This window comes from Atractosteus spatula, chromosome 7 (assembly GCF_055471065.1).
Source record: "Atractosteus spatula isolate fAtrSpa1 chromosome 7, fAtrSpa1.hap1, whole genome shotgun sequence".
In the NCBI taxonomy this organism is placed as follows: Eukaryota; Metazoa; Chordata; class Actinopteri; order Semionotiformes; family Lepisosteidae; genus Atractosteus; species Atractosteus spatula.
In genome coordinates this window covers 58438452-58579410 of record NC_142712.1, presented here as the reverse complement: position 1 = coordinate 58579410, position 140959 = coordinate 58438452, and the positions used below count along the sequence as shown (strand labels likewise).

General features: G+C 41.5%; 2 protein-coding genes across 2 annotated transcripts; one reads left to right on the top strand and one right to left on the bottom strand.

Moving 5' to 3' along the window:
* Positions 1–27870: 27870 nt before the first annotated feature.
* Positions 27871–122798, bottom strand: hcn4 (hyperpolarization activated cyclic nucleotide-gated potassium channel 4). The gene is made up of 8 exons (XM_088921354.1): positions 122122–122798; positions 90218–90641; positions 62726–62887; positions 60614–60832; positions 46796–46942; positions 45414–45654; positions 38477–38641; positions 27871–29992 (listed from the first exon to the last, which is right to left on the bottom strand). Exons 1-8 carry the CDS (start codon positions 122796–122798, stop codon positions 28479–28481), a joined length of 3549 nt encoding a protein of 1182 aa, XP_088777480.1. The 3' UTR covers positions 27871–28478.
* A 3724-nt stretch (positions 122799–126522) lies between these two features.
* On the top strand, positions 126523–140718 carry rec114 (REC114 meiotic recombination protein). Its single transcript, XM_088922119.1, has 6 exons — positions 126523–126636; positions 127831–127920; positions 134646–134729; positions 135509–135673; positions 139111–139185; positions 140557–140718. The coding sequence occupies exons 1-6, from the start codon at positions 126523–126525 to the stop codon at positions 140716–140718; spliced, it is 690 nt and encodes a 229-aa protein (XP_088778245.1).
* The last annotated feature ends 241 nt before the right edge of the window (positions 140719–140959 follow it).

Genomic DNA, 140959 nt, shown 5'->3' with positions numbered 1-140959 from the left:
TTGTCACTGGATCAGCACTTCACAGTGGGCTTTGACTTCATGGCACGTCTTCCTCGTCATGTGACCAAGAGAGAAAAATGATTTGCAGTATGCACATCGTAGGTATATAGTTATTTGCAACTAATAGTACAGTCTTAAAGATAATGCATTGTAGCTCAGTTTTATTACATTAATTCTTAAACACCTGAGTAACGGCTACCAGCACTGTCAATACAGATAAATCTTCTTTTATAGCCTGGGAAATAAGGCCTCCCTCCAGCTCTGTATCTCTTCATCCAACACAGTCCTTCACTGCTTTGAGATGATTGATTTTAAAGGTCCTATATAAAATAAAGTGCATTACTTTTCACACCACATAAGCACCATCACTTCCTTGTCCTCTTGGCTCCAGACTATCCCATCAGCCGAAGGCGGATCTGGAAAGACAGGGACCCTTGGGCAAAGCACTGCAGCATGAAACCTCTCCGAAATCCTCAAAACCCCCCGGTTGCCTTCTGGCAAAGCTGCTCTGGGCTAACGAGTTGATGAGCAGAGGAATTAGCAAGGCCACTTAAGATGCACAGAAAGTTATTCAATTTTAGATTGTGACAAAAACATTCCTGATGATCAGTGATTAGTACTGAAAAATGCATGGCTGGAAAGATTAATCAAAAGGGCTGGAAATGTCATCTTCAATTGTTTTTAACATGTTCCTTACCAGTCCAAGTTAGCTTAGAATATGCTAAAGACCTTGCATTTGCAGTGTGCATTTCCGACTGGGGACTCTGAACACAGATAGTGGCATAGGCTAGATTTGAACCGGCAACCCCTAACATATACAGTTAAACCACTCCTCCACTTTCAGTGGAGGATCTGAGTGCAGGAGGTCAGAAGTCAGAGGTGTGCACTCATGTGGGCACTTGTGGCATACCAATGAGTTATGCCTTTTGATGGTACAGAATAAGAAGAATTTTTTCAAAGAAAATAAAAACTTCTTTCAAGTGGAACATAATCCCTTTATTTTAAAACATCTTTAAAAATGTCATATATTTTGTCATGAGCAGGAGTGCCTGACAATGGGTACTGTCTCAGGTCCACAAATGCAGTTTTGTTTTTAATGTGTTTTTGTTGTCAGAAACAATAAATGCAAATAGAAAATACTGACATAAGCAGACGCAGCATATTAGAAGTATTTGCAAGTAGAAAAATCTCACAAATTAGAGCAGAAAGCAAATAATACCAGCTAAAGCAAAAAGGAATATGACATTAAAAAGACTATCTGAAGTATTCTCCTTACTCTAGTAAGTTCAGCTCCATGTATTTTGGTATACATTGAGTAGTTTTTGATGCAACCAATATCAAAGTGATGAGGCCGTTTTTGATGGATATTAAAAGCATTGGAAAACTCGTGCTTGGCATTGCTGTGCAAAGTGCAGTGCAGTACATGTGGCACACTCGCAGTAGCAGAGCACTTGAAAAGCGCCGCTTCGCTAATTATTCATCATTATAATTATGCAGAGTGGGCTGAGCTCCTCTCCTTCTCAAGGTCGGAGCCGAGGAGAGGTGACGGGAGAGCTGATGGCTGCCTGTAGAATGAACTCTGAACCCTGAACAGTTTGTCTTCTCACTCAGACAGGCTCCTGCTGTGAGCAGGCGAGAGCCTGGCCTGCCTATTACACCATATCTGGTGGCACCTTGAGCCACATCAGCCACGTGCAGAGACTCGTGTCTGCAGCTGCAGTGTGGAACCGACAAATATGTCCATTCTTCCAAAAATATTCATACAATTGAGATGTTTCACAATACTATTGATTTTCTTTAAAAACAATCTTCTAAGTAGTGTTGTCAAAAACCCCAAGCTTCTGTACATAGTTTGAGATTAGTCAAATAAACATACTGGCATCAAATGTATAGCCTGGGGTTTTCCACTGCAGGTCTCCTATTTGCTTTAGTAGTTTTTTTTTTATTTGGGAAATTTGTGAGTTGATATGACAAATACAGCAGAAATCAGTGACATATATTATAGAAAATTTTCCATTGTTTTACATGATGTTTGATGTGGTTCACTAATCCTGTTTCTGCCTTGAACCCTTTGTGTTCTGATGTTTTTTTTTCTGCAGTAAAAGTATAAGATTAGGAGATCTTGTAACAAATTACCGTGATGAGTCATTGTAGAATCATGTCTTATGCAGTAGAGCTCAAACTCACTGAAGCTGTACAAGGCCTCAATGCAGTCAAAGCAAAGCTTGGGCTTTGCTCGGGTAAGAGCAAAGGCAGCGGAGTATGCTTCATGGTAAACAGTTCCTGCTGTACAGACGTGGAGATTGTTTCAACATCTTGCTCTACACATCTTGAACATTTGACAATAAAATGTCGCCCTTTCTATCTCCCGAGGGAGTTCACATCGGTAGTTCTCACAGTGGTGTATATTCCGCCGCAGGCAAATTACGCAAAGGCACTGGATGAACTACACTCTCACCTTAACAGACACGAGAATACACATCCTGAGGGGGCATTCATCATAGCGGGTGATTTCAACGGTGCGAACTTGAAGAAAACAATGCCTAATCTACATCAACACATCGACTGCCCGACGCGCGGAACAAACACGTTGTACAATGTTTACACTCCCTTCCGGGATGGTTACAAAGCCCTCCCCCGACCTCCTTTCGGCAAATCCGATCACGCCTCCATTCTGCTACTTCCTGTTTACAAGCAGAAGCTTAAACAGGAGAGACCAGCGTTAAGAACCATTCAACGTTGGTCGGATGAATCAGATTTTATACTAAATCACTGTTTTGCTACCACTGATTGGCAGATCTTCCGCGAAGCTGCCGAAAATAATATCAATCTGTATACGGACTATGTTACTGGCTACATCAGTAAATGTATTGAAGACGTGGTTCCCATGATTGCTGTTCGCACATATCCAAATCAGAAACCGTGGGTAAATGGTGAGATATGCGCCAAACTGAAAGCTAGGACAGCTGCTTTCAATTCTGGCGATATGGATAAATACAAAAATCCAGATACGACCCCAGGAAAGCTATCAAAATAGCTAAATACAACTACAGAGTTAAATTAGTCATATTATCACGGCTGCAACGCACGGACCATGTGGAGTGGTGCACCATTACGGACTACAAAACGCAACCCAGCTATATCGCACAACAGTCTGCCTCTCATCTTGATGAGCTAAATTCATTCTATGCTCGGTTTGAGGTCAGCAACGCAGACGCAGTCAGGAAGATTCCAGAAATCCAAGACGGAAACCCACTGATCATATCCAGAGCGGATGTGTGTAAAGTTTTTAAAAAGACCAATCCACACAAGGCTCCTGGCCCTGATGCTATCCCTGGCCGTGTTCTGAAGGCATGTGCAGAGCAGCTGGCAGATGTCTTCTCGGACATTTTCAATCTCTCTCTAGCTCAGTCTATAGTTCTGTCCTGCTTTAAGAGAACCACCATCGTCCTGTTCCTAAAAAACCCAGAGTCAGCCGCCTGAATGACTACCGCCCTGTTGCACTCACATCAGTTATCATGAAGTGCTTTGAGAGGCTGGTCAAAGCATACATCACCTCCTCACTGCCTGACACCCTAGACCCACTGCAATTTGCGTATCGCCAGAACAGGTCAACAGAAGATGCTATTGCCACTGCCCTCCATACTGCCCTCTCACACCTGGATAAGAAAGGAACATATGTGAGAATGCTGTTTGTTGATTACAGCTCAGCATTCAATACCATAGTGCCCTCAAAGCTCGTCATCAAGCTCCAGGACCTGGGACTGAACACCTCCCTCTGTAATTGGATCCTGGACTTCTTGACAGAACGTCCGCAGGTGAAGGTGGGCACCAACATATCCTCTACCCTGACTCAAAACACTGGAGCCCCCCAAGGCTGCGTGCTTAGTCCTGTCCTCTGCTCCTTATTTACCCATGACTGTGTCACCAGGCATAACTCAAACTCCATCATTAAGTTTGCGGACGATACAACAGTCATTGGCCTGATCACAGATGGTGAGGAGTCTGCATAAAGGGAGGAGGTTGAAACCCTGGCAGCATGGTGCCAGGAGAACAACCTCTCTCTGAACATCAGTAAGACAAAGGAGATGATTGTGGACTATAGGAAACATCAGGGAGGAGACAACACACCTATTTACATCAACGGGACTGCAGTGGAGAGGGTCAGCAGTTTTAAGTTCCTGGGAGTTAACATCTCAGAGGACTTAACCTGGACCCACCACACCAACATCGTGGTCAAGACAGCACGGCAGCGCCTGTTCTTTCTCCGCAGGCTAAAGAAGTTCGGCATGCCGTCACATATCCAGGCCAACTTCTACAGGTGCACTATTGAGAGCATCCTGACTGGTTGCATCACTGCCTGGTATGGGAACTGCTCCACCCGGGATCGCAAAGTACTGCAGAGGGTGGTGAAGTCAGCGCAGCTCATTACCAGCTGTGAGCTACCAAGCGTCCAGGAGATCTACTCAGCTAGATGTCTGAAGAAGGCCAGGTCCATTCTCAAGGACCCCAGTCATCCCAGTCACAAACTGTTTTCCCTCCTACCATCCGGTAAACGGTACCAAAGCATTCGGTCCAAGTCCAACAGACTATGGAACAGCTTCTACCTCCAGGCAATAAGACTGCTAAATAGCCAACCTGCAGCTCCATTAGCAAATCACCTGTAATGGCTACATGGACAGTTTTCACTGTATTCAGCATAACTGCACTACATGTACAGTATATATTGCACACACCATGGACACATAACAGCTCTACTCATATTGAGTTTTATTCAATTTCAAAAAATGTAAACTCAATTTTGTGATTTTTGTGTTTTTGTGAATTTTGTGATTTTTGTGAGCTCTCAGAAAAAGACATTTCATTGCCAGCAACTACTGCTGCACGCCGTATTGTTGTGCATTTCATAAATAAACTTTGATTTGATTTGATTTGACTTGATTTGATTTTGATTTGATGCACAGGAAGCCATGGCAGGCTCAGTGGAAGGGATATGCAGCAGAGTCCACCTCTGACACCAGTGCTAGCAGGCCTGCCCTGAAACACAGAAGGGGTCCAGCTCTGTCTCTGACTTGCGAGTCTGTGTGGGCTGAGAAACAGTGGTGCTCCCTGCATTTAAACAAATGAAAGTCCGGTCCACACTGAAGCCCACGACTCGCAGAGCAGCTGGCTGGCTGGAGAGACTGGCGAGGGGCAGGCTGGGGCACCTGTGATTTACCCATTACCTCACCCAGGCCAGCTGGATGTCAACCCAGGAGCTTGCTGTGCCTCTCCTGGAGCACTATGACTTTCACAATGAGATGTGATGCTCTCGAAGTCAGCTGCAGATGCACCGCATTTCTGACAAGAGGACTCCAATGTCAAGGGAATGAAAAGGGCTGGTCCTGTTCTTTTTTAAGTTAAGAATTGAAAAATCTTGCTGAAACCCCTGGTTAATCATTTTGCAAGACTTCTTCAGGGACACCCCCTTTCCCCTAGAGGAGCAGATCCGAGCAGGAGTGGTCCAGAGAGCTGCTGCAGGTCCTGCGCTTGACCGCTGGGTGTGCCGGTCAAGGTGACAGCAGGAGAGAGAGAGAGAGCACTTTCCGACTGCTGCCCCGTCACTTGCTGCAGGCAGGAAAACACTCCTGGAATCCTGCTCTGGCAGGGGAGGAATGAAATGTTGTTAGCCTCAGGGGTTTAGGAGGACAACTTCAAGAGAAGGGATGTGAGAGAGGGGAGGTGCTGTGCTGAATATCCAGCTTCTTTATTCTCATCCCATCGAGGCCTCTGGGATTAGAAACAGTTGGTTCAACCCTGCATTTTTCATGATTGTGATGAGTCACCGCCTCATTAATGGGTCACTTTTTGCTTCAGGCAGAAGGCGATTCTTTCTATCAGGAACATGAATGTGGGCTGCTTTTTACTTGTCTTCTGAGTTGTGATTCTCAGGTGTAGTGAACACTAATGCTAAACATCACATTCCATCTTTGAATATGGAGACATTTTAATGGAAATACATTACAGACAATGCAAAGGTGTCCAGTACAGGAGAAAAGCTTCAGATAATGATTTTGATTATCAATTGATTCAGAATTCAATTAATTTAATGTTGATAGAGTATATTCTTCAGTGAGGGAAGTTCGTAGGGATACAATTTAATTCAATTCAAAATTTGATAAGTCTGTCAATAATGTTATTACACCTAAATTAGTCTTGTTCACTTTGATATGAATTGACATTCTGTGTGTGTGTGTGTGTGTGTGTGTGTGTGTGTGTGTGAATAGTAAATGTGTTAGGACATTTGTAAATGATTATTGGGAGAGTAAATACATTTTTTCTGACTAATTAGGAAATGCCTATATTAATTATTGCCCTAAACATCAGGTTTACTTTATTTATGTATATTGAGCATCTACAAGAAAGTGTGGTAATGATTTAATCTGGCCTGATCGCTCGCTTGCATTTTGAAGACAGTTTCAGACATTCTGTAAACATGTGCCCGTCTTAAAAGGAGAAAAACATACGCTCTTCTTAAAATAACAAACTTTGTCAGACAACGTGACCTTGTTGTGACCGTCTGTTCAGCGGTTGAGGAAATATTAGAGAAAGAAAGCCAAAATTCTTTATTACAATCTATCTAGTTATGTGTGCAGATTGATCCTCACTTGTTTTCTTTATTGGTTGTGTGTGTTTTTCTCAAAAGCTGTATAATTAGATTGGTTTTGCCAGTATTAAGGGTCATGTTCAGGAAGAGCATGAATACTGTATGTCCTCTGAAATGACAGGTGCACATTTACATCAAGAAACCTATCAAAACAATCCTGCAGAACCCATTTCTTGGAAAGCAATAGCAATTCTAACATGTAAAAAGTATTTAATATTATACTGTAGTTGAATATAAACCCTTGAGAGCTTTGTCTAACACATTTCCCTGTTTTGCTCAGATGATCTTCAGGATATCTTTTTGTGTTCATTTTTTGATCCCCTGTCCAGCTGGACCAGTACTGTATATCTACACGTTTTCAGTGGAGCTGTGCTCTTGCCAACCTGAATCAGGTGATTTTGTTTTGAGTGGAAGGATTTACCAACTTCTTAGGGACCCCAGAACTCACCCTTTCATGAAGAGGAAAATCTGTGTGTAAAGATGTTGTCGTGTTCCATCTGGGTCACATTCGTTAAGGTGAAAAACACAATTAAGACCTCCTGAGCCCCCCCTCAGTGAAGACACTTCATTACGTCACATTTTCATGACAATCTGTCACACCCGACATCCCTCCCTAGAGGGTGCTCCACTACTCCCGTTATTGTTCCTGTGATTGTTAAGCTCCCCAGGTGTACCTTCTCAGGTGTATTATTTAAAGACTAGCTCCTCCAGTCCTCGGTGCTCATCGTTAGGGTAAGGATGTCGCGAGGCCCGCCTGGCATCAGGAAACCCTACGTCCATCTCCTGAGGACATAGGCCTCATCCCCGACACCTCCTGCTTCCCGAGCCTGGGGTCTGGAGGATCTCGCCCCGTCACCCTTGGACCTCCATGTTTTGTCTCTCTGTGTGTTCCCCCCTCCTGGGGATTTTAACCTTGTCGCGTCCCAGGATGGATTACTCGCTGATGGACTCCCGGACTGTGCCCTGACCTGCCTTTGGACCTGCTTGGATTTGGATGCTATTCTTTGTCTCCGCCCCTCACTGTCTCACGGACTGTCACTATTATTTTGTGCACTATTAAACCCCTGTGTGTTTCCTTTTACCACGCCTCCTGTTTTCTCCAGCTCTTACCGCATCGCATACAAGACCTGACACGGATCTCAGTCCGTGGTCCTAACACAGTCCAGGCATGCACCTATTCACAGACAGCTGGGGATGTCCACTGAGGGAGAAATCACTAGGAATCGGCTGTCATCAAGAATGAGATGTTACACTGAACCTGTGGGCATGAATGTCATCGATGAGTTAGAGGAGTTGCATTGAGGGTGTTTCTCTGGTATTGAGTAAAGGCCCATAAAACATTCACACTAATGGAATTAAAAGTGACCCAATTTATTTCCCACTGGTACAGCCACTCGCTTAGACAATAAATCTACTGGAGATCCTTTTGGATCTTGTACTTTGGATGATGTGTGAGCACAGCCAGTCCATAAAGGGCCAGTTTTTTCATTAGGAACCTTTACTTATCCGTTAGACAGATGGAATGGTCTTTGACTCTTACTGCCTTTATTGAACTTTTACTGTAAATATCAAAGATAGCTCCCAGTGGCACAGCCAGCATAGATGCAACAGTTGTAGATGGTTAAGCTGTTCTAATTTTACTTTAAAAAATGTCATCCCTCATCAGAAAGGTTAGCCTGCTGGGAGTTGTGGCAAGCTGTACAGTGTGCGGGGCAGTCTCTCCCTGGGTGGGACAGCTGACCGTCACAGGGCCACACAGAAAGGGACTGTTTGAAACAGCCGATCAACACTGACAAGCAGGAGATGGCTTGTCAATCTCACACCACTGCAGGGAGAGTGGACCCGCTGTGAGGCAGCAGCTCCAGCTCCAGCACCATCAAGCCTCCCTGATCCGCAGGTCTTTATCATAGGATCTAGTGATGTCTGCGATGGACTGGCGTCCTGCCCGGTATGTATCCTGCCTTGCACCCATTGCTTGCCTGTATCGGCTGACTCCCCTGAGATCCTGAATTGGATGAAGAGGTTATGGATATAATGATACTTGTGATTTTCCCCTAAATTGTAGCAATTTTGTCTGTTTGCATTGTATAACTTATTTGAAAACTAGGTCTTTGGCCCAGTTGTCTCTGCAGGCGAGCTGCCTGTCTAATCTGTACTCTACAGAGTGGCCAGTTTACCCAGCCTGCTGCTCTGGGAAAGTCAGGTATCTCTAATGTTGTTACTCTTGAACTAGTTTCAGTAGTTTTTTTGGAGACGATTCATTTGTTTGCAAGATTAGGGGTTTGCGAAAGGAAGACCCTTATTATTAAAGTTATGAACATCAGTACTGGACTAATGGCACATTCATCCGCAAACACTCTGTTAATATCACACCCGGAAATCTAAATTGGATCATGCTCAGCCTGCTTTTAATCACTCTTTTCATTCCATTTCATAGAAAAATGTACAAATCTTTTAGCATTTAGATGACATGAAGAATTAAATGGATTTTCCATTAATGGCGTCTAAATGCATTTAAATGCATCCTGAGAAACCCATGTGGGAGGTGAAATGAACTGCTACACAAATGGCCCCTGTGATACTCCAGTGTCTCAAATAAGGAAAAATAAAGCGTCTGGCAAAGAGGCATGTGAGCCAGTTAGAGAGCATGAAAATAACCTGCATGTTTTAGCATTTGCACAACAGTGCACCCCCTGTATCAGAAAAGCATGTAAAGAAGAGCATCTGATACTCCCTGTATCAGAAGGTATGACTGAATCAGTAATACTGTTGTAATTGTTATCTGTGTCATGGTAACTGCATTAAGTTTCTACACTGATATCTATAGTAGTTCAGGTGGGGAGCTGTGTCAGCATGCGTAGGCTGCAAAGGAACAAGTAATAGGTTTATTCCATGCTGAAAAGAGAAGAAAGAAAACACAATGTTTCGGCCGTGGAGCCTTCTTCAGGCGTGAAATAAAATAATACACCTCCTGACTGGCCTCTCTTTCTGTCCCCTGCTCCCATCCCTCGCTCCTCCTCTCTCCCAGCCTTTGTTCTCCCGCTACATTACCTTTGCTGTCTGCCCTGTCTTTCTCACACCTGAAGAAGGCTCCATGGCCAAAACGTTGTGTTTTCTTTCTTCTCTTTTCAGCATGGAATAAACCTATTACTTGTTCCTGCACTGATATCTATACATGTTAAACTGTCTCTGTTTGAAGTTATTTCATAAGTAATGGAATTCTCTGTGTACAGAGAATGTAAAAGCATTGTAAAATATGTAAAAACATAATATTTACACTTGTAGTGGTTGAAAGGTAGAGATCTGTGTCAACAGGTTTACTCCTATAGTGACAGTCAGAAGATACAGTTGTTTAAACTGGGTGTCACCCTGTAATGGTGTTCATAATGAGACATTCTCTGTCAGCAACAGAAATATTTAGATATTTCACCACCAGTGTGCCAAGGGATACAGGATGTCATTGCCTACCATTGTCTCCTCTCCCACAAAATAGAAAAGTGCAGGTTAATGTCATTTTGAGTCCATGGAAAACTGCATTTCCTGAAACTATAATAAAACTGAAATTACTGACTTTTGGCTTTAAAATAGCATTGAATCCTTACTTATGAATGTAACCTCCTGATTGCAGGTGATTGTTTCTATACTGTTGACTTCAGTGTTTGTTTTTTACAAATAGCGAATTCAACATTCTGCTTATTTTCATGGTTTCTAAATAAAAGAAAGATTCTGGAATTTCTGAAGTTCTGCATTTGGATTAAACAAATTAATGCTCATACAACACTGCTAATCCACATTCCACAGCGTATACTGAAAATGCAAAACGTTTTATTTGTTTTCTTTTTTCAGGATTAATTACAATTAGGTTGCCAGTCCAATCAAGCATATTTTTGACATTTTAAGAGCATTTTTTAAACTTACCATCAAAAAAATGAAAATAAGAAGTATTTCATACATTATACACTGATATAATAACTGAAATCACTATGACGTATCCTTGTGAATTTTAAAAAAATAAAGACACGACACAAATCAAGTAAGCAAATAAGCATAATTTTTACCCAGACTGGACCACTGCACCTTTCGCAGTCCTGTAACACATGCATCCCAATGACTCACGGGTTTCATGATGCCACACTAGTGGAATTGTACCGTCTGCACCTGAGCCTCTTGGTGTACTGTGTGATTTCTGGCAAGTCTTCCACCTCAGAGAACATCTTTCCAGCCAGAAGAGTGAAAATCACGAGGGGTGAAATCCAGACCGCAGGGAGGATGAGGTAAACAGCAGAATGCAATCTGGTCAAAGTTTTACAGGCTTTTCTTTTAAAGAGCAAGTCGTACATTTCACAAAAATGCAGCATCATACTTCTTCAGTAGGATATGTTTTGTGCAGTCAAAACTTCACTTTGAAAAGAAAGTCTAGGCACCTGAACAGCTTAAGACATGCTCTAGAAGGAATAATGATATTACTGGAAATCTTTTCATAGTTCTTCGAAAGGAGCAAAGGTACAGCTATGGTCCGGTACCCTCACACATTTTTATTAGAACTATAATAACTTAAATTGCATGAAGATCCATCCATCTTCTGGCCTCTTCATCCAATCCGGGGACACAGGGAGCCAAAGCCCATCCCAGCAAGCAGCAGGCACAAGGCAGGATACACCCTGGACTGGGCACCAGGGCTGTGTGGCTCTGCTATTACATGGTCTTGAAGTTTTTCTGTAAAATAATAATACAAGTGTCTTTCAGATCCAAAGAAAAGCAGCCTTTCCCCATTCGAGCAGATATATTTTCCCATATTTTTTGTTCCTACTATTGGGGTGAAACACATGTATTTACCAGGAGGTTCATGAGAGACATGGTCTCAGCTGTGGTAAAGACAAAAGAAATACACAAGTAAACAGGGCAGGGCCACTGTCAGCAGCAATCTGCTGTCTCACCTGTGCTATTTTTCCTCCAGCTCTTCATGCTTGCTAGTCCCTCTGTTTTTTTAGGAAAGCTGAATTTCCCGATTGCAGTGGAAGTTGCTGAGATAGCCTGTCTCCATGCTTTTCATTGGCTTTTCCAAGATGCCTGCCGAGCTCCCTGTCTCCAGAGCCCCTCTCCTCAGGCGCCTGGTAGATTTATTCCATCCACCCTCTGGATGACCCCAGATAAACTAGATGCAAGACAGGCACGGTGCGAGGAGATAAAGATCCAGAGTGACAAGCTCAAGGAGTGGAAAACTGAGGCCTGACCACCTTGTCAGATGAAACAGATAATTGCTCCAGCTGCAGTGAAAGCTACCAGTGACAGTGTGCTTCTTCACTGCTGTTACCAGGAGCCATGTTTTTCTCAGCACAAGTGGAAAGCTGACATTCAAAGCGATGCCCAGAGCTGACATATTTATACAACATCTGCCTGTTCTTCCCTTTTCAGGCCTTTGTATTCCAAGACGTCTCTGTTCTGAGTCTGGTTATGCTAAACTAAACAGGTTAAGACTGAATTGGAGGGAGTCAATGGTATTCAAGCCATATTTTTCATAAATGTCCAAAGGTTTCTAAGACCTGCTTTCCCATATGGAAAATAAAATGTAAAAAGCTTGTTTTAGATAAATGTACTGAAATAAATGTGAAATGAATGTTTCAGCATTGCAGTTTAGTCTCATAGCGGACCTGTCCTCTTGGGATTTTTCAATTTTAGTTTTAGTGTGCTGATGCTTTTAGCTGTGAAGAGACACTGGCTGGATTCCCTGTCCCTGCTGAGGAGAAACAGGCCTCAAACATCCAGATTCGCAGCTGTGATTGTTGCCAAGGCTGTTTCAATCAAATATTGACTGAGTGGGCAGAATGCTTATACAATCAACATATTTTACTTTTTTTTTTAGATTTTTTTTTGTTGTTTTTACTGACATTTAACATTTCACCCAAATAAGTGTTCAGTTTAATCATTCAAGTTCTGATTAAAAATGTGTACTTTAAAAAACGAGTTCATGTCCCTTGGGATTCAACCAAACAGAGCACTGATGGAAGAGGGGACTTTTGCAAGGAGCTGTGCATTGTCTAATCTTACCCAGGACGTGTGTGTTTAAAGGCTGGATGAAAAAGAGCTTGTCCAGCTGTAAGAGATGTCACAGGCAGGCAGGCTACAAGAATTCATTCTCTGGACCATCCAAGAGGCTCGACAAGCACTAAGCCCTGCTCAGAGGACTGGCTGGGCCCTATCAGGAGAGTCCTGATGTGGTTCCTAGTCTGCTGTTAGCCGTCTGTGACTGGGATCCCCAGAGGGGCTCAGAGCTGGCCTGGCTGTGCTGGAGTGCAGCTGCTCTGGACCTGCAGTGGGGGCTGACAGCTGGCTCAGTCCTCATCGCGACACTTGTGTCCTGCTGCTGGTCAGGGCTTGCAGTGTAGAACGAAGGGGGTGGCTTTGTGTCTGTACCCCACAGTTTCCCCACAGGTTTACTGCTGTGGAAATGAAATGACGAGTTTTTGGTGATTCCCAGCTGTGCTTCAAAAAGAAAAGAAGCTGGTGACTGTGGAAACCACAGCAAACAAATTGCAAACACAAGTAAGAGGATTCAGAGGAATTGTAGCATTTCCTGAATGTTTATTTCTTATGTTTGGATTTGGCATAATGTATAACTCACCAGTCTGGAGCCTTCCTTCAGTTCAGCTGGCCTCTGCCGGACTGTAGACCTGTGTCTCCCACCTGCCAGAGCCATGTTGTGCCACAGGCTCCCCCTTAGGCCTTGAAGGGGGGGCCAGCTCTGTGTGCAGGAGTGACTGGCCTCTCGCCGACATCTCCGCGCGCTTGCCTGTGCACAGGGGTCTCAGGGGTCCTGCCCGTGTGGTCAGCAGGGAGATGAGCCAGCAATGTGTGACCTACAGTAGAGGGCTCTGCCAGTGATCCTGGCAAAGTGCTTCTACCGCACCAGTAAAATGTTCTACCTGTGATTCATATTATTACAGGTGATTGTTCTACCTGTCACAGGTGACAGGTATCTATCACAGGTGATGTTCTACCTGTGATTCACATTACGGACATTAAATTTAGTTCAGAGTGGAGTAGAGTTTAATGCAATGCAGATGCAATGCAATGCAGAGTTCAATGCAATTAAGCCAAACAGAACTGAAGTGCTCAGGTTTTGCGTTTTGTTTGAAAAATTAACACAACATATACTGTAATCCAGCACATACTGGTGTTGGTTTGTTTTGGATTGGTGAACTCTATATAAACAATGAGATGTGTCATTTTGTGAAGAGCGGCTGAGACACCTCTTCAACTCTTCAAACCCATCTCCTGGGCTTCTCTTATGTCACCCAGAACTTCTTTCACTCCGATGGATTGTAATTCTGACAGGTAGAGGCAGTAGTGGAGTAGTGGAGTTTGCAAATATTCATTTGTAAAATAAACCTAATTTTTCTAATGCTAGAGGAGTGACAGAGACTTTGTTCTACTTTTGCACTTTTTTCCCACTGCACTGTGCATTACAAAGTAGATGTCTTTGAGTGTGTATCATTAGAGATCAGCTCACTGTCGTCACTCTTCATTCACAGTGGATACCAGCCTGTTTTCTCCCTGGGCAATTGCTATGTAGATGGCAGTGGCTATGGTAGGTCTATGAGGTAAAGGCTGTAATTACTGGAGAGGACTACTGTATTAGTATGACCTTAATTATGCCAAACAGAGCAACAGTAAGCCTGCCAAGCATATAGAACAATTTTCGTAATACATATTGCAGTTCAGGGTTTGATTTCTGTCATGCTGAAACTCATGCATATATCCATTAAATAAGGAAAACATAATTAAAAGCAGAAATGTGGTTCATAAAGCATAATCTCTCCTGCAATTTCCATGTAATTATGAAGCCATTCCCTTTTCATTTTTGGATGGCAACCACTGCATTAAACAAGAGGAAACCCCTCACTGAAGTAATTGTTGAAATTTTATGTGGAAGGAAGAATGAGGCTGGGACTGGTTTCACCAAAGGTTTCCAGGCACCAAAAATCATTTCAGACTGCAGCACATCCTGATGAGCCACAGAAACACCTTCTGGCTTCACAGACACATTTTGTAATCTATTGCACTGCTGAGCATATACAGTATGTGCAGTATGTGTTTAAACCAGTGTTGAATGAATTATTCCGAGACCTGCCTGAGCATGTGAGAGCTTGTCACCCAGGCCACACACACTCATGGAAATCACTGTCCTCTGAGGGAGCATCACAGAATCCTGACACTGGCTGTCCTTTATGGTTGCTTGTCCACTTATAAATGTGCTGACTGTAAAGAGTAACAACGAGAAGTAAAATACCAATAAAAGTGAATAGTTCTGATGTAACCAATACCGTAAGTGTGCATAACAGATAAAGAGTAGAAAAAATAAACAAAAATGATTTTAATTTATTTCATTATCAGGGGGAATCATAACAACAATATTGTAAAAGTTACTACTGCAAAACGTTAACATTACAATTCCATTCAATTACAACTGATAAACATGAATTTACAATTCTCCAGGTACTGTAGAAACATCAGCATCAGTACCTACAGTACCATCCTGAAAAGCGATTCTTTGCACAACAATCACTAGATGGCACTTATGTGTGAAACCTGTTGCTGCTGGCTAACAGCCCTGCTCTTTCTGAAACACAACAGTGTGTCAGCCCCTCCCAGTACAGCTACCAGCACGCAGGTTTCTTACAAGCTAAGTCAAGAGTGAGGATGGGAGGGAGCCAGAGAATGGAGAAGGCCCTGCAGAGCTTTTAAAAAAAGTGTTTTGCAGTTACAACAGTTACAATAATCAAAAACCTGACTCGGCCCAACCTGGCAGAATGTGGTGAAGCCTTTTGTAGATCATGTCATCCGCAGGCGTGGGGTGGAAACCACCTTAGTCACACTCCAGAGGTGCAACTGCAGCTGTAGCAAAGCTTTTGTTTCAGAAACAGAAAGCAGCAAAGTGGTCATCTGTTTATCTCGACGAGGTTGCGAAGTCTGTAGAGACCATGTATTTAAAGACTTCCTGATGTAACTGGCCTGGCCTGGTCTGACAGAGCTGGTGGCAGCGGGTGAGGGGCAAGTTGGGTTATGTGACAAATTCCTAATAGAAGAAATTGTATATGTCCAGTACAGTGATCTTATCTGATTTATCACCTTATCTTACCGCATACTGACTGTATGTGTACACTGTACCACTGTACAGCATACTGATGGCACACTGTTCTGCATACTGATTGTACACTGTATTTCCTACTGCACACCAAATGTACCATATTATGAATTACACACACCTTTCATGTGTTGGAATCTGAGATACACAAACATCTTTACTTACACAGGCAAAACATCAACAGAGACAATACCTGCAGAATCTTTTAGCTACACTTGTCTCTAATGTATGACTGTGGTATAATAATGTATCATTCCTCACCCAGAATGCCAAAAGGTTCAGCCAGGCCTTTAATCTTGTGCAATTTAGACCTCAGGCAGGCATCCATGCTCAGTTGGATTTAAATTAAGACTCTGGCCTGGTCACCAAAGACTTGCAATTTCATTTATAAATAACTGCTTCACAGACTTGGCTGCCTGACAAGGCTTGTTATCACACTGGCAGATGCCAGGAGCTGTGGCTAAAGGACTTGAGCAAAGTGGACGGGCTTTTACAAGTATATAGTCCCTGTCATCTGGGTCTGGGGAAATTTCCAAAAGAACCTGTCAAAAATCAGGGGACTGTCTGGCAAACTGTCATGAGTGAAAACAGCAGAACCCTTTACAAGCACATGATTGTATGAATCTGGTATCTTTATGAAGTTTTAAACGGAAGTTTGGGAGGAGGTGATAATCCAACCTCAGCCACGTCAGCCCATGTGCAAATAAACATCCTGCTTCCTGCTCTCTCACCTGCTGCTCTTCTCTCAAGGCTTGGCGCTTGCTCTCACATGACCTTACTGTGCTGCTCCGTGTGGCTCCTCTGTCTCTACGGCCTGCTTACAGACAACCAAACTCCAACCACTTGTTCCACTTTCCCATCTTCAGGCCTGCGTCTCTCCGAGAGAATCCTTTTCTGAGATTCTGAGAAGCCCCTTCCAGTCCAGCCTCCCGACACCATGTTGCTATCACCCATTCCTCATCCTGGCCAGCTGACACCACGGAGCTCCGGCACCAGTGCACCCTGGGACAGACCTCTGCGCCCGTTCCTTCTTTCTCTCACCACCTCGCTGATGTTATCCTCAGATGTTTGGACAGCAAGCTGCATTCTCCTTAACTAAGAAAGGGGCTGAATTCATCCAGTTTGAAGTTGTCTTCACATTGTGAAAAAAGTGTTGGGTTACCATATCAAAGTTTGGGAGACCAGTGCTTTTTTCCAATAATACATGACATGACATTGACATTCTAGCAAAAGACAATTCTGAGCAGAATCATCACCTTCTATCAATTTAGTTAATTCATAAATTCATGCCAAAGAGGGTTGGAATTACCGACACATAAACAGTCAATCAGTCTGGCAATCAAGCCTTTATCTGTCTTTAACTGCCATGTGTCGCCAAGATCTTAGTCAGTGTTTCTAGAACAGTTCCAGTGCATTGTCATTTCTTGAAACTTTAAATTTCAGCATTTTAAAAAATATGTGAAAGACAAATTGAAATTTGAAATAGATTCTTATACTGTACAGTACACATCTTTTATTCTGTTAATGACCTCTCTGCCTCTTGGCTTCTGGAAAACTGTGTTGTAAGTTGTCCACCTTGTGCTCTAATTCATTCTTACTTTTTGAAAGTAGGGAAACATCCTTTGGCTCTGCAGTTATCTAGTGCAACAGCAGCATTGAGTGGACCTGTTCCATGTGCAAGGACAGAGGGTGTGACATCTCTTTCTTGGTTGAAAACATTTGGCAATCAGCTTGTGGGCAGCCTCTTGACTGCCCTGCAGTAATGAGTGTGTCTGGGCACAACCTGAATGCTGCAGCCACTGCAGAGCAGGCGGACGAGCTGTCCAGCTTCAGAGAGCTGATACAGTTAGTAAGGAGCTGGCAGGCTTGTCCCATCCACAGCGCAGGGACACACAAGTGATAGCAGGTTCTTGCAGCAAAAATGAATGAATAGGATACTATTGTGTTTTGTAAAATGCTTTCAAGTGTCAAGGACCTATTTTTGTCAATATGGACCAGATCGCTATGTAGACAGTGTAGGTAGACAGTGCCATCTCTCTTGCATTGGTCTGAAAGTAATGCACTGTAAGATCAATCGGTCAGCACTGATTGGTCACCTCAAGCTATTTCTCCATTTCTGCAATCCACATCTCAGGGTCTGATTATTTCTCCAAGAAATGTGAGAGTAAAACTTTCTACTTAATCAGTTCCTTGCAGAGAAGGAAGGTCAGTTCAAGGGGGAATTATAATTAAGCAGATGGTTCGATGCTCACGGGGGTAGCCTGAGACAGTTCATCTTTTACGACGCACAACCCTATTTGCTGAGGCACCTCACCTGTCTTTAAAATGCCTGTGTCTCATTTCTAACTGTCCCTGAATGCGAAACCATCTGTTCTTTTCAAAATAAACCCCTTTTGAGATGCATTTTTGTGTTCATTTTAAATATCTACTCTTGATCAGTTCAGCTGACAGTAGCGTTCCTCCTATCTGCACTGGATAGATGGAGACAAGACCACCCGTTCTCTGAAAACCCCCCTCTTTTTGTCCTGTACGCTCATTGTGCAGACAGTAGGGCAAAGCTGTTGGACAGAAGAGGGATGCAGCTCTCACTGATACCATCAGCAACCCACAGGCACCTGGCACTGATGTGAACAGTTTGGGTAGACTTTTCTGTATAAAACATTTTACACTGCAATGAGTCTGTTTCTGGTTAACAGTAAGGGAGCTTTTGTAAAACTCCCTTACTGTTAGCTCTGTGTAAATATGAATATTTTTTAAATTACTGTTTGTTACATAAATGCAGTTGTCTGCAGTACTAGCAGTCCTGTGTAGTGGCTGTCACTAGGAAGGATCCAAAATCAGGACGGATGTCACCCCCTGTGAACTGCAGAACCCTGAGGGCTGGTGTATGTGGCCATGCTGTGTCTGAAAAGCACCCGCAACAGATTAGTGTATAAATGCAGGAATTAACAAGCGCGATCCATGTGAAAGGGCAACAGTGATTAGGGTTCTCTACTTTTCCTCACTGCAGAAACATGGGTTCGAGTCCCCACTGCACAGGGGCTGTAATCCTACTGAGGAGATAATCCAGCCAGCTCAACATGACAAGGGCTGAACCCTCTCATGGACAACTGATCCAGCCAGGGGGAGTCTGTGCTTTGAGTTCCTTATGGCACTAGACTGGAGGAGTCTCTGGCCACATGATCCACTTCCTCTGGGACAAGACAAGGGTGAAAACTTTACAGCCTCTGTATTGGTATTCTAAATCTTACAAAATCTCAGTATTAAAATACCAATAAACAGGCTACAAAAATGTGAAAATCTTCAATTAATAATTCTGAATATTATTCAGAATAATATTCTGCAAAACCATAACCACACTCTGGTATATGACAGATACACAGGGGAACACAACTGAACTGGAGATTGACTGGAGAAATACACATCAACTATATTTGATGTGTTTTTCATTACATCTGTTGGTTTAATACTATTTCACTGAAGGAAGCAGTAATAATGGCCTTCAGTTCTGGCCACTCAGATGTTCATTGGTCAGAGGCTTGAGACAGCCTGGCATGTGAATCTGGTGGCAGATGTGAACAGGATGCTCTGGTTAAAGTCACATTTGTTTCCAGTGAAAAGTCACTGAAACAAATGCAGCACAGGGGCAACGAGAGTGGTTCTGCAGTGCCAAGCTCTCCTGCATTTTGTGTTTTCCTTCCTGTAACAGATTAAAGTAGTCAATTTTATATCCCAGTTTTCAGTATTTACTTGTGCTGCCTTGGATCAGCTGATAAGTAAAACAGAGCATGATTTAACCCACTGAACATTTAAAAAAGGATAACAACATTATATTAAATCTTCAAATGTCATCTCCAGTTTAACCAATTTTTCAACTTGCAAAGACATTTTTGTCCATAGTAGGATTAAATAAAGGTACAAGAGAGCATGAGGCATAAATAAAAGTGTACTAAACATAACAGAGATATCCATAATAGTTTATTTCTTACCTTGTGATATTATCCAGTATGTGTGCTTATCTCCAAACCAGTTTTTGCTTCCTAGATGTGAATGTCTTACACCCAGCACTTCAGATACACACACTCAGACAGCACTGCCCTGTACAGCTCCCTTATTGCTTTTTCCCAGAGTTCAGATTTGGTTACAGAAAAAAATAATATATATTATTTAATATATAGGTGTCCTTAGATCAATAGCAAAGCAGTCAAAAATAGTGTTCTCCCTCAGAAACATGTCTCTTCAGTCATCGATAGGACTTTCACTCCATTTACAAAAAGAAAATAAGAACCTTATTTTAGAAATAGATAAAGTACATATTTTCACAGTCCAAGATATGTTAAACATTATGAGATTATACAGTGTTTAGAGCAATACATATTCCTTTCAAAAAAAGTATTTGTAGGTATACATAGTTCAATGAACAGTGCTTTTCACTTCAGTTAACAGCAATCCCATTTTTAATCTCTAGAATGCATACTGGAAAAAAAACTATATATAAATATGTATAAATAGATATTAACAGATGAAATATACATATAACTTCACAGTATGCAATTCTTGTATCTTTCGCAAAGCAACACAGATTTCAGCTTCAGTTTCCATTCTGTAGTAACATCACGTACGCCTGTCACATAAGGAAAACACCAATTTTCAAATGACACGTTTGATAAGGCGTTCTTATTAAGAGGCTCCAAATCCAAATTAAGTGCTGACGAATTTACATGCAATTATTATAATGTATCCTTCACTCGAACTAGCTCCCTAATTTAGTCACTAATCACGCTGTTATCATGCTCAGTGGTTTGGGTTTCTACTTTCTCTGGAAAAAACTCTTACAGTTTCTGGATGCGTTTTTGGTGGCTGTACTGTAGCCCCTTGCAGTTCTGCACTGCCTTCCTTTCAGTCAAAGACAAACTCTCCAGAAAGGACAAGATGCATACTGTATGTGTCACTGATTATTAAGCGAGAGGAGAAAAGTATGGATGAAAAGCAAAGTGGACAGGCTCATGAGAAATGACAAAAGCTGCTGTACCTGCTTGGACAGTCCGATACGTCCATGGGTGAAGCTTGGAAGCCTTTACAAGGGAGTGTTTAAGGAGTTTGCATTTAAAACGAATAGCACAAATATACCGATGGCATTATCAGTCCATTTTCTATAAGGCAGACAATATATTGTTATCACCTGTTCAAATGCATGGTAAAAAAGAAAATCACTGGTACTGGTTCATTTGCTTCATTTCCTACAAATTCTAGAAAGAGATTTCTACTTATGTGGAAAAAAAACAGAGTGTCCCAGAATGGGAAAAACACCAAGTGGAGTTAAAGGTTCCCTGTGCCGGAGCTGCTGCTGAGACTGCAGAATCAACCTGATGTGACAGATGGAGGCTGTTTTCATTTTCACCTCTTCTTTACTCTACGAACTACTGCTAGGGCTCCAGACTGCAAAGGAGAGTGTTGACTCATGATGTCTGGCAGAATGCAAAGAGACCGTAAAAACCTGAGGTAGTGTGTAGCATTAAGTTGAAATATTTTGGACATAATTGGAGCAGCTTAATAAGAAGCAGTTTGAAAAGACATCCCAAAACAAAATGCATTTGAATTAAAAACAGATCAGATTCTTCCATACTCATACATTGCATTCATACTTTGTGAGGAGCCATAACATGCACAATGCTTTCAGTTCCAGTTCACCTGAGAACAGGTTTATACTTCTGAATGCAGCACGTTCTTTTAGTGCTCGCCATTCTTGTTTGTACCCTTGAAAAACTTTAATATCTTCCATCCCAAATCTCAAGGAACACATATAGACTTTGTCTCTTCTGTCACACATTCCCAGTTCACCAGGTGATGTGCAGTATAAGAAACGCAGGTATAGAAACACAATGCAATGCTCCAGCTCCTTGTTTAAACACTGCAGTATCTTTCGTTGTTACACAGTTCTGCTTTAATTTACATGTTTTACTTTGTCCGTGTGAAGCACTCTGTGGCAACTTGTTGTGATGGATGCAATACAAAATAAAGGTGGATCATGGTATATCAATATGGATTATAAATAAATAATAAATAATAAATAATAAACTACTGTATAACTCAACATACTTTTTGAACAAATACTTTTTAGTTCTACATTTTTCAGAAGTTCTTTATGACTGATAAAGGCTTGGAAATGCACAATTCGTCAATTAAAAATGCTATGCACCTTAGAAGGATGTTGAGTGGGGAACAATCTGGTATGTAGTAATAATTACATATTAATGATCTCTGAATGATGATGATAATGAACATTTCTTAGAATAGTACACTCATAAGAATAATCCTAAATTCATATGCAAGAAATGAAAACTAGAAGTAATGTTTTGTGTTTCTCTCACACAATTTCTTTTCTCAATGATTGGGTTCACTGCCTATTCCCACGGATCACCGACACTTTAAGATGGGGCAGGTATTTTCTTTAATATGGAAAGAAATGGTAAACTGATATTGCGGCTTTACTACCAGGATGTATTGTCACATTATACACATCTTTTGTGCACTAGGTAGTTTTCTTTTTAACTACTGGTAATTAATACAGTACATCATCCTGATCTGCATTCACTTTCCTTGATCAAACAGCTCAGATCAGCGAAACACAAAACCCTATGTAGTTTTTATCAACAAATACTGACCAAACCAAAGTAGTTTACAATTGCTATTGTTGGAAGTAACTCCTGCGTAAGATAAGTTTTTAAAAAATGTAGTGTAGGTTCTGTGTTTGTGGAGCCAATTGGCAGGTCTTGTATTGGAATTTTGGCATAGCTACTAATGCCAATAGAAGATTATACCCAACTGAATTGTTTTCTTTTATTGAATTAAACCCCACATCTGGAATTTCGGAGTAAAGGAGGGGAGATTGAACTTTCCATTTGAACCAGAGTCATCCTCTTCTAAATGGAGTGTTAAAATCTTTGTGTTTTTTACAATGCTTATACTATGCATTTACTCTGCTCTGCCACGGTTTGCCATAGATTATAGGATTTTATGTTTTCTATCCTTCACTCTATTGTCACAGTAAGTTTTTAAGATGGTGAGTCTGTTCAGAGACAATGTCGTATTTCAGCAATATTCATTTCTGACCCAAAGGCCAGTGACAGCAACACAGCTGACCAGCAAGACTGTCATACTCATAACATTCTAATGCAATATCATTGTCCTACATGCAACCATGTTACTGACTCTAATAAGAATGAGAATTAAACATTTCATTTTCATCTTTGAATTATTCACCCATTGGGAAAAATCAACTTCCTGCACCACGCATGGACATGACGATTTTATGGATAGTTAGGGAAATAGGACCCTGATCATTGTACATGTTACAAAATAAACATATGCAATGATCTTTGACTTATTATTGTGGTAATGGTGGCCTCTTCAAGTTTATGAAACTAAACACTGCTCCAACTCTCTCTCTTTTTTCTGGAAGTGAAAGTGAAACCTTGATTCTCTCACATTTTCATCTAGGTAATCGAAGTTTAGTACTTCTTTAATTCATAATACCATGAATATAAATTATACAAATTATATCTAAAAACTACCTGAAAGCCCCTGGAGTCATGATTGAATAACCATCATTTGGATGCCTGTTGCTGTGGGGTTTTAGTGTAGAATTGTTCCTTTATTATAGCCCACAATACCAGCTGATTATTTTTTCCAGTTCACCCACTGGTCACAAATTGTATTGTATCTTACTGGACATTACTGGAGGGATGTGAGATTTAGCGATTACATTTCTGGCAATGGTCAACAGATGCCAGGCAGACAAAGAGCTGAAATGAGTATCTCATTGATTTTCTTATTAATTTGTCCAGTTACAAGACAAACTGTAAAAAAGAACTAACACATGCTCTCTCAACAGTGTCAGCTGTGCTATGGCCACGTCACTGCAGATGTTTATTCTAGATAATAACACAGAAAACAATCAGGTGCTTTATGAAACTTTTTTGGAAACAGAGTAAACCATAATCATCATTGCATCATATTCACTAAGTGTACTGTGTACAGTGCTCTTTTTCTTCTGTACTGGTCCAGTCATTGACCCAATGCTACCAGTCCTATTCTGCTGTGACCTGCCTTTCACCACTAGCTACGGTAAAGAGTTCTTCATGTGACCAGCAATATAAATTAGTGGTCTTAGCCTAGCCCCCTATAGAATACAGCTGTCAGAAGCCAACTGGGCATCCGCATGTGGTGGAACTATAGGGCTCAATAGCCACAGAGTTAAACTGAGCCTGGCTTTACAGAAGTGCTGTAAGCTGGATTTGAGATAAAACAACATATTTCAGTTTTTCAGTATTTTTGAACAGCTTGCACAAGCCATTTACACAAATGGCTAAAAGGAACGTTTCTGCGTTAAATATATTTTTATCAAGAGCTTTTAGACTCATATGGGTGGCTTTTGTTGTGCCACTCAATGATAAGAGGTCAACGATGCTCCACTAATGCATCCTTATTGGGTCCTAATGCCATTGAGAGCCACTTCCTTAACCTACAAAAACACTTTTATGTGTACAGTAAAAAATATGTACTTATTCAAACACATTTTGAAGAAAAAAAAGAAGTGCTTTTAGCATTTCTTCTGTGGTTGGTAGCCATGCATTAGGATCTGTATTGCTCTATAACACTACCTGAAAGACTCTAAAACTCATTTATCACTGACAGGCTGCAGTCAGGATGGTACATTACTGAGGCCAAGGCTTTACTGAAAAGGTGAGCTTCTGCCTTGTCAAATCAGACTGTAACTGCAGAGGGCTTGAACGTGAAGGGAGGAGTGCTGTTTGTCAGCTGATGGGTGCTTCACGGTACCCACTACAGCAAGGGTGGCATGCCCTCCGTTTCCTCTAGTTTATTAATTAACTGATAGCCCAGAGCACAAAATTAAAGTAATTAATCACAGCATTTTTTGTCCCATGCTTACAATAGAATCTCACCCAGATGCAGTCCTGCAAATTGTATAATTTTCCCCAGTAGATACCAAATGACCCTACAGCAAAGTCATAGTGCGTGTTTTCTTAATTAGACCACATCTTCTTTATTCAGGTCATCGTGCTAAAGACACAAACCCCTTCCCCACTTTCCTTAAAAGTGAATCTCCATGTGTTCTGCACCACAGATAGCCCTAACCTTTGCAACATGCAAATGAGAGAGAGAATGCTGTCAGATTGAATTTTTTAACACACACCTTTTCTTTTTACAGTTCAGTTATGAATAAATACTGGCAAACACTGATTTGCCACAACAGTGTCTTATTCATGCAATCTGACAGGGATATAATCACATTACTATACTGCCCAGGATAGTCCTCGAGACCTGAAATGATATTGTTTTTCACAGGAATTAATTTGAAACAGAATACAGCAGGTGTCCTCGTGTGTCCCTTACTAATACTCTAACAACCTGAAAACTGGACACCGTGCACTTTGTACCAACCACAAATACTTGCTGGACTTTCAAATAACACTCACTGTTTTGCTGCGATGCTGTTTTCTTGCCTGATTCAGTGCACAGAACTTATCCATAATTTTACCTTTTTGAACAGAACGCTATTAGAATGTTGGTGGCAATGTTCTTGCTCTGGATTCTATATGATTTCTAATAGGCAATAACAGGGGAGTCATTCTGTTATGCCAATCATGCATGTTGAATGCCAGAATTTACCTCTCACCAACGAGCTCTCTGGTGCCAACCGTGCCCGCACACTATCTCAATGCACTGTATTTTTTTTGGCAGTACATCCAGGTCTATGCTGTGTTTGCCCTGGAGGTGACAAACTGTGAATAACAGCAGTATGAAAGGGTTGTGGACAAGTAGTGAGGAGCTGCAGTACAATTCAATCGCGCCTTGCATGCTGGGGAGATCTGGGGACGATCAATTGGCTCAGCGGGTCTGCTCTTGGTTCTGCAGAGCATGGTGGTAAAGCACTGAGCCTCCCCACCTCCCCCCTTCAAATCTCCCTCTTCGCTGACCAACACAGAGGATGACAGGACAGAAGAAGTGCACCAAACACTGGAGGGCAGCTCTAGAAAGTGTTCACTGGATATCTATGCATATACTGTATCTCTTAAAATGCCAACTGCCAAGGTTTTATACCCTTAATAAAAAAGCTGTGGGTTTAAAAATCACATTTTGTTCTGAGAACAAAATAAAGCCCCCCTTGTTACTACCACAGCCCCCGAAACACTATGGAAATGGTCTCATCAACCAGGGGAAGGGATCAACGTGCTGTATTACACATTTCACGAGCCTTGGATAACAATTTACGAGATTGTGAAACCCATGGATACCAAACAGAAAACAATACGTTCTGTTAAAAATAAATTTCCATACCACATAAGGTACATTGCTGTAGGTGGAGGAATACATTCATCATTTTAAACTCAACCAAAGTATTCAGTGCCAGAAATCACTTTTGCATTGACCTGTTGAAAAAGACTTAGAAACAAGATACTGCAGTACTCAAACATATGGAGTTCGATTGCCATTAAGTTCAATTTTCAGTAATTCATTCTGTGGATCCTGTTTCTTTTCATACTGAAGCTGCTTATTGCATTATAATAACTGTTTTTTTCCCTGTGAAACGTTTAGAGGATTGGTGCCTTTGTGTATTGAGTGGTGATACTACTGTACTTACATCTAAATATACTGTAGCTGAAAAATGACAAGGAGTTTGATAACTTCATTTGTTGTGTGATTTCGTATAAAACGCCCCGATAATTACAGTATATTAAATGTCCCAATGCAACAAAGCCAACATCTCTGTGGTTTAAATCAACACCAACAGATCTTAATGTGTCACAAGACAGATTCAGGAGGAGAAAATGCTCTAAAACCCACACTGGAAGAGCACCTCTAAGTAAAATCAGTGTGACTGCACGGCGTGCTTCACTTGGCTCACACACGAGATCTGGAGGAACATCGGGTGGAGAGTTTCCCTCAGAGGAGACCGCCCCTGCAGTGAACCTGGGGGGATCTGGAAGACACCCAGTCACACTCCTTGTCCTGACCCTTGCTCTCTATCGAGAGTTTAGGCTGTGAGAGGGCCTTTGCAATAAGAAGTAATTGATATGCTGCTTTACACCAGGGGTGTCTGATCCTGGTCCTGGAGGACCAGTGGGTCTGTGGGGTTTCTTTCTTAGTTGGCTCTACATGAGCTAAACTAGCTGCTTACTGGATTAACTGGACCAGATTCATAGCTTCTGCCGGCTTTTTCAGGTGCTGCTACTTTCAAAGAGACCTTGAAAATCCTCAGACACACCAGCCCTCCGGGACCAGGACTGAACGCCTCTGGTTTACAATATGCTGCCATTGAAAGTGAAGCTGGACACTTACACATAGATAGTAGCTGCACACTTTTATCCAGGCTTCCTGCTATTACACGACACTATGAAAATACCATGGATAGCTACTTAGAAGGGTAGAATGTCGTTGTAAACATCTGGGAAATAAAGCAGACTATTGTACAGTATATGGTCCGCCTTACTACCTTCAGGATGCTACCAAGTTATTTCTTTAAGGATCTCACTTGATCAATGCCAGGAACATGCCTTTGGAGGCTGCTCCAGACCATATAAACTCTCTTCTCTGCATGATGAAATATCCCTCGTTTGTTTTCCTACTGTATATGCTTCTGACCCTAATGTCCACTTGTGTCCCTGGGTCTCTGTCATTGCTGATTTTAAAGATGTAAGATGGGCTGATTTTGTCAAACCCTGTTTGGGATTTTATAAAGTTCTCAGTTACTATGCCAGAATGCAGTGTCAAGGTCTTGTGTAGTAAAGCACATTGTTGAAAGCACAGTAAATATACAGGAGAGCACAGTAAAAGTAAAGTAAACGAGCATAAGATTTAAAGTTAAACCATGATGGAAGTGCAAAGGTAATTTACCAAGGTAAATTTTCTATTTCTTTGTCTACAGCCTTGACTTGTCCAAAAATGGGCAAGCTGATATCTTTCCACAAGCTCTAAGACCTGCTACATTTATTTGGAAGACACTGTGAATTTGTAAGGAAACTGTTTCTAAAAACAAGCCTTCAGCTTTATTTTATTTTCTTTTTCCATATCATATCCTAAGGTCTATAATCCCTAGTTCAGCAACTTCCTACATGGCCTCAAGCCGTGTTGGTTGGAGGAGAAGTGCCAGACTCTGTCATCCAGAGGAAATACATGTATTTTTTGGTTTATAAGCCAGAGACAATCGCGTGTGGTTGACTAGGTCTTTTAAAAGCAACATTTCTACTGCCCTTGTCCCAGAGATGGTGTCACATGCAGGTTTTAGAGCATCCTTCCCTGCAAGATATTCTGCTGTCTGGCCATGCTTACAGTCGTATCTGGCTTCTGTTGCTGTTTTTGGCATTTTCGGAGTTAAAAAATGATGGCCCTCCTCTAAACAGATTCTTCTCACACCCTCCCATCAACGGTCACAGGACAGAAACACTGCTGAGTTCGATTTCCAGAAGACAGAGAGTGTCAAAAAACAAAACAAAAATAACTGAAGCAAAACTAGAGCTCTAAGTCACCCGGTCATACTGTAAAATCACAGTTATACTGGAGAATTAAAATAAATAAATAAAACACAGTGAAGCCTAGAGGAAACAATGTCACATAGGAAGATCAGTGTGCAGTCCAAAGGATGCAGGAGGGTGTGATTAAACCTCACAAATTAGACGGTAATTTGGGCCGGACGGGTTCGAGTTCAGAAGCATACGAGCTGGAGCCCTTCCTAGGAGGGAAGGCGGGGGAGGTCCCTGGGGTTTGAGGTATGGACCCTGAGGACATCTGCCTGGGGAGAGTCATGCGGCCAGGGATGGAGCTACAGGGTTTTCCCAGGAGAGTGGGAGAGGCGAAGGGGGAGAAGCAAGTGACAGACTCCCTGGAGGAGTGTGGAGACGCTCGGCTCATAGCCTGAGCTACCTCTTGGGGCAAGGAGGGGTGTGAGGCCGATATCAGTTTGATTTCCTGGGAGAAGCGGCCCACCGGCAATGCTGTGCCTGCTTTGGACTGGCTCTGGCTAAGGGGCTGGGCTGGGCAAGAAGTCTGTGGAGTGAGCAGGGAGCTGTGGGAACCAGTCACACTCGAGGGGTCACTGTACTGGAAAGTTCTCCCCACCACGGGGCTCTGGACAGTGGGGCTTGGTGCCACGGGGGTATAGGAAGGGGAGGCAGTTCCGGAGCCGTGCTGGACCAGAGCTGAAATGGCTGAGCGCTCCTGATGGAGCTGGGCTATGAAGCCGGACTGTAAGCCAGCCAGACTGTGTTGTGCTAAAGATGATGGGGATCCCAAGGCTGGCTGGGCAAGCTGGCTCAAGCTGGATGATGGCGAGCTGGATGGAGGGGTGTGGAAGAGGTTAAGTCCACTGGAAGTCCTGCCCCCCCCTGCGAACTGCTGTAAGGACCCCACCTGAGGAGCTCTGGGGGGAGGAGGCTGCAGCTGGCCGAGAAGGAGATTCGGGGAGCCTGTAGCTGACGGGCCAAAATTACTGGCAGCAGCACCACCTGCTGCCCCCTGCTGGAAGAGGCCTGATGGAGGTGTGCTGCAGGGGAAGAGCTGCTGCTGCTGCTGCTGAGGGGGCTGATGGAGCTGAGCAGTGCTGGAGGAAGGCGACCCAGACGTAGGGAACTGACTGAAGGGAAACGTGGAAGAACTGCTGGGTCCCGGCGGCGCGCTGCTGCTGCTGGCGGACGGGGGCTGGCTGCAGCTGGCCGAGGCCGGCGGCTGGGCCTGGGCCTGGAAGGAGGCCAGCGAGGGCGTGTCGGCTCCCGACAGGCGGAGCTGGGAGGGCGTGCTGGAGGGAGAGTCGCTGGCCGAGGCAGCAGTGGTGGGCACCAGGGGGTGGAACCTCTTCAGCTGGCTGGACGGCTCCCTCAGGGACCCCAGCACCGAGACCGGGGGCCGGAAGAGTGTGGCGGGGAGCCGGGGGTGATGGGTCAGGGCGATCGCCACAGACGTGGTGGCGGCAGCCGCCTGCAGGGGGGCCTGGATGAGCGGGGTCCAGATGACCGGTGTGGGCGTGGACACGGGGGGCGGGGCGTTCTGGAGGAGGTGCGCGCAATGAGCCATCTCCCTGTCGTGCTGCACAATCTGCTGGATGATCTCGTTCTCCTGGTAGTTGAAGACACCCGAGTTGAGGTCGTGTTGGACCTTGTGCAACAAGATGGAATTCTTCTTCCCTAGGAGATCAAACAGGCATATTTAGGTTACAGCATTATCAGTGATTACAGGTTTGCACACAGCTCAGCAAGTGCAACAACATTAATTTCAAAATGTTTTGTGAATACTTTTGTTCATAAAGACCTCCCATAGCCTGGTTGAGGACAATATACATTTTTAAGTGTTCCTGTATTAAATAATGGCTGTGCCGAAGAAATGCATGTTAAAAAGAAAATAATCCAAATACATGCAATGCAACCCTGAATTGGATGAAACAATTAAAAAATGGATGGATATATAATGCATTCAAACATGCGTTCATCATAAAATAAATATTGATTTTATTTATAATGTATTTTACCTGTCATATAATTACATTGGAAATACAGACACATTACGTTGCTAAAAAATTAAACTGGATTTTTTTTGTGAGTTTATTTATATAACCACAGCTTACTGATAAAAATATAATCCACTGTGTAACTTCAGAAAGACAAATAACACTACTGAAAAACTATGCTTGCTGGACAGGCTCCGGGTTGCTGAGACCCTGTTATACAGGAGGAATAAGCAGCTTTCTGATAATGGAAGGATGAACAAAGAGTTTGATAATCATCTGATAATAAAAGCATTAAGAGGTGCAATATGTCTGCATGTAGAGTGTGCATCTAACTTTTCCCAGGTTTTGTTCCACCACTACACAATCCTGCAGGTTTATGTCAAAACAGGTTTTTGACTTGTCAATGGGAAACCTATCAGGAGCTTCAGTGCTCACCCTCAGTATATTTTGACAGTCCTGCTTCACAACGGTCCAGTTGGCTTTAAAGTAATGTAATCTCCTGCACAGCCTCTCTCCAAAGCCCGCCAGTCACTGCTTTAACTTTCAAGGGACCACCTGCTGAACTGGAACTGCACTGGAACTACTGGGGAAGGAGTGGTCAAGGACAGGCCACCCTCTGTGTCCCCCAGGTAATAATCCTCATCCCAGTTTATCATGCAAAACTAAACACTGCATCTTGTCTTCCTTTCTTGTGACAGCGAGAGCCATACTGGAAACGCAGTGACAAATCAAAGATCTCCATATGACTGTTTCAGCTTACATGCAAAGGGCTTAGTTAGAAAGAGCAGATTTCAGAGAATCAGTTTTCACAGTGAACCCTTAATATAATCGCTTAGTTTCATGAAATATTGAAACCCCAGCTCGCCTCTGGCCTGTGGTTGGCTGTCTTTACTAAAACACATTCTTGTAGCCTCCAGATTGTGCTTTGAATATTAAAACCACAAACCATAGTATTTTAAATCAGGGTGCGGCCGAGCTCCAGTCATTTCTTTGATTTCCACTTTAGAAACCTCTAAACAACAAAGGCCTTTAAGCCAAATCAGCTATAGTATCCTTGAAAATAAAATGGTATTTCTCAAGTGGGAGACAACTCAAGTGCATGTAACCTATTCATTGAAAATCTTGGCATAAATCTGAATTTGAAAGAAGGTGGTTTAGTGCTATACTGCATAGAATAACACAATACGATGTAGAATAGTACAATAGCATGTACAATAATATTGTCATATAGAAAATATTCTGAAAAAGCAGTGCACTAGTATATAGACCAGCTTTGCAATATACATGATTCATTTTTTACTTTTTGTTGGTGTGAAGGTGAGTCTTTCTCAAGTTTTTCAAAATGTAATTGTAACAGCATGTTAAAGTTCTACATAGTCAAATACTTCAAACCGCCAGAAAACAGGATGACCACTTTTAATTCCAGAACAAAATGAAACACCACGAGAAATTCGGCACATAATTTCATATGGATTTCATTTGATATGAACTGTGGAGAAAACAATCTTTCGTGAGCTGTGCAGTCTGACTTCCTCCCTGTTTTTGTGACCAGAAGCGTCTGATTCACTGCCTGTCAGGATCCGTTACTGTAGGCTTACGTGGAAGGGGGCAGTTGTCACTAGAGGGTTAATCTGCATGGTTGTTCGGGAGGGAGCAGTGAAGCATTTTATCCTTTCTGCTCTCTGAATGTCTCTGACAAGAAGCTCTGCACATTAGTCCCAGTCCCAGTGAACAGACCACTTTACTGCCAATTATACCAGTGGGGAAAAACAGACCTCAGCTGTAGGAGGAGAGCATGTCTGTGGACTCCAAAAAATAAACAGCCCATCACTGAAGATACATCTTTGTCCTCTTTGATCCTCTGCTCTTAAGTTGAAGTGAACTCAGGATGCCTCAGGTCATCTGTGTGTAACCTGTGTCAGCCAGGGTATAGAGAGCAGTGGACTAACCAGTAGCAGTTTCATAACAATAATACCGTCCAGCAGAATATTATTTGATTTTGTTGTATCACATAGTCATTTCCATTAACACACTTCTGCCAGGGAGTTCTAAACAAACAAATACTCTTAATGATAGGCATCTGCTTGAAGTGCAGGACACAGCCTATAGATCTGGTGTTGTTAAATTGGCATCAGGGATACTTCATCATCTCCACTCGGAGACGCAGTGCAGAGCTGAGAAAGGGCAGCTGGAGCCGCGCATTCGTCAGGTGTGTCCTAGCTGACTTTCAGAGGTGCCTGGTCTGGTAACAGTACACAGACAGAAAGTGATAGTTCTGGGGACACTTTGTTAGAAATGAACTAAACAGATTGAATAATTAAATACTGGGGAGAGGGAGGTGTAAAATCCCTACATAAAGTAACAAAAAAATCTCTGATGGCTTATTTTTTTTTGCAATGTACAGAAAATAATCTCAATTTTTATTTTGTATATATGAGAATGGTGGTATTTTTTAGAATACATCCGTGTTAAAAATAACATTAATATATATTTTTGTACCTGGCATCGATCCCCTGTTTCCATAACGTGGTGCATAAAAACGCACCCAAGAACTTTCATATTTTAAAGTATTTTCCATTTTCAGTAGTAGCATTTTACTAATGCTCTTTCTATAAAGCACAATTTTAAAATGTAAAACAACAAAAAAAACAAAGTCTGCTTTTCGACTATAAATGGTTCAGACTTACCGCATGAGTACTTCATACACAAAAAATAAATGTAACAGTTTATCATTGGGCACTGGAAACACGTTATATTGACCATCCCACCTAGAAAAGCTCTGTGCCTGACAGGTTAAACGCAGAGATAAATATTTCTGTGTAACATGACACATCACAAATGAAATGCACCCTGGCAAAAAAAAAATATCACAATGAGAAAAAGCAGCTTTTAGAATATCAACACTTCCGATTGAGAATACAATTACTAGTTTATCAGGTGAGGTGCAGCAGTCCCCAGTTAATTCAAATCAGATTGCGCTGGGTCCATTAAGGCAGTAATTAATTAGCAGAGCAGTGCTATTTGAATGAATTCATTATGCAAGAGGGCTTGAAAAGGTGAAGCCAATGTAGAGGAGAGGAGCTCATGCTTTGCTGAGCACAGGAGGGCTTGTGGCAAAGACACAATGAAAGGCAGGAGCTCTGTTGACAGCAGGGGCTTCCTGGAAGTGCCAGCGTCATTTTCGCTTGATGCGGAAGAGCTGACTTTCCCAGGGCTTCCTGTAATCCCTGGTGACACAAGCTCTCACAGGAGAAGGTCTGTCTCTAGAAGAACGTGAGGCAAACTTCCTTGCCACCTCCTCTAGAAGCAGATTCAGCACAGAAGTGAATAGACATCTTCAGATCTTGGTTTCCTTTCTCCAGCAAAAAAACAGCAGTTCAGAGCTGCACTTGCAGACCATACACTCTGTCAAGCAATTAGGCTGGATCTCATTTATTGTATTCGTTTTCATTTTGTGCAAATGCCAAAAAATTGTAACCCATTATACTTGTTAGAGTTCTGTTTCAAATTAACTGTTTTTTTTTTTATTTTAACCCTTGAAAAACATATTGGAATAAGGAGTACATCCAATAAAATAATAATCATCAAATAAATAAATTAGATGATTGTTATTTTTGACATTGAGCTTCACAAAAAATTATTATTTGCTATAACTCAGTGACCTTCTTCCTACAGAAAAAAAATAAATTGTGACCTTCTACTGAAAGTTTAGTCATTGTGTTTTAAAAGAGCAGTTAATCCAAATCTGTATTTTGTTGTATAAAAAGTAGCCTTTAAGTTTTCTAGATATTTTGAGAGAAATTATGACAAAAATATCTACAATGAGTCTATTAGGTTGGTTGGTAAATGTGATGACCAATTACTGCAGCAATTGATATTTGCTGCTCGTGTACAGTATATTGTCAGTTACCATGATTGTGATCAATGTGAATCAGAGATTGCCTGGCTTCGTCTCGTCCAAACTACTCACTTTTCATAACAGTCAGGCTGGTGTCAAAGAGAAAGCATTCCTGGAGGAGTGAGCTGTTAATGCTCACAAGATACTGTGTGTATATAGTGAAAAAATCCAAAGGGTTAAGAATTATGTGCTTTGAGAAAAAAACAACAGGCCCTGTTCTCATAATTATCATTAGCCTTGGTGAGTAGCTGGCTGATAGCTGAAATGGCTCATGACTCTCTTTTATCAGGTAGCAGACATTCCGTTTTGAAACTACCTAAGAAAATATTTTGTAGATGTTTTTCTGCTGGAATATCTGCTATTGTTTTGGCTTTCTCTTATATGACTCTCACTGTATAATAAAGGAAACACTGCTATATTCAATTTGAGCAACATTCAGAACTGTATTCTGTACTGTGCTCCTGTATGCATACAATAAAGATCTGCTTTCCTGCTCACCTCAAGAACCTGATCATTAAGTGATTTCTACAATGGTAACTCGTGACAGTGTCTACATGTCTAGACTTTGGCACAAAAGTCTACAAAGTCTACAAAGCAGCAAAGTGATGTTCCTTCCTGGCTCTTGAGAGTCACAGACCTGTGGGGCTGTGATTCCAAACAATATTTAAATGTATAAAAGTTGACTTTACATATAACAGGTCATGATGTGAAGCAGTGTAGATGTTAAACTAACTTTTATGACTAATGCTTGCTTATCACTATCCTGTACACTGATTGATCACAGTGTCAAGCCTATATCTGTGAGATATCTGCATTTTCACCTTCACTAAATGTGCTGGGAATCCCTACATTGAATGTTTTCTATGTTAAAAAGTTCTAGTGCCTTTTGAATTTGTTTCCACCTATAACCTCATATTCTGTTCACTGCACTTAATTTAAAGTGGAATTTACTAGAGACTTTTTAAACACTGTATCACTGCACGCAGACAGCAACTTGGTTATCAGTGTGTGGTCAAGATTTTAAAGAGACATTATTCCATTCAGGAAGAGCCCTTATTATTTTTATAAAGGAAACAGTTGGCCTATTTAAGTCACTTCGAGCTCATCTGAAACAGACCTCAGAAGATTCTGTGAAGATACTGTGGGCCAGGGCTTCAGAGGCTTGTGGTACAGAGCAGAGGGGAGTGTAGCTGTATTTAGACAGCAAGAAGCTATGGGTTCATAAGACATTGCAGTGCTAAGCTCAAAAGTCTTGTCATTGGACATTGGAAATACATGTGGGGATAAATATTTTTGCAGCACTTTCTTCAGTACAAACCATAGCATTCAAGGGTGTTCTATAGCCTGGGATCTCCGGTTTGGACACAGTCTCTCTTTGGCTGAGGTTAGGCTGCAGAAATGGACACAAACCGTGGTGGAGCTCTGATTTGGCAAATATCTCTGGCCTGCCTTGCATGGTTCAGTTGTATCCTAAAGGAACATTAACCTGGAAATCCTCCATATAAATTTACATTTCTCCCATGGCTATTTTCTACATTTTGAACTCATTTAATTTGTTTTCAATAACTCCCCTATGGTTTTAAAAGAAACCATAAGATAGCTTAGTGCTAACAGGCTAAATGAGTGAAAAGTACAGGATGATTTACCATGCTTTATATGTTCTGAAGGCATCAGAGGGAGCTGTTTCTGTCAAATTCACTACGCTTTGCTGAATTTGCTTTTTTAATCACCATATTGGGAGAAACCAACAGCCTAACAAAATGTGTCTCAGTGGATGTCTGTGACTGTTCTGGTAGATCAATGGAGTGTGTAGTATAAACTCCAGTATAAACTATAATGTTCTGTTAAATACAAATTCCAGTGTGTGTTAAGTGCTGAAGCAAATTGTGCAGCACTAAAGTTCAGGGACTACAAATGATACTTTATTAATGTAGATAATGTAGATATTAACCAATCTTTTGCAAGAATTCAAAACACTTCAAAAGCAAGTTTGCTTTCCTGTGTCCCTAGGTCCTTGCATCAGTTGTTGGTCTTGAAGTGCTCTGGAATAGTGAGATCAATGCCATTCAGAACTTCAAAAATGTGAATAAAGACTCAGTTACAGATCAGTTTCCTTGATCTGTCTTAATGTGGCCTCTCCTTCAGGTCAGCAATTTGGTCCCTTTTAATTGTACTGCCTCTAGAGCAGCTATTTCTGTCTTGGAGCATGGGGACCTGAGATGGAGCCAGTGTTACAAAAGAATAACTAGAATGTACAATAGTACATAGTACAATAGTACAATATCCACATTCAATTATCCATTCACACCCTGAACTATTTATTGCTTCGCCACACTGACTGGATGAAGAAAGTTAAAGTTAAATCTCAAGGCAACATAAACTAATAGGCCTTTTTCTTGCACAAGGCTGGAAAAGAACCTTTTTGGTCTTGAACAAAGCAGTCTATGAGGGAACCTGATACTTTCATTCAAAATTCTTGTAGTCATTGAAAAAATCAACTCAGCAGATGTCCTCTGCATTTAAAACTGAGCACAGAAGGCATTTCTGTACACAAAAGGTTGTGGGATTCTGGAAGAACCTCCCCAAAGCATATTGTTGAAGTCAATACTCTGGTTTCTTTTAGGAAAAGGCAGGATAAAATTCTTTGAGCTAATCACCTCTACTAAATAGGTTACAGTGGCCGAATGGCCTCTCATTTGTAACAATTCTTATGTTGTAACCTTGCCTTTTCTATCTCAGTATCAGAATGATAAACATACTGTATTAGCATGTTAGAAGGGTAGTCTCATCAGCTCACTGGTTTCTGTGGTGCTGTTTTTGGTCAAGAAATGAAAAAGCATCAGCAATGCTCGAACTAGTCAGATAAATAAAAAGGTATGAATTAAAGTTTGATTTGTTCATTGACTATGCATCTTAAACTATGGTATTTTATCCTAATGTCACATGAAATATTTTATCCTAATGTCACACAAAAATCTATTTACCTGAGATGCTAAGTGGCCAGATATATTATGAAAATCTTGCCTCTCTCCTATTTTTGGAGATGGATTCTGAATGACATTTGAAGTGTTTAGTCACATTCTGTACAAGGGGACCGCAGAACAAGCAAAGCACTTTTTGTAGATACAGTATGCCCCTCCAGCACAATTTGAATCTAAGCTCTGAATCGGTCCATGTAGGGTTTTCAAACAGCGAGCCATGGAACTAATATGCTTCAAAACAGATGGAAAATGCTGCCCAGGAGGCTACATTCATTGGAAGTCTTTGACATTTTGTATCCACAAAAGAGTAACTTGCTCTCACTTATGAAAGCAGTGCGACTGGCAGGATCAGGAAAAAAATCTCCATTTATAGCAGTTTTACAAGCTGTGGGCTCTTTAGTAAGAAAGACATTGAATCCTGGATATTTCAAGCTTTTTGTCTTATTTTGAGCACTGTAAATTTAAACAAAAATGTGAACTAACCTCTTTGGGATGGCTCTTACATCATGTCAAACTAGACTTAAAAGGTCCTTTCGATATACAGTATATACAATACAGTATGACGGAAAAGAAGCCCGCCACAGTAACAGTAACAGGTGTATCCGCTGCACTGCATTTAACTTCATCTTGTACTGTACAGATACAGCCATTCAAACTTCGCGGTACAAACCCATACCGCACGCAACTACCCACAAGCCAACACGGCGTACCGCGGTACGTGATTGGCTGGCGAAAATGACCGACAGGTGCATTGGTCGGTAGTGAAAAAATTTAATCTCTTTACTGTGCACATTTTAATCCGCTTAGTATTGAATATTTATATGGAATTTTACAACTAAAGGGAAATTTTAGTAGCTGAGCATAAAAAGACGAGGAGAATAACGCATCTGAAGGTCATAAACGATATTAATTTAGGAACATAAACGTATTATGTGAATAATTTTTGTGAATTGGACTAACCTCGGGGGATACATACTTATCCTTTTAGAGAAGCGTCTGGAGAAATCCGTAGCCGTCTGACATCAGTAATTGATCCTTTAAAAGAACTAATAGTTTGAAAAGCGAGCCACAGGGGTGTCCTCTTCAATAAGTCAGGGACTTAAAACGGGTCTGGGACCCGGCAAGTCTGGGACTCGTGAAACGAACATACAGTATATGTGGACTAGAGCAGTGACCACTGCTCACATTGCAGAGTCCACATCTAAAGACCTGAACACCTGGTCTTCAATCAGGCACTGCTACTACAGTCACACGCAGGAGGGCCCATCAGCCCACCAATCCTTACCGATGCGGTCAAGTCTGTCCAGGGCCACAGTCTCAAAGGCTCTCCTCATCATGGGGTACTCTTCCAGGACCTCGTTGAAGTTGTCCACTGACAGCGAGTAGAGCCGGCAGTAGGTGTCCGCTCGGACGCTGGCCGTCCTCCTGCCTCGGGTCAGCAAGCAGATTTCTGCACAGAGCAACAAAGAGTTCACCTGGGGCCTCTCTCCAAACACTCAGCTGTCTGCGCTGTAAACCAGATTATTTTTAATATTCATTTCCAAAACCAAACAGAGAAATCAATGATTTTGTCACACAAATTATAACTGCCTCACTGGTTACTGAATATTAATATTCAATAGCACAACATGACAAGAAATCGCAGATCTCTCAACTCCCAGCATGGGGCACTGATTTGGAGACTGATGTTACACACAATCAGCAAGTCAAGATCTTGCAGCGCCTGGTAGCTGGCAGACTCATTTACATGCAAAGATAACATCTTAAAGTTGCATCTTTCTGCCATTGGAGACTCTGCGACTAGACTTTGTTAACTGTAGCATCACTCACAGCAAGATCACCTAAAGGCAGTTTTGATAAAGCCCTGTGTCTAACGGTGTAAGCAAAATGAAGGCAATTTGTGAAATAAACAGTAAAGGATATCACTCATATAAGACTAATGTCTAGTAAAAGTTGCTCCTAGGCAGCCAGACCGCATGTGCAAAGCCAGATCAGAGCTATAATGCTTCATTAAACAAGCAGCAGAGCGGCACACTGGCACAGGAATGGCTACTGTGCTCCACTTCGGTCATGGCTGCAACACACTGTGGAAATTGCTGTTTTGGCTGAGGTACTGCTGTGCACCTCAGATATGGAGAATACAAAGGGAAATGGACAGCTACGGTTTTTGAGCAGCTGGGGTCTTCAGATTCCACATTTTTTAATTATCGGTGACTGCAGTGTTTTCTTTTTATGAAACCCCAGTTTTGGAAACACCAAGTGTTAATCCGCTGTCCTGATTGCTAAGTGTAAAACAGGGCAAGCATCTTTTCAAACGTGAGTGGCGCCATGATGCCTACTGCATGACAAAGCCTCTAATACAGACAGCAGTCACTGGACTGCAGGAGTCAGCCTCTCAACCCACCAGTGCCACTCAGCAAACCAAACCTGCACTGCTGTACTTGTCGAGACTAGTTTTCCAAACCTCGTGGATACCACCTCATTGCAGGAAATTTGTGTTGAATATAATCTGGATGCACAGTTTTTTTAGCTTTGTGAACAGTACAGCAATGTGTATAGCTGTCGTTTTTGTCATGCCAGGTGTAAGAGGATATCGACAATGTCTGACCAATCAAAGCCCTTGTTGACCCAATAGAACAATCACTGACTACAGATGGCTAATTATAATACTCATCGAACTCAGCTGGCCAATCATTGCACACTCTGAGTTTAGCTGGCCACTCAGAACGCGTTCTGCCCATGGACCCCATCCATTGTTAACTCGACCAAATGTCTTATTAATAAATATGTTTGGCTCTCGAACTTCTACCATAATGTCAATAGACATACCATACAGATGTGATTATTTTATCTCTGTATTGCGGTACATAATTCTGGTTGTGGGATGCCATGTTTGGTTTTTGTTCTAGTTGAGCTTGAGAAAAAAAACTGCAGACAAAAAACTGGATCCTCTGTGAAGCAAACACTGTTTCCACATGTGATATTTCCTTGGATGTTTCCATGTTTTCAACAGAGCTCTGAGCGTCAGTCATACAATTCTTGTTGGGAAGAGTGCACACTCCTTGCACCAGATCACAATTTACACTGAAAAAATGTATGAGCTGCCAAAGTCAGTTTTGTGAGTCATACCAAGATGACTCACAACATAATATATGACATCAGAAATAAGCTTATTATATAACAATGTAGATGATATATAAGCTGTGCCAGCTTTATCTACTTTGTACAAAACTACACAGCCTTTTGCAGCTGGATAAAGCATTTTTGCAGAATGGAACAGGAGTGTTCAAAAGTGAAATTTGAGATCTAAAGAAGTGTTTTTTTTTCTTTTCACAATGAATGGGTCATACAAATTTGTTCTCATGAATCCTTTCACCAGAACAGACAAACTAGCAAAGAATTTCTTAAAAGCATCGCAGAACAAAAATGTTTTATTGATATCTTGTCAGTACAGCTGCTGTAACTTTAAAACCATAAATGCTTATTTGCATTATATATATATAAGTATACATAATTAGCATTATATTTGTTAATATTAGCCTACTTATAATAATATGATATGATAGCAATATAAAAGAAGTCACATCATACTGTTTGTTTCAAGTCCAAATTGGAGTGACAACACCAGGACGTGTGTGATTTGTGGTGTGGGTGTCCTCTGGCTCAGAGCTGACAATGAGCTGCCTGTCCAGGGCTGATTAACACCCTGACTTCCTCAGTCGAGGCACCGAGCTCTTGTCACTTCACATCGCCGTCCCGAGGGCAGCCTGCAGCATTAATGTGAACCGGGCCTCACCTTTTCATGTCAGTGCTGGAGAACTCCTTTTTCAAAGCCGCTGCATGAGCAGATTGCAAGAATACAAACTGTTGGTGCTCTCCTTTGGCCAGACCCTGCACCAGTGCCACGGCTGGAGTGGCGTGTGAGGCCGACTTGTGACAGTTCAAAAAAGCACCATGTGGTCATTTTTAATATGATTAATTATGCAGCGTTAACCAATTAAACTGCTTGAGAGTGATGTTATCTAAGGCTTCTGTGGGCACGCAGGTTTACTGGGTTTGATCACACTACAAAGGTGCTGTGGCTCAGTGAAGAACAGTGAAAGACAGGAAATAAGCTGTGAAGATGCTGCTGGTATCAATGTTCTAATACGAAGACCCTAGAGCATTCAAAGATCATTCCTCCACTGTCCATAAACTCCTGCAGCGCCAGCTGACCCAATCACTTTCTAGGAGGAAAACAAGCTGGAAAGGCTGCCTTGTGTTCTTAGGTTCAAGATGTAGGGAAGCTCTTGCGATGCAGTCCTAGGCAAAGGCATGAGAAGTTAACCACAAGCGCATTTATTTCGCCTGGATAATTTAATTTCTACAAGGTAATTCATTCGACATCCTCATACAGTAAAGCTTTCTCCTGAATATACAGTAACTGAGCAGTTACTGTGTATTCCACATCGTGGACAGAACTGCACTGGAAGAGCTCCTTGGAGAGCTGTGCCTCTGCTGTGAGTGGTGATGTGGCACCAGTTCCCCAGTACAGTGAACAGAGTTGCTGCAGTGTAGGAGGTGTTGTCCTCGGAATTAGATATTTAACCGAGACTCAAACGTATTAACATTGAAGATCCTACAGCATTATTTTTAAGAGTATGGGTGTTAACCCCAGATTCCTGGCTCAATTCCCAACTGGGCTCGTACAACCTGGGCCCCCTAAAGTTCTATGCACATTCCCAATCTCAAGAAAGAAAACGACTGCCAGATGCAAAACAGTGCTTAATGGGAACAATAAAAAATGTGATATACTGTAGAATAAACAGAAATGTTAATTTTCTTTTTATGTTTTCCAGGCCACTGTGTAAGTCAGTGCATCGCTGTAATTAAACTGACAGTAAATGCTCAGTTTATGTATAACTCACAAAGCTAATTACTCATTATCCTCATTATTATTGAAAGAAGAAATTATTGGTGTCAGTCCTGGAGATCATGGCTCTTGATGTTAGCTGGTCAGTGTAATTTTAAAGCCTTGTAGCACTGTGTGTAAAGACAGATTAATCCCTGATGCACTCCAGAATGTGAATTTCAGAAAATAAAGAATCATTAAAACTATTATAATGAAGGGTTTATTATAAAGATTATTATAATGCAGGGTCTAATGCATAATTAACAGTACTTTGTTTCCACTTGACTGCAAGAGCTTCAGTTCCCATTTCTAAAGTGTGGGCAGGGTTTCTGTGTTGGAGTGAATTTTTCCAGTTCATTTTCTAAATTTCTGTTTTCCATCAAATATTTCCAAAAACAGGGGCTGTCTGATCCTTGTCCTGAAGTGCCGGAGTGTCTGCATGTTCTTTAGGTCTCTGTTAAACCAGGGAAGAGTGCTTTAGATTGTTAGGAGCTGTTTTGGAAGGAAAACCTGCAGACACCCTGACCCTCTGGGACCCGGATAGGACACGCCTGTGCTAAGCTGTTCTTTCACCCAGGATTCGAGTGCTTTTGGCTTTTACCATGTGCAAATATGACGTGTTGACAGAGTCATATTGGTTCACTATGCATCTAATAATAGTAAGTGGGGAGGAGAACAGAGTAATTATGTAAATTAATAGATGAGGACTGTTAGGAAGCCATGACTAGTAAAGGCCAGGGGAAAAATGTGTCCAGGATACCACAGTCACACCCCTACTCTTTTCAAGAATCATACTGGGATTTTTAATGTCCACAGAGAGCCAGGACCTCAGTTTTGCATCTCATCTGAAGGACTGCATCTTTTTGCAGTCTAGTGTCCACATCATTATACTGGGGCATAAGGACCCACGCAGGGTGAGCGCCCCCTGCTGGCCACACTAACACCTCTTCCAGCAGCAACCTTAGCTTTCCCAGGAGGTCTCCCCTCCAGGTACTGACCAGGACTGACCAGGCTCACACCTGCTAAACTCAAGTGGGCTGCCAGCTGGAAGTTGGAGGGTGATAAAGGTGATATATATTTATTTGAACAAGACCAGATTTTCCTTGTTTCTTTCTTTAATGCATCCACACAGTTTCTGGAAGAGGTAACAGGAGCCTGTAGTGAACAAGAGAGTGCCAGCAGCTGCTGATCCTGTGAGCAACACGCACTGGGAACCAGCCAGAGAGCCTGTTTATAGAGGCCTGGAAAGGATGATGAGCGATGGAAAACTAAAGGCTCCCCCTCTCACTTGTCTTTATAGCTTGAGACAGTTTCACACAGACAGTACCTGCCTAAACGAAGTTTCTTTAACTTGTGAATATGGATGCAATCTGTTTTTGTAGCTTCTCGCAATAATGACCAGTGGAGTCTGCAATTTTCCTTGTCCTTGTCTCCTTCATGTTTTTCAATTAATTCTGATGTACAGTATCTAGACCTCCCTAGAGTAGCAGAAACGATGGTTTCAGGCATTATCTGTGAGGACTTTAATACGGGCCCCTTTCTCTCCCTGCTTGTTTACTTCCATAGGTACTGTATGTATATAATATTTATTAATGAGACAAAGGAAAATAGAAATTTGAAAGACGTTAGATGAACATTTTGAGCCATAACAGAGCACAGGTGCCCCATAGTCTTTTTCTTGTTGCGTTGTTTCACTCAGGTACTCAATTTGTTTGAACATAATAAAGGCTGAACATAGCTGGGAAAATTGTATCTGACATTCACAGAAATTAATTTCATGAATGACTAGCTCGTGTTTGGTAGAGAATTCCCCACAGGTATTGTGTTTTTTCTCTAATTGAAGTGCAGTAGTGCCAGGAACTGCTCCTCATACAAACCGAAAGTTAAAGCTTTCTGTATAGAAAGTGCTGGAAACTATTTACAGTAGAAATATAGTAATTAAAAATCTATATGGACATAGCATTTGCAGTTTTGCATGTAAAATATACACATTTCAAACATTGCCTGTTCTTCTCAGAGTACCATTCTGTCTCTTGTGTGAAATGCACTGGTATCCTGACAAAGAACTACAACTGACTGGTGAACTGACCTTCAAGGTCAAAGTTTACCAGCTTGGTGCTTAAACGTTCTGAGATATTCTGCAGGTTACTTCTGCTTTCAAGTTAAAGAAAATGGAATACAATTCTCAGACAATATGATTACTTGTTTGTGTGAAGAAATCTGAATTTGCTAGAAATTATTTCAACAGCTTCAGATAACCCTAACAGGGTGTGACTTAGCGAGAGAAAGTGTGGTACTGATTTGATATTGACTCTCCTGGCTGAGGAAATGGCTGTGTGGTCAGGATGAGCCCATCAGACCCCCGGCCCTCAGCGAGGGTGGAGAGAGGAGTGATGGAAGGCAAAGCACTCTGGGATAGCTGAGCAGGACACCTGTGCTTGTACTTGTACCTTGTACTTGTACTTGTACACCTTAATCAGGTGAGGTAAAAGCTTTGTCTTCTTTTACATATTTGCATTGAAGGCTTCCATTTATTCTAATAGTACTAAAGGCATCCTCATTTGGAAAAATTGAATGCTCTACCCTCATTTTAAAACTGCAGTATACCCCAAGGAGTGGCTGTTCCACATTTTAACAAGTGGTCCAAAGTCTGTTATGGAAATTGGCTGAAACAACCTTCCAGGAAGATGCCAGGAACCCCATGCCACAGAGTTACAAAAGGGAGCCTCAGCTCTTCACTGTTTTCAACAGAGAACGTACTGTAGGCGCTTCCCCTTCTTTTAAATTGATGTCAAAGGTGCTCATGATGCTGTTGTCTCAGACAGAACCATCTTGGAAGGGACACTGACACTCTAAAAATGATGTCCAAAGGCCAAGTGTGAGCTGCACTGTAGGATGGTAGTGTTTCTTTTCAACATTTATGCTGCTCTTGGTAGGGATTCAATGGTCCCTCTCTGGATATGTCTCCTCACTCCAAGGCATGTAAAAATATGGGTGATGTATAATATTGCTCAAGCAAAGGTTAATAAAGAAATTCTGTCTGCCCACTCTTTAACCAGACCAAGTTACCTAACAAGTTCCTGACATCTGACTGCCAGAATGCACAGGGGGAGAATAATGTCACAAAACCAATTGGTTAAAGCGATATAATCTGAAGCTGTGGAGGTTTCCCTCCATTGATATTTATAATAAATATACATAGTTCACAGAACTGACTCTGCAGAGCCTCTGCTTTCAGTGAGGAAACAATCCAGCCTGTGGGAAGTGAAGGAACATTATTCATGCGCCCTGTGTCGCTGTGCAGAAGAACTGGTCCAGCAGGCGCTCTTACCCCCGAAGTACGAGCCGTCGGACAGCTTGGTCTCCTTGTTGCCCTTCGTCAGCACGCTCACCACCCCGTGCTGGATGAAGTACATCTTTTTGCCAATGGTGCCTTCGCGGATGATGTAGTCACCGGGCTGGAACACTTCGAAACGCAGCTTCGTCAGCATGGATGTGACAAAATTCGGGTCGGCATTGGCAAACAGAGGCATGGATGCCACGAGTTTCCGGCAGTTAAAATTAATGATTTCCTGCAAAGAAAGTCACCAAAGAAAGGGTCCTGCTGTTAACGTGTGTAGGGTGGTCACATCCCTATTGTCTTCGAGATGGTTTGTCATTATATTGTTCCAGTACGTTTGGAACAATCACAGAGGCCTTAGAAAAGTTTTAAAAAGCCAAATTTGATTTCCCTATAGAAACAAGTCATACAGTATGTTTATTGTTTCAAAATACCTTTTCTAAACTTTACTGTGATTTTATCTTGGTTAAATAAATCTATCCATGTCTGTACAATCTGTCCTTGTCTTACTACAGTCTGTTATGCCATCATCATGATTTGAAGTAAGCTTTTACAAGGGAGAAGTTGAAAAGTTTTCACTTTGATAATAATGGCAAAATAATAGTAAAGTACGATGCTGAGAGCAGGCTGACTGGTTTTGCTTCAACGGATGTTACTGAACAATAGCACAATCAAATTGTTTTCGTCTGGGGAGTTAACAATGGGCTTTAAATAAAGTTCACTTTAAATTGAATTCAATAACCAAGATATGCGCGGCTCAGTTGAATTGACATCCCAACATCTAAAAAGTGACTGCATGAGGAGTTCTCTTCTCCACTCCTTTACAGTGAGTTTGCTTACAAAAGTGCTGAGAACGCACTTCTGTGGCCCAGGGTTATTCTGCCACGTACTGTTCTAATCGGTTCATTATCTTTGCACACATACTGCATACTACTGGTTTGATCCAGAAAAGAAACTTACAAATAAATTCAGGAAATTTAAAAGGAACTAATCTAAAACTACAGAACATTGATGTGTGCATGGGGCCAGTTTGTTCTAGGAATATGAAGTACTGCCAATTCTTTTTTTTGCCAGCATGAGACTGATTTTGCCAAAAAAATATATGGAAATGACCATGTGTTTAAAGACCATGTGTTTAAAGCATGAACAATTTGTAGCCAAGTCACTTATTTGTTACTATTTTTTAATGAATTGAGTTTACCACTTATTATAATCAGCGATTAAATTTGTTATCCATTACTGACTTTTTAAAAACTGTTTCCACAGATGTATTTAGACCAGTGGCCAAAGCTCTCTCCAGGAATCCTCATAATTGCACACACTCTGAGGTCAGTACTCTGGGAAATCCAGCTGTTCGCAGCTGATTGCCTTACCTCTCGCAGCGGCTCGCTGAGCTCTCCCAGGATGCTCTCCTCGTCGAACATCTTGCCCTGGTAGCGATGCTCGTAGTAGTCATGGATCCGCTGGCGCATGTCGGCGGGGAGCTTGTGGAAAGACATATACTGCTCCACCTGCTTGTACTGAAAGGACAGATAAGAAGCGCTGCCGTCAACATTATACAGACATCGATCATGAGGATGACAATTATGAATCGCAGTTTGTCATCAACGCTGCAGCAATTGCAAGTATGGCCACTGTACTTCATTAGCTAACATCTGTGTTTAATTCTGAATGTATGAGCCAGGATCCACAACCCGCCACTGGGTGATACTCTCTTCTCTGGACTGGAAATGTCGTGCTCATGCTGCGAAGCTGAGATAAGGAGAAACCTGCTGTCAGCGGTGCTGTGCTTCAGGTGAGATGTAACACTGAGATCCTGACGAGGTGCAGTTTTAAAGTCTTAATGGCTCTCTTTGTAAGAAGAAGGGTGGTACAACCCAGAGAGATCCCCCAGGGACCTGGCTGCCCCTGAATGAGAGCACCGGCAGCTCCCCAGAGCCAGGAGCCCCCGCACGGGCAGAGCAACAGGAATCCGCATCCCTGAGAATCCTACATCCCTCCACTAGCGTTCGACAAGTCTGTGTCTCGCTCTGCTGTCTCACTCAGGGTACAATCGATTAGTCATTGCTGGTAAACCACACGAGGGTGAGCTTTGACAACCCAGAGAAAGAGGAAAGTGATGAATTCATGCTGCCAGTGTCACTTCTGTTCTGTTCTCCCAGTGGCCTCATCTCACAGTGCAGCACTACCTTGAACTACGTTGCAGCAGCCTCAAGTTCTGCCTGTTCTGCCTGAGGGCTTTATCCTTTATTTTATTTTTTGTTTCCTGATATCGCGTCAGCTTCTGTACAGGCATTACGTGCACAGCAGAGCCTCCTTTTTGGAAACAGCATTTTGACAGTTCATTGTTGAAACAGACCTGGTGTTCTTCTCACATGTGAGCTGATTGCCACATGTACAGCACGTGTTTGAGCAGGCAGGTCAATGGTTTGGAACTGAGCTTTCCAAAAACATTACACAAGCCTTATGAACATGGCATACTAAAGTATATGTGGAAACACTGGGCAATGCTCAAACTATGTCAATAATAAGTTTCCCATACTAATCAGTACTGTCACGAGCAGCAGGGATGGGTGATTTTCACACTGCATACTGGCCCCCTTGTCTTCTGTCAAGGTGCAGTTCTCATGTTGAAACCAGATGTATTTCAAAAAGGCTCCTAAGCTACAATTATTCCACAGAGTCTAAAGAACTACTCCATTAAACATTTTGTGCTTTTAATGTTAAGGCACCTGACTATTTTTGTAGATGTGATGACCACAAAAGTCATAGAAGCGCCTCTTTATTTGGAAACATAAAACAGAGCATCTTGGATTAATTTCCCAGTGAATCTGTAAATCAGGTGCTTAATGTGGTCACCATGGAGTTTAAAACAAAAGTTTAGGAGGGAAGACAACAGTTAAATTCAATGCAACTCAGCTATTAGTAATTCATAATCACTCCTGTTGTTATTTATTTAAATACTATACGTGATCCCCTTCTCTCCCTCACATACATCTTCTGCATCCAACCTCCACCCCACCTCCCCCTCTGCAGCTGCCCCTTGGTCACTCCTCACTCCACAGGACAGCCCCAGCCTCCTTGTCCTCTGGCCAGGAGGTCAGCTCTCAGCTAAGCAGGTGAAACCAAATTTACTGTAACAAAAACACTCCATAAACCTTCCAATATGCTTAATTCCTAGGTTTTACTCCTAGTGATTCATCTACAATATACGTCAGATCAAAATAACATCTAAATTCATGAAGAAGCAAAGCTACAACAGGACTCAGCAACACCTCAGAATCCTGTATCAATGGTACCTGAGACTAGAATAGAGAAGCCTATAGGACTGAATCAGAGCTTCTAAGTTAGGTTTATAAACAGAATACTGTAAACTTTAAAAACAATGCCCGCCAATGATTTAAAAGAGTTTATTTTATGCCTTTTCTGTATTTTTGAAGTCCCACTTGAAATGAAGCTAAGATAAGATTACTAGAACTGGGAACTGCTAGGAAAGTTACTTAATAAGCAGAATATAAAGTTCAGCTTTAATTAGGTCCTACACTGCCCTGAAGAGAACATTTATTGGGAGTGAACTGCCAGTACTAACTGGGACAAAGCCTGATGTGTTGCAGCAAGAGCTAACTGCAAATGAACAGCAGAGATGGAGAAACAATGAAAGGAAGAGATGGCAGAGATATCAAGGCAGAAAAAGAGCGCAGGATGAAGAACTGTTCCTGAGCTCAGGAGATAAGCTGCACACAAAATGACCATCCAGCCTTGGCTAATCACTGCCTTCTGGAACTGCTTCAGAATCACCTTCACATAAGGAGGAATGTCTGCCTTATTTCCCATCTGCAGCTCTGTAATGGCCATGACATAGATCCCGTTATGAGCCGCAGTGATTGTCTCGACCAATCAAAATGGTGAAAAACAATTAATCTATTTGTCAAATAATTGGCAATGGGCAATTGCTAATCTAAGCAGCTCACTGTTCCAGTCACCTTTGAGCATGGCCTTCAGTCCAGTATGGAGTTCTTGGAAGGCAGACCACAGCCAGTTCAGAGAGCAGGCCAATATACAGCAGGTTGCTATACTTAGAATATTTTAGAGCATAATAACATAAGATAGGAAACCTTACAAATGAGGGCTTTGGGCTCATCTAGCTCATATGGTTGTTTTTTTATCAAAGCACTACTAGTATGCTGTTTTTGTGCCTACACATCTGGAGATAGATTATCTTTACGTATTAAAAAAATCTGCAGCAGTGTTACATGTCAAGCAAAGAAGGAAAAGCCAAGCTTACAGCAGCCAGAAACTGCCGATCTGAGCTGGTTTCCCACACTCTTTCAGACACACTCGACTGCACTGAGGCTCCGTGTTGCCCTCCCAGGCCTGGGAGTGCTGAGGGAGGGGGCACGTGCGCAGGTTAGAGTTGGTGTTGGATTTTTTTAATGTGCCAATTAAATTATTATTCATCCCAAAAAACTCCTGTTTGTTGTGGTCCCTAGCTAATCCAGTATAAAAAGCTCATACGAAGAATGTCCAACATGTTGGGAACAGATTTGTCCTTGCTGTAATGTACCCACACTGTCCTGAGTTATCTCTTCTCCTTCTGACTATTTTATTTTGTGAAACTCTTGTTTTTATTTCTTATTTACTTATTTATAGGTGTGTCCTCATAAGTTGTTTCTTTGCTGGTCACTTCCCGAATCGTTTTTGGCAGGAGTTCTGCTGATTAAAGAAAATAACATTGTACAAACCCCTGGGCCAAGCGAATTGAAACAAAAGGATGGTTAGGAAGGAGAGAAGGCCTTTTCACCCATCTTATAGAGAGCAGATCTCATCCAGCTGCCACCTGTAGGAACACCAACAGGAGCAACACGACTAGCTGCCCAGACTTCAAAACTGTAAAAAGGTTTGCATCTTCCTCTTACCTCTTCAAAGCAGTGGACAGATAGAGGACTTGTGAAGAGATTCTTAAATAGAATCAGTAGTCTAAAATACAGTACATATTGTCAGACAGAAAACAAGAATGTACTGTAACTGAATACAAAAATGTGAAAATACACTTCTCTCTTGCTCGAGAATTTCTTGGAAGAATTAGAAACCTGTCCGACCAAAATTATTTCTAGTACAACACAAGAAATCTTGCAATGGTTGCAAAAAGAAAGTTTAAAGCCTTACAAGGAATTTTCTATTAATACATCAACCCTCCTTAACCTTTTAAAATATTTGTAATACTAAAAAAATAACAATATAAAATACATGCTTAGGTCTTTTATATATTTGGGTATTTATAGACAGTTAAAACTTAAAACAATCAACAAGTTAATAATGATGTCATAAACAGTTAGATCACAATACTCATTTTTCTTATGAATGCTACTTACAACTCCTGACCTAGAGTGTTCCAGCATTTAAAAATACTGTATTCAGATTGTAGGCTACAGAAGCAACAGTTTCCCTTTCAAAACTCCGCAGGGCTCAAAGATATCAAGAATGTCAGCTCTCTGGATTGAGCTGCACCTTTGAGCCATACAGGATCTTCTAAGAAGACTAAACAGGAACTCATATAAACATTTGCTTACTTGCTTTCTTGTTTCTCTCTCTTCCTTTCAGCTGTGTCATTAAAGTACAGTACTTCCCTGTCATCACACTCGTACCTCATTCTCACTCGACACGCAAGCACCTACTGCAATTTCAGGACAAGCCAGTGAGTCAATCAGCCACCTGCTGTACAGCACACATTGAATACTGCTTGTAAGGCAACAGCTGGCAAACTCTGCAAGCTGTGTTTTTGAACAAACTGCTGATGGAAAGTGCACCCAGGCCATGAGAGATGAAGTCTTTCCAAATAACAGTCACGGTCAAAATCAAAAACCTTCAACACGGCAAGTTAACTGCTCCTTGTCCCCTGCAGCGATGCCCTGCAGTGCAGCTTCATGATCAAGGGTACTCTGTGCTTTGAGACAGCCGGTTTAAAGGAAAGTGCTTCATCATGAGAGTGGTGTAAAAGAGACGGATAAAAGTGAGATTCCTCTACACATTAGATCCAAGCCCATGTAAAATCAAAACTCTGACCCACCTGCTGGACACCAATTCCAGACTCTGTTGCTGGACAGTGGGTTACTGGATGTCCTGGGCTTCTGCCACTGAGTGTCAGGTTTGGATTGTTCAGTTGGCCGCTGGTGGAAGCTCCAGTTTAATCCTGGCTTGAGCACTTGTTCGAGGAAATGAACTTAATTAGTGGTCAGGTCAGGACCTGTTACCTTGCCAGTGTTGGTTTTGCTCAGACATGTGTCCACTTATGTACAGAGTTGTCAGCGGGGAACAGGAATCAAATAATGTTTGTTGCTCTGTCTTGGCTGATAACAGCACATCTCTCTGGACAGGCATGATTTCCAGGTAAGTCTGCGCCAATGAAGAGTGCTGAAACGCACACACAGGCTCACACAGGGGCCCAGACAGACAGGGGTCCTGTCTGCTGTGGTCACTGCCATCACAGCCAGCCACACATGCTAATGATGCCTCTGACTGCAACACGCGCAGTTCCAGATTCAGGCTTCTCAGCTGTGCACCATGCATGTGCTGGGTGATTTTCCAGGCACTGAGGCAGGGGCAGTTATACAGCCATATAAAGAACACTGGCAGGTGAAAGCACTGGGACGCTGTGGCAGGCTCTTGAGACATGGGCCGTGCATTACAGACACTGTTAGGTTAACCAGCTGGCAGGATGGCTAGAACAAAACAACCGAATGAAACAGACTGGAAGAAAATGGAAACGGACAGATGCCAGTGTAGGATTATATTCCAATATGACAGTTTACAGCAGTTTACTGTCCAGTATTCTGGACAAGTTAATTTATACAGCAGAACCAAAAATAATAATGTGCCCACATGAAGGTACAGTATTAAGTCACAAACGTTCCTAAAATGTTTATTATTAACATATCCTAATATTTCCAATAACCTGAATAATGAAAACACTCATTTAGGAAACATGGGACTTGCAATGATCAGCTCCATTATCAAGAAATCTTTTTTTTGTCTATTTAAGAATTGTCTAGATCTGCAAAGAAAATAATTATTTACTACAAAATATAGACAACTGAACTAAATTAAATCAGCATAAAACTTTCAGATATTTATCCCCAGGCAATTGCTAGAGAAACTGTAAAACCTTGTCAATCTCTGATCAAGGAACCTGTGAAAAATGCTTGTTGATCTGAAAAATTGGATCTACGATAATAAACTGTGAACACTCCCCAAACACATGCTGTGTGGCTTCTTCTGGGCTGTTGAACTGTGTGGATGGACTTCAGATTGAAGCTACAATATTAAAATGGGTCTTATAAATTCAAATTTGATTTAGAAAGGTGTATTTCATGATTGGCAGAACTGTCATGATTAAGATTGGACTGGTATTAGTTTCACACACCAAGAAAGCATTGCACAAACACTCCAGGATCTTTCAGAAATTACTTCTGAATTTGTGACTGAGAGTCCAGTGAATGAATAACCTACGATTACTATTAAATACATTCCCCAGGCAAGGGTGACATATTACTGTACGCAAAGGGAATTTCCATCTTACATAATTTCTCTTAAAGGACTGTTCATTCTTGCCTGAAACCCAGAAGCTCTGAAGAAATAAAACCATCGGCAACATTAAGCACGTAATCACATCTCCATTGTGGACAGTGGAGTAATATCCCATCACACTGTGACAGCCAGGGTGCTTCGGTTGATATATTACAGAATGAGCAGTGAAATATGAATCAGAGGGCACAAGAGAAAACTACGTGGATGTGCATGGAGGCACCTCTTTACCCCAGTGTGTGCTCGTGTGTTTTTTTACAGCATCACACAGCCTGGTGCTACAGTCTGTCTCTGTTGCTTCCTTCAGCTTCTCTTTCGCTTGATCGTGCCTGAAATAACAGAACAATGTATTTCCCAGTGGAGAAGCCAGCCACTTAATTATGCTGCATTTTTTTAACTTAAGCTTTTTTTCCTTTTCTCCTTTGGAACGGTGTCAGACTGAGAATGCGCAGTCTAAGCGTACAGTGGCCTGTGGCTATAATGCCAGATTTCACTGCTGACTGACTGCAGCGCTGTCACTGCATGTGAGAGTCTGTCAGTATGAAGGTAGGTAGGTAGGTAGGTAGGTAGGTCCCTTTTCAGGCCATAAAGGCCCATGGGGGAATGAGGGGCAAGGGCCACCATTTTTCTCAACCATCCGACACTGGAGGTGGAGGTGATGTGGTCAACATCACTCTCCGGCCGGCCTATTACCCCCAGAAGGATTAACCCCTGGTACTCACTTGGAAAGCAGGCTGAGTGGGCCTGGGAGCCGTCTGGAAGGAATTAGAGCAAGCTCCATCACTTACCCATACCTGGGATTGAACCAGGACCTTCCGGTCAGGAGCTTGACACTAGAGGAGTTTGTAAAACCTGATGAAGAGTAAAACAGCCTCATCTGTAAGGGGTTACTGATGACACTACAACTAAGCACCCAAGTAATCTTAACATTAACATAACCCTAATCTTAACATTACCCACCACTAACCTCTTCAAACGCTTTAGCTGCTAATGACTGTCGATGTTTTCATCTATAAAACATGAGGAAACACTAAAAAAAGACAAAACAATGATTGGATATTTAGAAATATCCCTGTCTTGGGTAATGGGACTCGGGGATCTTTGCACATGAAAACTTGCAGCTTAATTTTGATAACGTTGAAGTCCAGGAGCCTTCCTAGCCATTACTTCAAAATAAAAGGTATCGTTCTAAAACTTCACAAAATGCGCATTAGTCCCCTTCATAATAAAGAAACACTATTTCTGAGGGAGGCGCGAAATACCACCCCTCAGGTCCAGCTGCTGCAGGATACTTCCCTGTATACAGCCTCCTTTCCCCCAGTCCTGCGACAGACACTCATCCCTCGCCCCTCACTTCTCCCTGTGACACAAAGTCCTTTAACTAAACTCATGTGAGAAAGTGCATCAAGATTCGTCACTCATATACAGTAACTACCGATTACACCCAAGTCATTTGCTGTGTTTTGCAAATCACTGAGGCCCTATTTAGTGGCCTCTAGTGGCAGACCAGTGGAAATGTCACCCCCTGCCCCAGTATTATATAGTTCAGAGAAGAGTGGCCTGAGTTACTCCTGACATCAAAGACCACACACATACAGACTACAGGGAAAGAACATCGATCTCTATCAGAGAATACAAGCTACTGTAATTTGATTGAAGTTTTCAAAATGCTCAAAGGTATTGAAAAAGTAAACCCTATGGTTACTTGAGGCTCTACTACGAAATGAGGACCTGAGATCACAAGCGCGAAGCAGGAAGAGATCGATTGGGACTGGGAAACAGAAGGCATGTCTTCGCCAGAAGAGCGGCAGATTTCTGAACGACCGTGAGCATCAGCTGACGTTGAAACTCAAAGCTCTTTGCTTACCGACGCTCCTGAAAACAAAGTCTCAGGAGCAAGTCTGGCAAAAAAAATGGAAGCGCTCAAAAAGTTTTTCATAAAGAAATAAGTTTTGCAGTATTGGGCCATGAGTCTAATCACCTTTAGGATTCACATTAATTATGCCCAGAGAACCTGTGCATAATTGCTCAGTTACATTCTTACCAATATAACTATCCTAACGCCAAGCTGCTAGTGCAATTTGTAGTTTGCGTGTCACAACTTGCAGCTGACAAATGCATCTGCTGGGGATCCCTCTGTCAGGAAATCAGCTTCTGATTTGTAATACGTCTGACAATGAGTCTGCTACCTATCCACTGCCTCATAGAGGTGATGAAGTACAATATCTTTCTGTGAAATACAAAAGGATCTACACTACAGCTTTCTCTCATGCCTTCACAAACAGTTAATTGAAGATGCTGTCATACAGATAATTTCAGTTTTTGCCTGCTCTGGATATGCAACTATTGCCCAGTATCGAGTGGTGCATATGAATGATCACTTCGTTATTTATGGTTTTTCAAACCTTTACCTATGGTGTAACAGTATGCTCCTTAGCAGGCAGCGGAAAAAGGCAGTAACCATTGATTGTCACAAAGCGTCTTTCGGGACCCTATGCAGATGGCAGAATCCGGAGGGGAATGAGACAAACATAGGGAAAAAGACTAGGATCGCGGCTGGAAGAACAGGGGGCGTGTCCAAGGTGCGCTGGTGCTCGGGGGCGTGGCCAAGGAAAACAAGTCCGAAGGAGTCCGTAAGAAAATCCAGACAACGCAAAAGTCCTGAGCCGGGTGGTCCATCCAAGACAAAGACATGACAGAAGTTAAAAGCCGGGGCCGGATCCGGCGAGGGGTCGGGGGAATAAAAGAGGGATACAGAGCCAGGCACTCCGAGCCCTGGACCCAGATGGTCAGGACGCCGTTGTGAAGCTGATACCGTCGAGGCACTCCTGGACTCGCTGGTAGGCGGGCTTCCAGGAGCTCATCTTCCAAAGCTGAGCCCGGATTGGTAGGAGCGTCTGGCTATTATAGGAAGGGGGCTTGAACCGGAGGCAGGTGCGGGAAATCAAAGATAAACAAGAGAGTGCCGGAGCGGCCTTAAGAGGAGGGGCCGACGATTGTGACATTGATGGCTTTCTACTGTAGTATAACAATAAAAATATCGCTCTGTCATTTTTATGTAAATTGCTGTTCTTGTTAAACCATTGCCAATTCAGGACTGCTGACTTGCTTCTGACAGACACAGCATTTATCACACTTAGGCACATTGTGAGAAATGTCTTCTCTCACAGCAGATTATACCCTGGGCTTCCTGATAATACTTTTTAGTCTGACTTTGTTATTATTGTTTGCAGAGTTTCTTTTTTTATTGGCGGAGATTTTTTTTTACAGATTACACGTCACCTTAAGGAGATCCTGTCTGAGATCAACTGTACAAAATACTAATCCATTTATTGCCTAAAAATAGTCCTTCAAAATAAACCCTTCATTCTGTTAACCAGTTCAGTCCTTTATTTATTTCAACAATTAGTCTGCCTGCTCTGTTTTTTATTGATATGAATAGGTTTTAATTCTAATTTGGATTCAATAATAACTTTAGGGATAGTGTAGGGATAATTAATCCAGTAGCAACTAAGTATATCCCTGGGGTGTCAGCTTTACTATTACCAATTTTGTAGTATTTATTGTGTGTGCTGTTTTTATTTTGCATTTTCTTTTGTTTTAGTTTGTTTCTCCTTCCTGCTCAGAGTCTTTACACATTAGCCCACAGCAAAATCTGGGTGCAATATGTCACATGACAAGTCATCACTGACAGTTAAAAATGCTGAGGGCTTGCAGGGGCTTCTGTCTTTTTTTCCAGTTAAATCCACTCTAAACCAAATGTTCTAATCAATATTGATTGATTGTAAACATTGAACTCTTATTTTAGGACCTAAAATAAATATGAGGTAGAAAAAGATGGTTTAAACACCCACAAAATACCATTCCTCTTATAACCTTATCACCAAATAGCACACTTTCTAAAACAAACAATGAAAAGAGCTTAAATATCTTTAATTTCAAGGATCTTAGGATCAGAAACCATAAACAGCTCTTGATTTCAACATCCCCTGATTTCTCCTAACTGCAATCCTAACTCATACACAAAGTAACAATTCTTTCTTCATCAAAAATATGGAAATCAGTAATCTCTAATTGGACAACTCATTAAATCCAGAAGGCTGTGATATACTGTAAATAGAGGGCTGTGGGAGACAATTTCAGATGAAAACCTTACTTTCAAAAAACAATTGCCTCTGTAGTCTAATCCCTTTTAAACACCTTCGTCACTCAGTCTTTCATGCTGGCACACAGCATCTGTACACCAGCTCTGCACAGACCTTTGCCTACACCGCCACTCAGCCTGCCCCGACCAGGACTCAGAGGAGCAGGAAGGCTGGTCCAGGTCAATAGTGGGGTGAGGAAGAACGAGATGTCCACTGCCAGAGGTGCTCATGAGCTGCTGCTGGGGCTCTAAATGGAATTCAAACTCTCACTGTACAGTGCATTTTGAGAATTCGGGCTGTGCACACACCCCTCAAGTATCTTTCTAGCCAGGAGTTTCCTCCATATGACATTAGAGTATGGACATGGAAACCTTCAGACACTGCATTGCCCTCGTGGTGCCTGCAACAGCGCCCAGTCTGTCCCATTTGCAGAGATCTTGGGAGAGGCTGACAAGAGCACTGAGGCACTTTCATCTCCCTTGAGGAAAAGAGAACAGCTCTTGACTCACTCTGGAGAAACAGAGCAAGCTCTGTGGCATGGTGTCTCTTTCCGTTGAGTTCAGAAGGGCTGCAATTTCTTTTCTGACCTGTGATCTCTAAAAAGGTGTCCACTTAAAAAAAAACATTTCTACGTACTGTACCCCTGCGGGCTTTGCCCTCATGCAATTATCATACTGTATATTCTACAGCCATCAGGCCTTCTCTATAACTACCGTAGTGCCTGATGGGAACTGTCCCTCTTCCTAGCCATTGTGAGGGAATTGTGGCTCTATTTTTCCCAGGAACAATGAAAAGATAAGATCACTTTATTGGCCATATTCAATTTCTTGTATTAGGAATTTGTCTGTTCGCATACCCCAGCTTGCTCTCCATGAGACACACAGGCACACAGACAGGGAGAGAAGCCTGGGGTCAGAGCGCAAGGTCAGCCATTTATACGGCGCCCCTGGAGCAGTTGGGGTTAAGGGCCTCGCTCAGAGGCCCAACGGAGTAGGATTCCTCTGCCGGCCGTGGGATACGAACTGGCAACCTCCCATCCACAGGCGTAGATCCTGAGCCACAGAGGTACCGCTCTGCCCCCTCAGCACTCAAACCAAGCCAAGGTCATGCGACTCTTCAGGGGACGACTGCCCTGCTGTGCACCATGAGTTCCAAGAGCAGGAGCTGGAATTGGCAGGTGGGCTCTGAGGGCCTGTGAGCAGCAGTGCTGGATAATGGAGCTGCACAGTTTGCAGCCCATTGTTTCTCGCCACTCCCCTGAGAGGCTCCTGCAGGGAAAGGTCAAGCCCTGACTTCAGACAAGAGCACGTGGCTTGTCACCTCCAGGTCCCTACTCTGCTCCAGAGGGGAAACACACGGCGAAACAGCTTGAAAATACAAGCAGCCAAAGATGAGTATAAAAACGTTTCACTTATATTGAAATACAGGCATGAAGAGTGAAGAACCGTGGGGGTCTGAAATATATTAAAATATATTTCAAATGGTTAGATGGTTAAATTTGTTTAAACATACAGTAGATGTACAGTATTATACCAGACATTTTTAAACAGTGTACTATATGACTGGCATCCTGGCCAGGCTTCAGTTCGGCCAGGTTCCTTGTGCTCTGGGTGGATTTCTGATATGATACTGTATACATATATTCAATACATTTACAGTATGAGTAACATACTTTTAGGACATGTTTTTTAAACATGCCTTTTTTAGCAGATGAACAGCTGTGATATAAAATATTAGACCAGCGAAGGAGTCAACCTGCAGTCTAAGTGCTATTGGCCAAGTCAAACTTGGAAAAGAAATCTTTGCAAGCTCTAGTCAGGCTGCTGTTAGATGGAGTGTCTTTGCAAGGCACACTGAATCCCCAGGACACTGCCCTACAGAGCTCATGCCCCAGGGAATCAGACTGGGAGCAGGAAACAGCTGGCAGACCTGCTTGGCACAGCCATTCCCTGAAAGCAGGGCAGCAGACAACACTGGCTTTTTAAACAACTGTAATATGATTAGCAGATCTGATCTGATCTTTTTTTGCGTTGTTTATCCCACTGGTTTTAAAGGCAAATTCAAGTTTAACTGCAACAAACCCTCACAGATTAAGAGACAGCATTACCTTCTCACTTCAATGGCACAAGAGTATAAAAGGTGGCACAGATCAATATTTCCATGTCAAGCTTTCCCTACTGCAAACCTCCACTTCCTGATCTTCCTCAGTCTGAAAGCTAAGGTTCTTGATTCAGTCAAGAATGGTGTCAGAGACTAGAGATGGTGTCAGTGCGATAGAGAAACCTCTATGTGGGCTGGGCTTCCAGTACCTTTTTGCATCAGTTTCAAGGTTCTTTGGTGGATATAAAATTGAAGCTCTGACCGGCTTGATTCCATGGATAGTTTTGCTAACACTACACCCTGCCTGTGGTCTGTGTCTGAAGACTTCAGAGGTCTGACCAATGACCTATGGTGCAACTGAAAACAATGCAAGGTAACTACTGTATGAAGTACCCTAGTGAGGCAAATCCTTCCCATTTAACACCAGAGAATTTCATCTCGTCTTTTGAGGTGACATTTTCACAGTGCTTTTAGCTCTGTGTTTGTCCACATAAGCTTGGGCTGTATAATACTGTAGTACTAATGATCCTGTAGGATCATTCTCAGTTACAAGAGGTATTGCATCTGTAAATTGCATTTTTGTTAGACATCTTTCTTCTACGATTAGCTCCTATTTACATTTGGCAGTATATCCAAAAAGGACTTTATATGGATTTAGTAGTCCATATATTTCAGCAAGGCATCTTCCTGAGCAAGACGTTTTTAATGCAGATTGTTTTTAGTGATGAGGTAAGAAGCTGGCACTTTTATGGTGCTATTCAGGGGTAATGGCTTGCAATCCACACAGATCAGCACAATGATCAAGCACTGTGATTGCTTTGCTGCAAGAGGATCAAAGAATTGTTTCTGTACTATCAGTATTTTAAAAGGAGCAGTTCACCAGGGCTGAGAGATTTTCTTTCCCAGTGGGCTCCTCTCTTTGTTGGGGGAAATCCAGAGTGCAAAAACATGAGGCAGCTTAGCAGCACAGCTCATTAACACCAAACCAGCCACTTCCTACAAGGATTTGACAGAGAGGGAGATGGGGCTTGCTTGGGCAGCTGTCAGAGACTCCTTTAGGTGAGACAGGAAATATTTTTGTTCTTCTGAGCTGAGAACGTAGGAAAAAGAAAGACGACTGACTTAAAATTAGGAAACAAGCATGTCTCTATTCATTAGCTGTTATACTGTATTTTATGTCGAATCACAGAATGACAACAGCAGAGAAGACCTTTGCTCCCTCTGTAGCCCAGACAGTGATCGTTCACCTGACCTCAGTGAAAGCTGCTGCACTGTTATTTGAGATACAGACGGAAAGCCGATGGGTATAAAAATGCACCGCCTCTCCCCAGCCCTCCCACCTATCTCCCCGGGTCAGGGGCTCACCTTCTCCTGGTACTGCCGCCGGGAGGAGTCGAGCGACTGGATGAGCGCGGTGGCGTGGCCGATGAACATGGCGTAGCAGGTGGCGCCCACGATCATGCTCAGCATGGTGAGCCATACGTCGGTCATGCCCACAGGGGCCTGCTGCCCGTAACCAATGCACAGCATGTGGCTCATGGCTTTGAACAGGGCGTAGGAGTACTGCTGGCCCCAGGTGTCATTCTGTGAGGGAGACACACATTGACAACATAAATACAAGGTGGCATAAACTTTCGAGATGCTGTTCCGCAAAAACATCACATATCTTATAACAGGGCTGGAATGTTCAGATTATAAATATCATGTGATTCAGACCTTTGGGTGATATTCACTGCTTCAATCCTCTTCTGTTCTCCTTAAATACTCTATGGTCCTCATTAGGCCTAATAAGGTACGATGGAGCAAATTGAAAAAGGAACGTCAAATGTTGACAGGACACAAGCAGGTTAGAAATAAAAAAACGTAACGCAGTGGGCATGTTTTCCTGAAATGAACTATTGTGCACCTTCTGAGCTCCTTTGGGTAATGCCCGCTGAACAGAGATGGAATAACAATAGAGTGTGATGTGAAGCAACATGTTTAAATCTGTCTGGGGTAGATTTCCCAAAGAACACAAAATCAAATAAAGCCAATTAGTTTGTATCTGCAAAAGCAAAACATGACAGAACCCCTCACCAAAACACACACAGGCACTAATGTATTAGCACATAGGCACTAACGGTTTAGCACGTAGCCATTTCATACTGTATATACTGTACATACACATGCGCAGATGAGATGCTCCCGGATGCAAATTCATCACATGCTTGGGGTGACTTGTTCCTGTATGAACACCCACCTGAAAGATGTGTGGCAGTCATTACATGCCAGCAACTGCAATACACAGCCAATCACCTGGAGAAGTGACGGTTACTTCACCAATTGAAATAAGGGAGAAAGGAGTAGAATTTAGCCTGGAAACCAGGGCTGACACCCATATTCTTAAAAATAATGCTGACGTATATTTAATGACAATGTAATATTGGACCTTGGCTTAATGTCTTAACCAAATGATGGCACTATCTACAGCACAGTGGTTTTGGTCACCACAATGGGACAACAGTCTAGAAACAGGGAAGATCACCACCAACTGGTCCACCAACACTACAGTACTTACAGCAGCAACTTTATTTTCCCTGGGGACGGCCCTTTCCAATATTGACTAAGCCCAGTCTTATTAGCTACAAGGTGGTAACACTGCTGTCAATGCTGTAGATATTGCTTAGAATGAAGTGAAAATAAACCAAAGAAGTTTGTGAGACTGAGTTAATGCCTTGTACTAAGTTGTACTAAGAAAATATGCCAGTATTGGAAATTATTGGAAATTAATTTGGTAGAACATTGAAAAGGGTTAAACTGTGGACTTCAAAACAGATGTTATAAAAATTGTGTGTCATCACCTTTCAGGGGCTTTCATGGGGCAATTATCTTCTATGAAATATATCACAAACTCATAATACTTGACATTACACTGTAATTACACGGGGCAGTTGTATCTTAGCCTGGAAAGAAGTCAGGTGGTGTCACTTTGTACCCCATATCCTCTGCGTTTTCATGCAGAAAGTGGGTCAAAAGTTCATTGTCTATTAATTTATTAAGTATAATCTCAAACTCAGGAATGTCTAAAAGAAGATTAACAATTGGTATTTTGCATTTTTTGCAAAATGCAGAAAAGTGAAGAAGCAAAGAAAAATGTTCCACCCGTCTTCATGATCAATTTGATTTTGCTTAATCACTGAAAATTTCAAAGCCTGTCCTTTTCCCTTTTAGTTGGAGCTGGTTATAAGGACAGGTCTACTGTTCACTGCCACTGGAGAAAAAGCTCACTGCACCTTATCTGAGCTTTCAATTGGGAGCTGAAATTAGATGACATTGTTAAATTAGAATTGGGACAATGGCATCACTGCAAATTTGGCAGTGGATCACTGACTTCAGCGTTGTCTGAATGAACATTGATACAGGTTCTGCAGCAAGGACTGGGACCAGATGGGAAGTGAGGTGCCTCTCAGCTCCGGGCAGCGCGGAGCTCGTACTCACCACCATCTTGTTTTTGGCGACCCAGCAGTCGCTGGGAAAGTCTTGCAGCATGGGAACCAGAAACTGCAGGCAGCCGTCCCAGTGGCACAGCAGCAGCATCATCCCGATCAGGTTGACGATGCGCACCACAGCGCTGGCCAGGTCATAGGTCATGTGGAAGATCTGTGGGTGCAAGAGAAAGCATCTGACTGCATTTTACTGCATCTTACTGCATCTTACAGTCTTTCCTCATCGGCAAGCCTGTTGGCCCATTGGAAGCCCATTGGCTTTTTCTCCACTCTATCTTTAGATCACCTTCTCGTGGCAAGTTCCTGTATGGCACTGCTTCTGCTTCAGTTTCTTAGACTGCACTTTCAGAGCCTTTGAGATTCTCTCCAGGATTTGGGTACTTTCTGGACCTTGTTCAGCTTTCATATGAAATTGCTGGATTTTTAAAGTCCTAACGCTAAATTGCAACCAATACAAAAGACACACAAAAAGGGGGGCGGGGGAGTTCCAATCTAAAAAAGGCAAAAGGGACAACTGGTCGAGGCAAGCAACTCCCAACTCAAACTGCCCCAGGTTTTGTGAAAGGAATTTGCAATCCAGTCATGCTTCTTTCCAGAAGACCAGATTCCGGAGTACAAACAACTGAGGCTTAAGAGTATTGCAGTCTGGACTCCACGTCACAAAACTTTTGGCTGCAGTTAGACCTGAGAACAAAAGGCACCATGCCTGAAGGTTGAGAGTGCAGCCACTTGTGAATCATCTCTGAGCAGCAGCAGCTGGGGCTCAGCAGCACAGCATGGTTACATCTGAAAGCACGTTAGTCACATATCCCCCAAAACGAGCGGGCAGGGACCTCAGAGCAGCTAGAACGGAGAGTGTTAGTGACGGTCTTCGTCTGGAGCCACCGATATGGTGATATTGCACGCGTTCTGTGTGCCCGTTTAAAGTGGATTAGCTGGTGCATTAAAATTTGAGAGGAATGGGAAGTTTTGTCCCAGTCAGGACTACTGTTCATCCTGCTGGTCCAGTTCTGTATTTCATGTAAACAGAGTGGGAGCCGGCAGGAGACTGACTGGACACAAGAGAACAGTCATACAGAGAAGAGATTAGACCCCTTTCAGTGACTGTAGCAACAACTAGATCAGTCCTGTAACACCTTTTAAATACAAAGGGCACTTTACCTCCAAACGAAACTTAAACTTAAATCAAGTTAAATTTCTCTAAGCATTTTGGTGAATTTAAGATAATGAAAATGAAGAATAGTATATTACAGTGTACTCAGTTACATAATAGAATTATAAACTCTGTTATATATTAGAAATCCTTCTATTTGTAGGAGCTAAATGCACTCTAATCTTATTCAGAACCTTCACTTTATGAATGCTGACGATTTATGGGGGAATGCTTAATACACATATATGTAAACCCTAAAGACTTCTTCTGGAAATGAATGTGGGATGGAAAAGGAGTTGTTTTAGTATGAAATTATATTTGGGCTTCTGTGTGTCAATAGGAGTGATTCTCATATTTTGCCTACTATAAATACACTGTGCCAACGGTTTTAACAATAAAGACTGGTAACGGACAGCTCTGTTAGATCGCTGTTTGGATCTGCATAAAAGCAGCTGGACTATTGCACAGAGTACAGATCATTTTGATAAATTAATGGCCATAGGCAGTGTCATTACAGGACATCAAACATCTTCTCTGCAACTAACTACAACACATTTTTATATGTTGGGCCCCCTAGAGACAGAGTACACAAAGATGCTACTGGTCTAGGAGCATGAATAGTTCTTGCAAACCAAAAGCAACAGGAGGTATTGTATAGGGCAGAAAACCTGTCAGTGAGGGGAAACTAGTTCCATTAGATGAAAGAGTTTCCTCCAGTTTGAGCTGTGCCTGAGCCTGTCAAGCAATCAGCAGGCAAGCAGTCAGTGAGTTTGCAATGGTGGAGCTCATCTGAAGGGAGACACGCTTGTCTTTTGGGACAGAAAACAAAAACACCCTCTTTTTTCATAGTGGAAGATTTCTCCTGAGACATGAGAAGTAATTCCACCTTCTAGGAAGATCAATAAAAAAATCAACAAAAAAGTGTAGAAGTCACTTACAGCCCTTAATCATCTGAAGTGCAGCAGCCATATCCCTCTGCAACTCACAACTGGCCTCCCACTGAAGCTCAGCAGGTGTGAGCCTGGTCAGTACCTGGATGGGAGACCTCCTGGGAAAAACTAAGGTTGCTGCTGGAAGAGGTGTTAGTGAGGCCAGCAGGAGGCTCTCACCCTGTGGTCTATGTGGGTCCTAATGCCTCAGTATAGTGACGGGGACACTATACTGTAAACAGGCGCTGTCCTTTGGATGATATAAAACCGAGGTCCTGACTCTCTGTGGTCATTAAAAATCCCAGGGCGTTTCTCGAAAAGAGCAGGAGTGTTACCCTGGTATCCTGGCCAAAATTCCCATTGGCCCTTACCAATCACGGCCTCCTAATAATCCCCCTCTATGAATTGGCTTCATTACTCTGTTCTCCTCCCCACTGAGAGCTGATGTGTGGTGAGCGTTCTGGTGCACTATGGCTGCCATCGCATTATCCAGGTGGGGCTGCACACTGGTGGCAGTGGAGGGGATCCCCATTACCTGTAAAGCACTTTGACTGGAGTGTCAATATATAAGTGTATTAGTGTAAGCGATTATTATTATTATTATTAAACTGGTTTAACATCTGAAAGAGTTTTTGATTTGTAGGAATCCTGCAAATGTTCTGAGGAATTAGAAGAGCATTAGGATATACACCTCTGCAGAGAAATGCACATCAGATTACCCAGCCTCCTTTTCTTCCTGTTCATAGGTTTCACAGACTAACCGTGCAGAAATAGTCATGCAAATACTCATGCATTGTGCTACTTTTAACAAAAATTCAGGACACGTGAAATAAAGTTTTTGATGTCCCTGAACAACTGTATTAAACTTTTGAACTCCTCAGAAACACAGCTATTCTGGGCTGAACAGAATAATGAAATGCAAATCTTAAGACTGTGTTGAAAATATTAAATAAGAGAGTTTTAAAATGCATTGAGTTCAGTTGATGCCAGATTTTCACATTGCATGTTTTTTTTTACATTTTTAGTTCATTAATATCAACTGACTGAGCGTAGCGTGGCTGTAAATCCAAAAGCAATCTGATTACATTTTTAAAATAAGCTATATTTAACATCTGAAAGGTGACTTGTTAAGAAAGGTGTCCATAATTGTATTATCTGCGCAACCTACAGTTATGAAAACTGGAAGTGATAAAAAAACTGTAAAAAACATCCCCATAAAGATCAAAGATCATTTTATTAGCCATATACAATTTCTTGTATTAGGAATTTGTCTTTTCTAATACCCCAGCTTGCTGTCCATGAGACACACAGACAGGGAGAGAGAAGCTTGGGGTCAGAGCGCAGGGTCAGCCATTCTACAGCACCCCTGGAGAAGCTGGGGTGAAGGACCTTGCTCAGGGGCCCAATGGAGTAGGCTCCAGTAGTAGTTCCAGCCACAGGCGCAGATCCTTAGCCACAGAGCCACACTTAGTGCCTTTAATGAGGAACTGGATTCTTTATAAATTTAACCACCAGATACTAACTCAAGCAAACACGTTTTAGGTTGAGATTTGAACATCAACAAATACTGCGTGGGAGGGAGTTACGTTAATCAGGTGGCTGGAATTGGAAAGATCTGAACTCTGAGGATGTCCAAGCAATCAGAGCCCTGGGAGGACAGCTTGGTCAGGAGTGGGGAGTGTTCAGAGCTTAAGCAAGGACAAAGGAACACAACCGTTCCACACTTTACAAATAAGTTAAAGAATTTTTAACTAATGCAAAAGAGTATGGTTATTAATGCAGATTTGTTGAGACAATAAATATGTTGTTTGGTCCTAGTTTTGGTAAGTCAATGTCTTGCTGCGGTTATTAGCTAAAAATGTTTCATGACTGAAGGTTTAATAGGCCAATAAACTGAGAATTTCAGTAGTTAACGCAGAATGCCACAAAAAAGTGATCCAATGATAGATTCCTGAAACAACCTAGCAGAAAGGAAAGAGGAATCTGACACTCAGCCCAGAAAGGAGATGTAATTAACATTGTCAAGGATCAAAGTCTCCATATTTCTCACACTTATTACAGTTATAAACATTTTCTGTCCTAAATCATTATTTTCAGCCTATTGTACAACAGCAGAGTGAAAGCATGGTACATTAGTGTAAAATACAGTGGAAGTCAGCAATTACCTGCAACCGCATATTAAACCTCATTAACAATTAGGCCATTCTCTCCTCAGAGAGCATGTGGGCAACGCAGCACAGAGAAGATTAATCCAGGAGGAGCTCAGCACATACTTACACACTGCAAACAAGTGTTACTATATGCAACAGAGGCTCTTTAAATGACCTCTGTTAAGATCTTTCATTAACTCTCATTATTTACTTTTCATTATAAAAAGTCCATTGTTTATTTGTATATATATATATTTGTAGTTGTAATTATCATTGTTAATTTAATCACTATTTTGACGGCTTGTATTTTTGCCTCGCCTGTGGTCCAACAGTATTCCTATTTTTTTGTATTTCCTTTTAGTTAATGTTTGAATGTTTTTTCCTTGCACAGGAGCACTTGTGCTCCATTTCTTCATCTGGCCTATATTTTTATAACTTTTGCAACCCCCCTTAGACACACCTTGTCTTAAGAATTTCACAGAAGTAGTGATAGTGTAGTGTGGTTACTGAATAAGAAATTATCACTCCTGTCTTTAAAGCAAGAGTTTTTTTTGGTTATGTTGCATTGCATAGATTGAAAGAGGGTGTTCTATGAACATATCAGTGAAAAGTGTATTTCCACAATTCTTATACTCACATATGTATATGATATATATGTATAAGGTGCATCTGCAGTTAAACCTCTTTGGTTATTGTGGCAAATATACGTATTCCTCTGTCAGTAAGGAAATCCAGAACTGTATGTTAAGTTGGCAGGATGAACAGATCACAGTTTTCTTCAAATTTCTACAAACAAACAAAAACAGCTGTCACTATCTGCGTACACACTGAGGTGGGATGGATGAGGTTGCTGGAATTTTCTAGAGGGATTCTGCTTAGGGAAAACTCTGCACATTCCAAATATTTTTCCCATAAAATGTATTAACTTTTCTTAACCACCAGCTAGAAAACCAGTTGCACAAAGCTGCTGTTAAGTTCGCAAGGTATGTGGGTTAAATATACCCACATACAAATTTTTAATGCTTTTTTCAACTGAGCTTGTTTCCTAGTCCTCCACACCTAGTCTAGATCGCATATTGATATAGTAAAAGAGTTGTCTTTGTTGAAATAATGACTCTTTCAGAGGTGTAATGTGACGGCAGCCTGTTTAAACACTAGCGACTCTACAGCTCATTACCCTGACCCTTGGACAATATGATAACTTCCCAGGAAGGGGTATTGGTGTCTGAGTAGGATATCATGATATAACCTTTAGAAAGCTGAGTGGTGCAACAATATAATTTTTCAATCCATTCCATAGGCCACACTTCTTCTTTTCTATAATGCACAGTACTGAACATTATAAACATTGTTAACATTGTTATGGGTTATTTTTGCAGGTCTTGCCCAAGGCATGCACTACAATAAGCAGGATCAATTGACAAAAGGGCACCTCAGAGGAGAATGTCTTTTATTGTTCTTTTAAGGTGAAAAAAATAGTTTTTTTTACTCAGTTTCACTCTGAAAATATCCACTCATTTTAGAGTGAAGAATATGGAATCACATTGAAGTCCAGGATTAGTCACCTGCTTGGTCTGTGCCTTTTGATTTCAGTTCAGATCTGACACTAGAAAGTGCACTGAGCTTTCACCTGACTCCTACATCTTCAATCAACTCGATTTGATTTCTCTTTCTATCATGACACACTCTACAGAAGATAGAAAATACAAAACAGATCTTTTTAATATGGATGTAGGAAATTTTACCAATTTGAAATTAACCCACTGTTTATAAAAATGTTGACAGTATAAAGAAGTGTTCATTTAAATCATGTTTTTGTTTTCTTCACATTGATAATTGTTTACATTAGTTAAATTTACATGTGTGTGCCAGACATGTACAATTGAAGATATTTTTGAAAAATACGTCATAACCTTTTCTAATGCATGTGTAATGATTACTTAGGTTTTGAATTTAATTTCCCTAATTTTCTTTGTATGGCTTTTGAGCTTGAAGTAATTCAATGAGTTGACTTCTCTGTACTTTTCTGGGTTTTGAACACTAAGGGCACTGTATCAAAAACCTTACATAATAAGACCCTCCATTCTGGTTTCCTTATTAAGACTTTTGTGTTCTGGAGACTTTTAGTGATTAAGACAGGTGTCCAGCACCTAGACCAGCACTGAGGTCTCTTGGATTGATGTCACCCTCAGGATTTTAATACTCCTCTACACACACAGAAATAACCCCCTCTCTCTCTGCACACATTGTATAAGACGTGCGTGACCTATTTCCTAAATAACATTAATAATCCATATTATTATACTCGGGATCTCAATATTAAGAAGGAAATGGATCATGATTGATGTCAATATTTAAATTTCATGATATGTTGTGCAATATCTCTTTAGAGAAGTTAGTTCCTTTAGCCTGTCTGTGTTTAACTGGCTTTTTAGACCAGGAAACTGTCTGAAGCATGATATTCCAGTATGGCTGGCAAGGTGTTCGGGGATGTCCTGCCTCATCCCCCGAAGGATGCACACTGGGAATGCTACATGTCTCACACAACCAGAGGCCCCCGGCTGTCATCTGTTATCAATAATACAAAGCACAGTCTTGGAAAACTTTTGATCCTGCAGTATTTCTTTTGCTGAGAGAAATATTAGGCAACAATTTCATCATATTATCCAAGGAAGGAGTTTAGCTAATACAGTATGTCATTGCTTCAGTATTATTGACAGGAGCTTCTTCACTATTACTTCTTTACTTCTAAAATTAACAATAAGGTGGCTTTAGAAATAGGGTTATACCAGATTGAAAATTAAATTGTTTTTTGTATTTTATTTTTTTAATACAAAGACCATTAAATCATTGTCCCCTTTCATCCACACCTCAGAATTTATATCTACATAATTTATTTATAGCTCGGCCTGCTTTGCCACTGCACTCCAACTGAGGAAACTAAACAAGCTGGGCATCCCCTCAGGAGCAGGGGAGAGCAGCTGAGATCAGCCAGTTCCTATGTGCCACCACACACTGAGCAGCAGACGGCTTTCCTGTTAGATTCCCATTAACTCAGCGCAAAAAGCCTTTGTCACCTCTGGGGAGACGCAGGGCATGGACCTGCAACCACAGCATCAGGGTCTCAGGGCTTGACATTCAGTCCAGATGGTCACCAGTACCGGTGAGTCTCTAGTTTAAACACCTGCTTTTGCAGTGATGTAGTGAGGCATTGTTCTGCTTTATCTAGACAGCAACGATGTGGAAAATCTAAAGAGATTTTTGGAAGAGATGCTTTTTCTAGAAAAAGGGAAAGAATTTTTGTTTTGCTTGCTCACATTCAGAAAAGTAAAAAAAACTGGTTACGGATACAAGAATAGTATTAGCTTTTTAATTAAAATCCCATTTTATTTCAGGTTTTGTCATGGATAGGGTGATCATTGCCAGCAGCCATATCACTCTGCAACTCACAACTGGCAGCCCACTGAAGCTACAGTAGGTGGGTGTGAGCCTGGTCAGTACCTGGATGGGAGACCTCCTGGGAAAACCTAAGGTTGCTGCTGGAAGAGGTGTTAGTGGGGCCAGCAGGGGGTGCTCATCCTGCAATCCATGTGGGTCCTAATGCCCCAGTATAGTGAGTGGGACACTATACTGTAAACAGGCGCCATCCTTTGAATGAGATGTAAAACCGAGGTCCTGACTCTCTGTGGTCATTAAAAATCCCACTTCATTTCTCGAAAAGAGTAGGGGTGTAACCCTGGTGTCCTGGCAGAATTTCCCATTGGCCCTTACCAATGATGGCCTCCTGATAATCCCCATGTATGAATTGGCTCCCTTACTCTGCTCTCCTCACTGATAGCTGATGTGTGGGGAGTGTACTGGTGCACTATGGCTGCCGTCGCATCATCCAGGTGGGGCTGCACACTAGTGGTGGTGGAGGGGAGTCCCCATTACCTGTAAAGCGCTTTGAGTGGAGTATCCAGAAAAGCGCTATATAAGTGTAAGCAATTATTATATTTATATGAGTCATATTAACTTTAAACTACATATTGCAGCTTTGCTAAATTGATTACTGTTGTTTATTTATTAGATTTTGATCATAGCAGTTAAGCAATGATATATACATAGGCCTATTTAGTATTCATAAGACTTGTTTCCACATGATTGTTAAGTCAGTGTATTCAATTATAATTCCAAATTCCTTTCCTTATCTGTCTTAATGCTGCTACTAGTGCTAAAGTTTGATGGTTATCAACATGCAAGAACCTGATATTATTTTTTCAAAAGATAGTTGTAGCTGTCCTGGTCCTGTTTATTTATTAAAATTATAACAACTTCTCATACAGTATATTTTGGCACTCAAAAGCAATTTTGAGTAGTAAGTGATTTATAAGTCACTTTGTTTTACACTGTTGTGGTGTTGTCTGCTGGTGTCGCCAAGTTCGCTTGACCAAATTGTCATATCGCCTGTTGAAATATGCCTGAACAGAACCACACCACACAGCGACCATACAGTTTCCTTAAGGCCACTTTACTGTATCTGACAACATTCTTTGTAGAACTTGCATCGATACAACATTACATCATTCTATTCTCACAATCCAAGTGCAAAATCTTTCCAATGTTATCTCAACATTATTTGATTAGTAGGGCTTAAATTATTCAACAGAGAATTCATTGCCTGAACACAAAACACTGGAATTTAGAATTATATGTAAATGATACTATAATCAGCATACAAGGATTCAACTCCTCATCTTGCTTCTGTGTGGTTTAGTGGGACAGCTGCCATATTCCAAATCTGCAATGAAATGTGTAACAAGACACCACAGAAAGGAAGGAGGATCAGCTTGTAGTGATGTGAGGGTTTTAATTTTCTGTAACAATTAGAAATTGAAAATTGCGGAAGTACTTGACAGCTTTTTCAATCAAACATAATAATTTACAGTCTCACACATGGATTCTAAATATACAATACATAATTTATTTATACCAAAAACATACAAAACAAATAACAAACACCATAGAATATATTTCTATAACAAAATGCTGCTGTGATACAAAAAGCTGATTGTTCAATGAAAAATTACAAAGGGAAGAGTTAAGAACTTCAGAGTTAAAATAGATCAACTATAATAAGTGTTATGGTCTGTAGGTTTTATCAGTCTGATATATTCACATTCATATTCTCAAATACAAGTAAATATGCATTTACTGTCGTGAACTAAACAATCAAATATGTGTTTGGAGTAATAGTTTAACTTTCAAGAATTATAATGTGAATAAAGAAGTTTTATTCTCAAAGAACTGTTGGACAAATGTGCTTAATAAGTTCAGAATTACTGCTGAGAAGAAGGAGCTGGGCTGGTTTAATTTGTTGCTGAACTTGGCAGCTGCTTACTCTGTGCAGGCAGTGTCCAGTGCACACAGGTAAGAGAGGAGAGTTTTGCCTAGTGTGAAGGCAGCTCTGCAAGGAAGTAGTTTTGTGCTGACTTCAGTTTTTAAATGTAGTATTTAAAGCTGTCTGTGCACAGTTATTTTCTTGTAATAATAATAATAATAATTGCTTACACTTTGTAATGGAAAGTTACTGAGAAAAGGTGTTTTATCCTAAAAATGTTGTTTACGGACAGAGCTGTGCTGCAGAAGCAGCTGGATACTTAGAACAAAGTGTGATAGCACCCAACTCGTCAAGGGCACGGGATGTTTTAATAATGTTTATCTCTGCTGCTTGAAGAAGGGAGTATGAGAAACTATTTGAACAATTGCTCTTCTTTGCAATTGTTTTTTAAGCATCAGCTTAAAAAAGATATAAAACAAGGGCTCTCCCTGCTTGCTTTTGAATCAACTTTCACTTCTCTGCACAGACGGGTGATGGCTTTTTCCCATATTGCAATATGAATAAAGACCTTACTGAGTGAATGAGAATACCTCTCCTGGCTCTTCTTCGATAAAATTCTATTACAACTTATGTAGCACTTTTCTGGACAATCCACTCAAAGCGCTTTACAGGTAATGGGGATCCCCTCCACCACCACCAATGTGCTGATCCACCTACTCTTTTCGAGAACTGCCCTGGGATTTTTAATGACCATAAAGAGTCAGGACCTCAGTTTTACATCTCAGCCGAAGGACAGCACCTGTTTACAGTATAGTTTCCCCATCACTATACTGGGGCATTAGGACCCACATGGACTACAGGGTGAGCACCCCCTGCTGGTCCCACTAACACCTCTTCCAGCAGCAGCCTTAGTTTTTCCCAAGAGGTCTCCCATCCAGGTACTAACCAGGGTCACACCTGCTTAGCTTCAGTGGGTTGGCAGTTGTGAGTTGGAGAGTGATATGGCTGCTGGCTTGTAGTTAGACAATAAGGTAGACAGATGGGAGAACTTGCTTTGTCCCAGCTATAGCCTGGTTCTGAATATGCTCAGATATTCAGGATGTTGACAAAAAAAGTCCAGTTGTCTTATTTCATTGATCAGGTGAAAATAACTAATAACAAATTAGTAACTAATAACTAAAATAAGAATTATTCTGTTTCTAAAACAATGTCTTGGTTAATAACTTTTCTGACTCACTTTCTCAGCCTGCAGTCTTGAAGCAAATTGAACTCCTGACTTGGACTGTGTGCGTCACATGTTTGGAATAGTCAGATTGCTAGTTCAGTTGGAGAGAGACAAGGAGTCAGTGAGTGAACCAATGAGAAATGAGTTGGGTGCCAGTTTTGAAAAGCGGATTTCACAGCTGGTGATTGGTTGAGGGTGTTATCAGGTATAGTCCTGGTACCCACCCTTCAGGTTCTTCATTGGTAAATCTTCCTTTGGATGATGGACAGTGCCCTCTGAACCATTTTCTTGGGAGAAAACAGACTACAGACTCGATTGAGCCCATTTGCACTGTAAATCACTAGATTGTACAGCATTGGATACAGCCTCTTATCAGTTGGGCCCCTTATAGCTGTGTTGCTCTGCTTTTACCCAGAGGTCTAAACTGCTTGTCAAAACAATGCAAAGATTATTCAAAATCTTCAATGATGTTTGTAACGAAAGATCGGGAGGGATGACAACAGCTAAGTTCAATCAGACTCAGCTGTAAGTAATTTGCAATCACTCCTGAAGTCATTTCCTCATTTTTCTCTTTGGTGCAGTTTTTCGCTTTGCAAAGGATACTCATATTTGCTGCTCCAATGAATAGTCTCATCCATTCCGAAACCTTTCCTGCCATTATCAACTGGACTGTAGCAGAACATCGCCAAACTCCGTTAACATGAAGTTCAGTTTATGAAATGCATATAAGAGAGTTGTTTTCTTTTTACCTATCAAAAATACTGTATACAATAAACAAGTCCTTCCTGTAAACATCTACAGTACATTTCCCAAGAATGTCACCAGAAACACTACACTCCAGTCCAGTTCAAAGACCTGAGGTGCCAATGGCCTGCTGAGCCTTTCCTCACATTATTTTTTGTTGCATTTCTTGTACTGTGCTCCAAACAACATGCAGGAAAGAGGGGAAAAAAAATAATACTCCTTCACATTCGCCTGTAGTGTTATTCTTGCATTCGTCGCCTTCATTTGCTGTGTGGACTGTGCGTCGAATAACAGGTAAGGAAGAGATCTAGCGATGACATCATTCAGCACACAGTCAGCCTATTTTAATTCATTCTGCTTCCTCTTAATTTCTTTATTATCCTGTCCAGACTCTCCCCTCTGAATCTCAGGCCTCACCCTGTATTCTTTCCTTAATGTTCTTAACTTAATCTGGCCTTGTGTGCTGCACGCTCTTCTGCCCAGCATCCAATTCAGTCCTCGGTTCCTCCCTCTCTACCCCTGCTGCTCCTAATGCCATCTCCTCGACCCCGGGTCTGTCTGGTATCCTACCTCTGGCTTAGTCGGCTGCTGTCCTGTGGTAACCCTCCCTAGTTTTAGTCTCTATACCAGGGGTCCAATTCGGCCCTGGATTAATTCCTAGCAAATGGTTCCTGTTCTGCTGTCGTTTAACCTACTTTCATTAGGGTAGCTTCAAGTTGCTGTGGCTTCTGGGTCAGTGCATTGCCTTCTCAATTACAGTATTACAGTCCAGAACTGGTGCCCATACTCAATAATACACCTAGCTACTCGGAGGTGGGTATCCACTGGGCCAGGAACCCAGAGGTTTATTTTGTTATCCTCTCCACAGTGCCCACATTGTCAAACACTCAATACATTATATATAATCATGTGGATTACACCCCATCAATAGTCTTTGTTTTACATCTTCTCACACTCACTTCATAAGTGTGATTCTTACACCATTTCTTCTTTGCAATTTGAAGTAAAACTGGCTGTGTTGATTATTCTAACAAACTGGAATGGATTGTTTCTTTTTCTTATGATGAGTGTTCTTTACGTAGTGTTTTTTTTACATTCATAGCCATTCCATTTGCTTAGGAGACCATAATCAGAGTCAGTGGTTAGCAATGTCTTGGCCTTCAACGATTACTTTCATCTCTCCTTCTGATCATTTTTCCACTTTATTCAAATGCTTTCCAATTTTCGTGCTGCTTCTCTTTGAGGCCACAGTGGGAAAAATTGGGTCCTTATCTATTCAGATAGCATTACCATCTATAATCAACAAAGGAAGATCCTCTCACCTTATCATGAAATTCCTCAGTTATCTCAATGGCTTGCTCTAGTGAGTCATTTCTAATTGTTATAGCTCACATCCCATTTCAATAGTATTGCTGCTTCTCTTTCTCGTTTTCAATCTCAGAAGTTCAAGAACTTAACCCTGGATGCACAACAGGATCCCTGTCCATTTCCTCCTTAGTCAGATCTTGTATTCCCCTGAATCACCCTTTCCATCACTACTTCCAGCTCGCTCAAAGCGCTGTTCTATTCAGAGTTGCGCCTTGCACCTACAGTTCCTACTGGACCACCTAGAAAGGTTTTTGATCTTTCCACCTCTCAAGTAATATAAATTTACTTTTGGATCGCTTCCTATTCTATTGTAAGGAAAGTCTTAGATATGACCAATTTAAGTCTACCTCCGTCAGCCCTAAGCCTCTATTTCATTATCTTCAGCTTCTCAACTCTCAAGGAGCATCTCCCACTGATCCTCGTTTTTCCGTATTCTCGTCCTGTCTTGTAAGTGGTTTCTCTATAGTGTGCAAGGTGTTGTCACAAAGATTTGCTGCTGAGCAAATTTTTCCTCCCAGACTGAAGCCACCTCCTCAGTAGCTCATCAATGCATTCCCGTCTCATGGTCATCCGATGCCTACCTCGCTTCCATTACAGAACACAGCTCTCACCTTCTCCATGTTTCCATAATTCTGCTTTGATGTTTTGGGGTGCCGCTTGGTTCTATGGCCCTTGTACTATGGCCAGGAGGTTACCCCTTAGCCAAGCAGGTTAAGCCAAAGTCTGACTAAAACACTCCTTTTACTTAATTTACTTAATTAAGTACACCGAATTCTTGGGTGTTGATATTTGTAGTGAAATAACACTTAATTCTAAGTGTAATAATACAGTATGCTTTGCAGCTCCAAACTTAAAGTAGAAGTGTTACACCTGGATAGCTCCCAGTCTTCGGTTTCCACAGGGACTGACCACTTTTACAAGAGGAGCTTGATTCCGCCTGGCAGCACCTTGATCCAGTACGGCAGGCCCTGCAACCTGGCAACTTGTGCCTGTTACTTGCCAGGACAATCCGTGTTGAATCCTAGAGCCTAATTGCCGTATACTGTAGATCATTCTCTAGTTAAGTTCTGATTTTCTTACATGTAATGGATCAGCCAGAGCCAAAACTGAAACTCGGTGCATCTTAATCACTGAGTCCGAACGCTGTCTTCATTTCTCTATTGACATGTAAAGGAATGTCTTACAATGAGAAAAGCCGAAAAGGCCTGTCTTTGCTGTTCCTCAGATGTGTGGAAGAATGTATAAAACATTCTTTAGAAATCAATGGGAATTTCTCTTGGCTTTGTGCAGAAACCTAATGTGATGTCTTCAATTACAGAGGAAGGCGGAGTGCTGAGGATAAGCCTGTAATTATTCTGTGAGATTCTGAAGGGATGTCTGTGTCATTGTTGAAATGGGCAGGTATTTGTTTTTTTATAACTAAATCTGTTACAATGCCTCTACTGTTTCTCAGACAGTTCAATGGATCACTGTTATAGCCCGCGTTTGTGTCAGGTGTGTGCAAAGTGATAAATGCATTGGGTTGCCAGCCACCAAAATTAATTTAAAATAGACCAGAAACTACTTCCACCAAATACATTGATGTCTGACCCCTTCCCAGCATTGACCAGTTGGGCAATTTAGCAACTGTCCCATCTTTAAATCTAATCTCATCATATCCCAACTGCAAAATGAGATAGGAGCAAATTGACTCTTGGACACAAGGCCTCTAAGGAAGAAAAGGTCTCTGCTGGTTGGGTTGTGATGATGGTGGAGCAAAAGGTGGCACTCGTTTCCCCGAGACAGAAATCTTAGTGTTAGACATTTTGTGAATTCAGGCCCAAAATAAATATGCGCTTGTGACAATGTACGCACAAACACTTTGAAGAGAAATGATCCAGTCAGTGCATCACTTGAGGAGGAAGGAAAAGCTATTCTGTGTGATTGAGCCCCAAGAGAACATAGACAGTTATTCATTTCAATAAAGAGGCCCAGAGCATTTCAAAGCCTTAAATAGCCTTATCAAGACGGTTTCTTCGCTGTTACTTTTCACAGGAAAGCAAACCAAAAACCTATTGTAGAACACTTCATTAATATTGATGACTATTTTTTACAAAAACATGTGAAAAGCTCTTCCTGAACCCTCAAAGTAGGCCGCACAGCCTGTGACTGCAGGTTGTGATGCTGAGCAGGAATGTTGTGAGCAGCCACCAGTACTTAACTGGTGAGAAAAAGCTACTGATCTGGACATTGTAACTTCTGCTATGAAATTCTGAGGCTCTGAGCAAAGCTGCCTTGAATGACTGGTTTATATTTAAATATAGGGTCACCTCAGAATCTCAGGTCATGATAAAGCTGTACCATGTAGATTTGTAGAATCGAAACACAGACATTGATTTTTTCATTTTCTCCAAAACCATTTCAAACAATGTTGCCCAGGCACGCCAAGCTCATCTTGCTCAGAGCTGAGATCAGACTTCTGTGTCCATCTCAAACGACAAACAGCACATTGCAGGAGTGTGCAATGAATGTGTGAGACTTCATACTGGGCCGTGGCCAGATTTTTGAACAGTCATGTTTGCAAATATTCTCCAAACACTTCTGAAAGACTGGTGGCCATGGTTTATGTCAAGAGAATAGTTTTCTGCAAAAGTGACTCACCTCCTCTGTTAAATTGCCATCAAATTGTTCCACTCCCCTGACACACAAGTCAAATCATTCACTTTTGACTGCTACTTTTTATTTGCTGCTGTAGTTTGTGCTACTGATAACTGTTGTGCACAAGATGGATAGACTGGAGATTTAGCCTAATGTGCTGAGAACTAAGGGTTCTGAAACTGTGGATGTTTTCGCCTGAAACAGAGACATTGCAGCTCTGCAGTTAAAAAGCTACTTCTTCCTCCAAGTCTTCTTTTTATTGATGTAATCTCTGAAAAAACTGAATTAAGCTGTAATGGAATCACAACCTTACGATCCTGTCTAACTGACGTTTCTTATCCTACATTCCTAAAACAAAGTTAAGATATACTGTACAGTATAACTAAAAGCAATATAAATCAAGGGGTGTTATGTTTTAATTGCTCAATGCACTAGTAAAACCGCATTTGGAATATTACTGTATGTACCACTTTGTTCACCAGTTTACTGTATAAATGAATCAGTCATATAAGAACAACTAGATACCATACATACAGTACTTGGGTTAAAAGCAATCTACACCGACAGGCTGAAACAACAAAACGGTTTTAAGTTTTTAGTCTTGAACAGAGAAAACTACAAAGGGAACTGATCCAACTATTCAAAATCCTTGAATCCAGTGGATGTTTTCAGTTTTGTGGAATTTCATATAGACTCTATAGTATATTAACATTTCCAGAATGAACAGTGAAATACCAACCAGAGGGCACAAGTGGAATACATTATGAAGTGCTGAGATTTTTCTTAACTTATTGGTGATGTTAGATAATTATTTATTATTAAGTGATATTGGAAATATTAATTAAGTGTATGCATACTGAATAGCACAGGAGAACAAAAGCTGGGAGAGGGGAGGAGGCAGGAGGGGCAGGGAGGCAGAGAGGCCACTCAGGAAGTGCGAAGTGGAGAGGGGTGGAGAGAGGGGTGAAGTCAAAACCTGCATGAGAATAGAGAAGATGACACGAAAATAAGTCTGTCATTGAGAGAAGGGGGAAGGTGTCTGGAAAAAAGAGAACCGAGGGTACCACCAAATCATCTCTTATCACCCGATCTAAGTAAACTTCTAGTTCACAGCTCCCTCAACCGCACTCGGCAATCCACCAGGCACTTCCCCTGCAACAGAGCTCGCTGCATCACCTGCAAATACATATCTAACACCACGCTCATTCAGGGCCCCTAAGGACAATTCCGGATCACCCAGACGACATCCTGTACCTCCAGCAACCTCATTTACTGTATCTCTTGCAGTAAATGCCCAGCCCTCTACATTGGGGAAACTGGAAGGAGACTAGGAGGCTGCTTCAGAGAACATGTTAGGGCTGTGAAGATTAAAGATTTCTCCAAGCCCATCGTTTCTCATTTCACCTCTGATGGCTATGATCACACTGATCTCTCTGTCTCTGTTCTCAAAGAAGGGTTTCTCAACTCCCACAGCAGAAAGACAACAGAAACAAAACTCACCCTGAAACTTGGTTCACACCTTCCCCCTTCTGTCTGTTTTCGTGTCATCTTCTCTATTCACATGCAGGTTTTGCCTTCACCCCTCTCTCCACCCCTCTCCACTTCGCACCACCTGAGTGGCCTCTCTGCCTCTCTGCCCCTCCTGCCTCCTCCCCTCTCCCAGCTTTTGTTCTCCTGTGCTATTTAATCTTTGCCGTCTGCCCTGTCTTTCTCACACCTGAAGAAGGCTCCACAGCCAAAAAGCTGTGTTTCCTTTCTTTTCAGCATGGAATAAACCTGTTACCTGTTCCATTGCAACCTATGCATGCTGACACAACTACCTACTTGAACTACCATGCATACTGAAATCTGATGTGAAGACCTTGTAAACATGTACATTTCTTTTTATATGTTTATACTGTATATACATTGACCAGCTAACTTAAATATGTACCTTTTAGTGAAAACGTGGCCGCATGCAGCTATTGTCCAAGAAACTTGTCTTAAAAGGTGCAACTCACTTCATCGTTTTACATCACCAAAACCACAAAACCTTTACAGAAAACCTTTTATCAATCGAGAAAGGTTCAACTAGAGCTTCACAAAACCATTCATTTAATCAAACGTGTCCCGTGCTTAGTGTAGTCGCAAGTGTCCATGGTGTAAATAAATATTTACTTTTGATTCCTGCGTCATATTTAATCATTTTTTACCAACAAAACTACAAAAACATTGTATCAATCGATAAAGGACAACCGGAGCTTTAAAAAAAAAAACTTTTGAAAAACTTTGTTTTTTAAAAAAAAATCAATCACAAAGTCACTTTTTATCTGATGATGCACTTCTAAACTTCCAAAATGCATCGATAAGGTAATCAATAAGAAAGCAAAACAAGACCGCAAAAGCAAAAACCAGCAAAAAAGATATATATCCCATGTGTTTACCTTATTCTGAAGCATGATATATATCCACAAAAGGCTAGATTAACCCACCTCCAGACCTGGAGGAAATTGAACATTATTGACTTTGGAATAGATATTTAAAGCAGGACCGCCAGAAATGAGGCGATCTGATTAGTAAAACAAGCTGTCATCCATTGTATTTTCAGCCATTCAGAGCCCTTAGGGGGTGAGACTTCCTCTAGAATCCTCAGGCTGCCTTCCGCCTGCCTTCTAGCTGTCAATCATTGACTCAGAAGGGCTAATCAATCAGTTTCTTATCAGTGCTCCTTTTTTTCACACCAGAAGGCAGCTCTGAGGTTTTTTTTCAATGCCTAACAGCAGAAAAAGGCTCACTAGCAGTGTCTAAAGGTTTTTTATAGCAATCGCAATGGTCTTTTATTGTTATTGCTTTCAATATTTTTTATGATTTATTTATTATAAGCGAGAAATTTCATTCCAGGTCCAGTCTTCACATAACATTATGTAGAAGTTTTTCAAATTGATCAATTTGTCTCAGATTTTTATCCAAGCTATTACACACCTACAACCTATTACACACCTACAACAAGGTTTTCAATCATTTCCAGCTACCTGACAGGCCTAGAATTGAAAATTCTGACCTCTGTAGACCAAAACAAAATTTCCGCCTGCTGTTTTTTTATTTTTTTTTCATGTTTGTCTGCTGAGTGGACACATTAAGAAATACAAGAAATTTGCTCACACTCAAAGCCAAGGGGGTTGGCTTCAATCTAAAACCTGAACCAGGCTCCTGCTATGTTCTGCTGCAGAGATATAACAAAATGTTAGAAAGGTGAGAAAGTCCATATGGACATTGGCTAAAAGGGTCTTCGACAACATTTAAGTACACAATGCCTTGCAAATGAATTGAGACCCTCGCATAGTTTTCATATTTTGTTGTTTAAGGTTTGCAGTTATGTAATTTTGAAGTAGCAATTAACACTGTATGTAGTATACAGTATGCACAACCTACTCCACACATTCAAAGTAAATGACATAAATAAATATACAATCTAGATGTGGATGGTGTAATACAGAGGCTCATACCACTGACACTGGGTCTGATCAGTGATGCTGCAATGTACAGTATCTAAAATGTTAATGGCTTCAAATAAAGAAGAAAACTCCAAAATGCCTACAAGCCCAGTCCCTGCAAAATAAAGACAGGCACCCACATGGTACTGTACATACACAACAACAAACGTGAAACTGGAAATCTGCCAGAAATTAACCAAAATTCAATAAAGACAATTATACCCTTCAGCGTATTTGAAACAAGATCATTCAAAGCACATTAGTGATTCATTGTGCTGTTGTGTGTAATTTTCTTAACATAAAACATAAGATTTTCAAATGACTCCCCCCATATCCACCATATTTCTGGAATGTCGTCTATGCTGCAGACCCATCAGTCTCAACAATCTGAAATGCCAGTATTAATAGAAATGGCCTCTGCTCAGCACAGTAAACAAACAGATGGTATTTTTCCAAAGCTTTTAACACTGTGATAAACATCAGACATCATGCTTTTTTATTACCTGAAAATGCTTTTTATTACCTTATCATTACCTGAAAATGCCCTTATTTAGTTGCACAGGTTTAAATATACAGTAGTGTGAGAAAATGTATCATTTTATTATTTCCCTTCACGGTGTAATAATTACATGAGAGCTCCAGAATACTGGGTTAACAAAAATAAAGTCACTTCAAGCATTTCATTCCTTATGAAATCCAAATGCACTACTCACTTTAGAGGAATTAGAGTGTAGAGGATCATGCTGATCCCAAAGTTCATAGATTATCCCTACTGGGGTAATTCACTGCAGAGGGTGGGTCAAATGGTACTTAGCATTAAACATTTGCAAAATATTCAAAAAGAGCCACCTATATTTTCCTGCATAGTCATCCTCATTAGCAAGGCATTGTCTTGAATGATACCTAAATCCTTCTGAAAGAACTTTTCTGTTGTCTTGCTCAGGTGCCTTTTCTCTACCCTGAGAATGTCTGTGAGGCTGTGGGGCTCAGCACTCCTAGGCCTGGGCTAGGACCAGTTTGTCTGGTCTTGGCTTCTGGTGCAGCAGTAACTCCTCCAGCTTCTGAGTCTGCTGTCTGCAGGGGTCAGTGGTGTAACAACTGGTGTTTCCAGATTAGATGGTAAAAGATAAAAAACATGTGGCAATTCTCAATAGTGGTCATAATTTTCTGAAATTTGTAAAACATCAATTAATTTTCATTGTATACCCTCCAAACTTTTAATAGATATTAGTGAATGAATTCACCCAACTGCACCCAACCTGTGCTCCAGCACAGAGGTCTGTAGATGTTGCCTCATAAATGCTCACTGTTGAGACATTCGCCACTTTTATACCCTGTGAGCTACACAGTGCTTTTCAGGAGATTAAGCACCTGTCTGAGAAGCAGTGCACCTCTCTCCGAGAGCAGTACCAGCTCTCCAGTAGCTGTCCAGGCTCAGGCTGTGATTCCTCAGCAACTGATGCTGCCCTGGCCTGTTGGAGCCTACTCACCTCCTGCAGCACACAGAGGTTACTAATGACAATCAAGGCTTGAACCAGCAACCTTTCAGGATACAGGACTGGACTGTATTGAATGACTGAGAGGAGAAGATTCTAGACTGACCAAAACTACCAAAGTCCTGTTTCCCTTTTAAGACCATGTAAGGTGCCAGATAATGATCCTTTTGTACTTGGAAACTTGTTTTGTATCCATATTAAGTAGCGTTCTGTATTTCCACAGGGCAATATGTCAGCACTATCTGTTCATGCCTTTCAACTTTCTAAAAACTCTATCCCACTAACACATATTTATCATCAGTCTTTTCATTTGGATGAATTTGTCCCAATGATTATTGACGTATTTATACATTTTAAGGGGGCTATATTCTACCTTTGCTGGAGGAGCGTGAGTGAAAGGACATGTTGTTCTAAAACACAGTAAATTAGAATAAAGTAATTCATGTGGAAACAATATTTTATCTGTATACTGTTCAGTGGGTATCATTTTCCAAGCTTTAAAATCTGACATTGTACATGTGCAGTGTCTATATAATTTATAAACAAGCCATAAAATTATCCAAAAGCAGCTTACAGCTACTTAAACAGCTTCAGTCTATACTGGTTTAGTATTAAGGTTGAGCTGGCCTTACTGTGAACATCTCTTATTTAGGTTACTGTAAGAGATTAGTCATTAGCATGTTAATTTGGATTTCATTTAATAAACACACTGTCTAATTTAATTCAAGACACTTCTGTGTGTAAAGAAAAAATTAAATTAGAGGAGGAAACGCAGCCAATGTTTTATTTAATAACACTACATTAATAAAATTGTGGCTATGCACACCATTGCTGCCTATCTAGTGGCATTATTCATCTGTTGTTTGGATATCTGAGCCTTCGATATATTTCAATATAAAATGGTCCCTTATTCCTCTTAATTTACACTTACAGTAGGTACTGTATTGTGCAGCTGACAGAGTAATGTTCAAAGCAAACCAAAGTTTCTATCAAAACCTTGAATCAAAAGATAAGTCAGAATTATAGGATGTACATTATCATCTTGAACTGGAAGATAAGTTCTTGGCTCCAGGAAAAATATGCACCTCTCAATTTGTGAATGTTAATTCAATGTGGAAATGATATAAACCCATGGCTGAGCTCATGAAAGGCTGCTTCTGGATTCCTGAGGTGACAGGGAGCCTAAAGGCCCAGACGTGGCTCAGGCTAGGAGGGCTTGGCTCGATCATGACACGCTTACCACGCAGCAGCTACCCTTATGGCTGTGCTGGCCCCAGCGTAGCTTCTGAAGCTGCATCTGTCCTTTCTCTGGTTCCCCAGCACTCCCGCTGCTGCTGAGAGTGCAGTGAGTGGGAGGAAGGTGGCCTGACAGGGACACAACGTGGTATGGTTGGAGAATCTGCTTTTGTTTGATGATTTTCTGCGTTCAACAGCTTAGTGTGTGATGTTTATATCACCCAGAACATCACATGCTACCTCAGGGTGTCTTTCCTACCGCTAACCGACACAAGACCTGGTGAGGAACATTTCACCATCACTCTCCATCCTTGTCCGGTTTCTGATGTGTGACCACATGTGCTGTATCCATGCCAGCTGGAATCAACACCAGGGAAGTGAAATGTCGTTTTTCATTTTTCTTGAGGGCTACACAATTCCAACATGCTGCTCTTTTTTTCAGTCTAGAAACTGCTCAAGGGTCAATCAGGTCAACTTCCATTCTCCCCGAAAGAAGGCGTCAGCGTGATGAGCTTCTCCCGTCGAGTACTCCTGGAAACAAGAAACTGTGCAGGCGGCTGGGGGACATGCTGGACAGCAGGTCAAATCAATATTCTCTGACATTCAAAACTTGACGTTTCAAACACAGCTTCTTCCCGACTGCTATTAGGTTGCTTAACAAGTAATGTGCCATTAAAAATTTAGCATTGTGCTTTATGACCTGTATCCCATTTAAATTGCACTGATTTGTCTATGTTTACATTGCAGAGTTTCAGCTCGGCATATTTTTAGTTTTTTTTGTATCTTGTGTATTCAGGTCCTGTAATTATATTCTGTATGTTACTGTTATATGTCTGTAGCAAAGCTGTACCAACAACAATTTCCACCGGCCTCGTTCATGTGGCAATGAAGATTCTATTCTGTTTCTCCTCCTGGGTCTGGGGTTCAGTCGTTAATCAAACCTCGTGTGAAGTCAGCTTGGAGTCTTGCTCCTCTCGTGGAAAAACACGTTGACACTAGCCGAGGGAGAGGGCAGAAGGTGTCTGGTCATTGCTCAGGTGCTGATCTTATTTACATTATTTAACGAAGTTTAATGGTGGCTGCCTGCTGCACTGCAGAGCATCTCAGTCCCTTCCTTATACACCTTCTCTAGGAATTGCATCAATACACCCTGCCCACCTCATGAAAGGCGACAGCTAAGGCTACAAGGTTTTATTTCAAATGAGATAGTTGCAGTTCCATTGCTCAGGTGTGCACATTCTCCTCTAATGCTGTGTAAATGGGGCAGCTTTGTTGCTCTCAGTTGGGCCACACTATGTGAGGCTTAAAAAAAGATTCTGAAAATGAATCTCAAAATATATTAAAAATATACATATAAATAGAATTACATTTCCATATACATGTAGGGCCTGTATTTTGTTTGTCAAAGTCCAGGTGGAATGATGTGTATATGACATTCGTAGTGCTAGGGGTGGCTCTGTGGCTAAGGATCTGCACCTGTGGCTGGAAGGTTGCTGGTTCAAGCCCTGCAGCTGGCAGAGAAATCCTACTCTGTTGGGCCCCTGAGCAAGGCCCTTAACCCCAGCTGCTCCAGGGGTGCTGTCCAATGGCTGACCCTGAACTCTGACCCCCAGCTTCTCTCTGTGTCTGTGTCTCATGGAGAGTAAGCTGGGGTATGTGAAAAGATGAATTCCTAATGCAAGAAATTGTATAGGGCTAATAAAGTGATGCTATGTTAAAGGCAGAACATGGAATAGGGTGAAATGCTACTACAGTGTTTACAGATGTTCTTGCAGAAACTTGTTAAAAGAATAAATGTAGGAATCTAAGTGTTATCTTTTGAATTATTTAAAATGTTGTCCTTCCTTCACCCAGCATTTCATTTTTGTGAATTAAATGTCATAGGATGTCATAAACTATCACTCTTTAAATTAGTCTCAGGAGTCACGTTCTGCACAGCCAGTGTGTGTAGGTACAGTGAGCGTATATCTCTCCTGTAGGTCTTTCCCTGTAGACCTGTGTATTCCCTAACCGTTAAATGTGTATTCCTTTACTGTAGGTACTGTAAATGTGTGTGTCTATATACATTTTTCTAATGTTATGGTACAAATGAAGCTGGTTTAAAAGGAGAGTTTCAGTTCTTTCTAAAATGTGCACCACCATTAAATGCATAACCAGAATGCCAAGCCTTACAAAAAACAACCTGTGCCTTGTTTTGCTCTTTCTTCCCCCACTGGAAATAACATGACTCACACTTAGCTAAATGCAAATGAACACTCGGCTATGGCTGACTTGTCTGTACCTGTCAGAGAAAGGCTGTGTGGCGAAGCCTCTGCTCAAAATTCACAATCACACTGGGGTGCTTTTTAATGCTAATGTGAGCTCAATGGCAGGAGCTACAGCAAAAGGAATTATCTCATAAACCCAGAAGACACTAGATGAATAGAAACATTTTCTGCTATTTAACCAATAATCCATGGAAGTTACAAATTAGTGAATTGAATTCTGTCATTGGGGGTGCATTCCCTAAATGTTCGGACCAGCACTCTCCGGGAACAGGGAAATAAATCCCCTACTGCCGTCTGAAAACATTGGCAACTGTGCGGGCCTTTGTCACGCAGAGTCATTGAAGGAAGCTTCCCCTCTGAACTCTCCCGCTCAGCTCTGGGCTGAGTGTGTTGCATGGCTTCACCAGGTGACAAGACATGTCAAATTATTTATCTCCCTTACGCTTTCTAAATAAAAAGAAACAGAATGATTGGCATTGTGGATGATGAGCTATAATCCATTCTGTGGTCATTTCATGTACCTTTTCCCACAGTATGTTGTCTTGTCCTCCCTATAAACAGTGTTGCCCCTTTAGTGTTTATGCCTAGGATCTGAGTCACTACTGTAATAAAATATTGTTCTTTTAATATAATGTTTCTTTTAAATTGCCTGTTTGACCCGTTGCCTATTCAATGCAGCTCTGAGATCTTAACAATTTGGTAAGCACTCTGGCAAAGAATGATCAAATCCACAGTTAAATACAGTATGTTCAGAAAACAGCAGGTGGTAGATTTAACAATCATCCCCCTCCAGCTTGTGGAACAGGGTCTGTTGGGTTTTCCTCTAGATGTGAGTCAACAAAGCAATGCTAGGCTGCAGGAGGTTAGGAATCAACGTCCTCCTCTGAGGCCAAGCTGACTTTCAGAACATGCCAATATATTTTCCAAAAACTGTCTTTTAATATTCTCTTCAAAATTTCAAATTCTGAGACTCCTTCCATATCTTATGACAAGTGAAAGACCCTGAGTTTCCATGATACCTCTACAGATGGGGGTAAAAAGATCCCAGGGCCCCTGTCATATCTCCTTTAAAAAGAACCACACATTTGACAAAAGCATCACCCTTTTGCCAAGAATTTTCATTCGAACTTTCATGTACTCCACATTTTCATGCATTTCTACCTAAAACAGTAATTCCTAAAAAAGAAATAGAATTATTAAGGTGTATGTGTTGTAACGGTGTGGGTTTGCCTGGGCTGCCTGAGCACCGGCAGAGCGCTTCTTTTCCTTAGCCAGGGAGCGAGCTGGGTGCCGGTGTGTAGTCGTATCGCAAGGCGAGACTTCTTCGCTATTTACAAAGAAGAGTCTTTCCACTAAAGGGAAAATAATAATTTAGTGGCCGTTTCGTTAGAACGCTGGTTCAGAGCTTGAACCCCGACCGCGAACTCATGGGGATCTTCAATAGCAGACCTGATGTGCCTCAGGTGCTGTAGCTGCGCATTCCCACGCACCGCGGAGCAGGGAGTGCAGTGGGAGGTGTGCTCCACTGTCACAGTGTGATATAAGCCAGTATGATCAGACATTTACTGACAGCATGTAAAATAAAGAACTGTCCATGTCAATTAGTAGCACAAACCCAACAAGATACGTGCTAAATACTATAACAAAAGGCAGTGTAGTATCAGCTGGTGGAAGCCTTTGGATGGGCAGAATACTCACTTAGCTGTCACACCGTCTATAAAAGGAACAGTTAATTTTTCTTAATTGGTTAGGTCTGTAGATGCTTTCTGACTTCTTATTAAGACAGCAGCCAAATCTGTGTCAGTGAGATCTAACCCAGGAGGTGAAGATGTCTGCTGCATTGGATTTTAAATTGTTATAGGCAATAGCTGTAATAAATGCTACTTGAGTGTCAGGCTAGACAGAAGTATTTCTGTGTGTTTGTACTCTGTTGATCTACAATAAACTGTGCTGAATACAATTGTGATGTTTTATGGAAGAATTCTTACAGAGCCCTGTTTACAATCCCACCACAGAGATTAGAGTCTAGTAAATTCCCATTTATGGTTACACAATTGCTCTAGAAGACAACAACCTCCTGCTGCACTGTCACTGCAGAGGAGTCCTGTGAGGTTATGCGAATGAGAACTCAAGACATATCTCTTTCAAAGGTGCATTTGTGTAATCAGAATGAGACTGGAAGAGGTGTCTTGGGTGTAAGACGTGTACCTTTCTAAATCCACCATGTCAGCCTGTCTGCTGAGCACAAAAAGTCACTTTAGCACAGCTGAAACTGCAGAAATGTGGATGTTCTCAGTGTACGTGCAGTACGCTGCAGGGAATGTCAGACCCAAGCTGCAATCCTGCATATCTCATAAAAACTCACAGGGAGGGGAACCTCCTCTAAACTAAGCATTTTTACTTGACGCATTTAACCAAAGCAACCTACATTTGTACCCATTTATACAGCAGATATTTTACTGGAACCATCTAGGTGAAGTACCTTTGTCCAGTGTGCAACAGCAGGGTTTCACCTGGAATTCGAGCTCAAAACCTTTCATTTGTGATCAGAGAGCCCACTGTATCACACTGCTGTCCTGAGCTATATCTGAGCCCACTGCTGCACACTGCTGTCTATAGCTGAGCCCACTGCTCAACACTGCTGTCTACAGCTGAGCCCACTGCTGCACACTGCTGTCTACAGCTGAGCCCACTGCTGCACACTGCTGTCTACAGCTGAGCCCACTGCTGCCCACTGCTGTCTACAGCTGAGCCCACTGCTGCACACTGCTGTCTACAGCTGAACCCACTGCTGTCCTGAGCTACAGCTGAGCCCACTGCTCCACACTGCTGTCTACAGCTGAGCTCACTGCTGCACACTGCTGTCTACAGCTGAGCCCACTGCTCAACACTGCTGTCTACAGCTGAGCCCACTGCTGCACACTGCTGTCTACAGCTGAGCCCACTGCTGCCCACTGCTGTCTACAGCTGAGCCCACTGCTGCACACTGCTGTCTACAGCTGAGCCCACTGCTGTCCTGAGCTACAGCTGAGCCCACTGCTCCACACTGCTGTCTACAGCTGAGCCCACTGCTGCACACTGCTGTCTACAGCTGAGCCCACTGCTGCACACTGCTGTCTACAGCTGAGCCCACTGCTGTCCTGAGCTACAGCTGAGCCCACTGCTCCACACTGCTGTCTACAGCTGAGCCCACTGCTCCACACTGCTGTCTACAGTTGAGCCCACTGCTGCACACTGCTGTCTACAGCTGAGCCCACTGCTGTCCTGAGCTACAGCTGAGCCCACTGCTCCACACTGCTGTCTACAGCTGAGCCCACTGCTGCACACTGCTGTCTACAGCTGAGCCCACTGCTGCACACTGATGTCTACAGCTGAGCCCACTGCTGCACACTGCTGTCCGGAGCTGCAGCTCAGCTCAGCTCCCCTTTGCCTTCCATCGAGCCCGCCGGGCCAAGGCACGCTGAAGCGGGAAGCAAGCAGGCCTACCTCCTCCCACTGGTGGATGTAGCGGATGAGGCGGGACAGCCGCAGCAGCCGCAGGAGGCTGAGGATCTTGGTGAAGCGCACGATGCGCAGGGCGCGGGCCGTCTTGTAGAAGTCGGAGTCGATGCGGGTCTCCACGATGAGGAAGATGTAGTCCACAGGGATGGAGGAGATGAAGTCAACCACGAACCAGCTGCGCAGATACTTCATCTTTATCCGCTGGGGGTCCAGGATGATCTCGGTGTTGTCCTCCTTGACGATGCCCGTGCGGAAGTTGAGCACCAGGTCGATGAGGAAGAACGTGTCCGACACCACGTTGAAGACGATCCAGGGGGGCGTGTGCTCGTCCTTGAAGAAGGTGATGCCCACCGGGATGATGATCAGGTTGCCCACCATCAGAAGCAGCATGGTCAGGTCCCAGTAAAACCTGCGGGTGCAGGGGAGAGGAGGCACGTCATGCGTGTGTTTACATGAGTCGTGCCATAGACACAAGATCACAGGGGCTGAAGGCACACAGGGATATAAAACAGTGAAAGCACATTTTATATTTATATACTGATTTTTATAAGATGTAAATCAATGTTAGAAACTCAGAGAACAGAAAAACACAGTGCACGTTTATGCAATGAGCTCCCCACGATGAGCAAGATGCAGGGCTCTATGGAATCTTGAGCTGATATTCATTCCAGAAGTTTCTGTTCTCCTCTTATTTCTATGCTCCTTAAAAACACCAATATTTTCTCTTATGTCATTAGCACTGCCAAGTTTAAATAAATGCTGTTCAGAGACATAAATAATGACAAGTAAAAATAAATTCCGTTTTTGATCATGTAGCATCCAGACAAACCAATCACATTATATCCCCCTCTTTTTAATCAGTGAGCAAATTAATTAGACTTCTTTCTCATGTTTTATTCAAAATTAGTTATTGCTGCAAACTTCATAGTTAAATACCTCTTGCATGTATACTACTGGGGTTCAGGAAGATGACTCTAATCCAAAGGCAAGGTCAGTGTTACAATATAACTATCTGCAATTAGGATGCATTCAGATTTGAAAATAATAATAATAATTTTTATTATAATTGTTTACACTTATATAGCACTTTTCTGGACACTCCACTCAAAGCGCTTTACAGGTAATGGGGATCCCCTCCACCACCCCCAGTGTGCAGCCCCACCTGGATGATGCAATGGCAGCCAGAGTGCACCAGTAAACACCCCACACACCAGTGATCAGCGGGGAGGAGAACAGAGTAATGAAGCCAATTCATAGATGGGGATTATTGAGATGCCATGATTGGTAAGGGCCAATGGGAAATTTGGCCAGGATGCCAAATGTTGTGTTTCCATGTTTGTTATCAGTGATGAGCGCTAAACAATGTGTGGGATTAAAATGCCTGGCACCAACACCATTTGTGAAAGCATTTTTTTTGGCTATAGTACAGCCACTCAGGCGTGAGACATCAACTCTGTAGTCTCTGAAGCGTTTTTCCCCCAAAGCGTTGTTTTAACTTAAGCTAAATGTTTGAGGGGGACTTTCACACAGTCTCACTGTCTCCCATTTCAGCATTCACTGGTAAAGATACCCTCTTTGACATTGGTACTCTATAGACTCTCTGCCATTTATTTCCTCTGGACACAATCTTGGCCCAAAATAAAATCAGCAATATGGCTTCATAAGACATTTCATACTGAGCTGTCTATATAACATAATGCTTTGTGAACTGTGTGACAGAGATATACAGTAGGAATATATTTGCCAAATAGGGGAGCTTTTTACCATTGTCTCTCTAGAACCCCTGTACCTGCTTGTTTATGGTCCTAGTGAGCTTTCAAAAACTTAATCTAAGCAGTTATTGCCTAAACTGAACTGTAATTGTTCTGCTTTTAGTACTGACAGTAAATCGCAGGAGTTTTAAAGTTACCTGGAAAGGAACTTGAGCTTGAAAATGACTCACAAGGTCTAGTTAAATAAATTATTTGTTACGAGCACAGCCGGCACCAACTGGCCCTCACTGTTCAATCTCCTCGTCCCTCACTATTTAAACACTCCACTCACTCCTAGCTCAGTATTAGGAATCTATCCACCACCTGAGCTTGCAACGTCACTTGCAACGAGCACTCTGCTGCCTCGCTCCTCTTGGACTACCAGCCATCGGACTCTCTCCGCAAGCTGCACAGGGTTCAGAACTACTCGTTCGTGATACTATTAGGCTGATCGACGATTTCATTGTAGAAATGAAAGTTCAAAACCAGCACTGAACTAAAAGGTTTACGTTGCATACCTGAGGAAATGTTTAGCCTAAGCAGGGGATTTTGCGGTCAAACACCACTCGAGCCATTCTGACTGTGCTCACCAATCACGTGTCTGATACAAAGGGAACTGAAAAGGCTGTTGTTATTTCTAAAACTTCCAGTTCGACAATGTCTCTTTCTGCTGCACAAGGAGATGATAAAAACTGAAGCTGGAGGCAACAATCTTTTTCGTACTCCACAGAAAAGCAACGTACTGCTGATTCCAATTTTTAAACATTTTTCTGCGTATAATGTTTCTTCAAAGATTCTGCAGTTTAGCTGTTTTCTTCCCATAGAAGTAAATATATCTCCAGAGGTAAGTGACTGACCGTACAATGTGGAATGACTGTATGCTCCTTGCATCGACAAGAGAGCCTTAGTTTAGCTTTAAGGAATGTGCACCACAAGAAATATGTGCTTCACAATCACAGTAAAATAATAATTTCATAAAAAATCTAGCTTGGTCTCCAATGCAAGTAAAGAGAAGAGCAAAAGATGTTGACAGTCGACAGCTCTATAAATAAACTCTCACCTGTCTTCCATCTCTAGCTACAGGAAGTCATTATGAGAGCTCACGATCTGCATGTAAATTTTAAGTAATACCAAGGTTTTCCTTTAAGTTTATTTTACTTTCATTTCATTTCTTCTTCTTATGTTTTTACCTTTCTTTCTCTGCACTGCACTTTAGTGAACTGAATATATTGATTCATCATTACATCCATCCATCCACTTTCTAACAGCTTCTTCCAATTCAGGGTCGTGGGGAGCCAGAGCCCAGCCCAGCAAGCAACGGGCACAGGGCAGGTTACACCCTGGGCAGGATGCCAGTCCATCACAGGGTAGGGTACACCCTGGGCAGGATGCCAGTCCATCACAGGGCAGGTTACACCCTGGACAGGATGCCAGTTCATCACAGGGTAGGGTACACCCTGGACAGGATGCCAGTCCATCACAGGGCAGACACACAAACACACACACACTCACACCACGGCCAATTTTCCCAGAAGCCAATTAACCCATCAGCATGTCTTTGGACTGTAGGAGGAAACCGGAGCACCCAGAGGAAACCCACAGGGACATGGGGAGAACTTACACAGCACCTCAGGTCCGTAATCAAACACAGGGCACCATGCTGACCTCTGCCTCACCATGTCACCATGGTTCATTACAACAGCCATTGTAATGCACTGTCTTCATAAACATTCAGTTTGGCAAATCACAGGCCATGTTACCACAGACAATAGTGACAAAATAGTAAAAATATGTTAAAATCACAATGAAGGATGGAAAAGGGTAAATTAGTTTTAAATATAGAGCAAGTTAATTTAGTAAACACGTACAATTTTACCATAGTAAACTTGGCACTTGAATGCACATCCTCAAATTCAATCAGCATTTCAGGTTTGCCCCAGAACATAAAGTCTGCACAGGATTAAAATAGCATGAGAGCACAACACTGAGAGAATGTTTCACAGGGGAGGTGCATTTTCACTTGGTAATTAATAGGACTTAATTTGGAAATGGTGTGTCTTCCGTGGGAAATGGTTGTTGGTTCAGTGTCTGAGCTGGCCGATTTGGTAGGCAGACGTTGAAATGTTTCTCAGCAATTTAACACCACAAGAATCCCTCTCAGCATGATATTCCATAGATATGAGCCTTAGGAGCTTAACATGTCCTCCCACCCCCTGCTCAGTGAAGGTCTCACAGGATGTGTGGAGTCCTGAAAATCCTAACAGTACCAGTTTCATAAATAAACATTCATGGACATTATAGACCTCATAAAAGAGGCGAAAAACAAAGATATACATGCACACTGTGAAGTGTGTCACAACCGAATTAAACCCTGAGTTTCATTCTGCATGTAGAGCAAAAAATACAACTTTCCAGGAGTCATGTCTGTGGAAAGAAAAGCTCTCTTGCAACCAAGAACACAACCTCAAAGAAGTTGACACAGCTTAAAGACTGCCTTATCTTTTCAGGTGTTGAACCACAGGAGATGTTACTGCTGCTCTTGAGTCAATCCAGTGAAGAGCAATCAGGCATACATTCAGTTGGAAATAACTAAATCTTTTTAGTCTTGAACAAGATTTCAAGGAGACTTGATTCAAAGATTTGAAATCCTCAAAGCCATTGACAGTCAATCCCATTGACTTCTTCACGATCCTGTTGTACTACACCTTTCTTTCAGTCTCAACACATTTTTTCCTTACATCATTAATGCATTAACAGTCCAGTTTATTAAACCCTTCTCATTTGATGTACAGTATTGGCTGTGAACATACAAACAGTCCAACAGAACCCTTAGCCTTTCAGATGCAAATAAGCCTCCACAGTATATGAATTGCTGGAATCAGCAACAATGCAGTGACCAAAGATTTCCATGAACTGCCACATGTGACAGTACAACTCAACTGTGATAGAACTTTTACTTTTTCACAAGAAAAATAAAGAAAAATACCCATGATCATATGCAAACTCTTAATGTTTAGTTTTAGAACACTCTCCTCTATTTATCTATAGTTTTAAACAATGCCCACATCCAGCAAACCAACTAAGAACCTGAACAAATTTAGGACAAAGGCAAAAAACCAAGGCTCTTCTTTGTTATGTACAGTACTGCATATACTGTGTGTACTCCAGTATGAGATCTATTTGTTAGAAAGAAAAGCCAGGTTGTCACTGAAAAACACAGGACAGGATTTGCAAAGTGCTAGAGTTTGGGCATAGGCTATCCCGATTCACAGTAAAGAAAAAAACAGAAATTTCAGTGCCTCAAATCAGACACGGATCCATTGCCTCAGAGGCTGTGCTATATTTAGAAGTTTGTTCCTCTCAATGTGTTCATCCACATTCTAAAAAATTAAAACTCAGGAGTGTTGAGAAGCTTCTAGGAATCATGTGCTGCCAACACAAAGATTATTTCTTGCATGATTTTCTTTTGTAAAAACTGAAATTATTATTTCCAAAGCCCCTTTTTTTGTGAAAATATCAACTTTTTATCCTTCTTGTTTCTGTCTGAGAAACATAAAATGTGGCACCATGGTTACACTGGGTTGTAGAGAGAGGCAGATTCAGCTGGTAAGTACAGAGAGTTGCAGCCAGGCTAGCAGTGTCCCAAGACCACAAGGAGGAACCCATTACCTTTTGCTTGGTGCATGTGTAATGTGATTTTGTACCATTAACGTTCAAGATGATGTGTGTTTATATCATAATTTGTCTTCATTAATTAGCTTCATGTTACTTTATTACCCTTCTGTTATTTCTGTATTAGTTTAATTGAATAGTGAACTTGCTGTTGGTATTTTTGTAGCACATTATCCACAGTCTCAGTCTTTCGCTGGGCAGGACCAGTGCAGTGTGGCTGTACTGTGTGCTGGTCAGTGTCTGTGAAGAGGAGTTTGTATGGAAACAGTAGGGAGCTCTGCTGTGAGCACAGGCCTCACAGCTGGGTCAGACTGGGATTCAACTTCTCAGCACTTCACAAATCAGAACTGTCCAGAGAGCCCAACTTAATAACATCAACCAGAACCATCATTTATTACAATGCATGAACATGATTATGATATGACGTATGTTCAGGTCAAAACTGCAAGCCTTATTTTTCAGTGCCTAGTTATGAAAATATTTCATAACCAGAAAAGATTTTTTTGACTCTGATGCCTCAATCATTTGTTGATTGAGGATGCTTCATGCGTTGCTAAGTTACCTCTCTCTCTTACGCAAAAGCAGGACAGTGAAACAAATGCAACAGAACTTGGAAAATTACATTTTGGTGGATTTTTCACAAAGCTCATACTTAGATTATATAAACAACGTGGGATTTACAGCTCATGGGAGGTCACAGAATTAGAACATAGACAGAGCGAGTTTTTCCTGAAGACCACATGGGAGTTTCCCAGCCTGGCTGTGGATCGTGACCCACAGTTTGGGAACCTCCAGACACTCTCCCAGTTCTCAGCTCTATACATGCAAGAACAGACATCCATGAATTTGAAAACTGAAGGTTTAAGAAAGTTTCAAAATTAAGTTGCTTCACGTCTTCTTCGGATCTGAGGATGTTGTATTTAAACTTGGCAATAATGAGAATGAACAAATGTCTAGAAAGCTGGTGTCACAGCAGCAAGGTCCAGATGCAGAGCAGTGTGCTCACTGTGACACATGAGCACTTTGATAAGAACTCCATAGAACCTGAAATGTGCTTCAGGCAAGACAGATGAAATAACATCACAGGAACTGGGCAGAGAGGAGCAACTGTGGAGAAGCGACAAGACCCCTGGTCAGTTTTTGCCAGCTCTGTGACTTCCTAATAGTGAGGCTTTCTACATAAACAGAAATGAACAAGTAAAGCTCACAAACACTTGCGAAGGCTCTGAGGAAAGAGGACAAGGATATCTGCTTCAGCTCTTTAATCAGAGCTTCCGTGCAAGCCTTGCCTTCAATCTAGCAGCAGACCCCACAGAATAAGGCATCTGCCCCCTCTAGTGCTACACTGTTACACAGCAGACAGCTGCCTCTTCCCACTCCTCCCAGCACCTGCTCCACCCCAGGGACACACGGCCTTGGAAAGACACACATACTGTACAGTAAGCAGTGAGAATGGATCACTTGTGAGCATCACCAATACTCAGCATCGATTGTGCACAAAGGGATGACCCATAGTGGTAGATAAGAGAGGCACAGTTAAACAATTTTTAGATTCAAGAAACAATTTCTGTTTTGGACTTCTCCTTTGGTTTTTCCACCAAAGTGCTCTGGAGCATAGAGATTACTCTCCTCAGCCAAACGAGGCTCTTTGGTAATGTGAGCAATCAGGCAGTTGCACTGGCTTCTCCCCTCTAACACTGTCTGTGCTGGTTTCAGGTGACGGCAGCACTGTCCCCAGCCCTCCTGCTTTCACCGAAGATTTGTAACCGGGAGGTGAACTTTACATCAGTGAGAGAATGCTATTTAAAATCTAAAACTATATGGATATGCATATAACCCCAAAATAAAATTCTTAACTAATTTTAATCCTTTAATCATTTCAATCCTTGTTTTATTCAAGCACAAAACCCAATAAATGTATATCTTACATCTTTACTATCTTTATGCTTTCAGTGGATGATTGTTATTCTGCTTTCAAAGACTGTTCATCTGAATAATCTGTTGACTATGGCATGTCTGTCAGCAAGAGTAGACCTCATGATCACCATCACCTGATAACTATACCAAGCTTGCAGAAAGCACCTGAAACTATTTTTGAGATCAAGAGAGAGGGGGGAAACCAGGATAGAAAGACTACAAATGTGAAGAAAAGAACACTGCTGATCTTCTCCCACTGGGCAGGCTGTACAGGAGTACACTGAGCTCAGAGACACTCAGACCCCTGTCCAGCTCGAGGACATGGAGCTCAGAGGCACTCAGATCCCTGTCTAGCTCGAGGATATGGAGCTCAGAGACACTCAGACCCCTGCCCAGCTTGAGCACATGGAGCTCAGAGACACTCCTGGTATCTTCTATCTTCTTCCAGTCAAAGGCAGCTAAAGACACATCCCAATCTCAGGTCAATCGACTCACACAGTGATATAACTCCCTCATTCACTCTGTGGTCTGTTTTACTGTTCCAGAGTATGTTCTGCAGTTTACTGTAGCTAACATGTACATGAGCAGTATTCCAGAGCTTTTCCTGGACTTATTATGGCAAATCATAGAATTATCATAACCCTATTAGGAAATGTAGCAAAAGTGAAGTTAAACCACAGGAATGTATGGAAAAACTAAGCATACAGTAAGTAGAGTTAAATAAAGAAGCACTGTTTAATTATATTTCATGTTTTATTTAGCAGGATTTCTTAAAAGAACAATTTTTGTGCCAAGAGAAGGTGTTGTAAGAAGCTAATGGAAGTGTTATTCCCCTTGTGAGCTGCCTGAGCTGCCTGCTTGACTGTGTATAAAACAAATATGTCAGAACCATCTGTCTGGAATATATTTCCATCCATCAGTGGAAATGTGGCAGTCTTGTGGTAGACTCATGCATTAGTGAGAACCAGTTGCACAGCCTGTAAGAGGCAGCTACATTAAGAAACGCAACCTTTGACTTTCAGATATTGCATCTACCAACACTATGAATGAAAGACTAAATAACTGATATTCTAACTAAATGTGCATTTACTTAATAAATTGGCTCTATATTTAGAAGATGAGTAAAGGCGTGTTGTTTTCTTTTTCAAATGAAATGTGTGCTGTTTAAGCTCCTTTAGACTGAGGCCTTAGTAACAGCACTGAGGAGGAAATGACAAAACAAAATCGTATTTGGTTTTTCATTGAAGATCCTGTTGGGAATAAATTAACAATTAGCAGCAAAATGGAATTCATACATATATGAAGATTTGTTTCATCGAGGATTTCAATTATGTCCTAGCAAAGACAATGTATTAATCACATTAGACAACATCTAAATAGTGTTAAGGTTTCTGTTTTGCGTTTATGTAGTTTCAAACCTGTAGATACACTGCTTGTGTTTCTGTGTTGTATTGCCTAACTAAGCATCTATTCTAAAAAGGATTTCTAGTATGATTTCTAAAAACTAGCAAGACAGCTTGCAGATCTTTTTGTTCCTGTGCAAAATGTTCTTAAACAAGTGTTTTTGAAAACTATACCAAAACATACAGTATACAGCAAGGGTCTGCAGCTCTGCTCCCCAAGATCTACAGATAGATGGAGAGGATGCAGACATACAGTATACACTAGCTCACTAATCCTGGAATGGCCAATCACACACAGAGTGTCTCCTATTTGTTCTCTTCCTCATGTGGAACCTCACTGCCTCTGAATGCCAATTATGTAATTAGACTATATTGATCCATTGCAAAGGATTTGTTAAACAACAGGTGCAGGAATAATATAATTTGATTTCTAAACGCTGTACAATGAATGACCTAGTAAATTCTCCTTGTGGAACCAAAAGTCAAATTACGTCACACAATTCAGCTAAAACAGAAGATTTTAAACAGGTTTTGAAAGCAGTGACAGGTGTGGAGTCTGAGGTGTGTGGTTTTTTCACAGCTGTAGTCCTTCAAACAAGAAGAATCTAAGAGCCAGTGATCTGCCATGTTTTGCATCTGCAGACTAAGAAGGCCCTGAATCAGCAGATCTGAGGTTAAGAACTGGACTATCCTCATGCAGTAAATTAAATTATTTCACGCATATAGAGTTATTGTCCCCCCTAAAGAACAAGAGATCCATTGACAGATCTCCTTGCTGCAGCAGGTTGTCCCATAGAGAGACTGTACTACCAATAGGCCTGATACTGGAGGCTGCTGGAACATGCCCTTCAAGAGTGTAAACTCGCTAACTCTGTTGGAATGATGTGTGGACATTCTGACATGGGGTTAATTAGACGCTTCCCTTCTTGTCTGAAAAGTGCACCACGGAGAGTTGGAGTTTGTAACTGTAGCCTCTCTCTAATAGGTAATAAAAATGTTGTTTTAATAAATATTAAACCAAATAGAGCCTAAAAACAGACGTTGATATGTCAAGATCCCTAGAGTCAATCTATCAAAAGCAGGCAGTTTCACTTTGCTTAGCTGATCCGCTGATTACAAGAACCTTGTTTTTCAGAAACAGGTGGTAGATGTTTGTGCTGGTGTTTTTAAAAGAAGTTCAGGAGGAGGCCAAATTTTTCTTTGGCGAGGGACACCAAGTAAGCTTCAATAGGTTTCGTCTTTAAGTGGCACCAAGTGGAACTTATTCCCTGTAGTTTGGGATGGATAATAGCAACAAGTCAATCTCACACAGCTGCACCTAATCACCATCACCACCAAACTAGCTTCATAACTGAACTCAAACGCCTCCCTTCGCCTTCGTCTTCAGCCTCTCTCCTCTGCCCCCTCTCCACCCTGCAGCTGCTCCTGGGTTCACTCACTCACTCACTCACTCACTCACTCACTCACTCACTCACTCACTCACTCACTCACTCACTCACTCACTCACTCACTCACTCACTCACTCACTCACTCACTCAGGGGTTCGAGTCTCCTCGTCCTGTGGCCAGAATGCTGCCAGGTGGGTTAAGACAAGCTGTCCTCACCAAGTATTCCAAGCATTGACAAAGCATTCAATCCTTGGATGTTGATTTGAATATGATTTTGGGTTTGATTTTGAATCTTAGTGAATTAGGATTTGGCTGGATTACTGAATTTAATAAGGACTTGTTACAACCATGGTTGGAGATGACTGATCTGTGTTTTTGTGCAAACCTGTGGATAATTTGATTTTAAAAGGTATTTACCATATTTACATATTTTACTATCATGATAAGAGTTCTTCAATTGATGTTTCACATTATAAAATATCACTGGCAAACAGGTGAGAAATAGATGTGTTTTTCTGTCTACTTATTGTCTGTTCTAAGGTCAAGTAAAAATAAAGTAATATTAATTGTAAACAGGTTTATTTCTAAGTAACACATACACAAGATTTTACTGATAAAATATAAAATTCTAATATGCTGAAAGAGAGAGTAAAAAAGGACATTTTTAGTAGGACTGAAGAAAGGAACACCAGCAAGGCAACACCTGCTCAAGACTATAGAGTGAGATGTGGTAATTGTCAGTTTAAAATATAATTATCATACTGTAGCAAGACTTTTATTGTAGCAGAAAATCCTGTGGTATTTATAGCAACTATATTGGTTTTCTCCTGGTAATTAACATTGGGCCTTTTAACATTGCTACCATGGAAAATGAAGTATGAGTAGCTGCTAAGATTCCTACAGATTTCCTCTGTCAGGACATGCCAATCTAAAACGTGACATAGGTGGGTGCAGATTGTTAGATTGAATCCTATTCCATTGCTATATTAAAATAAATTATCCTGTGACAGCTTTGCAACCAAGCCCATCCTTTGTGATTCAGTATTATGAAATGCATCTGACAGGAGCTCACATGTCGCTGTGATGGACTGACGGACAGTGGGTGTGTTGTTCCGTCCGCACAGAAAGGATACACAGTGAGAAGATTTCATGGGACTGGAAGCAAATCACTTCCATCTTAGGATAACAAAACACAGATTTACTAAACACATAGAGGGGAGAATGGATAAAAACTAACCTTTATCTAACATTGCAACCATGTTGCTTTGTAATAAGATTACAAGACAGAGAAGGTCACATACTGGAGTTCATGAATTCATCTCTGTTTATCACAAGAGCACTTCTGAGATAAAAATTTGAGTAAAGAGCAGCATTCCTTCTAAACAATTATAACAACAAAAGGGATCAACTGTTTTACAATACAGCCCTAGACAAGTGGAAGGCAGAGCCACGATTTTCCGATGTCACAGAATCCATCAGTCGGAAATGCACTGAGAGAAACAAGCTCAGTGTGAGCTTCAGTTCACTCATGAGCTTCTGTAGTCCTAAAACGAAATCCTAGACTTCACTTGATCTAGTTCCCTTGGTCTAATTGATAAGTGATTAAACCACATTCCACGGTAACTGATCCTTCATTTCCTAGGCCTAATGAAACCCTTCTATTCAGTGACAGAAAACATTGACCAATGTGCAGGCTGACCAGAAAGCAACAATGCCGGAGGAAATGGGAAACTACAAAAATACAAATGAAGGTGAAATGACAAATTCTAGTTACAGATTGAGGAATAAATGCAACAATGTGTGTGCTATACTCCTGACTCTCCCTCTTAAATGAAGTAAAAGTAATAATGTACCCAGGTGTCACCTAAATGGTCCAGTAATATATTTTATGTTTCATTATTCCTTTTTTGTCATGTAATAACATTTTTAAAAAAACATAAAAAGTTGTAAAACTTTGGGTGTGGCTGACCCAATGCTTTGTGAATGTGGCCTCATGTGGCTCAATGGAAGCCGAACTTCTTATTTCCTATGCAGGTCTGTTGCTGATTCTTTCTCCTTTCCCAGTTCCAGGGCTGTTTTCCAGCACACTGAGCTGCTGCAGTTCAGCACACAGCCGTGTTCGGGGCACAGTTTCGAGAGCGACGGGGAGGAGGTGACGAATTGAAGGAGCTGTTGGCGATTATTTAAAAGAAAACACCTTGTTCCCACCCTTAAATCTCCCACAATTACATGGGTAGAGCAGAGAGTGACAGCCAGAGACTAGGAAATGTCTGGGTTTTTACCCAGAAGCCATGTGTATAAGATTAACACTGTTGTGTTAAGAGGTTTTGTTCTCATTAGTGGAAAACTCTTGTCTAATTTATTATGAACCTGCTATATTTTTATTTTTAACCTTCAAATGATTTATCTGGAAGTTGTCTGTTATGTCAGACTAATCTAGGGTAACCCTGTTGAGGAAAAGAGGGACTTTCAAACAAATTAGTGATTGCACAGAGAAACCGGCCCATATAAAACACATGCTTATATCTGCAGACGTAACAGGGCACACAAAAGCAAAAAATTGTGGGTGTCACTGATTGAATCACAACGTGTGTTTTGATCTGTGCTGGGACTTGTCACGTAATGCGCAACAGGATCACTAATTGGGATGCTGGAAGAGGTGACAGAATTTCATGACAGCAAAGCCTGGAGTGTAAATGGCAGCAGGAATGAGCAGAGGAGAGATGAGCTGGCGGGGTGTCTGAACTGCAGCAGTGCGACAATGTCAGAGCGAGAATCTCAGGGCACAGCATGAGAGATGGAGAGCGAGCTTCTTCCGCCCCACCTGTGAATACCATTCATCTTCCCAGCGACAGAAGCACAGGTCTGTGGAGGTCACTGTGTGGAGTCAACTTTAACTGCCAAAAGTGGTCAGAACTTAGGTGAAAAATAGATTTGCCTAGGGTATTCTGCAACTAAGAAGGTTACACCACAAAACAAGAACAAACACTGCACATGAAAGTTACAGTTAGCTTACAAGCACGGGAATGACAGGTTTCCCAGTCATAAGCACTGAGTTGTGAATAGGATGTCTCTGTGATCTTAATGCATGTTATCCTGAGTAAACGTACATGGCAATTTTACACTGTTACATTACATATTCCTCTGAAGTGTAAACTAATCTCCCCTGCTGGTGTTCTTTCCTATTGGTTTTCTTTCATCTGACCATTCATTACATTACAAGACAGTAACATCCCTAAGTTGCTTGTCAAGACAATGGTGGCTGTCTTGAGACATTTCAGTATGATGTCTTTATTTGAAAACTAGTGTCTTTGTAATGCAGGAGTGTTCAGGGCTAGACAGACAGATCCATAGTATATCTGTCTGAAGGGTTAATTATTGTGAAATTACTGGAGTATAGATCCACTCAGTGAGTGACACAGCCATACAGACGGCATTCTTTGTCTTCCGGACATTAGGAAGGGGCAGTTCCCTAACCAGCGGCCCAAGCCCTGTGTGCTGCTGGCCCAGCTCCCTCCCTATGGACATCAGACACCTGCATGAGGACCTTCAGCGCATCGACTAGAGCAGTGGTGTGCCATTGACTTTGGCCAGGCAGCAGGAGCTGGAGCCTTGTGTGCTGGGCAGGACAAGCTATGAGAAAGTCACAAGGCCCATTTCTATCCTGTACTGAAGTTTCAGTTTGGAGATTCTTCGACTCACAGAGGCACAGCCACTCATGCCAAAGCACAAACCAGGGCCACATCACCAGTGCTGAGCTCTGCTCACCAAAAACAAGATAAGTGATGTTTCTGAGGTGCAGAGTGTTAATGGTTTGTTCTCTGTCTAGTTTCACAATAAAGACAAAAATAAAAAACATTGCTCTAAAATGATGGTGATAATGATAGCGATGGTGATGGTGACGATTGTGATGATGGTGATAGTGGTGATAATGGTGGGGATGATGATGATGGTGATGAATGAGATGACAGTGATGGTGATGGTGATGATGATGGCAGTGGAGTGATTTTGACCACAGCTCCCTTCCTCTCCTTTGCAACTAGCAAACAAGGGGAGCGCCCCTGGGAGAAGACGAAAACCAGCCATGCACTACAACAGAATCAAGTGACAGACTAACTCTATGAGATTAACAGCCATGTGAGAGCACACAAGTAATGCACCTGATCCTAGTTCCCATCCCATCCATCCCCACTAAGATCAGATAATTTATCCATCTAAACCAGCACCACTTCCAAGCCTTTAGCTATTGATGTGATTCAGTTCCATGTCAGATAGGACAGAAGACGCCAAGGGCCCTGCCAAGAGCATCAAAGCACAGCATCTCCCCTGTTAATGTTTCCAAAGGCATGCCAATCTTAATAGCACTTAAAGACTCTCAGAACTTCACATTATCATACAGGAATTTTCCAAAGCCCCCCCCCCCCTTCAGCCATTTATATAATCCCATTATCAGGCTTTTGCTGTTGGGTGAGTGAATCCACACTCTGACATGTCTTGATAGCTCTGTGGGGCCAGTTGCCCATTGCAGGGCATCAGCTGCTCTCCTGCAACCTGGGGCCCCCATTCCTGCCCCTCTGCCTGTCTGCCCTGTCACCCTGCGCCACCCCCCCATGCCCTCCACACACTCCATCCCACATCTATTATCGTCCTGATCCAGGTGATGTAATCAGTAAATGGAACAGCCTGAGTCAAAGCCCTTCTATCCTTCTCAGGGATTTTAAGCGGACGGTCAAAAACAACAACAACAACCTTCCATCCCACTTTGTGTGGATAAAACAAGAGTTTAATCTCTCTGAATTGTTGCCGAGTTCACAATACTTGTACTTAACCAAGCTCAGCTACAGCACCTTTCTCCTGTGGGAGACATGTGGGAATAAAAGGACATCACCAAATCAAGCATGCTTAAAAACAAGGATGTCATTCTGAATATAAAATGAACATGAAAAAACATAAAATTTGAACTGAAAAAATAAAGGTTGCTCAGTATCAAACGCAATATGACTGTTGTTCAGTTTGTTGTTTTTGTATTTTTATACTGTCAGGGTTGCTAAGATCCAGTTTGTATTAGCCTGTCTGTATTACATGAACAGTATATTTAAATAGGTTTATACAGACAACCTTTTCCAGATGTTAATGGATTGACTAATTTTCAAAAGCTACATCAATACATATAGTATACTGTATATGGTATACAGCATACTATATGTATTGATGTAGCTTTTGAAAATTAGTCAATCCATTAACATCTGGAAAAGGTTGTCTGTATTTTTCGTTTTGTTGCACAATCATTCTGAGGTGCTCCTCAAACCCAATGTTTTGTTGGATGGATGTATTTTTTAATTATTTTGTGCCGTAATGTTGTGCTATTCAAGTCCTGGACTGCTACAGTCCTTGACGTTTCTAGAGGATATTGAGATTTGGTAGCTATGAGAAGTTAAATACCTGGGAAGAGCAGAAAGCAGAGGGGCTTGTGGTTCAGTCCAAGGTCTGAAGCAGGCAGCCTCTCCAACTTGCTAATCGGCTCGTACGACACAAGCAGCGGTACGGTATGTAGAGGTATTCTCAGGTACAAGTTTTGCTGGAATGGTTAATTACTGTGAAATTACAGGAGTGACTGCTGCAGGTTCAACTGATTATTTTTGCACTTGAGCTCTTAAGCAAAAGGCCCTAAAAGGCTTTAACAGTCTTCCCCAAAAATAAAGATGCTGCTGAGAGTTTTAGTGCTTTACAGAATGTACTCAGTTCAGGCAGTTTGTGAAATGTGACAAAGCCAAGAGAGAAGAATCACTCAGAAAGTGACACATAAGATAAACAGCAGGAAACTGCAAGCACCTCAAGTGTGATAGACTAGTCACAAACACCAGACAGGCATAGAAGTATGAACGTCTAGAGCTGTTCCTGGTCCAGTTACACATGTGCTCCCCTGTCTCTGTCTTAAAGTTAAAATCCAGAGAGATTTGCAGCCTTTGCAATTTTACAATTATGTTCAGGAACTCAGGAGTGAGAGCAGGCCTCCGACTTAGACACTTGAGACTGGATTTGTTAAGAGAAGGAAAGAAAAAACCTCACTGACTTTCTGTCACAGAAGGTGTGGCCTTTTAAACTTTGTGAAACTTTTAATATCAATAACTGTCTTTTTTATGACTCTTACAGAAAAAAAATATTTTCAAGAATGAAATGAAAAAAATGACATACTGTAATATGATAAAAAAACATAATATGGTACTAAAAGGAATAATTTATCTGACTTTATAATTTATTAATTTATTTTCCATAGACTATTGTTCCACAGTTCTCTGATTACTCTGCTTTATTTATCACTCATCCTGTCTAACTCCAGAGCAGCAGGGGATGCGTGCCAGCTGGGGAAGAGTCAAGAAAAGACACCAGTGAAACCTGAGCTGCAGCTCTTCCTGTGTTTGGAGAAGGTGCCCAGAAGCAGTTTTTCACCGGACAGTTGATGAACAACGTTGCTCATCGAAATATTATGGATCATGCCCAGAATACTGGGAATGGAGCAGCACACTGTTTATCTCCATGATTCCTGAGGATAGGACTGGGAGCACACCAGGCCTCAAAAGAAGTATGATTGTTGATGCATTTACCTCTGGTATTGTTTAAGGCAACAGCAGACTTGGCTAATCTGATATGATATGGAGCTTCAAGGCTATAGGCAGTTATAGTGACAGGTTAAAAACTCCAAGAATTAGCATCATTTAGACCTACTGTACATACGACTCTGAGTTGTGACCCACATCTCAACTGCAACTGCAGTTAACTGACTTCACTGTTGACAGAGTGCTGCTGCATCTCTATGGACATCTGTGGACACCCAGTAGAATCCATCTTTTGTCCAAGCCCCTGTCGGCGCTGTTCTTATTCAAGACTCTTTCTCTATGTCATTGAAGCAGATCGGAGACGGAAAGTGACTGATGAGATAAATTATGCAATGAGAAAGGATGCAAATTACAGAAGAGGTGCAATTGAAATCCCTTTTAAAACACAGTTGGTAAAGTCAATTGATTTGGAACAAAGGGCTCCCAGAGGGGTGAGAGGAAAACCAGTTATTTCCTACAGCTTCTGATCCAGCCTTTTGTTTTCAGCTTGCTGACAGCCAGCACGCACCAACACATTTAACACAAGAACAACTCATTGTCATCGTGCCCAACACCAAGTCACGCTTTTGTGTTCGATGAATTAAAATCTCTGCATCTGATAAGGTCATTGCCTTGCAGATTAACGCCATATTGTCAATCACAAAAAGAAAAGTACATACAGGCTCATAAATCTTCTTAATGGTTTTAACTTCTGCGTCAAAGTGGACAATAGGCAGAAAATATGCTGTGTGTGAACGTGAACGTGATTCTGTGAACGTGAGAATTTAATCACAGTTAATTTATCTGATAAAGGAAAAAAGATTTTCAGTAATTAAGTAAAGAGCATGATTTTTATAGCTATCCATAATTTAGATGACATAGATTATGACATAATGTGCTGGAATAAAGAAAAAAATGATAACAAATAACACCTTTAATATCAGCTAGGAGAGTCACTCATTTCCATTTGGATTCCGGCTTAACTTTATCAGCTTACTCATTATCTTAAAAACCAAGTGGAGAAAGTGCCGGAGCCGTGATGTAATGGACTGCCCTCTGAGGCCAGCAGACCGCTCTAGGCCGCGTGTGCTGAGCCGAGCAGCATGTTGACAAAGAGGGATCAATGCTAAATGCGCGAGTCAGCTTCGCCGGCCAGAGGGTGAAGCTGGCTATTATAATTACTCCTGCACTGGGGCTGATTACAAATCAAAATTAGATTAAAAAAGGTACTGAAGTGTAACATGGGATTAATTAACAGCAATTTGTTTTCTTTTAGAAAAGGTTATTCAATTTTCCCTTTATAAGCAAAATTCCACAATCAAGTTATTTTTCTTGTGAGAAAACTTCATTTTTTCCCCAAAGAACGAAAGTCTAGTCCTGTATTTGGGTGTCCTCAGAGGGAGGGAATATTTCTATCTATAAGATGCTGTCAGTTCCAGAAACCTCATTTCTGATCATGCCCAATCAAGAAAACCCCCACTATCTGATCCGAACCTATCTAGCAGTGCATATTAAAATATTACCATAAAATACTGTGATTGGAAAGTGAAGGTTGAATGACAAGTGAGTAGACAGTTCACAGGCTCTGTTTTCGGACTGCTTACTACAGACAAAAAAATTGAACTCTATACAATTCTAAACTAAGCAGAATAGGGGTTACAAATGTCTGTATCCCAGCACGCATTGCTTTGCAGCAGCTGCTTGGTTTAAAATAAAGGATGGGCGGTTCTGAAGGTCTTGCCTCTTGACCAGACTGCCATTCACTTATGAGTGTCTCAGCTGCTCACACACTGGACCAGGTTAGGGTTAGTCCAAAGCTCTTGAAAGTTATCACATCATCATCATCACATCACTTTCATTAACCGCTTATCCAATTCAGAGTCATGGTGGCCCAGAGCCTGTCCTGAGAAGTACTGGGCAAAAGTCAGGATACACCAAGGATGGGATGCCAGTCTATCACAGGGCACACGCAGACACGTACACACTCACACCAGGGACAGTTTTCCCTGAAGCCAATTAAACTACCAGCACATCTCTGGACTGTGGGAGAAAACAAGAGCCTTCAGAGAAAAGCCACTTGAACATGGGAAGAACATGCAAACTCCACACAGACAGCACCTCAGGAATTGAACCAAAGGCCCCGGCACTGCAAGGCAGTAATACTAATAGCTGGGCCACTGTGCCAACCTCTTGAAAGTTACATTATTATTCCTCTCTGCACTGACGAGCTGAAGGAACGGAACATGTTATTCATTTTAGTCATGTTAGTCATTTAGTGAACAGAGAAGACCATGAAGGGACCCGATACAAGTATTCAACATCTTCAAAGACACTGACGTCAGCCCAGTGGGTTCTTTCAGAATGAACACTGAAACATGAGACAGAAGGTACAAGTGGAACTATGTGGTTTGGGTGATAATCACCTGGTATTCCTAACAGTAATTTGTGACATGCTTACAAATAAAAGAAGATCTCAGTAGTGTTATTTTGCGGCTTATTTATACTGGGGTATAAGCACTCAAAAGGCAGTAAGAGACACACCTGTCAGTAGCATTTAGCAATGAAGTGAGTTTCAAATACGGGAACATTTTCCACAGGAACCCTCCCCAGCTACTGTACTTGACACTCATTCAAAATGACAAGTGTAACTGCCTGAAAGAAGAAGGATCTGCCTCCTAATTCTGGATTAGATCACTGCAGCAGAAAGGAGAGCTGCAGAGAAACTGACGTTTCCAAGCAGGAAACCCCCTCCCTTCGGAGAATGAAATATTTTCCCAGCAGAGCGGAGCAGATGAAGGAGCTGATCGCCTGTTCCTCGAGAAGGGGAACACAACAGTACCTGCGGCGCACCTCTTGCACATGGAAATAAGAAGCCAGGCGAGGATGAGCGTGGCACAGCAGATGAGGCAGAGGCGCAAGACAATAGTAATAACTGATGCTGAAATTATTTTCCAACTTAGAATTTAGCGAACAGGCAACCTATTTCCATAAAACATTATGGGGGCACACACTCTTTTGGAGATAGAAGAAGTTTTATCCCAGATGGATAAATATGAAAACAGACACAGACTGCAGAAGAGCATGTTACTGTACATGTCTCAGGAAAGTGACAGGGCCAGTCCCACACTTCCAGAGGGTGGAAAAGTTTAATGGAGTATTCTCCTATTGCTGAGGAATTTTGAGGTTTGCTTTGTTTCCTTTCCTGTTTGTAAGGAGCAAAAGAGCAGCATAATGTCTAGGGAAGCAAACAGAGACCCCACAATCCAAAGCAGTTTGGAATAAACACACATCAGGTGCTGGATTTTTATTAATTTAAACTTGCCTTAACACACATATGGAGTCAAAATAATATTACATTTACTGTACACCCCTGTATGAAAGCTGGGCATGATGAATTTATCTTAGTACATTCACATTTGGTTTTGACTTGTGTTTGCTGCAATGAATGGTGGGAACAACATGATTTAAAACACATTTTTTTCTGAGGATGTTCATTATAGTACGCCATTATTACCATGGTACACATACTGCCAACAACATGAGAAGCATGCAATTGCACCAAACAGTGTAGGTACAGCGGAGACATAAAGGAAGACAAGGGGCTAATTCACGCTATGCACATCTTATATCATGACTATTACCTTACTAGCAGAAACCAGCAAGTCTGGGGTTAAGAGATTATCATTGCATCATAATGTGGGCATTCACTCACAGCTGTTATCCTGTGTAACTGCAAGATTTTTTTTATCTTGGATTACAATAAAAAAACACATTTATGGTAAAAGCTTGCACTCTCTGCAGTCACACTGAGCTCGCTCTTTCTCTGTCATAAACCCAGCCCAGCCACGTGGTGCTTTTCCATCGCTCTGCCGCCTGTCCATTAAATAAATTGTGCCATAATAATCTCTACTGATACGCACTCCTAATATTCTTAGATGGGCACAACAACCTATTTTGATTACCCTGCTTTTCAGTGCCCTCCAGTACATCTGCTAATCCTTTTTTCTTTGAAAAGCAGCCTTGTTAACCGGAGGTCTGTGCTGGACTCAGGCAGAAGAGACGGTGAGAGTCGACCAAGCACGGGGCAGCCTCCTGAGATAAGATGGGTGAACATTTCAACACCATGGAGGCCTGAAGAAGACACAGCAGGGAAGATAGGCTGAGATATCTTGGGTTTCTGCATCATTTTAGAGCTGGGGGATCAGCCCAGAGGGACTGTGCGACATTACTGTAAGCAAACATTCTCCCTGGCTGTGGCAAGAGACTTTGGCACTAGTTGTTCTGAACCAGTTTTAGGCTGTGTTGTTGAAGTCCTCTGCCTTTTTGTCTTGTAATTACAAATGCTTGTAATTTGAGCTGGCACACAGCCCAACAAAGCACGATGTCAAAAGTATTTTCCTTGCTGTGTTTCTGGGATGCCTGCATTTCCCACCAGTTTCTTAGTTCTCCACAAGACCTGCAGGTACAGAACAAGCTTCTGTGCCCTCAGAGAGAATTGCATGTCAGTATGTCCACTGCTTCCTGTACAGCCCTGTGGAGACCTGAAGGTACAGCACCCTCAGAATAATCACGAGGATTAGGTCTTCTGTATGTAGAAAACACAACCCCTCAGCTTCGCAGGGTGTACACTGCAATGCAGTATACACCACAATTTCGGTTTATAATCCAAAAGTTCAAATAATGTGAGAACGTTACAATAGAAACTATACAACTATACAATAGAAAGAATAAAAATGAAATACTTATAAGAATGCTAGGGTCTGAAAAATAAATGCTGTGATAAGCAAAATAAAGCAGACTAAAGGCACAGAAACGATACAAATGTTGGGATGAAATGCAAGGTGTGAAGAAGGTGAAGAGTCTTCCTAGCAGCATCACTCCTGAAGTTCCTCTCCTTGTAATACAACATGTCATACAGAAATGTAGCACCGACAAGGCAGAGCTGACCATATTAGTGTTAAACAGTTATTTCGATTACATCACACATTTCAAGCTACTATAAAAAAACACTTGTCTGTCCAGGCCTCCACTTTGTAATGTTTATATATTATATACCATGTATTATATTTAATATAGCAGTTTCTTCAATCCTGCAAAAGAGTCAGTTTGGATGTCATCAGCACATTTCAAAACTCTTTCTTCCGACTTCAGAATCTCCTGTGACTTGTTCTCTCTGCTACTGTTGTCAAAGTAAACAGAGGAGGTGCCCTCTGTGCACCCCAGTGAAGCCTAATCCTAGAGATGGGAAGTGATTAACCATCACGAAGGAAAGCTCAGTGAGAAAGCACAAAACGGAAGAAAGCTTCGGGCAGAGGAAGCAGGAAGGAGATGATTGATGGGCACAGTGAGCCAGGATAACATTTTCCTATAATCAAGTCTGCGGTACTGTCTCAGCGTAATAAAAAGTGGTCAATGGAGTCTTTGCCAAAAAGCCTTGACAATTTTTTTCATGATGCATTGCATTTAAAGAAATTAAATGACAACGAAAAGGTTTCTAATATATTGTTTAAGATGCACTAATTAAAAAGCATTTCAAGGTTTTCTAGTTCAATTTAGATATATTTGATAGTAAAGACTTTCTCCTCAGCCCTACCCTGACCTTTTCAAATTGATTGGATATAAGTCCATCCATCCATCCACCTACTTTCTAACCAGTTCTGTGTCGTGGAGGAACTGGGGCCCATCCAATCAAGCAATAGGCGGAAAGCCAGGATACACCCTGGACAGGACGCCAGTCCATCACAGGGCATACAGAAACAGACACACTCCAGACACAGACACACACACTGCAGACACAGACACACAGACACACACTCCAGACACAGACACAGACATGCACACACTCCAGACACAGGCACACACACTGCAGACACAGACACACAGACACACACTCCAGTAACACACACTCCAGTAACACACACACTCCTGACACAGACACGGACATACACACACTCCAGACACAGACACACACACTCCAGACAAAGACACAGACACACACACTGCAGATACAGACCCACACACTCCAGACATAGACACACACACTCCAGACACGGACACACAGACACACACTCCAGACACACACACACTCCCGACACAGACACGGACATACACACACTCCAGACACAGACACACACACTCCAGACACAGACACAGACACACACACTGCAGACACAGACCCACACACTCCAGACACAGACACACAGACACACACACACTCCAGACACAGACACACACACACTCCCGACACAGACACACACACTCCAGACACAGACACACAGACACACACACTCCAGACACACACACACTCCAGACACAGACACAGATATGCACTCACTCCAGACACAGACACACACACACTCCAGAGTCAACCAAGGGTTGTTTCTGTTGCACCTTAAGTGCTGCATGTAGTGGAATTTCAATTCTTTAAAGACATACTGTGTTGTATAGAGTATTCATGTATTTGCATAATAAAAACTTCAAGTAAATATTTTAATCCATACCTTTACTTCACCTGAGTGTACTAATTGTTGTTTTATTTAGAAGCTCTTTGAAACATAGTTCATAAAAGGACTGTCATTATTTCCTTTGTCAGTTTGTACAGTGTACAATAAGGTAACAGTATTGAACACAAACTGCATGTTTTCCCTACTTCAAGTCATCGTCTGCCATACCAGTGGTGATTCATGGAAATACAGGACTGTAGTGTTCTACTCATGCATCCAAATTTCAGGATCATCTAAATGTCAATGCAATAGCAAAGGATTAAACTGAAGTTTAAAGATTTAACGACCGGAAACAGAAAACACAGTATGATTCATCTTAAGGAAGAGGAAGGATTAAATTATATATTTTTTTACTCTTTCATGGACCTTGTTCCCAGACTTACAGCTAATGAGATGTAATGATTGATTTCACTAAGTTACAAAGAATCTTGCTGACATATAATTCATTTGAATAATAAATGCAACTTTTAGATGCATGAGCCCAGCAAATGTACAGGACTTTGAACATCAGATATACTGTACACTTCAGTCTGCTGACCATTATGCAAAAAATACAGGCTTTCTCCATTCGCTCATGACAAAGTGATATAGGCAGTAGATGAAAAAGCCAGATAATAAAGCATCATTCACCTCATGTCACATTTGTGCTCAAGAACTGTTTAATCCACCTAACGTGCAGGATGTCCGACTCCAAAAATGGTATGCAGATCTGGGGAAAGTGGTTCACAGACATTGACAAGCCAGCTGTCAACAAAAGCAAAATATATTGTGGTTTCAAGGCTGTAAGGTTTGTCACAGATTCTTTATAAATTTGAATTAATCATTATGTCACCTCAGAAACCGAAATTAGATTAAATTAGAATTGATGACAAAGGTCCAGCAGTAGAGGTATGAAAGGCAGGAGGTACTGTGTGTGACCTGTGTGGACAGCTCCATCACTCTGCAGCTGCGGCTAGCTGCTCAAGGCAGTGGGGCAAGTCAGTGGGGTTGTCACATGTTGATGACATTGGGGTGCTGGTCCCACAGTTTTTTTGAAGTTGTGCTGTTGTAATTATTGTAATCGGAGGTCAGTGTTGTCTTCCACTGTCCTGTTGGAAAATCAACACAGCTTTCTTGAACTGCTTGGCTTGGACAAAGCCAGAGACAGCACAATGTTCACCATGACACATCCACACACATTGTCTTCCATCAGGTCTATCAAAGGCTAAACAACTAGCCATGGGTGAAGAAACCACCCCGCATTCTCTCTGCCAATGTCTCAGAAATTCTCTGGCCCATAGAAGACAGTGGGTCTCGCAGTTGTTAACATGTGATCTGTGTTCAGCCTTAAAGTGTGCAGACCATTTTCATGCAGACAGTGAGGTATACAGCCATTCTGCTTTTGTTATCTCTTGTGCTGTTATCACTGCAGACGTGGATGAGTGGCGACCCTCTGTGTTCCAGAACAGGATCTGTCCTGGTTTCTCTGGAGTAGTGTCCTTGTTGTTGAAGGAGAACTTCTCGTTCTTCAGGCGGTCTTCTCACACGGACTCCCAGAGACTGGCCTCCCTCAGTAATGCTAATAGCAGACGGGCAATCTTCATTGCTCATGCAAGGCATGGTCGTATCTTTCGTTGTTCTCTCATGAATTCAATAATGTATTTTTGGATGTCTATACAGATTCTTCATTAAGTTGTTTGGTAATTTATGCTCAAATCAAATAAACACTGAGCACCTGTTAATTTTTATAATATTTTTATCCCAAACTGTAACAATACATCACTAACCCACCTGCTTAATATTTAGAATGTAAATCATATTATACTGTATGTGTGTCTAGTGAGCCATTAACTCCTGGAAGATTTAGCATGTTGTATTTTCATTGGACAATTGTTCAGTATATCATCTGAACTTTTCTACTGTAAATATTTTCTCTGAATATGAGGCATGATATTTGTGGGTCCCACATGTATATTTTCTAACCTGTCATGTTTTTTTATTTCACATTTTAATTAAACTTACTTTCAGAGGAAAAAGATCTTTGCATTGATTTATTGTTTGAAAAACTGGAACACATTGCATTTGCCATTGTTTAAGGATACATGAACATCACTTTTTTGCTGCACAGAAACTTTGCATCTTACAGTAGGTGAAATTATTTAAAACCATTTCATTAATCAGAAAGCTGTTTAATTCCTCATAAGACTGGAGGAACAAAGAGCAAAGACAAAGTGTGACCCTGGACAGGACAGAGCACACAGGGACAGCTGTTGCAAATTTGTGACCAGCACAACAATTGGAGAAAAACGGGTTGGAAATAAGAAAGATCCCAGGAGAACTTAAAATAAGAATGTTTACATACTGTATGCTAGGATGCATCTGCTTTGGCCTAAATTGCCCATTTTATTGCTCATAGGTAATTAATCCAGGATCTCATTCAATCATTTCTTTAAAGAAGCCTGGAAAGTGGTTTCAACCCAGACACAAGCAAACATTTCTGTACCTAGAGTATTTATCCTTTGAATGCACTTCCACACAGTTTCCACCTGCATTCTCTGCTTTGTGTTGATTTTTAAAGTTTCAATTATGATTAAATGGCGAAGGTTTAGAAACCCATCACCTGTATTGCCATGTGTCTGCTGTAGCGGCCCGCTTTGAGTCCTGTGGTGACAGATCTTTATATACTCCCGGTGTTCTTTTTTTTTCCATTGCATCAATACATTTTATTTTAATAAATAAGTTCATATGTTAAGCATATTTAAGTATTAAGATTTTATTTACCAAAGAAACGTGATTCAACAAGCTAACACTCACTCAGACAGGGGCACGGACTCAGCTGGATTGAGAGCAGCCTTTGTTGGACTTGTCCTGGATGGCCTCACTCTGAATGAGCTGCCCCCAGTTCCTCCTGCTCTACGTGTGGTACCCAATTTACTGGCAGGATGACTGTAAACTGGCAAAAAATACTTCATGCTTCCAAAAACCTGAACAATTAAAATGCAGTTATAACTGCGCTGTTGCAAAAGTGTAACGTTTACATTTCGGATACTGAGCACAAGCTACTGCCTCTTTGGGAATTGATGGGTCCCTGTGGGTTTCCTGCACATGACAATGTGTATAGTTAAAATGTAATTAAACTGCTAAATCACTGCTAAGTGGGAATTGAATGTCTCCCATTTAAAGTACCATCAAATGTTATAACAGGGTTAGAGAATATAGATCAAAGTGCCATAATCACGTAACACTCTACAGAATGTCTTATTTCCAACTACTACTAAGTGGCTACTAAATGAGGGTTTACATTTTAAGACATTTTTCAATTTAAGAAAAACATGAACATGAATCCATGAAGGATTGAGACAGTGCCTTCAAACAGAGAAATGGGAAATGAGAAATTGGACATTTTACAGTAATTTCCCAATGAAAGAAGAAAGAGGGTTGTGTTTCAAATACATAATGTCAAAGAGTTTTAAAAATACAGCTCTGAAGAGTAAAAGAAATGTTAAACGTAATAAATAAATATTTCACATAGGTGTTTGCAAATGGAACATTTGCAAACGGTGTTTGCCAGTGTACTGGAAATGAGGACACAGTCACCACTGGAGACTAAAAGTCAATTTAATTAGGAAACAGAGTAGGAAACAGTTTTTCACATGAAGAGTTGTAGGTGTCTGTGACATGCATCTCTGTCAGGTGGGTGATGCTCAAACTCTAACTCTTGGAATCTGCTAGATGAAATTTAAGATTCACATAGCTAACAAACTACCAAACCAATAACAGGGGACAAATGGCCTTTTCTCATCTGCAAGCCTTCTTAGGTTCTCAAGAGGATGGTGATTTGGAAAAGTCCTTCTTTCAGCTTTATGAATAATCAAATGTTCCATATCTTAATTCAGTCTTAATTCAACACTGAGATCGTCCATAGTCCACTATGAAGGATCAATAATGTTCACTTCCTTTTTCCTCTCTCTCTCAGTCACAATTACACTAACTGCAGCTATGGCCAGAGGTCCTTGAAGAGACCCAGAGAATTAGTCTCAATAAAACATCCATTTCTATACTGTACATCTTTAGAGATTTCATTCCTTTAACCTTTCTGTGAACAACATTGTTTTAAGACTGATATCAAAGTGATTTTGAACCCCCGGTTTATGCAACTGAATATATTTAATTTTTAGAGATCAACAACCTGATCGTGGTACGTTTTATACCAATCATCTGAATACTTTAAATTTAGAGACTCAAAACAGATTTTAGAAAGTTCTTTGCAGCTTAGTTCTTGTTTTTGCCATTCTGAAAATCAAACTGAAGATTTTCGGGTTTTAAAATTGCGCTGCATCATTTGAACACTACTTTTTACAATTCTAACCTTGTGATTGGCTTGGTGGGAGGTGGAGGTCAGCAGAGATTGTCTGCCCCTCCTCATTCTCCCTGGGCACTAGAAGAGTAGTTGTCATCATCAGACAGATAAAGAAGTCATTGGCTATTCCCAATACCTAGATATAAAATGGAAATACAAAAAAATTGTTAAAAAACTAAAGTTTCCATCATCTCCCAACACACATTTGACTGGATTTATTGCTTTCTCGTGTTGACTAGATGAAGACAGTCATGAATGAACATGAACTGGTAATCCTTTTAACCGAACTGGCAGCTTCTTCAGGCTCAATACCATGATGACCTTTTGATATTATTTGAAACTATTTGATGCAAGAAAAGATACTTCTACCGTCTTTCACGCTGTCATCTGTGTAGGACACCCTGTGATGAAAACAGAACTGCAGAAGACTGAGGTCTGCATGTATTAAGTCAATGTTTGTGACTGGTAGTTTTGCTGGTTCTCTGTTAGAATGTTTCTACTTGTATAACAGACAACATAGACACCTCTGATATAGGAACTGGAAGCTTTGTCTTGTAAAGCTCAGAAGCCTGTCATTACACTGAATGTTAACCATGTGACAGTGTTGGTTTCACTTTACCAGGACAGGAAAGGCTGATGAGAATGAAAAAGAAACAGTGAAAATGACTAAAAAAAATTAAACTTGGAAATTAAAATCATAAACTAGAGTATATAGTATCATTCGTACACGGAGAACGGTAGAGTGAGAGACGTTAAGTAAAGGAAAGAAGGGACTGAAAGCAGTTCCTCTCCAGGTGTGATCCCACCAGTGGGAGTCTGGTGTGTTCTCGTTCTGGACTGACGGGTTTTCTCTGGCTGCGGATGCACGCAGAGCCAGAGGGATTCCACTTCACTCTGCATTGTGAGACCAGGGCTGGCAAGTGACAGCTCAGAAACACTGGTTCATTTGACAGGAATGAAAAAAATCTGCTTTAATTCACTTTTTTGTGAACTCACACCCCCTTAATTTTGCTTTCAAAGGGTCCCTACGGTGCGGTTCTGAAAAAAATTTAATTCACTTGCGCCTAGCCATTATGTTGATAGGTTTTGAATCAATTTAAATGTTAGGTCAGAAAGTAATCAGTCTTTACAGTGATAATCTAAATGCATTCTATGTTTCTATCTTTCACATTCCTCTGTGGCATTCTAATGATCATGGTTGATTTATCAGCATTTTAAAGTGTAACATTCTTGCACACTTATCACAAAACACAGTAATACACATTCACGGTGTGCCACTGACATGTGTGACACAGTTAGGGTTCAGTATGTCAGATTATATGCTGCAGTGGTATTTCTCTGATAACATTCAAGGGGAAAACTATCTGTCCTAGTGTTTGAAAGAGTTATGAAACCTTCTATCCTTTACTGGAATGTGATGGGAGACAGCAGTGCTATTCCCGAGTATGAAGAACAGTCCTGAATACTGTATCTCAAGGCTGTGAAATAGGACTAGATGCCTTCAGGTTAAACTTTATCTTTGTGTCTATGTTTTTACAAATTAAAGATGTATGACTCTGAGATATGACTCAGAACACTGAAGGAGAGTTAATTTTTAAAATAACAAAAGATAAATCTACCTTTAATTAATATATTTTTATTACATTTTCTGCCAGTGAAGTAATGTTCTTTTGGTGAACCAGGAAACAATGTCCTTTTTAGGGGAATAGGGGAAGATAGGGGTTAATTAATTAGAACAAAGTTGGTTTAAAAGGAACAGGTGAAGGTTCATTACATCCTGAAAGGTAAAGAAAAGAAACACTATGTTTCAGCTGGAGCTGCTTCAGGTGTCTAATGTTGTGTCTCTTTTCATTTCCTTTCAGCATGGAATGAACCTTTACTTGTTCCTTTGCAGCCTCCGCATGCTGAAGCGCTGCATGCAAATGCTTTCAAGGCCTGTTTAGCCTACTCAAAATCAGAGCACTTGTATAAAAAGATTTGCATCATTGTGGTCCACCTTTAGGGTGCTCCTGCATGCCCAATACTGAGTTTCAACTCCTTGCAGATGCACTGAGGTATATTAAACCACTCCTGGAGCACCTTTAGGTTGCAGACAGAAAATTACCTAAAGCAATTAATGCACCACCCATGCAGTTGCTGTTTTACCTCAAGCAATGAGCAGATCACATCACAGATTGTGTTGGGTGGCTTCTAGTAGCAAAATCTTCAGAGCTGCACAGGGCTTGAGAGATCATAGCTGCTTTTATCGGTACTCACAGTAAACAGAAAAAGAGCAGCTGACCTCATGTTTATTCTAATTCTGAACTCTGTAATGCACTTAACTTTAATACATCCTCAATTCCTCAATTACACAGTATGAATTCCCTTCCAGTTATCATTGTTCTTCTGGTTCTGTATTTCATACAGATTGAAATACAGAGAAGTGGCAAAATATAAAATTGACTTAAGAGTTATAGAACACACACACACAGAGGCTCCCAAGCATAATCTGTCAATGGCTTCTTCGTTTCATTTATAAAAGGTTCAGCTCCTCCAAATGAAGGGTCTTGTTAACCCCAGCCCTGGAAGAATCAGGATCATCTGTTTCCTTTCCTTGTGCAGGTCTTTAATAAATGAAGCTGATTTTATGACTGGGTGTCCACTGGTCATAGGTTATTGTTTGGTGCCTGTATGTAATGACAAATTAGCGAGCCGTACATCTGGCAGGATCGGTACTTATTTCAGGAACAAGCTTGACCGCTCGAGACCAACTCTAATAACACAAGGAGTTGCATTATCCATCTGTCTGACTTAAATGTAGATCTGAGGCCTAGAAACCAGGCTTCTCCCCCTGCGGATGCTGCCTTTCATAAGGCCAGTGTGGCGTTTATTCTCCCAGAACATGGTACCTTGTAGTGTCTGCAATTAAGAACTTCCTTCTGTACTGTGGCTTTGGTTAGAAATTGGGACAGTTCTGAAACATGCTTGAACTTTGCTTAATTATCCGAGTTCTATTTTCAGAACCTGCACACATCTTAAAATGTGTTTTTTCAGAAATCCTACAGTATTTCACTTTCGATCTTGTATAAAGCATTTCCCATAAAGATCTCAAAGATGCACTCTTTGAAATAAATATCAACACAGATTGAGGGTTATTTTCCACTGCTAACACCTGAATATCTTGGAAAAACAAAAATAAATAAATCAAGAACTTCAATTAACAGAAGAATACTTCTGGCTATTCAGTAGACATAGCTCCTACCAAAGAAACTGAGTACGTGTATGAACAGTCCTGTAAATTGTGCTAGTTCAGCGCTGGTTACCCACCATGCCTTAGACACAAGTGTAGAGCCTTAATGCTCCTGTTGGTGACCTTCCCCAAGTACTGATGATGGACAGCCCTCAGCAAAGACACCCCCATCGCAGAACTCGTGCAGCCATGTAGGGACATCACCGCAAAGCCTGCAGGCAGGTCCCTCCCAGTGTGCATGGCTCCCAGCCTCAGCAGCTGTAATTAGGATGTGCTGATCCCTTCAAGAGCACCGCAGCCAGGCACTGGAACACTGCGTGCAGCTCCCTGCTCCGGGCTCCTGTGACAGCAATACCTCCAGCTGCACTATCCCCCGCCTAAAAATATCTCTTGATGTCTCAGTTTGATGCTTCTTTTTCAGTTTTGCTGTGGACAGTGGACGTGTAATAATAGACTTTAAGTACTGTATAGTCTCTTAAAAGCAATCATCTCAATGTTTTTCCCAATACATGAAAACACATTACACAATGAAAATTAATACCCTTGCCATAATGATTTGCAATGCAATACCTCTCTTTATGTTTAAATAAAGATTAACCGTAAGAATCAATGCCCTTCAGAACGAATCCCAGGAGCTGTCTGTTGTATCTACATAATATAAAAATGAAAGAGTGTCTCTAATTTGCTTAAATAATCTCTTGTGCACATTGGGGTAAAATAAGGAACAGATTATTATATACAACTTCTTTGTGTTACCGAGAACTCGTTTCAGACAATGTCGCTGTGGCACATTAATTCCGATCACCTACTGGAATTAGAGAGAAAAAAACATTTTTTTTTCATTCCGCTTTATGGAATAATTCCCACCAGGTTTTGCGTCTAAATCACGTCTCTGGAACAATTAAATTCCATCTCATTCCAGTGCTGTGTACTGTATATATATATGGTTTAAACACAGATGACTACATTAAAAGCGGTCACAAATGCTATATAAATGAAGTGCAGGTGTCGGACATTTCTCAACAAAACCCCAACAACCACCACACACACATGCAGCGCTAGAAGACAAAAAGCACGGAGCACACTGTTACCTGAAGTCACTATAGGGGTGAATTATCCAAAATCCGGCGGATTTAACCCGCTCCTGTTCCCTCTCCACTGCCTTCTGACTCCCAAACATTCTTAAGGAGAACTTGTTGACCCCCGGCTGCAGCATGGCTCCGAACTGCCTGTGAATGAAGCCAGCCTGGTACAATCTCTGCTCGTCGTCCGGCAAGATTTGGTCGATGCCATCCAACTTTATGAAATCGGATTGCTGGTCCGGGGATGCCTGTTGATCCTTGGAGCCGCTGCCGTACGCGCCCTGCTCCGCCACAGAGCCCACCGCCCCCGGCGGGGGGCTCTCCTCACACGGCGTGACATCTCCCTCCGTTATGAGCCGTCTCTCCTCCGCCGAGTCCGGGTCATGGACGTGCCGGCTGGTGATGGACGAGAGACTGCCTTTGAATCTCCTGCAGTCACCGTTTGAGCTGGTCTTGACGGGTCTCCCGATGTCTGTCTCCATAATCACCGAATCCCCGCCTTTGGTTTCCGCCATACCTTTGCAGCTACCCGCAGAGGACGGTGAAGGCAAGGGCTTCATTTTTATGCTCTTCCTCCGTGTGTCCTTGTCTCCGTCTTCTCCATCTCCCATGATCGAAGCTTTCTGCCCGATGTGCTGGGGCAGGCTGTACAGCCTCTTGCGCATGGAAGGGGGCAACTTGTCCATTATGATATTGAACTGACACAGACCAATTGGAAAATTCTAAAACCGGATTATTACTGTTGCGATTATTGCCGCGAATCGCAGCACCCTAGTTGTGGCTGTGTGCGTGTTGTCTGGTGCTCATCTCAGACTCCAAGCCTCATCCTGATGCACATGAAAGAGGTGGTAGTAGCGGTTGTGATGCGCTAGCAAGAAACGGATCATCTCGTATATTTCTTGGCACTTTAAGATCCCTCCTCTACCCGGCTTCGATCCCCGCTGTACTTCAGTCTCGGGTTGCAAGGCACTGGAATGCAAAATCCTTTGAGTAGAAAAATAAAATCACACGAAACCTTAGCATGGCAGGTGAGGGGCGTGCGAGGATGAGGAGGTCATTAATACCCCGGCGTGCTCCCTGCCCGGATCCGTATCTGCTGTCAATAATAAACAGTGCGATGAAATCTACAGCCGCATCCTAAAACCGGTGACATCACTGATCTATCGTTCCAGCTTCTGGTATTGGGAATATTCATGAAGCTATCTGATCTATTGGGTTGCCATAGGAGCAGGAACTGCAAATAAGCCCACCCCACCTACTGTAAGCCTGCAGCCTGGGCTTTAAAAGGGCGAATGTTCAATGAGGGCTCTATTCTTCCTGTATAAATGGGATTTTCAGAATATCATTGCGGGGAATTGTTTTCCGAGCACAGCGAGCTGTGGAGCTGGTTTATTCGGCAGCTAACCACGCACCGACAAAACGTGTGTGTACAGATAGTCTTTGCCCCCTCACTATGTATTTTTTAATTGAATGTCAACTACGATAGATCTGAAGACGAACAACTATTATCGAAAAAAGAATCGCCAGTAATTAGTACTCCAGTTGTAAGAATTGAATAAAAACACTGTATTACACCCACTAATTTAAAAACGGGAGAAATTATGCTGGGGGTTTTCTACAGGCTGCGCTGACAGTAGAAATATCGTTAGAGAAATTAAAGCATAAAACTCTACTTAGCATCAGTCTACAGTACGTGCATGCAAACAGTCACGTTGTTCCTCGCTGCTACAAAAAAAACTTGATCAAAAAGATTAAACTACAGTGAAAAAAAGCTCAAATTTAATGGCACTATACTGTATATTGTAGACAAAAACTTTTAATCAGCAGTTATTTCCGTAGGGAACTGCTGATTTAAGATCTGAAAAGCGCAATTGTAAATTACTTAGTGACCCGCTGTTTAATACAATGGTAGGAAAAACATTTATTTACACTTTCCGAAACCCGATTAATTAGCCGGTTTCAGGGATGCGAGTGTTAACTGCTGCAGCCCCTGCTGAAGCATCTCATTCGAAGAGAAAATTGAATGGATCATTTATCACCGCTGATAAATTTCTTCCAATGACTGGGTAAGTGCTTTAATTAAATACCAGGGGGATTAAAAGCCACGCGAGCGAAATGCTATAAGATAATGGTCATCACACGCATCAACCCCCGGAAGGTTAATGAAGGACAGAAAGAAGGCTTCAATTATTTTTGTTTTAATTGAGAGAACTACAGCTAGTCGCCAGGAATGTCCGTTCCTCTGCACACTGCATGACTAGATCTTCACCGCAACTCCCAACTGAGAGTCGTCGGGTATAAACGGTTTCCTCTCTAGATTTAAGAAATAAAAAGTTATTTCTATTGAATTTATTTTATTTTAAAATAATGTTAGAATGGCTTGCAGGTTACTGGAGATTCTAAGACGGAAATCTTTTTTATTATTGTGTTTTTCAGTCTGGAAAAATCCGCAGGCAGCTAGAGACGCATCTCCGCGCTTCACCCGTCTCTCGAAGCGTGTGGTCCAGCACATGCTAACAAGCCGCTCTGGTAAAGAAATTGGTTATTGGGTGAAATTATTCCGACTGTGCTCTTTTCACAGTACTTATTGAAGTTGGGGAGAGTGGGATTGGGAAGCGTGATTTAAACTTTTATTATGGAAGAGTTTATGGATGAAAATGTACAGTAGGTGATGAGAGATTTGCTGCAGTGAACTATACTCTCACGATTCGAGTTCTAATGCCAGCCGATGGACTCCAATACGGCTAATGGGGTTGAAACTTTTTTTTTTCCCTTTTGGTCTATATCGAGGTGTGGTGATTGAAGACATAATTAACCCAATCAAACGTTTATTCAAGACAACTTGCAAAAACGCTTGATTGTAGAAAACGAACTGAAATAAGGTGTAGACAAACAGAATATAATATTGTTCAACAAGGGAAAACGCTCTGCACAGTAAATACAGCAAGTGGATTAAACACTTAGTGGTGTATCTTCTAAAACAAAAAAAAAATGTACATGAGAAAGGTCTTGCAGCTCATCCATCCAGTTTGGTAGTAGATCAATGATCCAAGGGTCATATACAGCTGTTTCTTGAAAGAAGACAGTGAAAGATACGCATTAAGCTTTAGTACTTCATTTATCAGCCCAGATGGGAAATATGCTTTGTAGGCAAGTAAAAGACACAACATAATACACAAGACACTGAACACAACATGAAGTCATTAACAAATAAGAAACATACATTATGATGAAAAATAAATACATAAAGTAAAACATACAATCAATAGTAAAATATACAATCACCTGCCCACATTAAGCAGGTGAATCGTTGTGGGAATAAAGGATAGCTTGTTCTGTTGCAGTCTACATCGCCGCCCTGATGGAAGGACTCGGATCTGCTCGGCAGTGGCGGCAGTACGTACAATGTGCAGCTTCTCCATCCATCCCTTCTCAAACCGATACATCCAATTCCAGGCTGAGGGGATGCCGGGGCCAATCCCAGCAGGCTGTACAGGCTTGTGAACCAAATTAAACATGTCGGCATCACTAAACCCCCATCCTCTGTGAACCACACTGGCTCTCGGTGGCATTGAGTCTGGCCTTCAAGGTTTCCTTCTTGTCTAAGGCTCTAAACGGTCCAGCTCTGGACGTTTTCAAGCGATGATGATATAAATTAAGTTCAGATCATATCTGTGATCATCATAATAATTCATCTGCACAGTGCGTTTCATCCTAAATTGCTCAGTCCCTTGCCTGTAGATTCACCGCTTGGATCTAGGGGTCAATACGGGAGACTGAAGGGGCGGGACACAGGGACTAACATCCTGAACACCCCTCCTCTTACAAACTGTGCCGTGGGATCTTGAATGACCCAGTAGGTCAGGACCATCTCTTCCTGCAGAACCACACTGGGATCTTGACTGACAGTTGCTGTCCACAGAGTGCCTGCAGCTTCTACAGCAGCGAACCAGCTTCACGCAGATTTACCGTCCCAGTACTGAGCAGGCTCGGCTCAGCTGGGCTTAGAGTCTGAGATCCGGATACTGCTGCGGTCAACAGCATCCTCGTTTGTATTTACCTTTGTCAAAATAACAACAACAACAACAGTAATAATAATCATCATCGTTCTTCACACTTATATAGCGCTTTTCTGGACACTCCACTCAAAGCGCTTTACAGGCAATGGGGACTCTCCTCCACCACCACCGATTCAAATTATTTAGTTGTTTTTTATTAATTATTTGTTAATTAATTGTTAAATATTTTGTTAAGTATTTATTTTGTTGCAGCATTGCCGGATTTAATAAAATTAATCAAAAAGCGTCCACGGCAAAAAAAGGTTTATTTCTATGGCAACGCGGCCGTGGTTGGCGGGCCAGCCGCGAGGCGCGAGGCCGCGGCTCCTCCCCCTGTCTCGAGCCGGGCAAGATGGCGGCGCCCCCTGAGCCCGGCGGCCTGAGCGCCGCGCCGCGGTGGCCGCTGAGGCGCTACAGTCGGTTTCTACCGAAGGCCACGGTGGGCGACAGCACCTCGTCGTGGAAGGTTGGTTAATTTCTCAGTAACCGAAGCGCCTTCAGCAGATGAATCGGTGTCGTGGTGCTTGGTAATGGGCTTCGCTCAGGACAAGTTGAGAGTGTAAGCAACGCTGGGCAGGGTGAAAAAAAAAATCCTTTTTACGCTCCGTTGCGGAGAAGGTCAACAGCGCGTATGGCTTGCTATTTCCCTACTCACAAGTCTTCAGCGCTGGCGAATAATTACTTTAACTACCACGGAACCGAAAAGACACACCGTCCTGGGGACCTCCAAGGGCGCGGCGTGTACGGGGCGCCAGCACCTCCCTGGACCCTTTGCTGCATTTGCCAATGAATCAGGAGGCGTTAATTTATTATTAATCATAAAAAAACACAACGACAGGCTGCCCAGCGCTAGTCTCCTTTCGCGGGCCGCTGCCGTTGGCGTTACAGGGTTTGAAGCCGATCACCAAACAGGTCGGGAGTGCGGCGACTGACGCCGGCTGTTTGCGGGAATCATTCACTAGCGTCGGCAAATAATGCCCGCTGTGTTTCGCCTTGGTCTTCCCCTGCACAGCTGAAAACACTTCGATGTCTGTGGGTGCGTTTAATTTACTGATGGATGACGAAACCTCGATTTAAAAGTGAGCACAGATGCAAGGTTCTTACTTTTCTTCTTGTCGGTGGGTCAGTGGGTCGCCCTTGCGTGCAGCGAGCGGGTCTGGGGTACCGGCCCTCACTGCAGTGATGTGTGTGTATGCACTGTATATAACATCCGGATGAGTAAGGATTACATTTTCCTTGCGATCCCAATACCATAGAAAGGCTGGAAAGTGGGAAGTGTGAACATTATAAGGTTCTGTAAAACAACATTACCGTTTTGAAGGGGGGTGGGTTAGGTGGGGGAGAAGGATATCTGTACAGTAGAACAGATATAAGATGAGTGCAGTGCAGGTTGAAAAAAGGTTTTAGACCTTCTTGGCGAAGTGCCCCTGGCTCTAGTGCACGTCTGGGCCAGTGGTGCTGCTGCCTGGTTCCCAGCCAGCAGGACACGCCTCCCCATGCTCAGGGGCTGGAGGCCGCTGTCCCTTGGGCTTGTGTCTTGAGCTGCAGTGAAAATAAAGGTTTTTCCGCTATTGTGAAGCCGTGGTTTTGTGGTTGATAAGCTTTGAGGAAACTTATGTTCAGGCGAACGGATTCCTGTAATATAAATCCTGTGTTTTAGGTTTTTAACTCCAGCGAAAGTGCGGGACAGCTGGAGTTGACCATCGTCCAGTCGGGACATTTCCTCATCACCCAGGGACATGGCCTGCTGGTAGGAGCATGCTTTCTGTGATGATTGGACTCACTGCACAGTCTCTTTTCCACATTCACTGTACATGGTAACATTTAACAAATTTCATGGGAACGAATTTCAATTTAATGGAAAACAGAGGACATTATACATAGTGACTTAAAGTGTATTATATAAATAATATTAATAAATAATACAGCTGGATAGCTGCATCAGCTTCTTTGTCTTCTTTGGGCAGTGGGAGTTGTGCTGTCTGCACCGTGGCACTAAAGATCTGTGTTCCTAAACCTTCTTCAGTCTTTTGCTAAACATGGGGACTTCAAGACAAACATCTATATTAACAGTTGACATGTGCTTGTGTTTAAGTTTAAAATAATATTAAAATTAACCCTTAAGATTGAGGGCTATGTCCACTTAAATAGTTAAGATGAGTGTCTTGCTTAACTTTGTATTCATCAATGGTCTTATGTCCTCTCCATAGCAGATGGAGAGAACCTAATTTTTCTTCATGAAATATAGGGTATTTGAACTTTTGTTTATAATGACCTGGGGGAACCAAGAACAGAGAAAATGCTTGTGTCCTTGCATATTGTTAAGAAGGGACCAGCTATGTGTATCAAGCAGAAAAGATTTTAGGCCATAAGAAATTACAAGCAGAACTGTTAGCTCTTTTCTCTTTTTTTTTTTCAGTGCCCTGAAAGAAGTCTTCTCTGAGATGTAACTTCCTCAGTAGAAATCTGGTAGAAATCTATGCTTGTTGAATGCAGCATGGAGAGAATCTGGTTTTATGTTTTCAGTTTGTGGATATAATTTATTATTTGTGTGGTATTTTAGTATGGTATTGCAATGCTACTAAAAGTTTGTGAGATATTCAAGTATAACAAAGTTACAAATGAGAGGAATCTATTAGGCCCATCTAGCTCCCTCAGTTGCTAGTAGCAGATTCATTTTAAGATCTCATCCAGACTTGTTTCCTGAAAGAAGCTTGGTTATCTGTATCGGCAGTAATGACTGAATTTCTTTTGTGAAGGTTTATATAATTTCTAAAACAGTGTACACATGCAATATAATAAATAACAAACCCATTGTTTACTGTCACACTCCCTCTCCACCCATGCCCCAACCTCCCCCTGACTCTTGCTTTAGATCGTGATAGGGTTCCTCAGGGTTTTGCGGTAGCAGAGGGGGTCTGTATGCCCAGAATGTTAGAGCAGCACGGTGTTGTGGAATATCATGTTACTCTCATAATCAAGTGTAGTAGAGCACAGAGAAGGCATTCCAGAAAACGGGTGGAAATCCTGACAAGATTAAGTTAAAGCTTAAAGAAAAATGAAAAAATACAGTGCAAGTTTCAGTCTGCCATGTGGTAAACAATGTATGAGTTTGGTTCTCTGAAAGTAGGGGTGGAAGGATTGATCGGCTATAGATTTGAATCGTCCGATTTCCGTTCTAAATATGTGATCGGCGATTGGCTGATCTTCCTTTCATTTGGCCGATACTGAGAGCTGGTCTATGACGTTAAACGCTTGAAAAATTTTGCTGTGTGCCTTGGAATGAAAACCTGTCATCTGTCTGGCAGTTTTTTTAACGCATTATAATAATAAGTGTTTACACTTATATAGCACTTTTCTGGACACTCCACTTAAAGCGCTTTACAGGTAATGGGGACTCCCCTCCAACACCACCAGTGTGCAGCCCCACCTGGATGTTGTGACAGCAGCCATAGTGCGCCAGAACACTCAGCACACACCAGCTCTGAGTGGGGAGGAGAGCAGAGTAATGAAGCCAATGCATAGATGGGGATTATTAGGAGGCCATCATTGGTAGGGGCTGATGGGAAATTTGGCTGGGATTTTTAATGACCACAGAGAGTCAGGACCTCGGTTTTACATCTCATCCAAAGGATTTACAGTATAGTGTCCCCGTCACTATACTGGGGCATTAGGACCCACATGGACTACAGGGTGAGCACCCCCTGCTGGCCCCACTAACACCTCTTCCAGCAGCAGCCTTAGGTTTTCCCAGGAGGTTTCCCAGGAGGTCTCCCATCCATGTACTGACCAGGCTCACACTTGCTGAGCTTCAGTGGGATGTCAGTTGTGAGTTGCAGAGTGATATGGCTGCTGGCTGTATCTGATCCAGATCAAGCCAATGCTATTTGCTATGTTTGTAAAACTAACGTGTCTCGTGGGGGGAGCAACACAAAGAATTTTAATACAACTAACCTGATACGACATTTAAGAGCACATCACCCGACTGAGTACCGTGAGTATCGAAACTACACCAACATTAAGACAACCGACAGTGCAGGCGACATTTGAGAGATACCCCTAAAGCAAGAAGAATCACAACCAAAATAATGGAATTTATTGCGCTAGATAACCAACCATTTTCGGCTGTTGAAGGTGTAGGATTCTGCCGCTTGATATCTCGCCTAGAGCTACGCTATGCCAGTTGGTCATCTTCATTAAATAAAAAAATTGTTAGACTGCAGCTTGTTACTTCATGTGAGATGGTTGCAACAATCGTTGTCTTGTTAATAAAACAATTTTAGCATCTTTTGTGTCTTTGGCTGGATGGTAACACCTCCCCCCCCCCCCCCCCGGATCGTATCGGTATCGGCCGAACCGCTTACAGAAAATAGGCAATCGGTGTGGGCATCACAAAACGTTGATCGGTCCATCTCTATCTGAAAGTACAAGTTTTTCCCCAAAAAACTTCAAACAATAATGATTTGGAAGTCAAAACACCATTAGTGTTTCGTACAAGGAATAGTATTCCAAGACTGATGTGTGGAAGCAGACAGAAGTGAGCTACATACAGTACTGTACATCAGCCCCCGGACAGATTTTTAGTGAAATTATAATGTCATTTTCTTCCAATTGAAAACGCCAGTATTCACAGTCTGGAGAAATAGTGTCCCACAGTACAGGAATATGTAAACTGACATGTCTGTCCTCTCTCCCGAAGATCTCTATCCTCTTTTTTGCATGGCTGCTGTCCCTTCTAAAACTGATCTCTAAGGCTGAATTTATTTTTCGAAATGACTCTTCTATTAAGTCATTTTGCAACTTACTTAAAAAGATTAAGCAACCAAGTATGAGTAATGACCTTTCACAAATCTGGAGCACAGCAGACGCTTGAGCAGATGAGCAGTCAGTTCTGGTCACAGGCCAGAAGTCTTATACAGTAAGAGACAATGTCAACAGCACGCGTTTCCTTGCAACTGTGTCTGAGCTCTGCAAATACCCATTAGTTGGAAATTACTTTGCATGATCTTAACCCTAAAGAGCTCAACATTCTTTGAATAGAAGTTAAGATTTGAAAACTCATTTGCTTTGAATTTCTGTGTGAATCTGGGCTGAAGCATGAAGATAAAACTGAAATTCAGATTGTGGATAAATAGAGAACAATGTATTGGACACTTTATGCTTCACAATTACAAAGCATTAAGCTAGGCAGAGCAAAATTCTGTTAACATTTGAGCACAGTGGAGACATAAAGGTCATTTGGCCCATATTAACCATTTGGTTGTCAGATTACTGATCTGAGGATGTCATGAAGGCTCTTGCTGAAGAGACTGGTGAATTGAGTTTGGGTTTTTACACTCCAGATACTGAACTGTTTGTGTAAAGATATGCTTGTTCTTCTTGATCCTTAGTGCTTTTATAGTTTTTAGTATTGTTTTTATTTTTATTTTGAAGGTTTGGACAGATTATTGCATTTCTGTCTCTTCAGGATATTGAGTATTTCACTAGATCATATCTGAAGTCATGATTCAGTTTTTCTCTGTTGGACATAAATATCAGTTCCAGAAGTAAGACTGCAAGCAATTTCATAAAGCTTGTGTGTATCTTGCTAAATCCATTTTAATAGTACTGACAGTGGGTTGAAAAATATAACAGTTATTCCATGTTTCAGTTGTTTGGCTGATTTCAATGTAAGTGCACCATTTTATTTTGAGATGTGTTTGAGTTGTGCAGTGTTATCAGTGTGTTTTATGTGTTATGTCTGTGTTGTGGAATGTATACATTGTCACCTTCTTTCACAGTATTCAGTTTCTCCATATTCAATTAATAAAAAGTTGATCATGCAAATTCATAATGTTAACAATTTTAATGTAAGATGTAAATAAAAACTTTTATTTAGCACATGGTTTTCAGTTTTGTCTAGTGATTAAATTTTCTTTGGTTGTGCATTAGCTTGTCAAACAGAAATCTTGATCTGTCACATCTGTTTCATCTAATTCCTGTGTCTAAACGTGTATATACACTGTATATATATTTAGAGACTGCTAAGAAGCCTTTATGTTATAAGGAGAAATACATGCAAGAATATTTTCCATATTTATGTCATTATTATTATTATTATTCCTCATGCAGCTGGCAGCTGAAGTAGGTTTTGGTTGGTTAGGGGGTATATAAAACCACAGTTCAGGTGGGGAGCTGCGTCAGCATGCGCATGCTGCAAAGGAACAAGCAATAGGTTTATTCCATGCTGAAAAGAGAAGAAAGAAAACACAACCTTTCGGCCGTGGAGCCTTCTTCAGGTGTGAGAAAGACTGAAGAAGGCTTCACGGCCGAAACGTTGCATTTTCTTTCTTCTTTATTTCAGCATGGAATAAACCTATTGCTTGTTGCTATAACACCACAGTGCTAGTGAAGGGAGGCTTGTCTGTTCTGATCTGTTCCTGCAGGGGTAGCCTAGGAAAATCGCCTCACTTCTGTGAGAGGATACAGCTCAGGGTTAGAGTTTCAGGTTTATAACTAAAAGGGGACAGTAAAAAACAGTTGGGAAGAAACCTGAAATTGTCTGCTTCCATGCTTCCAGATCAGCCAAGACTCTGTGAGAGAGGCCGGTTCTTTTACGGCTGTCATTCCTGGCCTGTCAGGAACAACTGGATTAGAATGGGGCTCACCTAGAATCCTCTCTCTGCAACAAGACTATTGATCTGGTCAAAGCTTGCAATAGTCTCAATACTTGTATGGAAATTGACTGTCTTAAGCTTGTTTAAGTGACTATCAGTATCCCAGCTTTGTTAAAATTGGTCTGTAGAGGTGACTATGGACACCCCTATCAGGTACTTTTGTGTAATGTAAACTAAGAGGACAATATCTCCATTACACTGGCTCCATTGCATATTGTACAGATTATATTAGTGAAATAATGGCCTAACCCAAGGTATTCTGGACAAACCCAAAAGTTGATCAGTGTTCAGTATTTGTCTCCAAATTTCAAAAAAGAATGTTACTCTGAAATCCATACAAAGAAGAATTAAACATATTAATTCCTTTTCTGGAATCAGTTCAGAGAAGAGCAAACAGATGCATTCCCAGGTTTCACAAAATGCCCTACTCTTACAGTTAAAATAACTGAACCTTTTTAATCTTAAACAGAGAAGACTACAAGGAGACCTGATTCAGGTGTTCAGAATTCTCAGACACATTGACAAAGTCACCCCAGTTTTCTTCAGAGACAAGAGTGAAATACAAATCAGACACAGGTGAAAATGACAGGAAGTGCTTTTAAACAGAACACAGGAGGCACTTTTTATACAAAGAAAAGGCTGGATAAGATCCTTGAATTAAGTTGCTAGTAGAGAGATAAGCTGATTGGCCTCTTTTGTTTTTAACCTTTATTATGTTATATATTTTCTTGGTTCAGATGAATTTCTTATTATGTCTTTAGTCTTCAAAAAGAAAGCTGACCAGACTTGATTGAAGCATCCAGAAAGGAATCTACAGTACAGTGCAATGTCGGTCCAAGATTACCAATATATTACAGTTCTAAGAACAGAAATGGAAGCTGATAGGAATTGCATTCAAGACAGAACATTTCTTTGTACAAGTGGTAGGAGAAATATGGAGCAATCTACCCGGCTGTTATCATTGTTGATGCCCTGGCTTGCTTTAATTTGTTAGCTACTAACTACTAGCAACTAAAGGAGCAAGAGGGGTCAAATGACCTCTCCTCTTTTGTTTCTTATGTTCATTTTCCAGTGTTCCTGCAGTGGTTGTTGGCACTATAAGCACCGTGTGTGAAATGGCTAAATTCCTTCTTTGCTACAGTGTCTTTTAAAATAACAAAGCAAGTGAATCATTGCAAACATTCTTGTAGACTCAGGAAAGTAGAATATACTTTGGCTTTGTCTCCCTTCGCTCTCTTTTATGGACAGAAGGCTGAGACAGAATGCAAATTAGTTTCTGAGGCAGTAGAGCCCTCTGGTGCTGAGCTCATATACTGCAGTGCTGTTTGAAATGAATGGAGCGCTAGTAGTGTGATAATAAATTATTTTGAATTAGTTATGAGAAGTTCATAAGAACATTATAAAAATACTTACAAACTAAAGGATGCCATTTGGCCCATCTAGCTCATTATTTAGTAGTGAACTGTTCCTTTTCTTGCAAGAAGCCAGTATTTCAGGTTCAACAACATGGCTGGGAAGTTTGCCCCATACTCTCACAACCCGCTGATTGTACGATACATTTCTTTCCTTTTCAGCTTCATATACCTTTGAATTCTTGGGACAGTTTAGAAATAATAAGAATATTTTTCAAGGGAAAAAAGTGTGCTTTAAAATTAAAAAAACAGTTTACTTATCATATGGGGCAGTAAAGTACAGTGAATAAAGGTAAATTAAAATTCAACTGAAACACGTGGTAATACATGTGAGTTTCCTAATTAATTCTAGCCCACTGTGGAGCAAATCAGCATACTTATGCAAAGACATGCTGTTTGTCTTCCAGGAAGGGTTCTCGCTTCTCAATGCTTCTAACTTCCTGAAAGTGATCCAAAAAACAGACATCCTGCTGTTCAGGTTTAAGATGAAGGTGAGTGTGAACTTCTGTGTGCAGCTGTGCAGTCTGACAAGACCTCAGAAAGTACCGGAGGTCTCTGTCAAGGTTTTTGCAAGGGCTTGTGGGAGGTTGGAGTATGATGGAAGCGTGATACACAGTTAAAATGGCTGTTTTCAAATTAAAAATAATCATATGAAATGTTATTTCAGACTAAATACGTGATTCCTAAGGAGCTCAGAACAGAGAAGAAAAGCATCAGAACTTTTTTTAAAATTTATTCAGAAAACAATAAATTACTGTTTCGACTTGATAATTATCATCCTGGAGACGGTGCACTTGCAGTATCACTCTTGTGTTAACTCGCACAGCTGCAGCAGTGGTAGGTGCTGAATTTAGAAAAATTAGAATTTGTCAATTTAGAATTTATAGACGGTATCCTAGGCACGTATTAATTGATTAAAAAAAATTGCTTTCCTTTACTTCAGTATTTCATAAATGAAATTTGTTGAAGCACGGTGCTTGTCATATCGCAAACACAGCACATTATTGTTTCATATTTTGCTGCTAACGTACTCCATAGTACCCTTACTGCCACATTGATATACTGTAATATTTCCTGACATTGAACATTCTTGAAAGCCTTGCATTTCGCTTACCTCCAGTAAGCAACAAAGGGTTGAACTATATTGGCAGCTCTGCCTGCCCCTTTACCTTTTTCACTTTGAATGGCCCTTAAATGTGTGCCTAGGGCTGGCTGTCAGTGTTGTTTCCCTGCTGGAGTGAGCGGACATGTGCGTGTCTTGCGATTGCAGAGCGAGAGCCGCATGTTTCGGGTGCAGTTCGGGGGGAGCAGCAAGGAGGAGGCTCTGGAGCAGTGCCAGAGTGCAGTAATCACACTGCAGCAGTACCTGTTCGTGGAAAGCGCTCCGGTCCAAGGTGAAGCTTCTGCTGCCGACACACACTCTGCAGAGCGCAAGGTAGGACTCACTGTCTCCAGGAGCACAGGACAATATTTAACATTTTATCTTACTTTCAATTCCGTTGTTCCATTCTCCAGCATTATTGCAGAAGCATGGATACAGGCTTCCCTTTAGTACTACAGATGTTAAGTTTTGTAAAGCTTTGTTAAACTGAAAAAAGTCCCTCTGCATTACAAAATACCCATTAAAATCAATAGTTATTACCTTAAAGGTGAGGTGTCATATACAAAGTGAAATCTTGGTAACTGATTCGCTATTTAATTACAAATACAAGAGAGAACAAAATAAATCGTACAGCTGACTCCCATTTGCTACCAAATCAAGTAACTGCATAATCTTATTAATTGGATAACATGTAGCTAGTCCCGTTTTCATGCACTATTTTCTGTAATTGCAGGCTTTGGTTAAATGTATCGGCTAAGTGAATAATTTGCTTAACAGCTTGAAGCAGTGCAGGATGTGCAGTCCCAAAGTCTATCATTGTTTTCTGAATGAGGATAATTGCATTTAAACCGGCGGTATCGCACATATGCAGTTGTACTCACTGCTGCACATTGTAATCATTGGAGGCCTAGTCACTGTAAAATATGTCACAGGGGAGTGTGAAATGGCAAAAGGCATGACAGGACTTTGGTGGGAATTATGCTAGTGAGTTTGCAAATCCAAAACTGGTATATTAAAGGTACACAGCTCTGGTCGTTTTCAAATCACTCTGTAGTGATGCCCCAGCTCAGTGAAAGGGAGGCCGATATGGATAAGATTTCTTCTAGGCCCAAGTTAAGGCTGATAATCCTGGTTACAGTAATTGAACAACCCAAATTTTCTGGAGTCTGATAGACTACTGTAACAGTATTGCCTTAACTGAACATCACCAGGCTGTATTACTGGAGATTGTGCATCAACATGCTTGACATTCCTGCAAAGGAAGTCATGTGATGAGTCCCAGTTCTTTCTCATTTGCTGATAGCAAATGATTATGTATATGTGAGATACCAAAAAATGATGGGGATGTATTAATACACATTGAAATATCTGACCTTTTTTTTGCTGAAAATGTTGAACATGTCTGTGCAGGGTCACCAGATATTTTTTAAGAACTTTCTGCACACATGAAAATTAAAGTTGTGGTAGAATACGCCAATATTTGATATAGGCTTTTATTTGATATCACTTGATTAGTCATGAGTCACCTGGTATACATCAGAATTATCATCTTTATAATTACAGTGATGCACAGTAAAACATAGTTCTAAAATTGTGGATATTCACTACATTTACAATGACTGTTAACCACAATGGTGGAAGCAGCACTACTGTATGTATCTGGTCTTTAATTCATTATGCTTTTTTTTACCGAATCTTAAGTACTATATCTGCATTTTTCTGGTTAAATTGTTCGGTCTGCAGTGCTATAAGTATTATTTTCAGGGCTGTTGCAAGTATAATAATATGAAAGTGTTAAATGAGATAAAAATAAGGTTAAAAGGGGTTAGGAAAGTGTATTTATGTATGATGACCTGACCTGATCACGGTCTCATCCTGTCACACATCGTTGAACAACCTCATCTCTATTACAGAGCAGGTTATACCTAGGGGATTTTCACTCACAGGCAACTTGAGTGGAGTATATTGTTCCCTAGGCTTCTTTAAAATGAAATTGATTACTTTTTAGCCTGACTGCTGTTTTTTGAATTACCAGTGAATAGATTCTGTCCAGCTGTTATATCAAAATTAATTACTTGACCTGTGCTACACTGTATTCAATTACATAGTGTTCATTTGCAGATAATATTGAAGTGTTTTTTTTTTTAATTTTCAGCAATACTTACTTGCAAAGCTAAACTGATATGCACGCAGTTAACAGAGTACTGATCTCTGTGATCTCCTTGAAGAAATAGTTAAATGGGAATTATGGATCGTTAAGCAACCAAAAAAGCAAGATAGGCTAACTGGCACGATGTAGAGTCCTAATACTGTGTCATCCTGGACTTAATTTTTGTCATTAACAGTGTAAAGTAATGGACACATTACGTTTTCCTAAAATTGCACCATGTAATATGCTTCACATGGATCCATTTTATTAAGCACCTGTCTGAATACTAGATCCAAATAGTAGGTGCCTAAGAGCTTTGAGGACATTATCTTAGAGATATTCAATGAAATCTGAATGGAGCCTAGTTGCAGGCAAAAGGCTATGTTGTGGCTAGAAGATACCTGATGATATCGTAAGCTTACAAATGACAGAAGAAATAACAGACATTGAGAAAAGGTTAGAAATGTCTGTTTTTTTGCTAGTAGGCTATTGTTATGAAGATTTCATCCATCTGCTTCTTGAAGAATGTCAGGGAATCTGCTTCAGCTGTACTGTATGGCAGGGTATCTTCTGTTAAGTAACCTAGACTACATTTCCACTGTGCAGCAGTATGTATATATTGTCACATATCGGGTCAATTTTTTGTGTGAAAATCAGGTTCTGTAATTAGATTTCCAATGGCAGTGCCTTCAGACCCATTAAAACCTTAATGCTCAAACTAAAGAAATCTAAAGGTAAAGCATTTATGACTTTTCCATTTTGTCTTTCATATTATGTATTTATTTACTTATTTTTTTGCTTTGAAAGTGTGGAGTAGGTTGTGTCTCTAACAAATATTAATTGCTACAGCAATGTGACTGCAAGCATTAATGTAATAATGATAATGTTTCTTTATTAGCCCTATACAATTTCTTGTATGAGGAATTTGTCTTTTCGCATACCCCAGCTTTTCTCCATGAGACACATAGACACACAGACAGGGAGAGAAGCTTGGGGTCAGAGCACAGGGTCAGCCATTGTACAGCACCCCTGGAGCAGTTGGGGTTAAGGGCCTTGCTCAGGGGCCCAACGGAGTAGGTTTCCTCTGCCGGCCGCGGGATTTGAACTGGCAACCTTCCAGTCACAGGCGCAGATCCTTAGCCACAGAGCCACCGCTCCGCCCTTTAAAGCAACAAAATGCAAAAGCTTTGCAAAAGTCTGAATAATTTTGCAAGGCTCTCTGTAGCATTATGGCTTCCTGTGTATTTTTAGTGTCCATGCATCTATTTTCTAACTGCGTAGTCCAATTAAGAGTCACGGGGAACCAGAACCTATGTCAGCAAGCAACGGTCACCAGGCAGGATAAACCCTGGCTGGGACGCCAGTTCATCGCAGACACAAGTACAGACACGCACTTGCACCAGGGCCAGTTATTCCTGAAGCCGATTAACCTACCAGTATGTCTTTGGACAGTGGGAGGAAACCCATGGGAACTCGGGGAGAACATAGCGACTCCACAAAGATAGCACCCCAAGTCCAAACCCAGGGCCCCAGCGCTGTGAGACAGCAATTCTAATCACTGCTGCACCTATCCATCTTCCGTTTTCAATGTCATTATTTTATTTTGCTGTGTTTACCCTAGATCAGTGAAGGTGAGGGATCTGGAGCCACATCTGAAATTAATCAGGGTTCAATACCAATCCGACTTCTGGCACAGGTATCGCAGTGGGTATTGAAGCTTGGAGGCACATGCTGTAGTCAGACTGTGTTATGACGGTGGAAAAGAATAATAATAATAATAAACTTTATTTTATATAGTGCCTTTAAAGGTGGCTTCTCAAAGTGCTTTACAGAATGAGAACAACTAAATAAAAAGAATACACAAGATAAAACACAATTACAATACACAGAGGAGACTGTGGATGGTGGTACTAAGAAAAGCAGAGGGGTGAAGAATGGAACCAGTTAAGTAAAAGCTCTTCTAAAGAAGAAGGTTTTGAGTCTGGATTTGAAGGAGTTCAGAGAAGGTGACTCTCTGATATCCTTGGGCAGAGAGTTCCAGAGCTTGGGGGCATAACAGGAGAAGGCCCTGTCACCCATACAATGTAGACGGGCTTGGGGGACAGTAAGGAGACCAGAATCAGAAGAGCGAAGGTGGGGAGTAAGGAGATAATAGTTCAGACAGGTACTGAGGTGCCAAGCCATGCAGAGCCTTAAAGGTGAATAATAAAGTGAATAATTATTCTCATAAGGATAATAAAGATATGACCTCTTCACAGCTGTAGAATGAAATAGTGTTAAAATACACGTTGTATACTTTTTATCAGCTTTCTAATCTGCTGCAGTTAAATCATTTCTTACAGTAGAATGCAAGGTTTTTCTTCAGTTATGCTCAGTTGATAAATTTAACTTGTCCAATAATTAATAAGGCAGAAATAATTTGAGGTCTTAATAAGTTTGAAGACTTGGTGTCAGTTTATACATTTGTAACAGCAGGGCTATTGTGACCTTCTTAATTTAGAAGAGCTGGATCAGTAATAGATCTTTGTACTTGAGAATTAATCTCAGCATCATTTAGGCATCAAATGTTGGTCTCATAGTGCTGTGTTGCAAATAAGGAGATAAGTACCGATTAATATTACCTTTGTCTTTTTTTAATGACAAGTTGAAGAAAGATTTTATTCTCTTTAATTCTTTTAAAATTCTAATTAAAAATGAGTATCTTATTATTTGAAATGAGTAAAAAAAACTGCATCTTTGCATCCATACAGAAGTCATTTAACAGAACAAGAGCACCAGTGTTTTCTATTTTTTTCTTACTGAAAACTAGATTATATGGTTTTAATAACAGTATGCAGAAATACTTTCATGACTTAAAAATGAGCCACATTTAACTCAATGCTGGTCAAACAACTTTTAGCCTGTGTGTTTGATACCAATATCAATGTGCCACTTTCCATTTGGACTGTTATTAAACTACATGTGGACACTCCACTATTCCTGGTGTGTAGCACGTGTCAAGCTCAGTAAAATGTTCCTCTGTATCCTGCAATTTGAGTGTCCTCCTCTCTTTCTTTTTTTCTGTGAGTCCTTCCTGGGGGAGTCCAAACTTACCCTTCCACTTGCGTACCGGCACCCCACTCTGCCCACGGAGCAGCTGGGGCCCTTCCTGCGGCTCTGCCTCCTAGATCAGAACTTCCCAGCCTTCGTTGAGCAGGTGGAGTGCGAGCTGAAGAAGCTGGCCAGGTGAGGGGTTTGGCTACTGCCACAGCGAGGAAAGGCAGATCTTCGAGTGCAGCTCTACTTAGAATATTTTTGTAACTCCGAATATATATTCCAATGTTTGCGTTAATGCCTGGATGTTTAGATAAAATAAAGAATTGTCACATCAGCTCCGAGATCCGTCCCTGGGAACTCCTGTTCTGATGAAGCAAAAATAATTGTAATGTAGCGAGGAAATCTGCTTCCTGGTCAGATCTGTGTGTTGACTG

What these genes read in the sequence shown, in the direction of transcription:
- hcn4 (XM_088921354.1), bottom strand. Translation starts at nt 122,798, where the DNA reads ATGGACAAGTTGCCCCCTTCCATGCGCAAGAGGCTGTACAGCCTGCCC. An exon ending in ACATCCACCAGTGGGAGGAG is followed by an intron (nt 62,888 to 90,217) that starts GTAGGCCTGCTT and finishes TTGCACCCACAG; the next exon opens with ATCTTCCACATGACCTATGA. An exon ending in GGCGGCAGTACCAGGAGAAG is followed by an intron (nt 46,943 to 60,613) that starts GTGAGCCCCTGA and finishes CTGTCCTTTCAG; the next exon opens with TACAAGCAGGTGGAGCAGTA.
- rec114 (XM_088922119.1), top strand. Translation starts at nt 126,523, where the DNA reads ATGGCGGCGCCCCCTGAGCCCGGCGGCCTGAGCGCCGCGCCGCGGTGG. An exon ending in ACAGCACCTCGTCGTGGAAG is followed by an intron (nt 126,637 to 127,830) that starts GTTGGTTAATTT and finishes CCTGTGTTTTAG; the next exon opens with GTTTTTAACTCCAGCGAAAG. An exon ending in CCCAGGGACATGGCCTGCTG is followed by an intron (nt 127,921 to 134,645) that starts GTAGGAGCATGC and finishes TTTGTCTTCCAG; the next exon opens with GAAGGGTTCTCGCTTCTCAA.